At 46.3% G+C, this 121896-nt stretch overlaps 4 protein-coding genes across 4 annotated transcripts; 2 read left to right on the forward strand and 2 right to left on the reverse strand.

The window, feature by feature from the left end:
- The first annotated feature begins 3484 nt into the window (after positions 1–3484).
- LOC125943581 (lysine-specific histone demethylase 1B-like) lies at positions 3485–9006 on the forward strand. Its single transcript, XM_049663017.1, has 4 exons — positions 3485–3513; positions 4407–4496; positions 7727–7952; positions 8899–9006. Exons 1-4 carry the CDS (start codon positions 3485–3487, stop codon positions 9004–9006), a joined length of 453 nt encoding a protein of 150 aa, XP_049518974.1.
- A 2151-nt stretch (positions 9007–11157) lies between these two features.
- Positions 11158–96467, forward strand: LOC119445343 (lysine-specific histone demethylase 1B). The gene is made up of 16 exons (XM_049663023.1): positions 11158–11457; positions 12148–12477; positions 13646–13687; positions 16344–16485; positions 16786–16863; positions 17606–17730; positions 20745–20978; positions 21780–21964; positions 31940–32130; positions 38925–38983; positions 55317–55517; positions 69196–69423; positions 77637–77777; positions 80230–80352; positions 85819–85971; positions 96122–96467. Exons 1-16 carry the CDS (start codon positions 11158–11160, stop codon positions 96242–96244), a joined length of 2655 nt encoding a protein of 884 aa, XP_049518980.1. The 3' UTR covers positions 96245–96467.
- Positions 96468–114258: 17791 nt separating this feature from the next.
- Positions 114259–115194, reverse strand: LOC125942408 (uncharacterized). The gene has a single exon (XM_049660562.1). The coding sequence runs from the start codon at positions 115192–115194 to the stop codon at positions 114259–114261; it is 936 nt and encodes a 311-aa protein (XP_049516519.1).
- Positions 115195–115478: 284 nt separating this feature from the next.
- On the reverse strand, positions 115479–117616 carry LOC119437450 (uncharacterized). The gene is made up of 2 exons (XM_037704475.2): positions 115814–117616; positions 115479–115714 (listed from the first exon to the last, which is right to left on the reverse strand). Exons 1-2 carry the CDS (start codon positions 116589–116591, stop codon positions 115518–115520), a joined length of 975 nt encoding a protein of 324 aa, XP_037560403.2. The 5' UTR covers positions 116592–117616; the 3' UTR covers positions 115479–115517.
- Positions 117617–121896: the final 4280 nt, after the last annotated feature.

The raw sequence follows: 121896 nt of genomic DNA on the forward strand, positions 1-121896 counted from the left end.
ACGGCTCACGCCATTTTGAAAATATTGTTCGTAATACTAGAAGATGAAGCGGTTAATTCTCGTTGCAGGTTTCTTTTTTCCTCTTTTTACTACCCAGCAGCTATAAAAGATCAGTCATAACTTGGATGTGGTGTCTGCACTAAGTACTACTGTATTAATAGGTGCCTACCACATTTTTTTCTGCTGCAAATACACTTTTCAGAGAAGCTACTATGGAATTATGTTCGAAACAAAGATGGCACATCACACCAATGGCTGCAAAAGTTCGGCCAGCAGTTTAATGATTGCGCACTTGTTTTGCCTGTGCTGTAGCTATCACTAACATTTAAGTTAGAACAACTGCAGGAATCTCCCGAAGAAAAGCTCACATTGCATGCGTCACGGTGCTACAGCAGTATCCAAGTGTGACTCAAAGGATTGTGTAAAATAATATTGTTCTATTTTGTCATTTGAGGCACTGCGTGATTTCGTTTTGTATTTTTATAGTTGTGTTTCAGCCGGCCTTAATCAAACTTTGGGGAAAGTGTGGTGATAAAACTTGCAGCTGTCTGTGCACGAAGTTTTGAATTTCATCACTATTGAAACAAAATGTCGTAAACTGGGAGCACTCTAATTTTAACCACACTTTTCATTGCAATGCTGACTTAGCTTAACTTCCTGTGGCCCCATCGCAAGAAAAGCAGTAATGGCTTCTCACTAATAACCTTGCCAGCACCTCTGGAAACAACTCCTTTAATGCGCTCACTTGCATTTATTTTTTTCCTCGAAGAGATATGCCTATTGCTTAGATAGCAAAAAGAAAGTGGTCTGCTTATCTGATGGGCTGCACAGCAGTATGGTGCAAGCACGCACTCTCCACATACGCCATAGTAGAACAAGAGTTGATAAAGAGAAGATAAAACACAAGGTGTAGCCTGGTGTGAGATCTACACTGCTGCCCTCAAATCGATGTGGTGTGCAACCAACCTCACACAGTGTGTGGCTTGCATTCTTTGAGCACCTTGGAATAATGAATTGAGAACATTGGCATAAAGACAGTCTTGTTAATGTAGCATGGTCGAAGATGGAGATCTATGCGACATAGCCAACTGAACAATGTGGTTCTTGGTTTACTGTGTAGCACAATCGTAACATCATTTTTGTCTGGTTCCGATAAATGGCCACATATTTTAATGTTTATGACAGAAGAGTCATTGCTGTTTCATTGCGGCCTTTGAGAGTAGATGCTGTTAGTAGTGCAATACTAACAGTTTGGTTTTACTGGTGTTAGCATGAGTGGCAAGTGCGAATAAGTGACACCTCTTGTTTCTTAAATTGGATTGGCTTCTGAGTGTAATCTTACCTAAAATCAGTTTCATCTCAATGGAAAGAGTGCATGTGCAAAGCATGTTAACAAATCCAGCATAAGGTGACACACACGTTCGGACAAAGATGAGCACATCATTGTATGAGCCTGGTACATTGAAACCCTATTTTTTGGCATTCGCATGCATCATCATTTACTGTCCCGCCGCAATAAGTGCGAGAGAAAAATGTATTTGTGCACTACCATTCTGATGGTCGTGCAGTGCATTGTTTTCCGCCAGATGGCAGGTAGCACAAGCTCTCGTGCAGAAGGCTGATTGCCCTATTATGGTTGCCAAATTTCTAGCAGTGTTGTTAGAGGAGTGTTGTGTCAGGCTTTGGTAATCTTGGTTTGCAGATGTTAAGCAGGGAGGAGTTACATCAAGTCGTGTCATCTGGAAGTCAGAAGTACAGCTCGCAACTTTGTCACATGGTTTATTTGTGCGGGCCTACAGAAAAGCAGCTTGTTCACATGAATAGACATTATTGTGCGCAGTCTCTTAAGCTATGTGATGTGTTACCTTTGCATTGTGCATTACCTTAGTTATATCTTAATGAGCCAGCAACAGTTGCCCAGATGATGACAACCTTCCCTTTCTCATTCTGTAATTTCTTGCAAAGCCTCAACCTCAGTTCACACCAAGCCCACATTGTTGTCTGTGCCCCCACTTTTAATTTCGGTGCTGGTTTGTTGAAATGCAAGTTGTGAGGTAGACTATAGAAGCTAAGCATTCGGCCTTCCTATTGGCTAAAGAGTCCAGTAGCTTCCACAGAGCTGTGAATAACTTGTGGGATGGAGTGTAGCTAGCTAGTTAGGTAGTGTCTTCATGCTACGCTTCCCAGTGACCCAAGTTGTCTACTAGCACAGGCCACTCGGTATTTGCTGGCTGCTGTCTTGCTAGGCAGACATGGGTCGCCGGGTACGTGCCCAAACAGATAACTTGCTCTCCATAACTGTATAACATGAGCATAATCATTAAAATCTCTAATAATAGTGAATTTCCCATCACCAAATTACATCTGAACCACAACTTGAATGCTAATCGCATTAATCTTGATAATCATCCCCAAAGGATGCGTTCCCCCCCTTTTTTTTCTTTTTTTGTGGGGTGAATGGCCAATAATCGATAATTTTCTTTGCAGGAGGGCACAAAGTGCCAGCAAAATGCCCAAGCGTGCATGCATCAAGAACAATGGTGAAGCATTGCCGCCGCCACGAGCCTCTCTGCGGGTGGCCAAGCGTCGGCTGTTGAGCAGGCAGCCAGCCGGCGAAAGCCACACGATGGTGCACAAGTGTGAGACAACGAGCTGCCAGGAGACCCGGCCCAGCTGCTTTGCCCGCACCTCTAAGAGGCAAGCCCCCCTGACTTGATTCTCCTAAAGGTTATCTGAAACAATACTTGGGTCTCGTAATAAGTCTAGTTTCACGTAGGGTAAATATAGAACAGTCTTTGCTCAAAGTTTTAAGCTCGAAGTATGCATGCGTCTCAAAAAAGCTAGCAAAATTGAACGTTTGTGACACCGAAACTTGAAGATACACGGCCATTACCATTTGCCATAAATGACACGCCACCCAGCACGTTAAGAGTCAGCACAGCTCCTCAGCAGGGTCTCTGAGAATAGCCAGCACTCGTGGCACATTGACCAACTCAAAGGCGACGTGCTGGAATTCGCATCACGGTCATCTGCTAACCACTTGATTCACCTGTCACTTGCTTAGGTGCTATTTATAAGCTGTTACTAAGAAAATTTGGCAATTAAGAGCCTTGCAGCTTTGCCAAGGTTACTTCAATAATATATTTTACTCGTTTATTATCAATTTACGTAGCCAAAGTATCTCGTAGTCAAGAGCAAGATCTCCTTTCAGGTAAATGTGAAATGCAGAGCCTAAGACAACCACCGGATTGATTCGCAGGAAACCTGTTACATTGGAATGCAAACCTATTTTTTTTAAATTACAATCAAGTATTCATTTGGATGCAGGGTCAAAAAGCAATACGTGCCTGACTGAAACAGGGTCCTTGACCCCGCACACTAGCGGCAGTAATGTGCATACGAAACAATATTATGTAGAAACAATTTTCGGTAATTAAACAAAGATTACCCAATGTTTAAGTTTACAGCACAAATTGTTAAGGCAATGGTGTCCTTAAATTTATGCACGGCAAGGTACAATCAACATAATTTCCAAGATGTACAAGGGAAAACATAAAGCTAAATGAATTTTTTGTACCTTGCTGTGCATGGCACAGAAAATGCATCAAAAATAGACAACATTTCTGTATATTGTATTTGGTAGATCCCCTAAAGCTGATAAATATTATCATTAGTTTACGGCTTGCATGAAATTTCTTAAAAAGTGCTATTCACTTGCTGTGGTGGCTCAGTGGCGACGGTGTTGCGGTGCTAAGCATGAAGTCGCCGGTTCAAGTCCTGGCCACTGCAGCTGCATTTTGATGGGGGTGAAATGCAAAAACAATCGTGAACCATCGCAAGTGGTCAAAGTTATGCTAGCCTCTCCCACTAAAGCCTGTTTCATAATCATGTCCTGGTTTTGGCATTTAAAAGCTCCAGAATTTAATTTTGCTATAATTCATGCCTGAACCTGCTCTCTTTTGCACCAATTTCAAACTGTTCACATTGAAATAGGACACGATTAATTGTCCCAACAACGAATTGAGGTGTCATACTGTAATTAGTACTGTGATGACAAAAAACGACACGGGAAGGCAGTGCTGCTAGAGCGAAACTTCTCACGCACTTTGCGCGGAGCCTCAGCTACTTCCCATCCTTGACTGTAGATGGCGATAATTGTCTGTTCTGTCTAAGGTTGGTCTACGGTGCCTCAGTGCGCTCCTCCTTCCCCTAGCAGATAGACGGAATGCGCCAGAGCTCTGCTCGCTGAACATAGACTGCGAGATACAGAAAACTGGCTTGACTCAGAGAAAAATGCTTCACTATAAAGAAAAAGAATGCTTCACAAAAAGAAAAATTCTTGTCAATATTTCTTTAATCCATTTATTTCAAAAACAGTAATTAAAAAAAAAACTTGTTACATGCAGGTGCTGTGGTGACGGCTACACTTCCCGATGGTACCATCTCTCATCGGGTGAACATTTCTGCAACGAGTGCTTCGACTACTATTATCGCAGGTAACAACACTTGAGTGTGCTAGCCCCTTTGATTTTCTTTTAGTTATAAGGCATTGGTGAGTTAACTGAAGGGCAAACTAATTGTTCGTGAATTCAGGTTCACAAATGTCAGTGTCTTAGATAACTTGGTTGCTTACTGCTGATGGGTGCATCCACACTGGTGGTTTACAAAGGTGTCAAGACCAACTGTGACTGGCCACAAAGGAGCAACTTGTGGCGACTGCTGTTTGCATGGGCTACTACGACCTGCCCATCTCCACACCGAAATGTCTGGTGAATGGTGCCTCTCATGTCACCTTGCACCGCCATCGCCGCGTAAAGATAAGCAGCAATGTATGCAGACGTTATGCTCCTCACCGCTAATTTGTTGAGCAACATTCTCGCTGCAGTCGCTCTACTGAAAAAAATCTAGCAGCATTCGACTGAACCAAAACAGTCATTTCTTAACCATTTGCAACCAGCTTGATCACATGACCTTTGACAGTTGCCGGTGTGAATGAGCCCGAAGTCTAAATAAAGGAGAAGGGTAGGTGGCCATGTGACAAGCACTTCCGTGCCATGTGTGAACAACAAAGGTTCAGGTGGTGGCTAGTGTCGGCCACTCCTGACCAGGAGCTCACATGAGGCAATAGATGCAGTTGCAAATACGAAATGCTTTAGTAATTGAACAGGAGGAGTACTAACTCATATTTCTAAAGTTATAAAATCTCTAACACGCGTTTCTTACACTTAGAAAGACCATGCTTAGCGAGAATGAAAATTGGGACACACTTGTAAGATATTGTTATTTGATAAAGTTGGTCTCGAAATACTGGATCTTACATCTTCAACATTACCATGACATTTTTACAGAGAGTAATATCTGCTGATGTCATGTACAGTGACTTTGCTTATGAAAAACAATTAAGAGTGCTGCATGCGTTTCTTCTGGCTGTGCTCTAGAATGGCAACTGCGGCGATACCAGCAATAGATTACCCTATTGCAAAACCCAGTATCCAGTGCCCAGTGCCATGCCTGATTATGGGCCCAGTGTCACGCGCTGGATACTGGGACGCTGGCAAGGCGTGGCATACTGCGAGGCGCTGGGCGCGGGGTACTGGTGCTAAATGCAGCTCTAGAGTGAGAAATACGTGGTGCCTGGCTACCTTATATATTTTTTCAAATACGAAAAGGAACAGAGAGCGCTGTAAGGCAATAAAGAAAGAAAAAAAAAGTAACAGCAAAATTAGCCCCTAGGATTCGAACCAACGACCTGCAGATCCCAATCCCAGTATCTTACCACTAGGCCATGCTGACTCATATTTGCCAATTCATATTTTGCCATGTCAACGCGCAGACACAGTAGCAGCTTTACACAGACGTCTCGCACAGGCATGGTAGATGCGATATCGCCTTCAACTAAAACTTACGCCTCTATCAAAACGGAAAAGTTGTTGTCCGTATTGCATAGTATACCTGGAAGTGCTGCAACACTGATTTGCTTTTGCGATTGGTATATTAATTACGAAAAAAGCCTTAGATGAACCGCCGACCCGGGATGTTGTACGGGCTGTTACTGCCGATTTTGACAGACGTTTCTTGTTCTTCACGCAAAGGTAATGCAACATTTCCATAGCTCGACAATGATTTTCAATCGACACGTATGTTTAGCCACATATCTCCGGCAGAGAAGCGGTCGGTTAATGCGGCTGGCAGCCTTCAGCAACAGCACACATAGGTATGTTTATAACGCTTCATATCGGCTCTCATTGCTTGTTGTGCTGACACTGTAGACACAAAAGAATGGCCTGTTTAAAAACACCGATGGGAAAGCTGAACTACAGAGTGATTTATCCTCGTTAGACTTGTTGATTTCTCAGCCTAGACGGCCCGATAGAGTGTAGACGGACTCGGCAAGTACGGTAGGCCTAGCCTTCGGGGGAAGCAGATGATCTCGGTTTGGTTACCTGGCGAATGAGAAAATGTTTGTATTTGAGCTTCAGAACCTTTTAACTATTCTTTTTGCTACACCAGGGAAAATGTAAGCGCATGAATCGCCACAGCTTTGTTGTCGGTGCAATAATATCAATCAGCGGCAGGCTTCCTGAGGTCCGTTCGAACGTGTCTGAACGGCTGCTGGGTTTCGTGTCGACTGTACAACACTGCGACAACTCGCAGTCATCGCTTGCGTACAAACTACTAGAAAACGAGGCGTAATCTGCATTTGCTTAATTTCGTTCACGAATACAGCTATCCGCACAGTCAAAAGGAAAATGTACAAAGCGAAAGGGATCCGAAGTGTCGCGTATGCATGGGCTAGCTCACGCACCTTTATTCCAAGCTGCAACACCGCCGACACGAAACAGACATTTATGATCCCAAATTATAGCGCTGCTTAGGACAGGATCTGTTTTTTAGACAGTAGATGCCCACGAAATTGTATCCAGCATTTAATATTCCACAGCGTCTATACTCCGGCAGTGTGGCACAAACGAAACCAGCGCAGTCTCCAGTACGAGCCAGCGAACTCCAGCGACAACCAGCGTGTGTACAGCGCACACCACTACACCCCAGCGTCATAGCAGTGAAACCAGCGTCTCGTCCAGTGTGACCCAGCATTTATCCAGCGAGCTTACCAGTGTCGCAGTGACTCCCAGTGACTCCCAGCGTGTGCCAGTGTCCCCAGTGCCAAAAAACGCGCTGGTTTCACACTGGAAGGCACTGGAAGATGCTGGTTTTTGCAATAGGGTAAACCTGTGTATCATGATGCTTCACTTATGATGGTAGAAGTTAAAGACTGATTGAAGCCAATCGTTGCCACGCGGCAAACTTGAGAGGACAATGCTAAGTTTAAAGATATCGACAACCATTATATGATGTACCTCTTTTATTATTATTATTATTGCAATGGAAGGCTTAGGTCGAGTGTCCAGCCCTACAGATGTAATGCAGAAAATATGGAACATTATTCATAATTCTTGATGCTTGATTCTATCTCTATAAATCATGGCCTTTTCATTTCCATCGAAATGTCATGGCACGTTTTGGCCTGGCATCAGTCCTCTTTAAGCAAGGACGATGCTTAGATTCATGTGCTAACGATCATTCCCATGCCAGATGAAGTGCTGTACCAGTGGCATGTGTCAACACCAGCACCAGATTTTCCCCTAGTAATTTTAGTAGTGGCACTCCCAAGGGGCTGGCACCAGATGTCACTGCCTCATTGTTGTCGTTCTCCTCTGTCCCTCAGCACCAAGCCTGGTTACGTGGAGTACTCGGGTTGGCGGGAGCACTGGTCACGCAATGCCCGCTTGAAGGCCTCGCTTCGCCTCTTCATGGCCGACCAGGTCCTGCCGTTCTGGGCGCAGTGCGTGCGCTGTCGCAAGTGGCGCTGCCTACCCAAGAGGGACGACCTCACACCGGAGTTTGTCGACACATTCACGTGCAGTTATATCCCATCGTACGACAACACCTCGGTGGGAGCATTAGCTTATTCCGAATCCCTGATGATTGCTAACCCTTTCATCACCATTGACAAGTCTACTGTCCAACCTGACTATCTCGAACCTCTTTTACATTGAATTATCCCTTATACAGTCGAACCCACTTATAACAATACCAGTTTTACCAATATATCGGTTATGACAATGAAAAGCTGCTGCACTGTCCATTTTTGTATGTTTTCTATGGTAAAATAACCAGCTTACTACAATGCCCCCATGCCTCATTATCGGTTATAACAAGGAAGTCTGGCTCCTGAGTGATTGTGCCAAAAGGTAGTGGAATCCGAAATCCTAGAAAAAAAAAGAAATTCCAGCCGCTGCACCCTCCCCGCCGTGCGCTCATACAATAGAACCAGTTTTCCAGTCTTCGCATCGCCAGCCTCACGCACCTCTCTCCTGCCGCCCTTCCACCCCTCCGAAACACGAATGGACCTCGCCAACATGCCGACGGCGCTGATCTGCTCGCTCGCCCCTCATTATGCGCAGTTTTCCAATGCATTTGGTTCTTTGTGTTAGTTGATTGTGTCGAAGTCATTCCTGGCCACGTGGTTTCTCCGTCTCGTTTGAATCGCTGCTGAAATGGAAGAGGGCTGATCCGCCCGCTGATAATCGGAAGACGTTGCTGGTGAAAAGAAAGTGCATGGCTATCGATTGGGAGGCGAAGTGCAGTATTGTGAAGGACTACAAAGAGGGTAAGAAAGTGTGTGACTTCGTTAAGAAGTACGCACTATCGCAACCGGTGGTGTCAACGATCATCCGCCTCATTGAGAAGTTCGACAAAGAAAAGTGCTCGCTTGACAGTGGCCGCAAACGCGTTTGACAAGGTGCCTATAAGGAGGTGGAGGAGGCCCTCTACGAGTTGTGTATTGGTGGCCGTGCCCTGAACTTGCCTATCACCGGGCCGATTCTGGCCACATAGGCAGAGCAGTTTGCCCTGCTGATTAACAATGTGGACTTCCAGCCAGGTGGCGGCTGGATACAGCGCTTCAGAGAGGCACAGCGTTGTCTACAAAGCCGTCACCGGTGAGGGAGCTTCGCTTGATGTGGAGGCAAAAGAGAAGTGGGAGCAAGAAACGCTGCCCCGCATCCTTGACAACTACGTTGACGCCCACATATACAATAGCGTTGAAACGGGGCTGTTTTCCCAGATGTTGCCCTTCAAGACGCATGCACTGAAAGGAGACACGTGCGGCAAAAACAGCAAGCTGCGCCTCACAGTTTTTTTTGCACCAACATGGACAGGAGTGACAAGTGCCCCGCATTTGTCATTGGTAAGTAAAAAAATCCCCGCTGCCTCCGCGGTGCTGCCAGGATACCAGTATGCTACCGTAACAATCTCAAGGCATGGATGACGCGAGAACTTTTCGCGAGTGGCTGTTGGAGTTTGATCAGCACATCAAGCGATCGAAGAGGAAGGTGGTGCTCGTCCTGGATGATTGTATTGCCCACCGCTCCATGCCCAAGCTCTCAAATATGGAAGTTTTTTTCCTGCATTCGAACACGATGGCAGGCTTGCAATCCATGGACGCCGGCATGATCGCCAATTTTAAGGTGATGTATCGTCGCCACATCCTGAGCAAGATAGTCTTGTTGATGGACATGGCCGCACGGAAAAGAAGGAGGGAGCAACCAGACATGAAAAGTAATCTGCTTTTGGCCTTGCAGTTTATATTTGGTGCATGGTCTGAAGTTGGCACTTCTATGGTGCGGAACTGCTTTAGGTGAGCGTGCTTTGTCCGAGGCAGGAGTGTCTTAGACAAAGCCTGTGAAATTCCCCCCGACAAAGTGATGGCAGAACTTTGGTCCGCAGTCGATGAGGATCCTTCACAACTCGGAAAAGTTTCTGCATGTAGACGACGTATTAGTAACATCAGAACTTCTCGCCGATGAGGCGATCGTCGCGAGCGTGCTTGAATCGGACAGTGACGATGGCAGCGATGACACAGTAAGGCAGGCTGCCTCAACGTTGTCCTCGCAGGGGGCCCTGTAGTTGATTCAGGCCCTCCAGAACTTCGTTGTCGCGAGGGACTTTCTGCTGCACTACGTGGAGTACCTGGATGCCATGGAGAAGGATGTCGGCAAGCTTCACGTAAAGCAAGAAAGGCTGACGGACATGGGGTTTTCTCGTGCAAGCCAGCAAGAAGTACGTGGCGAAATGCTTGTGGCAATTTCACCCCAGCGTTTCTTCAGGATTTCTCAAGCTGAGAGGCAGCCGTGGAAACCTCATATTTTTTACAAGGCCCCTTTTGGGGCCACCAAAACGATGCCTTGCCGGAGCTCGCTTGTCACTTGCCATCCATGACCCCTCTTTGCTGTTGTTATAGCAGTGCCATTCTTGAACGCCTACAGCCATGGCTTGTTACACGCGATGGGAGTGCGTAGGAAGCAGAGTTACAGTTGTTTTAAGGAGCTAACACTAACAGCAGCCGGATGGGGGAAGGTGTTGAGGAGGAGCACTGGCCTCCCTGTTATTATACAGTCGAACATGGATATATCGAACATGGATACATTGAATTATTGTCTGTATCAAAGTCGTAAATTATCCCCTTGAAAATTTTGTGTAAAAGTATAGAAATTCGTATGTTTATATTGAACGGTATTTTTACCCGCCATTGCATATATTGAATGCCGTGCGAGCTCGGCACTCGCTGCACCCGTGAGCTTCGCGGCACCATGCCTCCGCCGAAACCCGAAATGCTCGGAAAATGCGACAGCGATGGAGGCTCGGACTGTACTCCCGCTGCGCATGTTCTCAGACTTGCGGAACAGCATTTTCTTTTCTTTTCTCTCTCTCTCATTCTTCCCCATATAACCATAGTGATCGGCTCAGAAAAGGTAAGAGTACAGGAACGAAGGCGCCGGCGGTCTCCTCCTTTTTTTTTTCTTGTTGTCGTTGCTTTTTCGCGAGTTTTGCTCAGCCAACAACAGCTCGCGCCTTTTGTATGTCGTTGTCACCCTCGGAGGTGGCCATCACGAGCGCTTTGTTGGCGGAGGCTGTTCATTCTTGTGTTTTGTGCGCATTCTTGTGTTTCGTGCGCATTGTTGTTTTGCGTGCGCGTTGTGCATGGTGTTGGTGTGCGAAGGCGCAGCGGACTGCTCAAATTTTCAAGTTCTACATGCGTCGTGTACGCGTCTCACGACATGTGTGACTGGATCGCGGTGGGTTGACGGGGAAGCAATGGCCGCAACAAGCACTAGCAGCGTCAAGACGTGCAAGGACCTGGACTTTGCGACAAATCTGAAAGCCATTCCGCACATTGAGGCGGCCGAGAAAAGTTCGACAGTGGCAGACGACTTTGCGATTCCTCGGAGCATTCTAAGCACCTTGTTAAAAAACAAGGCGGACATAAAGTCAAAAGCGGCGAAGCAACGAACATTAAGAGCTTGTCGTGTGCACGCTCCTGCCCACGAAAAAATTGAAAAGGAGAGCATGGTTTTTAGAGGTCCGGGCATGAACATTCTGGTGGATGGCCCAATGGTAATGGCTAAGGCCAAATGGTTTGCCCCTGCACTCGATGAAGACAACTTTGACAGCCAACAACAAAAAGTGGCTGCACAGGTTTAAGAAACGCCATAAGATAGTTGACAAAATCATTTCTGGCGAAAGCGGAGCTGTCAACAGCCAGGATATCCAGCAGTGGATTTCGAAGGAGTGGCCAGAAATTCGCACAAAGTTTTCTCCCGTGGAAATATTCAACGCCGATGAGACCGGGTTGTTTTGGCAGATGCTGCCCAGCAAGACAGGGGCAAGATGAGCAAAGTGCGTGAGCGTTCTGCTCACAGCTAACATGGATGGCTCTCGAAAGCTCCAGCGCTTTCTGATTGGCAAAGCAAGGGCACCGCGCTGCTTCAAAAACTGTAAACAGCTCCCCGTCCACTTCGCCTTCAATAAGAAGACGTGGATGACGCGTCAACTGTTTACAGAATGGCTGCAAGCGTAGGATGGTGAACTGGACAAGACGGGGTGTCACGCTTGCCTTCTCGTCGATAACTGCTCAGCCCATTACACCACCTGCGAGTTCGAAAACATTGAGCTCAAGCTTCCGCCAGCGAAAACGACAGCGAAGATGCAGCCGCTTGACCTAGGGCATCATTAAGTCGTTCAAGGTCGGTTACAGGAGGCAACTCATTGATAGGCTTTCGGTGAACCTCCGCATGGGGCACCAAGCTTAAGGTTGACCTGCTGGGGGCCATTCAAATGATGAAGGACGCTTGGAGAGGCGTGAAGCCGGATACCGTGGCCAACTGCTTCCAGAAGACAGGCTTCCTGATGGCGGAACTTTCCGAAACCTGTGAAGGTGACGAGTGCATAGATGACGCGTTTCGCAAGTTGTCGTCCCTTTTCCCTGCTGCTGTTCCAGCCAAAGTGTCTGCTGACTATTTTGTGAACGTCGACAGCAATGTTCAGGCTATTGCGAGCCTCACTGATAAAGAAATTGTAGCTGCAGTCGCAGGGACCCAAGCTGACAGCTTGAGTGGCGATGAAGATCGTCTGGACGTGGGGCGGCTACATGCTCATACTCCGCCGCTGAAGTGGCGGCAGCGTTCAGCTTGATTCGCCGTTGTTGCAGCGACAAGGAAGGAACCGGGCTGTCGCACCTGAACAGCCTCGATAAGATCAAGGTCAGCGTCTTCAATTTCATTGATGACTGATTGGTAGGTCATCGTCCACCACAGTTAAGGTCTCAGGGCCTGTATTTTTTTATATCGAATTTTTATTACATTGAATTAATTCGTGATCCCCTTCGAGTTCGATATTTCTGGGTTTGACTGTAGTTATCTCACAACAGCTCTGCTATCCCAATTATCGGTTATAACAATGAAATTTTCATGGCACTTGAATATTGTTATAAGTGGACTCGACTGTATTGAACAGTGTTTAACACCATTTAGTTACAGTGAGAATCGTTACACTTGCTGAAGTCACAATGACGACCATGTGTGTCTTGGGCCTTCTTATGCCTCAACGATTTGTGCAGTGCTTTGCATTACGTAAATCTGACCCACATCTGGTTGCTGGTTTTATGGGTTCGTAGCACTACCTTTTGCGATCTTTTCCAACTAATAACTGTACTTTGCTATGTCTCCAGAAAAAAGCAGCCCTTTTTTTTTCTTCCTCTATGCTTGAAGGGATTTTACCACGATTTGTGGCATAAAGTGCTGACAGAATTGTTTTGCAGACAAAATTCACATGGGTTCTGTGATTCGGAAGGCAGTTTTAGCACCATGGAAGAATATGTTTAATCTTCAGATGGTCAGCAAACGTCCTTGGAATAGAGCATTTTAGAAGAAAGCAACAATGAAGAACCCTACAGACCTGCAGTGGAAATCCTGGCCTCCACACACGAGAGTGCTTTGAGCGCCACCACACAGCACTGTTGAGAACCTCCAGAATCAATAAATTTTCTCAAATAAATCACTTGACAAGAGTTTGTTTACCTGAGCACTTTTCCTGATTGACGTCTAGATGTGCGAAATGGCTCCGTACCAGTATGACCGCAAGTTGGGTAAATGCATGTGACCGCAAAGGGTTAAATTGGCTTGCTTTTATATAAGGAAAGTTGGGCAGTATGTTTTTCTGTTGCGAGCACTTATCCCCTGTGTGCATGTCCTGTAGCTTCTCTATTTCTCTCCTCACTGTCTCCTTTTCTCTCTGATGTTCGCAGGAAGACACAGAAACAGACGAATGCTCTGTGCCTGAAGACCCAGTGAGTCTCATTTGGCATTTTTGATGGCATTCCCCTACAACTACAGCTCGGACCGCTTATAATGTAACTGCTTATTGTAATGCCGGACCAGATATAATGCTGTCTTTTATGACTCCCATTTGTCTTCCCATAGAACTCCCTGTATATGCATACCACTTAAAGTGCAGCTGTGCGAGACGAAACACAGGTTTTAATGCGGATTTTCAGAAAATCCCTCAGACAAGCCAGGGAGCACACTTTTCAACGAGGTGCGGCGGCCGAGGAGAGATTAATGAGGGCGTCACGAAGGAGGAAGACGTGCAGAGTGAGCGAACAAACAAGGAACAGAGGAAAAACAAAAAACGCAGCAGCAGTGTGCTGGCTCAGCGAGCATGCGGGGGTTGCTTAGGCAACAGAGAAGGCTTTTGCTCCAGCTGCACCGGATGTGCACGGTCTGCGCGCATAGCCGTTCTTAAGCTCTTCAGTTTGTGTGCAGAAAGTAAATGGAGTCACCGACTGTTCCTTTTTTTTCGGACCTGAACGGAGTTGCATGAATGTCAATTATCAAGCTGGCCAGAAAAACGAATTTCAATGCTAAAATCAATTTCTTGTTTTACAGCTTCAGAACTGCTCAAAAATTAGTCGAGGCTGTGAGTGCATGACGCATTCGCCCGTCACGAAGTGCAGTTACTGCACGCGCAACCTTGGCTTTGCGACGCTTTCAGTTACGTGTACCGCAAATTCATAAGTTTGAAACGTCCACACGCAAGCTTCGCCATTTGTACCTGTATGCGTACATGCAAATTTATTCTATACTTGTTCACGGTAGTTGCCGGCTTATGCCCGTGAAGCTCCACTTTGCACGCGCTGCCGTCAGTGCTACCTGCGCACGTGATGTCACGCCAGACCAACCTGCATTCGTCTGCTGTCAAGGGCAAGCTTTCTGCAACGGCATGCCACCCAACAGCCCGGCCTCCTCGCTGGCTAGGCCTAACCAGCAGGAGCCCCTTGTGCTTGATGCCGCTCAAGCAAACATTTCACTTGTCACCTGGGCCACCCCAGCTGACGTGGTGATAGCTGACACAGCTGATAGCTAGCAACAAGAAAGTTGCTAGCTGAGGGGTTCTGGAGTGCACGTGGCACAGTGCAGGGGCTCTACATTGAATATAATGAACATTCAAAAAATCAAATAGTGGATATTTGATTCACAAATCAAATTATTTGGTTTTGTGATATTCGAGTATACGCGCATCCCTGCTTTTTTTTGCTGAAAATGCATTGTGTGCTTCTTTGCAGTGTTCATAAAAGACATAGTCTCTCCAGGTAAATATAATGTGTTGTTTGTTGTGAGCAGATATAAAGTGAAACCAAGAAGACCAGGTTGTGTTCTCTCTCTCTGTGTCCTGTTTGTTTTTATACTATTGCTGTTCTTTCTGCCCTCCTTCTTTTAGGGCCTTTCTCTTCTCACCCTTTTAGAAGTTGCTTGTAGGCAAACAATACTTTACATTACCAAGGTTTCAAAAGAAAAAAAGGCTATCTTTCTTCTCGGAACAGCAGTCTGTGCAATTGCTGCACTGTTGTGCCCACTTGCCCTCATGTGTGCCCCTCACCATCGCACATGCGTGACTGCTACTGTGGCAGATGGTGAGTCAACAGAGGCGGCAGTGGCCATGTGACCAAATCTCCGTCAAAAATAGGTTTCTCTCTCGGGGCGAAGCCATAACGAATACTATAATCGGATGTTGCGAGTTAGTGTGATTGCTTGAAAAAGCATCCTGAGGTGAAAAATAGTCGTTTTTGTCGTGAGATGATCTCTGCTCAATGCATTCATTGTCCCATAAGCCACGCTGAGACAGACGCTGCCACTAATGTGGTCGTTATTGGGGTCATCATATGGGTCAAGCGCATGCATGTGGACTGGTTAACTTTGTGTTATCTGGTGAACTCCAATTTTAGGATCGAAGTAACAAACTGTTGGGCCGATAGAATTGCTTGGGTGCCGGTCGGAATCTTTGGTCGGGATCAAGTTAACCGAAATATCAAATTAATGGAAGTCTACTGTACTCAATTTCGGCTAGCCGAATGTAACACATGCAGCCACGAGAGTGCTTTAGAGCGCTTGAAGGCGACCAGCCAAATGCAGAAATTTTATCTGGACAAGTGGTCAGTTAACCTTGCAATTGATCAACTAATGCTTTAATCGTGAATAAATCGTGAATAAATCTATCATCGGTACAGATCACATGAACGAAATCAGCAAAGAAGTAAGGGACAGACCGATCTACATGGAAGCTGTGTGTCTCTTGAGACAAAAGCCACACATGCACATTGGATGTCAAGCTGGCGGGGCAAACGAATGCCATCACTGCAGCTGCACTTTTGGTCGCGTCCGAGTTTTACGTGCTCTATGTATCCACTCAAACAACGTGCCATGTCATATTTAAGAAACTACCTCGGGAGCTACCATCTAAATACACGGGAATGGAGAGATTGTTTTGCTCAGCATCCACTGCAGTGAATTTGAAGAGGTTCATTACAGGGTAAATAATGTAATGAGATGTTACAGTTTTAATTTGGTTAGAAATTTTAATCTGTGCCCTGGTAGGAAGTCGTGAGAAATGCTGAAAGTGTGCGGTCACTCTTGTGTTCTCATCTACCAGTGGCAACGTTTGTGCAGAATGCCGCAGCCGCCATGCAGCCTGAGTGGATCTGCACGCTGATGCAGCCGCCATTTCTGATCGGCTCTCCAGCGCAACAGTTCCTGGGCGACTACTTTGCCGATGGGGTTGGAATGAGTCCCTCCTCCGAAGGTCCCAAGGGTGAGTAGCCACGTTTCATTTCTTGCTGCCAGGTCGGGCGAGTTTGGTGGAGGATCTACTCAATTGGTTGTGTGGGTGAATGAAATGGGTACGCCGGGGAATTTCAAAGTAAGTAGCGCAGGTGGAATTATTTACCAGGTATCACTGAGCAAACCTATAAAGTTGCTCGCCGACATTGGCGTGCAACAAGTCAATGCTTGTACCAAATATGCAGCACTGCCACATTGCTTGAAAGCAATTAGTCGAGTGTTGCTGGTAGAGTGCAACGAACCTGCTGGTGTCTTTGTGTCCATCCCACAGCTCCCGAAAGGACTACACGACAACAGAATGGCGCCAGTGACTTCGATGGCACCACCAGCAACTGCTATCTTGAGCCAGGTGAGGTCTTAAAGTTTTTTTGGCACTCGCAAAAAAGAAAAGAAAAAAAATTGTTAGATGCAGCATAAAATATGTCAGGAAAGTTGCACCTGCACCGCAAACTACAGTACTCCTGCAGACAGCATACTGGGGAATCAGCTGATTTGGTCCAGAATTTGATTGCTGTTTAATTTAACAAGGCTTGTTATATGTGCAGTAATTTAGTGGTGCTGGTTGGAAGTCAGGTGTAAACAAGAGACGCAGTAAAATGCACAGGTAGTCGGGTTTTAAACAATAAAACCCCATTAATTCTGATTTCACGGGACTGAAACAAAATGTACGAATTAACTAAATGTCGAATTATCAAGTGTATCAAGGAAACAATAAACAAATGCTTGCTAGGTCAACACACTTTTATAAACTGAACGAATAAGCAAATCCTGTTCTATTTTCCACAACAGCAGTGTGGAAGCTGCAATTCTTGCCATCTCACGACTGACTAGCGCTCACAGCTGTAAAGGCTTTGCTACTTCCTTCGCAGTGCAGCTGTGGTGTGTGTCTTTACCTGAAACATGCTTTCTTTTTAAATGCTTGCTATTCCCACACTCCCTGCCCTCGACGTCGTGTTCACTGGATTTTTGTGAATTTTAGTGTTCACGAGCTGGCAGGTATGGAAATGCCTGTGTGGTACAGGTATTGGAGATAGCACAGCTGCAGCACCGCATGACATTGCTCCTGATTGTGATGTTTGATGCATGCGCAGGGCAGCTGGCACAACTGCTGCAGCCCTTCTACCGCCCCGGGGAGAAGGGCAAGGCACTGTGCTTCCGCCCGGACATCATGGAGACCTACGAGATGGATGCCTTCCCAGAGTATGCACGAGAACAGGCAAGTGCCTACACTGGTCTTTGCTTTTAAGAGTGGCAGTGTGGTTGCTTTGTTTGATCTACCAGTACTGCTCTCGTGCATTAAAGAATGATGAGAACAAATTTGTCAACTGTTTAGTATTTGAACATGCATGGGACGTTGGTTACACAGTCAGTGCGGTTGTTGTGGTTACATTACTGCCACATTGTCATGTGGTTGGTGGCATGGTTACAGTCACTGTCATTGCACTTGTTTCTTGACACCAGGCAGCGGTATTCCTGCTGTTTCCATATAGTTCCTGTTGGTGAATGTGGTGATGCAGACTCCATCACTTCATTTTGGTTGCACACTACACTTTTGCTATGTTGTGATCTATGCTATGCTAGTGGCTAGTGACGAACATTAGTGCCAAGCACAAGGTGGCAGGAATGATTCTTGGTAGTGGACGCACATTCTGATGCAGGTTGGAATGCACAAATAATCATGCACCTAGATTTCATAGACACTGTGTGGTCAAAATTAATCCACTGTAGTGTTTCTTAACACGTATTGTGAGAGGGCTAGTTGTTACACGTCTGTACCTGTGTTCAGCATGAATGAGAACGAGAAAACAGAGGAACAAGCACAGGCGCTGCTTTTAACTAGAGTTGATTGCACAGCAAGCAGCCATTATGTTGTCTTTGTCTGGAAATATCTTGAAGAAGCATATCTTTTTGTTGTTGAAGTGAATATGCAAAAAATTTTCTAGCGCTGCTATCACAACAGCTGATATTGCTACGCAGTTACACTGTGTTCGTAGATGTTGCCACCACCTGCGCTGCAGCACTTGCAGCTATTAGATGACAGGGCATGGAAGGACGCCTTTAAGATACATGTGTTCGCCCTCCTGATTGGTTGAAGAACCCTGTAGCTTCCACAGTGCTGCACTGAACTACTGCAACAGGATATAGATTGCATAGACGTATACGTAATTAATTATGGGGAAAAGTGCATGTTGCAACACCGGGACACCAGAATCAATCAGTTATACAGTAAAATCTCGATATAACGAACTTCAGGGGACCGCGGTAAATGGTTCGTAATTCTGAAAAGTTGTTATAGTGAATATCCCGAAATTAAACATTCCGCCCATTAACTTATCAGTTCATAAGTTGTCACATATGAGCTATCCATGAAGACGTCGCTGTTGGCTCTCGACCCGCGCTGTTGGTATTTATCATAATAGTTTGTCATAGATTCCGGCGCCACGTACCACCGTGTAATAAGAGTGACACGCTAAAAACAGACACTGATGCCAAGAAAACTACTAACAAAAAAGGAAGCTCCCTGTCATCTCCAAAGCGCATTGTTTTTTGTTTGTTTATTTTCACTATCCTTGCCGTGGACACCGTAACTGTCTCTCTCGAGGCGGACACCTGAACTATTTTAAAGTGCAAGCGTGCGTAACTGACACCGCCCGAAAAGTACGAAGTGTGACCGTGTGGCAACCCCACAAGTGTGGAGGTTACATTTCTCCACGCGCGTAGCTACTACGGCTGCAGAAAGTGCGAAAGAGAAGCGCGGAAAGAAGGGCAAAAGAAGGAAGAGACGCACCTCCGTTGCTAGGCGGCACTTGTCTGGAAAGAACAAGTGCTCGCAAAACCTGGGCCGGTATTTTGTAGCGATGCGTTACGCCTTATTCTATACTAGTCTCATCATCCACCGCTCACGGCCGGCTGATCCCGTTGATAACATTGATAACGTGAGCAGACTGTTGCTCTGACCAAGTGCGAAAAGGCATTAGCATCGGAAAGGCAAGTCATCGCCTCAGCTAGAGTTCGAACAGTTCTGCACGTGACAATCACCACTTTGGGACCTTCTCAGAAATAATGGCTCGCCTGACTGTTCAGCTCACCCACTGTTACCCTGCCTCGAAACGAAAAAGCGCGAGTCGAGAGCCAAAGTATTTTGCGGTGATGCCCGACCCGATGCACGCCTTCTGGCCCTGCTGCTCTACTGAGCTGCGCTGTTGGAATATCCGTCCATGCGGGGCTTTCAGGCACACTGCACTGCTGTAGAACGCAAGGGCACTGTCTGAATCCATTGCAATGCACTCCAGCGTGTCATCTGAGGGTTGGGTGGCACGGAAAAGGCGTGCGCAAAAGAACCTGTATGCACGCACGGGCGACAGCCGCTTCCCATGCGACATGCCGCTGTCACCGATTCGCATGAGCGTCGCGTTGCTTTGGAGTCTTTTTCGAAACTTGTGGGTGATTATCATGCATGGGCGATTGCCCTTACGAGAGGTGGCAGCCCCGCTTCCCGACACGCCAATGCTGCTTGCCAGCGTATTTTTTTCCCCCTCAGGTGCCATCTCAGGTTTTCTGGACCCGTGCGCTGCGGCGTCAGCTTTCTGCGCCTTGTCTGCTAGCCTCCTGTTACCACTGCCATGACTGGATACATGGAAATCTAAGAATCCCAAATTTTGGAATATGAGTTCGTAGTACTGAGGTGTTGTTAACATGACACGGAAACTGATTAACGCGAGTTATTCTGAAAAGTTAGGTATTCTGTTCGTAGTACTAAAATATTTTTACATTGAAACTATAAGAAGTCAGCAGGGGATTTCTAAAAAGTTAGTTAATGTGGGGTTCGTAGTAAGGAGATTTTACTATTGCAAATGTGCACATCTTCACAAAACCGAATTTTTTCTTGTGTCGGCAATATTGATAATGAAGCATGCTCATGCAGTCAACGTCCTCACGCTTGTTTCATTGATGCTAGGCACTGTTTTGGCAGCTTTTGTAGACCATGGTAACTTGATGATAACCATCAGTTATCATAGTTCTAGAATGGTTGCCTTCTTGTGAGGCAAATGTTTTTAAGAAAATTGAGTCCATGCAGTGTGAATAGACAGGACACATGGGAACGCAAACGACATACAGGGACACTACACAAGTTCAGTTTTCGAGAACATGTACCAACTAGTCCATGAACGGATTCTTTTAGAATGGAATTTCTCATTTTTAATGCGTCACTCGTCACTGTGGCCGCAGGTGATGTACCTAGGTGTGCGCAATGTGGTGCTTGCACTGTGGGCCCTGCGGCCCCATGCATGGCTTGACCTGAAATGGGTGTCGCGACACCTTTTGTGCCGGGGCCTGGCACGCATCCGGTGCCTGTTGGAGGCGCACAGGGTGCTCCGGTTCTTCACCGCGCGGGGCCTCATCAACCACGGCGCACTGCCCTCGCTGCGAAGCTGCCCGCCGCTGCCTCCATCTTGCCGAGAGGTGAGGCACGGCAGACGGTCTACAACCATCCCAGCCCTGTCCATCTGCTCTCCTATTTATTGTTGCCTCACCTAGCGTTGCAGCCATGAATGTTCACGGGGAGTTGAGATATAGAACAAATATTTTTTTTAATGTTTATCCTTCGAGTTATGGTGCTGAAAATTGTTACGCATATGCAATTTTATGCAGATATTTCAAATGCGGTCAATTTTTGTTTACCTCATTTAGTTCTAAATATTTATGCAAGTTTCAATAAGATATCAATGAATTCTGTATGATTTGAGAAAAACTAAAATCAACAATAACTTTATTGCTCTGTTTGCTCTAAAACAAAATTGTGAAACTATTAGAACAAGAAGTCGCAACTAAGATCAGCCCATATGGGCAGAGCCAGAGCCATTTTGACCTATCACGGAGGGATAATGGCCAGTTTGGAATAAAAGCAGATTGGAATAGTTTTACATTATACTGGCCCATATTTACCAGTAGAAAGGTAACTAGAACCGAGCAGATTCTGTCGGAATCCATGATGTCATGGCTAGCTGTTGCAAGAGCTTCAAGCAGCATTGCCACCCCTGTTTTGTTCTTGCATCTTACCTGGCTTACTAGGCCTCCTAGAACAGTGAGCGTGGTGGATGTTTTTGGTATTCTAGACAGATGATTAACTCGCACGGCTCAACTTAGTTTTTTCTTTAGTACCCTTCAATAATAGCTAGATCGTCCTTTGAACACACATGATAATATGATGGTGTGAGAGAGTGCTTTTTCTAAGCTGTTTGTTATGGTGTTCCGGGTGCGCAGAAGCGTGTGCTAGTCGTAGGTGCGGGTCCTGCGGGCCTGTCGGCAGCACAGCACCTGCACCAACTGGGCATGCAGGTGACCTTGCTCGAGGCCTCAGACCGAATCGGGGGCCGAGTGCGCGATGACACCTCCTTAGGCATCTGTGTCGGCATGGGGGCCCACATCATCACAGGTGTCACCAACAGGTGGGTCGGACACCCTTGGTTCAGGGCTCATCTATTTTGACTCGGGTCGTATTTGCTACTTTGTGGGAGAATGCATTCACCAATTGTAAGATGGTAATGCAAATTTTAATATGGCAGCTTTAACGTGTTTGAGCTATCAACCTGTGTGTAGGCCGTGTTGCTAAATGATACTCCATTTCTTACTTCTCAAGCAATGCTGCAGAAGCTATTCTAGGACAGAAAACCACGAAAGCTTTGTTGCACTACCTCAAGTCGACAGGTCTTGGCGATCCTCTGTAGACTTCGTGTGAAGTTTCAAATGTGCGTGAAACTATGCTCTCTGTATTTTCTTTCACTTTTCATCCCTATACCCCCTTCCCCCAGTGCAGGGTTGCAAACTTGACGTGCGTCTGGTTAACCTCCCTATCTATGCTCTCTTCTATTTCTCTCTCTCTCTTTCTCTAGGAATGCAGCTGTACTGTGATGCATTGTTCAATAAATTGCTTCACATATTACAACTGCAACTTGCGAATGTATGGTTTGGTCGAATCACATATTATTTGTGCACCTTTGTGCTTCCAATGTGTCAAGTGGAGTTAAACCTCTATATAATCGACACTCGTGATATTGAAATTTCGTTATATTGAAATCGTGTATGGACACATGCATTATGCAGTTTACTTTCATTAATTCGATTCTGAAGGGAGCGACGAAACTGGTCAAAATATTTGGTGGGTCAAATTAACGAAAAGGCAGAAAAAAAAACCTTGACAAACGTGTTCGTCAAGTTTGTATTCACTTGGCAGTACTTGCCTTTGAATTTAGCTTCACCACAATACAGCCGTGTTATGCAGTAAAGCATGCCAAGCGGCGAACGGTGTCACGGTTACAAGACAGCACGTGTTCCTTAATTTACTCACGCACATGCGTCATCTCTGGTCACAGTACAAACACCGAGATGCCTAATAAGTTTACTGGAAGGCCTTTTCAGATTTGGACGCCTCTTGTTGGCTTTAACTCTTTCCCTACCATGAAAAAAATGGGTCTTTTTTTTCTTGGTTACGCCTGATTTTTGTTCTGAAAGAACTATTGCACTTAATATTTTAGGTAATACATAAGCAAAAAGCAGAACGAATGCACTTTTCACGCATAAATGTTGTTATTAATGAGATGTAGGACGTAAAAAAGATAAATTGCGAGAATCAAAGTTGTGGGATACATTTGAACAAAGTTTGTAAAGACAAGCATGTATCTACTTGGAAAAAAAGTAAAAAAAGATTATGAAATAAACAAAAATTATTGCTGTCTAATCTATATCTGAAAAAAAAAACTTTTCGATGAACAGGTCCTCTACTACATAAATATAACTGCAAGCACTACAGTTTGGTATGCCATGCGGCAAAGCAGTTCCTCATTGTAAAGCCTAGCGGAACGTGTCATGTCTTGTAGTAAACTCTTGTTTTCTGCTCAGTTTTTCTGTCGATGTAGCATTTCTTGCAGTTTCTACAAGTCTCCATCTTGGCATGCTGGTGCAGCCACTGATGGACCGGACTGGTTTGCGTCGTCGTCGTTCTCAGAATCATAGTCCAACTAAAAAGCAGCATCCTCAGACTCGCTGCTGCTCGGTCAATCGATAAAATAGCCGCAGATGCAGTGGAATCATAAAATCTGCGATCTTTCAAAGCACACGTGCCGCTTTTAGAGGCAGCCATTTTTTCTTTCTACTTTGACGATCACAAGACTTCGGACCGCGTTCAAAAATTATCGCCAAGAGAGAAAAAAAGTGAACTGCTTAGGAAACACACATACAGTTCTCCTTCATGTCCTATGCAGCAGTGTGCCCATGAGTGGTGCGGAAGGTCTCGAACGCGGTGTTTCAAACTATCAATAGCAGGTTAACGGTGCCCAATGGGCGCTGTAGGGAAAGAGTTGAACGTCGCTTTGACTTTCGGAGCTTCTTTATCTTAGCACCTTCTTTTCCGCTAGATTTCCCAAAACACAGATGGTTTTTCTCTGCTTCTCGGTGCATGTGGTCATGTATAATTAAAGAATGCGTACTGGGCCCCTTTAATGTTCTCATATACGAGACATGCATGACGGGCCGAACGAGGGCTCAGATTGGCACAACGTCATCAGAAACAACTCTGAATGGCTGCCAGTATGCTTATTAGGCATCTAGGTGCTGATACTGTGACCGAAGGAGGCACATGCGTGCCTGTATAATTAAGAAACGTGTACAATAGAACCCCGCTGTTACATTCCTGGGTGCTGTGTTTTCCCGGCTGTTACGTCATTTTCACCCACAGTTCACAACATAAGATGTGGGACTGTTCCCACATCATATGTCGTGAACTGCCACCCCGGGCCGGTCCGAGCGGCCCTTTTGACTTCATGTCACTTGGCTCGGTGGCTTGACGATTTCATTGGCCACTCAAAACGCTGGGGGCGACATCTATGACTTATTTTGGGTTTCCGCCAGCAAAATTATGGTCCTTGAGATCCGTATTTGCTATGTAAAGATGGTGTCTATGATCCGTTGTGGCCCTAAAATTGGTTTTGGCTCATAGATGTTCCGTATAAAGTTCAGGGGCGATACTGCCTTCGCTGCGCACCGTATGCTGTATGTACAAGTGAAAGCATGGGAGGGGAGCTGATGACCGCGTCTAAATCTCGCACGCGCAAGAAAAAAAGCAGGGAGGAAGTGCGCCTTCTTCTGTTGCGCTCGAGGCACCGGCGAGGGAGGAGGGGCAGGGAGGGATAGCGAGAGACATTGTACTCTGGCATCAACTGCGTACTGCGCGGCGGCGCGCACTCGCGCGGGCCGTATCTTGAAAACTATCTGTCTTTGGGGCAGAGTCTAGGCAGTGTAGGTCCAGCAGCGGCTCGTAGCTTTGTACGTGCTGTGTGTTCTTGGCGCTCAGTTTGCATTGAAGCGATAGACAGCAGCAGGAAAGTCACTTCGCGTGCTGCTGCAGTGGCGCTTCTTCATGGCAGCATTTGACAGCACGTGTCTGCACTCATTGAGTGTGATTTGTTCATGTTTGCCTGTGGACGCTGACACCATACTTGTTAATATAGTTAATAAGCGAATGTTTACAAGTTTATATGGACGATAAAACTACTATCCTTACTTTGTATAGCTGTCTACTAATTTGCTATCACAATAGATGCTTCGGCTTTTGGGCAAAACTGCGACTTTTTTTCACACGTAAGAATTAAAATAATAATGTGTGCAGTTCAACACTACTCCCATTTCTCATTTTTTCCTTTTTCTCGGCTCTTGTGTTTCGCGACTCTTAAGCTTTTTTTACGGTCTCGTGAAAAACGTATCAGCGGGGTTCTACTGTACTATGTCCTGTGACAGTGGCCCCGTTTTAATCTTAGTATGCTTCGTATAACAATGAGAAGCTGCAGCACCGTCAACTTTTGTATGTTTTCTATGGTGAAATAACCCGCTTACTACAATGCCCCATGCCACATGATTGGTTATAACGATGAAGTCTGGCTACTGGGTGTCCGTGCCAAAACAGAATGGAATGCGAAATCCGTGAGAACAAAAAAAAGAAATTAAAGCCGCTGCATTCTGCCACTTCATGTTTCCCACCCCTCTCTGCATTGCCAGCGTCGCGTGCCTCTTTCCCATCACCCTTCCACCCCTTCGAACACGAATGGACCACGCCAACTGCGTTTATAACACTGGTTGCGATTGCTTGCTGGCCGCTTATACTGCACAGTTCTGCCAACGGATTAAGACGGGTGTCTCACGGTGCACTTTTGATCGCGATTAAGCCCGATCTAGATCGAATTTGGGCAAGTTGGATTCACAATCGCAATTTGCGATTGCGATTGACTTCTTTGCACAAGTTGCATGAGGCAGGCAATCGCAGTCGAGAATTTTGATCCGGATGGGGCTTAATCGCGATCAAAAGTGGTCGTGTGACACCGGCATAAGTCTTTCCGGGCCACGTGGTTTCTCAGCTTCGTTTGACTCGCCGCCAAAATGGAAGATGACTGATCCGCCCGCTGATCATCGGCAATGCATGATGATGCCAGTGAATAGAAAGCCCACTGCTATAGATTTAGAAATGATGATTCTAACCGATGAGGCAATCGTTGTGAACGGGCTTGCATCACATAGCGACGGCGACGACGGCAGTGATGACGCGATAGGTCGGGCTGCCTTAACGTTGTACGCGCAGATGGCCCTGCAGATGATTAGTCCCTCCGGGGCTTCGTTTTCGCACGGGACTTTCGCAAGAGAAGGATGTCGGCAAGCTTTGCGTAAAGGAAGCAAAGCTGACGAACATGGGGTTTTCTTGTGTAAGCCAGTAAGAAGTACATGGCGAGATGCTTGTGGCAATCTCACCCCAGCGTTCCTTCGGAATTTCTCAAGCTGAGAAGCTGCCGCGGAAACCTTCTCGCATTATTTAAAAGGCCCCTATTCAGGCCACCAAAGTGATGCCTCAGCGGAGCTCGCATGTCACTTGCCGCCCGTGAGCCTGCTTTGCAGTTGTTATAGAAGGGCCATTCTTCAACACCGACAGCCGTGGAATTTTACATGCGATCGGAGTGTGGAGGAAGCAGAGTTGAACAGTTAAACAAGTCAACACAACCATCAACCGGATAAAGGAAGGTGGTGGGGAGGGGCACTGCCTCCCCCCCCCCCGCCACTATAGTTTTCTCCCAACAGCTATGCCATCCCTTTATTTTGATTTTTTTTTCATGCAACCCAGGTATAAGAATGGAACTTTCATGGCACTTGAATATTGTTATAAGTGGGTTCAACGGTACCTCATGCAGTCAACGACCGATTTTTTTAGACATGCCTGATACCGCTATGTACCCCATAGACTCAGTGCGGAAGGACGCATGAAATTTCAGATGCTAAAACCCTTTGCCATTCGATGCTTTTGACTTTTCAGCTTGACCGCATGTCTGAAACAGCGTTTTTCAGTGCCACCACTTCCACCATTTTGAAACTCGCAGCGTCAACCCAGCATTCTCACAGGCTTATTCACTGGCAGCCGTAGCCACCACACTGTTATTGCTAGCACGGTACCGTGGTGCCGTTATTCATTGAGGGCATTCCCCGCTGTCAGCAACAGCACCAGCTCTGCCTTTGTCATCCTCGCCAAACACTTCGAAGCGTGGAAGGCATAGAGAAATCGCTGCATAATGCTGGTTCTCAAAGGTCAGCTTTGCCACAATACAGTGATGTTAGGTAGTCAAGCATATTTAACGTATTGCGGTGAAGCATATTAAGAGAGGAAAGGGGCCACTTTCATGGTGGCCTTAAAGGGACACTAAAGGCAAGTGATAGCTTAAGTGATAAATTAATCCTCAAGAATGTCTGAGGCCTCAATACAATTAAATTTCGATAATTCTAAATGTTTTCATTAGAATGGATGCATAATTCGAACTGTTCTATTGGTCCCGCCAAAGCCCTAGTTATTTGAACAGAGTAAAGCTCCTGTGAATTTGAACCGCCTTTCGGACAGGCTCGAGCCAAAGGTGAACGTTCTATGTTTTTCTAGCTACCTTAATGTCGCGTGCCATAAAAATGACAAGGAAAGAAACTTGGGGAGCCAATACCAAACTGGAGCGAGCATAGAGTGGCACGCGCCCTCCTGTTTCATCCAACTGGAAGGAGCCCCCTAGAGCGTGCCTAATCACATTACCGCATGCTCACCTGCGCCCACCCTCCCTTTCCTCCCTAGCGCATGTTTCATCATGTTAACACGAGCTCACCTAGACACACACACACACACAAACACACACAACCTCCATAGCACATGTTCAATCACATGACCTCCAACATTGGGTTTGGCATCTGGGATGACTGTGCGCATCAAGCCACGATGTTTCTCGGCTCACCCTCACTTGCTTTCTCTCGCATCCACAGAAAACGGTGCGCAAGGTGCAATCTTATTGCTCTTGAATCTAATATGGAACCTATGCTGCCGGCACATGCCGTTGCGCGCTAATGGTTGAATAACTTTTTTAATGCGAGCCCAGTGATCAATTGGTTTTGCACGCTGTACTGCACAATTGATCGGCCGCTATACTTAAAAGGGGCTCTCCTTAGTTCGAACTCAATTTTATGCAAATAAATTTTCAATCCTTTTGTTTGAATTAACAAGATTTTACTGTATGATCGCAAACGGAGCTTTAGTAATCGAGAAATTGAAATAAATGCAGGACACGATTTGAGGCTCTCCCGGGACATTCAAGTACTAGCCCTATGATATAGAGGCTCCTCATTTATAATCCTGTCACTACTACTTAACCCCTCGTAATGAAAAGATTATTGCATTGCATTATAAGAGGCAAGAGAATGCTACTTGTCTGCTTCTATTCTATTCTTAGAATACAGAACTTTTTGACATTATGCTTGACACTGACGCAGGCTTCCTTTTCGCCTGACTCTGCATCACCTGTACTTTCACGTTTCAGTAGTTTTAAACAACATACAATTTATTCAGTGCTCGTAACACGAACATACCCAATGAAATAAACATTTATTTCAATGAAACGGCAATTAACCATGTCCAAGAAGAAAAAGTTTTAGATGTACGGTTTGACGAACCGTACATCTTATCTTGGGGTTCACATATATAGCTGCTTTGAATTGACCTTTTTAAATCTGTCGATATCATTATTAGGATAACCAAGCTGATTCCGTTTTGGCTCAAACAACAGTTATACAATGCTCTCCTTTACTCTAAACTCTGCTACAGGGTCTTGGTTTGGGAAACAACTTGAAAAACAAACTACAACAAGGTAATTCTTTTACAGAAACAAATACTTTGTATATACAGTTGCCGACCAATTTTTCGGACTCCAAAAATTCAGACTTTTTGGATATTCTGGACTTCATGAATGCACCGGTGCGTCAGGGTTCCCATAGAGCTAATGCATTTTCGCGACCGATTTTTCGGATGAATTCAGGCTTCTAAGTTTGATTTTCCAGACTAAATCGCTGGTTCCGAGCCACGTTACCCATTCTTGAAGGCCGCCATGTTGGATTTTCTGCTAGCTTTCCCAGGCTTGGCTTCCAGTGGCCAACTGTATAGCCTCTAAGATTGAGAGACACACGAGAGCGGTCATCATCCTCCCGTCTTGGAGGCCATACCCACACTATAGCCTCTAAGATTGAGAGACACACGAGAGCGGTCATCATCCTCCCATCTTGGAGGCCATACCCACTCATCCTTAGTTGATGAAACGCTCTAGGGGATGGCACTTTACTTTTTTTCTTTTATTCGGTCAGAACTATCGTCATAATCACTTTGTGAAATCCGTTTTGTATTATTATAATTTTTAAAGTTCGGTTGCTTTTTTGCACGTGGTGTGTGTGTCTTGGAGACGTGTGCGGCTTAGCATTTGTGTGATCGGAGCCACCTCCCATGCCTTCGCGAGAGCCAAGTGATGCGAAGCGTAGCCTCCGTGATCAGATTACGCTTCTCTGCTGGGCTACGTGCTGAATGAGAATAAATTAATAAAATCAACTTTATTCAAGGGCCTGCCAAATGGGAAGGCCGGAGCGAATGACGCACTGCCGGGGCTGATCGCGGAGTCCACATGCGAGGTAATGGGGCTCCTTTCTTCGATCTCAATGGCGATCTCTGCTAGTGGAGATCGCCAACGCAGTGACGCTCTTGACTATGCGGAGATGACATCAGTCTTGTGCAAATCCAAGCAAATCTGATGACCTCCAAGTGTAGTATGAGGTAGGGCATTATTAAAGATTTTTTATGCCACTTTAAGCCTAATAAATTTTCTTTTTTAGAGTGAATGAGTTTTATGGACTGTTCGATTTTTTGGACTATAGTTCGGTCCCCGCGAAGTCTGGAAAAGTGGTCGGTGACTGTACTGTGATTACTATGGCCGTTTTGTAGACCTTGAAACAGCTGCATTATTCCAGCATTACTCCCTTCTTCGAGCAGACAGAATATATTATAAGAAGCTTCTGGTCACCATACATAAAAAAAAATTATTCACTAAAACAGTGATGAAATATCTCGTTACCCACTACGTTGGAAAACCGGACGCATACCAAAAACAAGAACAAATTAAGGAAAACAAACATTCCTATATCATTCGACAGAAATATGAAACAAGATTCCTAAAACTGTTAACTTTTAGCGCTTCTGGAAGTTCCTTCACAAAAGAGCTTAGTGCATTATTACTCACCGATCACAGTGCTTTCACTAATTATTGATATTTAGTTTTTTTCACATTTGTATGTATGCAAGCATGACATAAGAAAAAGTTCTTATAGATACCGTTTCTGCTAATGTGTGGTTTACTCAATCCAATGAACAAATGTTTTAATCTTTATTGTTACTGAAATTCTGTCTCGTGCGAGATGTTTGTACGTTGTATATGTAGTCATTTGCATTGATTATCACTGCTGTTGTAGCTGTGGGGGCTGGGACCTCTGTCAGGCCTTTCGTGCTTTTAGTCCCAGTCTCCCCTCGCTTGGACGAGAAATAAAGTTCATTCATTCATTCATTATTACGTAGTGCTGCGCTGGTTTTGCTGGCTTGTAAAACTCGCACAAACTGCAAGTAGCAGAGATTGCACCGCAAGCCAATGTGTCATTGTCAGTGTTGTCAACGAAGACCACCACAACGAGCATCAAAGATTGCATTTACGGTTCAATGTGTGCTTTCCGTTCCAGTTTCTCACAGTCGGCTCTGTCTTGGCTCGGTTTCTGGCTGTGCTATTGCAGTTTGTGCACAAAATCAGTGCCAGCTGTCCGTATACTTGCCGACGGCAGAAAAAGGCAGTGATGGCATTTGCAAGGTCCCGATTCCCTGCTCGAGGATGGGTGATTTGAATTGCACTAGAGGTATGCAGGCACTGCAGATTCGATTTGCTCCCAAGTCTTTTTTTCTTCCACAAAACAAGCGCTGCGAGGTTTCTGGAATGGTATTTTAATGGTCCATGTTGACCTAATGCTTGCCTTAGTGTCCCTTTTATTATACATGCGCTCATCGCTGTCTCCTATCACAGTACAAGCACTGAGACACTTAAGTGTACTGGCAGGCCTTCAGAGCTATCGTTGATGTGCCTGTAGTGATTTGAGAGCTCGAGGGCAGTAAAAGGCCCCTGGCAACCTTAAAGTAAGTCGACCATGCTTCTATAGCCAAATGATTGTGGGTTTCTTAGCATGCAGTCATTGTCCAGCACTTTCCTCACTTAATTGCCACCCTTTTCAGTGCAGGCACCGAGTGTGTTGCTGTCACCTCTTGAAGCAGCTTGATTATTCTGAGTGACAAAACTTCATAATAGCAATGAAAGAAGTTGGCCGAAACTGCATTGCTATTTTACCATGTAAAGGAACAGATGCTGGACGTACAAACATGCACAACAAATGCCAAACACTGCAAATTCAGGGCCGGTACTTTGTAGCGATGCGTTATGCTTTATTCTATACTGTTCTTATCATCCACCGCTCATGGCCGGCTGATCCCATTGATAACATGAGCGGACTGTCGCTCTGCCCACTGAACTGACCAAGCGCGACAAGGCAGCATTGGAAAGGCATCGCTACAAAATACCAGCCCAGCTTTTTTAGCAGCTTGGGCTTGGCTTGTCCCATGGTGTGGGCACTGTCAGCAGCTACTGGATCAACTAGGTTTTGCTAGTTTCCATTCTGAGGATGTGCCAGCAACATGGCAGGTGACCATACCGGTGATGCACGGTAGAAGGGCATATGAAAACAAAAATATCGCTCTTGGCAAAATGAGCACGTGGTAGGGCAGGTGGAGTCCGAATTATAAAACGGCGCACTGTATAGAGTCTGAAATTTTAGTCGTCAATTTGTGCCAGTGGTGGTGGAAAAGCTGTCGAAATAATTGAGCTTGTTCATACATCGGTCGGCACTCTGTGTTTGAACACGGCCACAAATATTTTACCAACGTTTGAGATGAAGCAGCTTAGATAGCCCAGTGTCAACCACGGTTGGTGTCTGTTCTTTCCACTTTCCAGCCCGCTGACGACGTTGTGCCTGCAGACTGGCCATGGCATACGACTCATCCGCGACCACTGTGACCTGTACACGACCAACGGTCACATCGTGTCGTCTGAGCGGGACCGCCAGGTCGAGTTTCACTTCAACGCCATGCTGGATGCTGTGGCGCAGTGGCGTCTAGGGCAGACCAAGGATATCTGCCTCTTTGGTGAGGAATGGGCCAGCCGTGGCATCCCTGCTGAACTTTATCTGCAGGCCCCGTCTGGATCATTACAGTGTCTGATACAGCTGAACAGGGCCATGTTGCTATCGAGATTAGTGACATTGCAGGCAATCTACAATAGGTGCCTATTCAAAAGAGCCATAAATTAACAAGTGTGTGGAATTTACAAACACGTGCTTGCATTAGTAATTGAAAACCAGGGGCTGTATAATGTGAGGATTCTATTAATTTTTTATTTCTGTTGCCCATTGTCATTGGGTTGGTAACATGAAGCCGTGACTTCATTATTGCCAGTAACGGCCACTTGCTGCGATGGGCAGTACAAGATGAATATGATTAAGGAATCCTCGCATAATGGTTGCATTACCAACCTTGATGCTGTGGACCGTGAGTTGCGTGGTTTTATTCGCAATGATCGTTATGCACATCAGAAAGTGACGTCTATTGAACACCACTAGACAGTGTCACCAGCTAGCAAGAGATTGTCACAACACGGTAAAACCAGAGTCAGGATGACAGTGCAACAAAGACCAGCACTATGTTGAGCAAGTCGATGAGCCAGCTTAGTTCTTACACCTAGCATAGTGGTTGGCGGTCGCTGCCCATGTTGTGTGCTTTATTTTCCTCTACGGTAGCATTAGCACACGGCAGTATGGAAAACCGGAAGATTATACAGTGCAGTCCACTTATAACGATATCAAGAATGAAACATCTGATCATTATAACCGATCATCACTATATCTAGATTGCTGTAAAAAAAATGACAAGAAAATGAATATATTTTTGTACCCCTGTAACCAAATTTACCACTTGGGATAAAAAATCGACGTTGTAGAAAGTAGGCTGTGAAAAACAAAACCTATTTATACCTCTAAATTCTGTCTCAATCCTTAGGCATGCTGAAATAGAAATCTGCGCTTGCTTTCGCAATGTTCCGGATTCATAACCGCTGTGTGCATCGCGTTCAGCTGCTTTGCGAATACTGGCGGCTATAATTTAGCGTGCATGAAATCAATGAGCAACTCGATCGACGGCATTACACTTTGGTTGAACATCGGGGTCGGTGTCAAAAACAGGCCACTGTCAATCTTGTCACTGCCGCTGCTGTCGTCGCATCTGTCGCACAACGCCGCCGTCTGTCGGGACAACAATCGTCCTGGCAGCGATCTCTTCACAGTATGAGGCAGCACTACCTGCACTCCATCGAAGCATCACCTATTGTATCTTCAGTAGCGACATGCTTCCAGAGTTCGGTAATGTCAGCGGCTTCCACTGTGTTAGTTTCACCCATGAGGGTTTCGTCCTGGCACACAAAGCCCGCCTTTTCTGTTGATCGGCATGGCCACTGCTTCTAGCCTTCATGATCGTGGCGCTCCCAGTTTTCATAATCGTCGATATTATCGACTGTGCGAGCTCGTATTTCTGCGAGTCTTGCAAAATTTGCAGCTTCGTCTCGAGGGACACACACGCGCTTTCTTGACGGTGCACGTCCCGTGGCAAATTTCTGCACTCGCTGAGGAGGGAGGTTGTGAAGGCAGCGTAGGCCACGCAAGCCCCACTCGCTTATCGCTGTCTTTCCCCCCCCCCCACCTCTTCTCTGGACGCTCGCACGACCACCAATGACGCGGACGCGAAGCAGCTGGCGCCATCTTGTCCACGCTGCTCCAACTTGCGATGCTCTCCGTGACTTTCATTCGCACTCTGCGCGCAGGCGGGATGCACTGCGTGGTAATGGGGGCAGATACAAACTCGCGTAGGCACACTTTCTCCCTGTCTTGAAAAAGAGCAAATAGGAACGCAAATTTCATGATTATTCTGCATGCAAAATGCTGCCCAGATGCAAAATTGCGATCGTTGTATTCAGTGTGCGGTGAATAATATGTCGTTATTATATATGGTTTTTTTATCATAGCCCTAATGCATAAGTTGATACTCTTAGTTCGACTCATCATTATACCCGATATATCGTTATATGTGGTATCGTTATATGCAGATTGCACTGTACATACAGCAGACTTTCGTTATTTCGACTCCGGTTAATTCGGCTTTTCAGTAGATTGGGTCCGAGTCGAAGGTCCCAGCCGGCACCGGGACATTTCTATGGGCCGAAACTTTCATTATTTTTATCCTAAACTTGGCCTTCACGAGATAATTCGCACTTCACCAGGCAGCAAGCACGCGCCTTCGTGGCATTTGTACGCTTTTCCGCATCACACGATGCATTGCGGTGAAGCCGACTTTAAGAAACTGGCCAAAGTTGTGCAACACATATTAGCCCACCTTTTAACAGCGGAGGTGTTTAAGCTTTTCGTTTCCCTGCGTAGCGTTCGCAAAAGCTTGCCTATCAAAGACATCACTGTGCGTTGCCTAGCAACCACCTGCCACAGCTGCACCTCACTTCTCCAAGCACCGGCAACGCTCCTCTGCTACCTAACTGAACAAGTAACTCAGCGCAATATAAAAGACAGACACAAGAAAGGGACAACCAAGGACAAGCGCTACTCACAACTGTTTAATGCAAAGGAAGGATTGTACACACATATATATCCTCTTGTCACGCATGCGCAGGCCAGACGATAAGAAAGGCACGTGTAGATTAAAGACGGTTGCGCAAGAAGTCAAATTCGGCGTCAAGTAAAGAGATACACGGCTCACTTACACACCGAGCTCTGTTCTGCTTGATAAAGAAGGCCTCCAGTACAAGACGAGAAGAGGCATTGCCACTCCTGCCCAAAATGGTAGTCTCCTGAAATCGAGCGTTACAACCGCATGCGGTAACATGGGCCACCAAATGCGCGCCCTTATCCTCCTTTTTGTTTATCTTTTGCGCATGTTCCCTTAAGCGGTCGTTCACGCAACCTTCAGTTTGGCCGATATACAACTGCCCACAAGGGTGCAAGGGGATGGCATAGACAACCCCTCTGGAGCACTTCACAAAGGGCTTCTCGTGCCTAGTATGGCAGCCTCGCCTGCTCTCACAGCAAACTCGAGAGCACAGCTTAGAAAGCTTGTTGGGCGCAGAAAAAACAAGAGGTATACCGTGTCGGTTGGCAACCTTTTTAAGGTTGTGTGACACTTTGTGTACATAGGGTATTACCTCCGGCCTCAACTTTGGTTGTAGGACCTCTGCTCTTGCCCTACGTGCTCCAAGCTTCACTTTTTGTATCAAAGACTCGGCTATGGCGTTGACGACAGCCAAAGGGAAACCAGCAGCCAAAAGGCGGCTTGCTTGGTTTGCGAAACTAGACCGCATTTGGTGCTCGCACGATTTTCGCAGGGCTGATTCCAAGCACAGACTGCCTACTGCTCGCTTCACCACCTTAGAATGGGCAGAATCAAAAGGCAGCAATTGCTTCAAAGCACGCGGTTGATACGCCCAGCAGACGTGGCCAACACCAAAGGTCAGCTTTAAATCCAAAAACTGCAGGCCTGTGGCGTCAGGCAGTTCATGCGTAAAAACGAGCCCTTGGCCTTCGTTGTTAAAAGCTTCTAAAATTAAAGCAGGGGATGTAAGGTCACCCTTTTTGTTTAAAAGCACTAAAAATCATCAACATATCTAAAAACCTTTAATACTTGCCCCCCATTAAAAACATGCTCCAAAGATCGGTCAACAAAAGAAAAAAAAATGTCGCATAAGATAGGAGCGACACATGAGCCAATACAGACACCCCGGCGTTGCAGATATGGCTGCTCGTTGAAAATAATAAAAGTGACACTTAAATAAAACTCAAGTAATGTTAAAAAGTTGTCGACTGACAGGCCCGCAGAATTCTGGATTTCTACCACATCATTGTACTCAATACATTCTTTTAAGGAAACCAGAAGCTTATCCTGAGGGATAGAGTAGAAAAGGTCCTCTACATCAACAGAGAAACCGTGCTTAATGCCGTCATTACACTTTACAAATTGCGCAACCTCCGAAGAACTTTTCACACGGAAAGGATCATCCACTTCAAGCTTCTTCAGCTGTTTTAAAAGAAAAAGGCTCACGTAGTGCTGCCACGCCCCACGTTCACTCACAATAGTTCTGAAGGGAATCTCGGGCTTATGCGTTTTTGCGGTAAAGAAAACCGTCAGACTGTTTTCTTTGCTGTTCCTGATTTGTTTAGCGAGGGTGGTCAAATCCAAGCTTTTGCAGAACTCAATGAACTTGGACTTGACCCTGACAGCACTCTTTCTTATAGGGACGAAATTCTTATTCACCACCGCCAACGCTTTATCATTGAACCGGCCTTTTGGCAGCACAACAAAACCGCCTTCCTTATCTGACTGCAAAAGCATAAGCTCGTTATGTTTGAAAAACTTCACCACACCTTCTAGTCTCTTTGTAGCACGAAAGTCTGTTACCCTGGTAGAACATTTTGAGATGCAGGTCATACCCTCCTTCAGGCATTGGTCATGGACGTCTTGGCTACACCTTGAAGATACGTCTCGGTTGAGCCCTACCAGGTCGTGGGGCCGGACGGGGGGAGGAACTGCATACTTAGGGCCTTTTTCGAGTAGACTCGAAATGTCCTCTGGAAGCGACACTTCGTCTAAAACGACCACAGGTTTCCCCTGAGCGGGCCGATTGGTATTTGAAGACCTCAGAATAAAGTTGAGCATGGTCCTCCACCTGGTCTCCGTGAGCTGGGCCGCAAGTAGTCTGAACTCACGCAGCTTCCTGCTCGCTAGCCAGTGCGGATTGTCGTGGTGGCAAACTACACATAGCCAGTCTTGCAAAAGGCGGACTTGGCGCCAGAGCTCAGACTTCAAGAGTTTGCAAAGCCTCTTGAAGTGTCCCCAAGACGGCTTCACCATACCAAACAAGCCACAAACATCTTGAGGGTATAATCCTTTCCGGACACAGAAGGCATAAAACCTGGCCCTGCATGTGGCTTCGACTATGTGGGAAAGAAGAACGTCGGTGACCGAAGACTGCTGAGGATACACATAAAAGGAAGGGCCCTAGTGTACGAGAAATGTATTCTAGAATAGTTAATTGTTGGGCTAGTTGGTTCCGCATAACTGAACAAGTAACTCAGCGCAATATAAAAGACAGACACAAGAAAGGGACAAACAAGGACAAGCGCTACTCACAACTGTTTAATGCAAAGGAAGGATTGTACACACATATATATCCTCTTGTCATGCATGCGCAGGCCAGACGATAAGAAACGCACGTGTAGATTAAAGACGGTTGCGCAAGAAGTCAAATTCGGCGTCAAGTAAGAAGTAGACAGCTCACTTACACACCGAGCTCTGTTCTGCTTGATAAAGAAGGCCTCCAGTACAAGACGAGAAGAGGCATTGCCACTCCTGCCCAAAATGGTAGTCTCATGAAATCGAGCGTTACAACCGCATGCGGTAACATGGGCCACGAAATGCGCGCCCTTATCCTCCTTTTTGTTTATCTTTTGCGCATGTTCTCTTAAGCGGTCGTTCACGCAACGTTCAGTTTGGCCGGGTCAGCTGCCGCGTCAGCGATGACATCACTGTGTGCTGCATAGCGCAGCTTGCCACACCGACAACGCGTTCAATGCCGACACCACGTTCCAGCGGACCCGCTCTATCAATGCGGTCGCCTTGCAATCAGTTACCCAGCTTCGCCCAGCCATGTCATTGCTTCGCGCCGGAATTCTTGCTTTGCAAACTTAGTCATGACAACTATTTATGAAGCTTGGCCATGACGTCACACTGATTATAAAGATCATGTCACCGCGATGGTGACACACACCATTCTCGTAGACTTTGCACTGAGTAAATGTAACATGGGACGGCCGAAGAAGTACAAGACTCCTAAAGAAGATGCCGCTCAGCTGGAAGCTCGTCGTGCCACCAGCTGATAACAAATGTGGTGATTTCATGCTAATCCAGAGTATCTCGCCGAAGCCGCTGCTGCTAAACAGCGATGAAAGGCCGAGGATCCTGAGTTCTAAGCCCGGAAAAGCGAGCGTAGGCGACTGAACAACCAGCAAAACTTAGCCTAGCAAGACTTAGCCGAGCCTAACGAAACTCGAAGAAGCTTGGTACAACTTAATTAGTACAAGCTGCACAAATTTTTTCAAGAAACCGGGTGCGCATTAGATTTCTACCTTGTTTAGGAGCTCTATTGTCATTGCTACATAGAAAGTGGGTACACATGACTCGGGAGGGTGTTAGAGTTATGAAAATACTGCCAACTGAATCAGCAGCACGTTTTGAGGTTTGTTCTGCATCTTGTTCAATTCAGCTGGCTGGATAATTCAATCGGTTGAAGTGGCCTTCTCGGGGTCAAATTAATAGAAGTCGACTGTATTTTCTTGTGCCATATTGTTCTTCACAGTGACAACATTAATACCACATTGTGCTCACTAGACCCACCACAGTTACTTGGTGGCTATGCTGTTGCTATGCCGTTGTGCTGGTAAGCACCAGGTCGCAGGTTTAACTCCCGGCCACGCCAGCCAAATTTCAATAGGGGTGAAATGCAGAAACCCCTTTGTGCTGTGCATTGGGTGTAGGGTAAAGAAGTTCAGGTGGTAAAAACTTATCCGGAGTGTCCCACCACAGCATGTCTCATAATCAGATAGTGTTTTTGGCACGTAAAACCTCAGAAGTAAAAACATTTTATGCTCACTTGTTGGAGTGACGAGTTAGTTTTCTCACCGCGAATGGTTTCTGGTTTTGGGAACTCGTGAAGGTGGATAAAATTTTTGAAATGTCTGCAATGCAGAACAAAGGTGTGAATACTTGGAATGTGTGCTTTCTACTGTTTTTTCCTTTGCAACGAACAAAGGGCAACAAACTTGACTTTCCAGACAAACTCATGGAGATCCACGAGGGCTTCTTGACAGAGAGACAGATGATCTTCAGTGACGTAAGTTGACCAGCTCGTTCATTCTTTTTCTTATCTTTTTTTCCGTTATTACCATTGGCAGAAATGCTTGTGTGATGAGGGGATTTCTGGGGTGTACTTCAGACATGAAAACCAGTGTAGAACTCCTGACAGCCCTCACTTGTGATGGTTGTAATGACTGGGTGCTCATTGAATTTCTCGGGTGAATAATTTAGTCATTGAGGCACCAACAGACCTTGGCAGCTGTTCTGCATTCATATTCTTAACACGTGGCTTTTCCTGCAGGGAAAGCAGTGGCTTTTGGGTAGTCTAGTAAAACTTTTTTTCCTATCACAGGGTATGCTTGATACTAAAGTCTATAGTATCTATTTGAAGAGGAAGAAATTCTCTTTTCAACGGTAGTAGTATAAAATGACATGTGCCTAAAGAAGAACTTGAGAAAGAAATATCTAAAAATATTGTGGAAAAAAAGAAAAAGTTACATGAAAACGTCCTTGTTGCTTCGCACAAAAAAAACTTCTTAAAAATTTCAGAATATACATTTTCAGCACAAAGGACCTGTGCCATATCCCAGCAAATAACATCTTTCTATGTAAAAAATTTCTGAAGATATTGCCACGAGACAGTGAAGGGGCTGCTACTGTCGGTTGGTCGAAGACGACTGCGACGAAGTAGTCAGAGGCACGCGACCGCCTTGCATCCGTCGCCACTGCTTGTTCATACCTTGTATATAGCAATACTCCCTAAATAAATGTTATCTCTGTAACATCTTTTGGTGGAAGTGCTGGGTAAACCTGTCAATGTGCCGGCTCCGCAACCAAGTACGGAACTTCGAAGCGGTCGCCATCTTGGCTGCTCTGCGATGACCAGTGAAGTGGCGACAGTGCAGCAGCCACGGGCTCCTGTGATTCTTTTGCACCCACAAGACCCGGGAACCTTTTCTGGCACAGATGGCTTGGATGTCGAAGACTGGATCGACATGTACGAACGCGTCAGCAACCGCAACAGCTGGGACCTCATGGTTATGTTATCTAATGCGATATTCTATCTGAAAGGGACAGCACGTGTGTGGTACTGGACGCATGAAGAAGATCTTACAAGTTGGAACGCTTGCAAGGCGAAGCTGCGTGAGTTGTTCGGCAGATCATTTGGCCGACAGCAGGCCGCTAAAAAGGAGTTGGCATCTCGTATCCAGACGACCACTGAATCGTACATTTCGTACATACAGGACGTACTGGGCCTTTGTCGAAAAGTTGTCGAAAACATGGCCGACGATAACAAGATATCGCATATTTTGAAAGGAATAGCCGACGATGCATTTAATCTACTGGTGTGTAAGAACTGTACGACGGTCGACGCCATAGTTAAGGAATGCCAGCGCTTTGAACAAGCCAAGAGTCGCCGCATCACCCGCCAGTTCCTTTGGCTACCTAACACCGCCGCCACATCATCATGCGAAGACCCACCGACGCCTGTGCAGGCTACTACAGCGTCAGAAGATGTAACGCGTATTGTCCGCTGCGAACTCAAAGCTCTAGCTCCTACGGCCGTTCTTCCAGATGTTCAGTCAGCCAACCTGCCTGCCGTGTCACTCATAAAAGCAGTCGTCCGCCAGGAGTTCGCGAACATTGGATTATCATCGGCTGTCTGTTCCATCCGTTCATCCGAACGTACCCCTGCAAATGTCACCCAGAACCAGGTCTACCCTTCGCACTACAGAAACCCGGCTGACTGGAGGACGGTAGACGACCGACCCATATGTTTCAACTGCTCTCGCATTGGACACATTGCCCGTCACTGCCGCAGTAGCTGGTCGTCACCTTCAAACTGGGGCACTGGATCTTGGCGTCGTCCTGGAGGCAACATTCGACGGTTTTCCCCTCGCTGATCCACATGCTTCTGATGCCACCGTTCCACACTCCAGGCTTAGCCGCTCACTGTCCCCACAAGGCTGTCGATCTCGATCGCCACGACCATACCGGTCATCGTCCCCTGCACGGCCTGGCACCTACACTCCGGAAAACTAAGCCGTGCAGCTCCCGGAGGTGACGCTGCATCAGTGACCCAATATACAAATCCTCTGTTGACTGAACCTACGCGCCGAAACCTTCTGGACATTCAAGTGGACGTCACCGTTATGGCCCTCATAGACACCGGAGCACAGATTTCAATAATGAGCGCTGCTCTCCATACTCAGCTCCGCAAAGTGAATACGCCCGCAATTCAGAGCACAGTACGGGTCGCTGATGGCAGCTCGTCTGCCGTTCTTGGTATGTGCACCGCACGAGTGTGCATGCGGTGCACATACTGTCACATAATGTTACGTATGAGATCAAGCCAGTCACCACGCCAGCGCCGTCTACGCCCCGACCCTCTGCTATTGTGCACGTTGCGAGGCCTAAGCCGTACGTAACTGGACCCTCTGGTCCGTCGTAGCAAGCACCGGGTCGGGGGGTAGTGCCACGAGACAGTGAAGGGGCTGCTACTGTCATTCGGACGAAGACAACGGCGATGGAATAGCCAGAGGCATGCGACAGCTTTTCATCCATCGCCGCTGCTTGTCCAAACCTTGTATATAGCAATACTCCCTAAATAAATGTTATCCCCGTAACAATATAAAGAAAGCTATAATCCTATTGACTAGCCTAGCGCATTGCCAAGGTCGACTCCCATCCGTCTTTTCACACACAAATCAACCATGTGCACTGCCGCCGGCAAATGATCCTGACCAAAGGCTGCTAACACCCTGCAGATAAAAACTTGGACCTTTCGAACATGCAGGATATCTTTATATCGGCGCACAGCAACATTGAAGCGGTTCGGCAAGAAAAGTGAGACTCAGTTCTGCAATCTGACTAACCGAAGTTGTCTTCCGCATCATCAGTGCTGCTTCCAAAGTCCAAGATATCGCGTGCAGATGAAATAAAATCGGTAGAAATGTGAAATTTTCATGCATGAGCAGCGCGCTCTGCCGGCGCCATCTTGGAAACTATGATCTCTCATCGCTCCAGCCATGCCCTTTCTCTGGAGGCACATTAATGGGACCCTTAAACGATTTTGACGATTTTGAACAAACGTACTGAGTCGTTAGTGTAGGTCCTTCTGATCATTAATTGACGCATCTAAGTGCTCCACGTAAAGGATTTAATTTATCATAAGGTTTTAAAAAGGTTCATTGCTACCGATCTCAGCACGCCAATCGGCTGTGTTCTGTGACCAAGGGACGCGATTTGACCATATCACGTCAGTAGGGCCAGCTATCCGATTGGCAGCCCAGGGCACATCATCGATCATTTTTCCAACATTGGGGTGAACAATTGTTGTTTGTAATAGTTTAGATGTTCATTTGTTTCTATAAAAAGAAAGTAACAAAAAGAGAATGCCCAAGGACATGTATCACTAAACTAAAAGCACTTCTGGCCCACAGTAAGTGTCATCTGCTTGTGTTAAAACATGCTCCATGTTGACGAGAGCTGCACGGTCAGGGTTGGTCTTGTTCTTTCTTTTCGCGAACACAATGGTTCGCCCTTGTTGCGTTGTGGGCTGCCAACATAGCGATCAGCGACATGTCAAGCTGTGACATCGTGCCCCACGCAAGGCAGCAGACGAGTGGAGTGGCTGCAGCACATCGGACTGTCAGTATTCAAACGGCACCAGCATCTATGCATTTGCAGCCATCACTTTACGACGAAGGATTGCCACAATAGAGTTTAGCGTGTCCTGTATTCAGGTAAACGCAAGCACAAGTGTACTGGCCGTTTTACCACATGTTACGTTGTAAATGGAGGCACAAATGTTAACTACTTGCACGGTGCAGCCTACCTGGTGGCACAAAACTCAACCAAACACATAGCTCATATAGCAGTAACCCAGTTTTTTCTACTTTACTGCTGGCTTAAATTTTCGGCAGGAGCATAATCTTGAACACATTGTCTTTTTATATGTTTAAAATGTTTTACACTTGGTTACAGGAATATTAGTTCTGTATTTGGCTGGATAAGCTCTGCGCCACCAGATGGCTGGACCGTGCATGCCGAAGCTCCTTCATCACAGCAGTATGGAGGGGCTTTAGTTTACGCCTCTGCCTATCCGTCAAAACACCCAGCTCACCTGCGGTTACCGGAATACCACATACACTCGGCGCTGTGACAGAACGCTCGCCACGCACGCTGCTTGATCGCTCTCACTGGGCATCGATGGCCGGGCAGCTAGTGGAGAGGTTGGAGAGCCTATGCGCGCAGGCGGCACTGGCTCTGACACAACAGGAAGTAGACGACAACACGTCACAACATGACGTAAAGCCAGCGAAGGTGGAGCTTAGCCCCAATCACTCGGCAAACGAGTTGAGGAGGAAATGCATGGCTAGAGAGGAGGGTAACTTGTACTCATTCGTAGCTCTCCTAATATGAGACGCTTTACTTAAATTGTGATGCGAGTGTTCTACTGTAGCTGCACCCTACGCATCTACAAAACTTGTCCAAACTGTTTCATCATCATCATAATCAGCGTATATTTTATTCCACTGCAGGACGAAGGCCTCTCCCTGCGACCTCCAATTACCCCTGTCTTGCACTAGCGTATTCAAACTTGTGCCTGCAAATTTCCTAACTTCATCATTCCATCTTGTTTTCTGCCAACCTCGACTGCGCTTCCCTTCTCTTGGTATCCATTCGGTAACCCTAATGGTCCACCGGTTATACATCCTATGCATTACATAGCCTGCCCAGCTCCATTTCTTCTGCCTAATATCAACTAGAATATCGACTATCGCCGTTTGTCCTCTGATCCACACTGCTCTCTTCCTGTCTCTGTTAGTCCTAAGATTTTTCGTTCCATCGCTCTTTGTGCGGTCCTTCAGTTTTCGAGCTTCTTTGTTAACCTCCAAGTTTCTGCCCCTTATGTTAGCACCGGTAGAATGCAATGATTGTACACTTTTCTTTTCAGCGACAGTGGTAAGCTCCCTGTCAGGATTTGGCAATTCCTGCCGTATGCACTCCAATCCAATTTTATTCTGTAAATTTCTTTCTCGTGATCAGGGTCATGATCAGTTTTTTTTGGCTCAAGTTGTGGTACGAAATCGGTTAGATACAAGCATACTGCAAAGTGGATAAAGTTATGCTAATCCCATTAAAGGGACATTAAAGGCAAATATTAAGTCAAGTTAACGTGATGGAGTAGTGCTCGAGTATCTCTATGGCGTCAATATTATTGCAAAAAGAGCCTTAGTAATTGAGAAACTGATGTAAATGCAGGACACGATGAAAGACTCCCTCGGAACATTCAAGTACTTGGCCGATGACGAAGGCACTCCTCATTTAAATTATGTCTCTAGAACTCAACCGCTCATTAAAAAAACATCACTGTATTGTATTATAAAACGAAATAAAATGCTACTTCACCAGTTCTGTTTCATTTTTAGGAAGAAACTAATTGACATAACACCATTGACAACAACGCGGGCGGTCGAAAGGTTTTGTTTTCGCTCGACCCTGCGCCATCCGTGCTTTCGCGTTTCAGTGGTTCGTTATCGAGTAGTGCTGTATCGAGGAGTAGTTTTTCGGGCTCGCGAATTTCGCACACACTGCAAGTTGCAGAGAATTCCACTTCCATGTGATGTTGCGGGATGCCCGAACGGTCCATGCCGCTTGACCAAAAGCAACTGCAGCGGCGCATCGTACCGCCCTCTATCGGGCGCTGCTTTACTCACCAATGGCAGCAAAAGGGGAGGATGGCATATGCAACGTCACCAGTCCCTGGTTGGCGTGGCGGGAGATTTGAATTGCAATAAAGGTATTCAAACCCTTCAGATGTAATTTTTCCGAAAACCAAGGCTTTTTTTGCAAGAAACAAGCGTTGCAAGGTTTCTGGAATGGTATTTAAACAGTCCACGTCGACTTAGTATTTGCATTTAGTGTCCCTTTAAATGCACAGAAGCAAGGTGACAGAGTGTGCTGGAAATGCAGTCTACCACATAGCACTGTCGTGTGAAAAGCACTACATTGGTTATTTATTTATTTCAAAATACCTTACAGGCTCCATGAAGAGCATTGAGTAAGGGGTGCATCACTGCACGACAGTTTTACACGTGAATTCCAAGACTTGAGCACCACAAAAATGAGTAGAAATTATCGTCGCAAAACAGGGTTACAAATGAAGAAGATGCGGTAGCGTACAAAACATCGGCTAAATGTTATCACGCATATTACTCGCACACATATCGAGCATCGTGTAAGAAAATGTATATTTCAAAGTATGAAAGCAAAAAGCAATACTAACAATACACAGATAAACAGAAATAACAGTTCAGGGTAGTGTGCAAAATACCGAATAAATTTTACCAAGCACATTGTTCACGTACATAATCAAACATGCAAGAAAAGTTTACTTTAAAGCATGAAAAGGAAACAAAAGTCAGCGTGACGTTACATAGAAATAGAGAGCATGGCATACAGAATGACACATTTTTAGGACAGAAACATTAAGTTCAGGAGTTTCCTAAATTTATCTCAATCCGTTTGCATGACAGTGCTGTCAGGGAGGGAATTCCACAAGTGGATGGCTCGTGGCAAAGCCGACAAATTAAATTCATCCATGTTTCCGTAGATGCGAGTGAAACTTAAATCATTATTTAGTCATCCTGATATGCAACTTGCATGTTCCAGCAGCAAAGACGACTTCATTTGATGCACATATTTATGGAACAAGGACAGCAATGCCATGTCATGACAACTACTTAGTGCAGGAAGCGAAAGGTCGAGTTTGACTCAAGTTATGCTTGACTGCTTATTGTAATTGCGGGAAATGAATCGACTAGCTTGGTTTTGAATGGCTTCTAACTTGCAGATTAGGTACTCCTGATGAGGAGACCATATCGGGGATACGAACTCGAGCTGTGGATGGACGAATGTCACGAAGGCTAATTAAGGATGTCAGACGGGGAATTACGTAGGTTGCGTTGAATGTACCCTAGTGTTTTTGAGCCATTAGCACATATGTTTGTTATATGAGAGGCCCAGGAAAGATTTGGTGCGAGATGAACGCTTAGATATTTGTACAGTGAAGCTTCAGATACTTGATCCGCATTTATGTAATTAGAAAAACTTGAGTTAAATTGTTTGCATGTGAAAGTTATTACCTTGCATTTAGATGAGTTAAGTGTCAATTGTGAGGTGCTGCACCAGTTGCTAATGCGTTGAAGGTTGCCTTGAAGAATAAGGTGGTCCTCAAAGCTGGTAATTGGTCGGTATATTATACAGTCATCGGCAAAAATTTGCGTGCAGAAAGAGATTTTATTGGGCAGGTCGTTGATGTATATTAGAATAAGCAATGGTCCTAATACACTGCCCTGTGGTACACCGGAATTCACATAGGTGAGGGGTGAAGCAAAATTGTTCACAATTGTAAATTGCTGACGATTAGTTAAGAAGTGACAGATCCAAGATAGCGTTAAACAGTCGAATTTGAGAGCAGATAATTTGGAAATTAAATGACAGTTAGCTACACGGTTGAAGGCCTTGCAAAATTTGAGAAAGATGCAATCTGTTTGAAGGTTATGGTCCATGTGGTACACTCTACATCAGTGGTACACTCTAGTAACTGTGTCTCACATGATAAACCTTTCCTGAAGCCATGCTGGTTAGCGAAGAAAAAATTATTTGATTCAAGATGTTCGTATATGTGAGACCCTATAATATGCTCGAGCATTTTGTTGCATACGCTCGTTAATGAAATCGGACGGTAGTTTTTAGGGGAATTCTTGCTGCCGCTTTTGTACACAGGTACCACTTTAGCAATTTTTCAATCGGAGGGGAGCTGGCCTAATGACAATGACTGGCGGAAAATATGGTACAAATTTTTACAACATAGCGAAGTTGTATTTTTTAAAACTTTAGAGTTAATATTATTGAGCCAGATATTTTAAGGCTATCGAGATCAGTGACTTCCGGAATGAGTGAAAGTTCTTCATTTGTGAACATGGATGAAAAAAAATGTCACAGTTTCGCCCTAAGGGCGAAGCAATGAATGCGATAGCAACAAAGCAATGTCATACGAAGTAAGGTGAGCGGCTTTGGTAGCAATATGAATTGTAGTAAACATGACCTGATTAAGTAAGCAGGTGTGCTGCGGCGTAAGTAGACCGACATGAAGAGAGACTCGATGACCATGAGAAGGCGCGTGTGAAACGGTGGTGTTGATGAGAAGCGCTGCCCGTGGGCAGCGCGTGCGAAGGGACACACCTGTAGGGCTTGCACTGCCGATCCGGGCAGCATTGCATGTGTAGCGTGCGTTGGAAAATGTGGCCCGACTATTACTAACTGAATGAACAAGCGTGGTGTGAGCGCGCACAAACAAACATGAATAGATCACACTGAATGACTGCAGACAACGACCGTCAAAACTCTGGCAGCAAGCGGATACGCCGCAGCGGCGAAGGTACGTGCGGTCTATCGCTTCAACGGAAACTGAGCGGCTGCACGGCGCAGAAAGGTCAGAGCCGTGTGGAGATAAGAGACGGTGCGAGCGAGCGACGAGCGCGGTTGTTGGCAGAGTAGAAATGCGCCCCCCCCCCCCCCCCGCTCCCTCCGGCGCTCGCTTCCCGCTTCCTTGCTTGCGCGTGGAAGATTGAGTGCGTTCGCCCTCCGTGACAGCGTGCGTCCCCGCACGCTTCCGCTCGGGCATACGGCGCGCGGCAGAGATTTTATCTATACGGAACCTCACGGCAACGACGACGGCGACGCCGACGGCAGAAATACTGGTGGAAGTGTCCATATAGTTGCTATCGCAATAAAACATGTTAAGGACTATGGGACATTCGCTATCAGCAAGCAGAATTTGATTCTCACCATCTAACGAAATATGGTATAAACCGCGATCAGGTGATATTGCCTGCCAAAATTTTTGTCGGTTGGACTTAAGAAGGGACGGTAGATTATGAGAATAATATTTATCTTTAGCTTCACTTACAGCTGAGCAGTGAGCTTTCAAACATAGGTTATATTTGTCCCAAGCCATGGGCGAGCGTGCACGTTTCACATTTGTGTACAAACTTTTCTTTTTATTTCTTAGTCGTTGAAGGTACTGGGTGAATCATGGGTTCATTTTATCACTTGTTATTTTGATTAGTGGGATATACTTTTCTACTAACATGCATAGCTTTTACTTGAAAAGAAGCCAGTTTTCGTTAACTGACCAAGCGGAAACAAAGGTAACAAAGTCTGAGAAAGAAATGTCTCAAGTTCATCGTTTACTTTGTTGTACTCGCCTTTGTTATAGTCATGGATAGTTTTCTTAGTGACGCTTGTAAACTGCAAGGGGACAATTAGAGTGAGTTGAAGCAACTTATGGTCACTAAAGCCTTCTAAGTAAGTCACTTCAGCAAATGTTTCAGGGGCACTAGTAAAATCTAAGTCTAAAATGTTAGTGCCGCGGGTGGGTTGTGTAACCATTTGGAATAAATTGTAATCTAACGTTAAAGAAATAAACTCAAATAAGGACCGACAGGATGATGATAGTTTATTCCAATCAATCAGTGGAACATTGAAGTCACCAAGGGGATAAATGATATCAGCCTGACAGGTGTTAATTGCTTTTGTAGTGCTATTGTGTAGTTCAACAAGAAAGCACCGATTCGAATCGGGAGGGCAATAACAGCCTCCAGTAACACTTTGTGGTTACGGATTAGGCATTCTGTCCATACTATTTCAAAAAAAGAATTGGTGTTAATAACATGCGATTTAATTGTTCTTTTGATGCCTAAGAATACGCCACCACCTCTTTTTCCACTGCAGTCACACCTGTATATGCTAAAGGAATTATCGCCGGGGAAGATTTCATTATCGGCTATTTCAGGATGTAGCCACATTTCAGTGAGAATAATGATATCTGAATTGCAGTGTGATGTTTTTGTCACCGATCTCAGGGGCGCGCGCGCGTGTGGTAAAAGAGATGGAGAAGGCAGACGGATGGCGACACAGCAAACAGATTTTTTAATAGCACGCAAACTCGAGACTCAAACAAAAAAAAATCATGCACACTAAAACATATCGAACAAATACAAGAACAACTTAAAGTTCAATACACTAAACAAGTTCAAATTTGCGCCTACGCATGTATGTAGCGTCTAATCCTTCCAAGTCAGGCAACCCTGTCTTATCGCTGAGACGCACGCCTGAAACGCTACAAAGAGTCACCTTGCTGCACCCGTCGTTGAACGTGTGTTCCGGCTTGTCGGCTCTTTTTCCCCAGCAGTTGGTGCTCTCGATGCTGTAGTCAGTCGCCTTGCCGTCATTCGCGTCGTCTCTTTTATCGGTGGTCAGCTCGTCGGTACTTCGTCGGTGATGAGCTCGTCAGTAATTCTTCAGTGATGGCGCTCGGCGTTGCTTAGGCCCACCTGGATAGGCCTAGCGTCGGGATGCGTCGCAACTTCTTCATGACTGCTGACGTGGCGTCCCGCGGAGAATCGAACGTGCCGGTCTGCCGCAAAAGGGGGATCCTCTCTGGGGTGCCCGGTCCTGCCGTGAGAGGCTGCAGCCAGTCCAGGAGCCTCGCTCAAACTTTCCGAGGTCGACGGCCACACCTTGGACGGCCAACGTCACGTGCTCAGCCAGACCCCCAAGTCTCCCGTCGCCAGAGTGGAGCTGGCGATGTGACCTTCCTGGCCCGGAGCCACGTCGATAATCCACCGACAGCGCCGTTCATCCCCCGATTACGCCTCGGCTCACGCGCCTCGAGAGCTCGTGCCGTTCCGAACACTGTGCTTCACGTGCTCTTCTTCTTTTTCGCGCCGCAGGCGGCCTCTTACATATGACATGGGTCCCCTTTTAAGAGTTGTATCTCAAAAAACTGCCTTCTGTCCGTCTTCTTTTTTGGTGATGGACTTGACTCTTGTGACTTGTGTGCTTCTCTGTGCTTTGTCGCCGCTTACCACTTATCACCACACTTCACTGCACTGTCGCGTACGTTTCACTAGTTGCACTGTTCACAACACTCACGAGTTCATTGTTCGCACCACTTAATATATGTACACTTGTTTTGTCCGCGTTATGTTATCACTACTTGGTCAGTCCATCGCCCTACTCATGTAATCTGCGCCCACATTCTGTCGTCTCTTAATGTACTGTATGTGGAAAGTAAGGCTCCCTTTCGTTATATCTGTTATACGTCCGCTTAGCTTTATATACGCGGGCTCCTCTGTTAAACACTGCATCTCGCTCCGCCCAACTTCTATTCACTCGGGTAGGTCTGAAAATCCTTCCTCTACCTTGTTTGTCTGCCTGGGGCCTGCCCACTGTTTGTATCTTATCTCGTGTATCCTCCTTGGGCTCGACTCGTCCAGTTGTCAATTTGTGCCCCACAAATTCCCTAGTCTTGTAGCCTATCTTACACTCGGTTGGCTCTATCTTCAACCCTATGTCCTTGTCATCAGCAATCACCAAACAAACACCAGTCTTCTCCTCGTTTTTCTCCTTAGCCATCGTCTTTTGGCATATATCACATGATTTCACATATCGTTTCACGTCGCTCTGCAACCCGATCCAAAAGAACTCTTCTGTTATTTTTTGTAACGTGTCTTTTATTCCCTGGTGACCTGCCATTACACTATCGTGTCCAATCTTTAGCACTATATCCCTCAGCTCCTTCGGGACCATCAACTGTAATACTTCCCTACCTGAACTGAATATACATTTCCGGTACAATAAATTATTCTTCTTTATAAGCTCTGCTACTGTCCAACTCTTTTTCGTTTGCACCTGTTCCCTATCTTCTGTTCACGCTTTCTTATCGACTCATCCTTGTTTTGCAATTCTCTAAATTCTTCTACAGTTATTTTTAACCCCTTAACGGCCGTAACCTGCAATGGTGGCAAGGGTTTGGTACCCTTACTACTTGCTCGTGTTTGTACTGCAGCTGCTACGTCTGTCTCCTGCATCTCCTCTTTTTGCGCTTCTGGGCGTTCCTTCTCTTCTACGTCCTTTTCAGTCCTCTTCCAACTTAAGTCGGGGTCATCTGCCTTCCTCACTCCTGGTACATTTGCCACAATCAAATCATAGAGGGGATCGTCCACACATCTAGCTGTGACTAGTCCTGTATAAAAGGGTGTCGATATTTGTATCTGTGCTTCTGGCAGATACTTGACAGACTTGACAGACTTGTCTACCAAGATTACTAGTTTAAAGTATCCGGTCATGCTTTCATGTGGCACTAAACTTTTCCTCACTAAAATTGTATTTGCTCCTGTGTCTCTCAACACTGTAACCTTGTGCCCTTCTACCTCGCCTTCCACTACAGGCATGTTCTGCTCTCTCTTTCCATCCTCTCTTGAGCTCATAATGCATGTAGTCTTATCCATGTAACTAGTCCTGCATCCGTCTGCTCTGTGACCTTTCTTTTGGCACAACTGACAAACTACCGGTGCTTCGTGACGATTACCTCTCACTAGACAGTTCATCGCTACATGACCCAACCGATTACATAGGAAACACCTCTGCGGTCCCCTTGGTCTGTTCATTTGTCCTTGATTCCTCCCCCCTTCTACCACTGCTGCGTGCGTATCTTTATCGCTCTTGCCCAAATTCTTCAATCCTTGTGCCTCTGCAAACTGTTCTGCTTGTTCGGCCATCTGCTTTACCGTTTGTAACTTTCTTTCTTTGAGGATATTGCCAAACTGTTACTACACCTGGCCAGAAATTGTTCACCTACGACTTTGTCACGAACTGCTTCATATGTTTTGTCAGTCTCTGACAACTCTATTCACCTCTCAAAGTAATTAGTTAGTCGGCATGCGAACTGTTTGCCTGTCTCAGAGTCTTCTGGCTTACATGACCGAAACTTCACCGAAACCCTTCTGCCGTCAACCTAAATCTCTGTAATAAAGTCTTCTTCACCTTGTTGTAGTCTAGTGATTCTTCAGCTGACATACGCCCATATACACTCAAAGCTTCACCCACTAAACATAGGCTTAAGGCGTTAGCCCACTCGCTCTTCTCCCAGCCTTGCCCGACCGCTATTCTCTCGAACCGATGCAAATATGCATCCAAGTCGTCTCTTCGCTCGTCAAAAGGAGCCATTAGTTTTCTAGGGCAAATCCACTTTGGTCTGGAAGCAGCTGAGTTGTATGACGCCGATCCGGGTGAACTCGTTCCATCGCGAGAACCCGCACCCATCTCCGCTAGTCTTATCTTTAGCTCTAGAATTTCTTTCTCGATTTTATGCTGTTGTTCACGCTCTACGCATGCTCGTTCGTGCTCCTTCTCTTTCTGTTGTCGAGTGTACTCAAAAAATGTCATGGTCTCGTCCTTTGACAGGTTTAAATCCTTTGCTATCGCCACCAAACGTTCCCACTCCATCTTTGCTACTGCCGAGTATCGGTGACTGGGCTAAGATAGAATCCGGGACGGATCCTGGCACAGGCTTGCCAATTCTGATGGGTTTTTTTGTCACCGATCTCGGGGGCGTGCGGGTGGTAAAAGAGATGGAGAAGGCAGATGGATGGCGACACAGTAAACAGATTTTTTGATAGCACGCAAACTCGAGACTCAAACAAAAAAAAAATAAGCACACTAAAACATATCGAACAAATACAAGAACAACTTAAAGCTCAATACACTAAACAAGTTCAAATTTGCGCCTATGCATGTATGTAGCATCTAATCCTTCAAAGTCAGGCAACCCTGTCTTATCGCTGAAACGCTACAAAGAGTCACCTTGCTGCACCCGTTGTTGAACGTGTGTTCCGGCTTGTCGGCTCTTTTACCCCAGCAGTGGGTGCTCTCGATGCTGTAGTCGCCTTGCCGTCGTCGCGTCGTCTCTTTTATCGGTGGTCAGCTGATCGGTACTTCGTCGGTGATGAGCTCGTCAGTAATTCTTCAGTGATGGCGCTCGGCGTTTCTTAGGCCCACCTGGATAGGCCTAGCGTCGGGATGCGTCGCAACTTCTTCATGAGTGCCAACGTGGCGTCCCGCGGAGAATCGAATGTGCCGATCTGCCACAGAAGGGGGATCCTCTCTGGGGTGCCCGGTCCTGCCGTGAGAGGCTGCAGCCAGTCCAGGAGCCTCGCTCGAACTTGCCGAGGTCAACGGCCACACCTTGGACGGCCAATGTCACGGGCTCAGCCAGACCCCCAAGTCTCCCGTCGCCAGAGCGGAGCTGGAGATGCGACCTTCCTGACCCGGAGCCACGTCGATAATCCACCGACAGCGCCGTTCATCCCCCGATTACGCCTCGGCTCACGCGCCTCGAGAGCTCGTGCCGTTCCGAACACTGTGCTTCACATGCTCTTCTTTTTCGCGCCGCAGGCGGCCTCTTACATATGACATGCAGTCGTCAAGAAACGAGGCAACATCATCGTGCTTAGGTAGCAGGCCTCGAATGTTTGTGAATGATAGTGATAATGATGGCGCTGTTGTAGGTGACTCTGACCTTTGACAGTTCGGATTATGCGGTGTGGTTTGTAGCTATCTGCAACAAAGGACTACAGCTTTACGGGTGTTGTCAAAAACATAAATTGCATCCTCAATGCGCAGTGTGTCAGTAGAAAGGCTAAAAGGCTTGGCTTTTGCCTTAGCGAATGCAATCAACTGCCTTCTTGCCTCCCGTGTAGTTGGTGAAAAATCTTCGCGGATAGAGAAGCCATACCCTTTAAGTTTTCGTGCGTGAGACAGAATGCTTCCCTTGTCTTTAAAGAAAGTCATTTTAGCTATAACAGGCCTTTTCTTGTCTTCCGCATACTTCCCTAACCTATGAAATTTTTCACACTGAGCAGTCGACATTTCGATGCCCAATTTTTCGGAGCATAATTTGATAACCTTTTGCTCTCAAGCAGCCCAGTTTTCTTTAGCTTCGTCTTCCAATCCAAAGAAGAGCAGGTTAGATCGCCTCATTCGGTTTTCTGCATCGTCGGATCTAGAAGTTATTTATTCAGTCGATTAGACATGTCTCGCAATGTTTCAGTGCACGATTCAGAATCGGCAGCCGGTTGACACGGGATAGTTGTCTCCAATGTTGCTATCTTTGTTTTTAGTTGTAATTTCTTTCATGGCTGCAGCGTGTTCTTTCACGTGTTTTAAGTCGTCGTGCAGAGCATTTTCATTAGCTACATGCTTGCATACGGTTTCCAATGCAGCGGCCTGCCCCTCTTGGGAACTTTTAAAATCGGCCAGCATAGCTTTGACTGTATCTTCTAGCTTACTGATTCTATCCAAGGTGGCAGCAAAGGCATCTGCTTCAGCCTTGGACATAGATCCGGGATTCTGTTCAACGTCGCCCGCGAGGACAAGTAAGAGCTCAAACAAGGCAAGACACATTTTCGATAAAAATGCAACTGACCGTTTAAATGCGTCAGTTCACTCTGTCGGGCACAACACCACTATAATACAATAATCACTAGAAGCAGCACTTTCAAGGTAACTAACCTGCAATAACGGCAATCGTGACGAAGGCACACTTGATGTGGTGTCGTGCCCGAAGCGAACAATGGCTGGCTGGCTCTTAAATCCCCCGCCGGAAGTGTCGATAGTAGCCGTAGTGGCTCCGGGTTGCCAGATGAGCAGTCAGGTGGTGTCCAAGTTTGGCATTGCGTTCGTCACCATTGAACAGGCAGCTAGTGGGCCAGTTCATGGTGCTGGTAGGGCCCAAGAGTTCCGGAGCAGAAAGCCCATGTCATGACAATCTGCAATAACGGCTATCGTGAGGAAGGCATACTTGATGTGGTGTCGATGCTTGAACAATAGGCTCCGTGGATAAAGCTCCAGTTTAACAAGAGCATGTGATGTGGATGGATTTCAGCCTATTGCAAAATATGTTGATGCTCCCTGCTATTTTACATGTATTGGCCATTTCCTTGCCGACCAGTATTGCGCTGCTGAGCTCAAGGTCGCAGGTTCAATCCCGGCCGCAGCAGCCACATTCCATTGAGGGGCAGAATGCAAAAACGCACGTGTGCCAAGTATTGCATCCATGTTAAGGAACCCCAGGTGGTCAACATTAACCTGGAGTCCCCCAACTACATTTCTTACCTCATAACCAAATTCTGGTTTTGCCATGCAAAACTCCAGAATTTAATTAATTTCATTTTGACAAAGTACATAACAATACTCAGCAATTAGCTTCATGCCAATTTGCTTGAAATTGCATTTTGTGTAGTTGTTTTTCTGAATCTGCAGTGTTCTTTCATGATGTATCAATGCGGTATGTTTTGTAACCCTGCAATATAAATTGCCAGTTGACAGTTGCTGCCTGTTTTATTGTTTGAAATGATGACTGCAAGTAAACTACGGGCCCACTTTGTCTACAGCTGTGCTAAATCTCTAAGTTCCTCATGGTGTGTGTGCCGACACCGTTGTTGTCTTGTGTGCAGGAAGAGAACAATGTGCTCCAGTTCCACATTGGCAACCTGGAGTATGCGTGCGGTGCGCCACTGAGTGAGGTGTCGGCCTTGCAGTGGGACCAGAACGAGCGCTTCCCCCAGTTCAGCGGTCAGCATGCGCTGGTCCCGGATGGCTTCGGCTGCCTCCTGCAGGCCCTGGCGGAAGGTCTCGACATCCGTTACGGTCACAAGGTTAGCACACTCCTATTGCTTGCCTTCTGTGGAGGGAAAATCGAGAGCCGGGCGAGTTGGCATGTTTGTGGAAGACCAGAAACTATGCACAAAGGACAGGGAAAGACACAACACGGGTGCTGACTCACAACCGGAATTTTGTTGTGGAAAAAATAATGTGTACAGTAGAACCTCATTGAGAGGATCCTGGCACGTACAATTTCCTCGCGCCAACATTCACAATTGAGAACACAAGAAATCATCCCATACAGTTACGCTTATTTTTACTGGTTCATGGGTTCCTGCAAAACAAATCTTTCGGGACCAATGTTCAGTACATTGCCAAACTGCTGATACTTTGACATGATCCTGCTGATATGATACATTTTCCGAGTGCTCTGTCCCATGTAAACAAGAAAAACCTCAAGATGTGTGCGATCGAGACCAGCAGTCGCCCACCACAGCAGCTTGCCCGCAATACACGCCCACCCGTCTCGTGTGAAAATGCCAGCTTGCACTTGGTTTCCTCTTCTGGTACCAGCAAATCTCCTCCCAGGTTGTTGCACACTGCATACATTCACAGCTATCGCCACCAATCTTATTGCGATAAGTAGAGGCCGGATCTTTAGGCATTAAAAAAGCGCGTTTTAGGTGCCAAAAATAGGCAGGCAAAGCAATGTTTCAGGCCTCCAACGTCATAAATATAGGCACAATAAATTTTTACATAAATGCAAATAATTTCAAACACGAAGACGTGCGCAACCTGTATTTACGACAAAAAACAAGAAATGTTATTGTTTATGATGGCACGAAGGTGCCAATAGTTGAACATAGCCGTGCAACTGTCCCATAAAACTGCTGGACTAATGATGATCGTTTGGCGTGATTCAACAAGCACACTGTTCATATTCATGTTCAATGGCCACTGTACTCGAGCGTTTCATAAAGTGAAACAAGCATGAAAAATAATACTTCAAAGCTGGGAATACTCATTAAAAAAAGCGCTACTTTATGTCTGCCTGGTGCAATTAAATTAAGACACAACAAAAACAGACAAATAATAAATGCAAGAGAGACTACAATTTATTAAGAAATTGACATGTTCTTATATAAGGACTGATAGGTACCGCTCTGGCAATTTTGTCATATACAATGATATTATCGGAATTGTACAGGCAAAACCTCCGACACTGCCAAATACACTTCTGCTCATTTGAAGTGCACGTGTTTGAAGAAATCTGTTAGTAGAGCACACGGAACGTAGTCTAAAAATCACTGTGAAGATTGTAGAAACAATAGCAAACTACCACCATCTCCAGATTTTTGGATTCAAAATTGCTCCTCTTGTCACTGAGAATGATCTTGTACGCTGAGAAGGAACGCTCGACGGCAGTGAACACCTTAAAAAGTAAATTACAAACAAAACAAAAGCCGTATGCATATCGCATTTTTCTTTTTTGCTCTTTACTCTCCTTTCCCCTGACGGCTCTCCGCGGTTTCGCATTCGCCAACCTCGGTGCGTCCCATTTCACTGCTGCTAGCGGTTGTTTCCCGAAAGTTGGGTGAACTAGATGACTAGGTTGAACCCCATAGAGTTCGGAACAGTCAATGTTGCCCGGTAACATGAATAACGGAATTTTTACATAAATGCAAATAATTTCAAATGAAGACGTGGGTAGAGATGTCCCCTGGCCTGGTGCTCGGCTGTTGTGGGGGCTCGCATCTCTAAAGAGGCCCCAATAGAGATTTTAGGACTTGTCTCTGGGCGCCTCTTGTCCAACCACAGATGGCCTTGTGGACGAGCATCCGCCGCGGCAGTGGGAGGCAAGTGCTGCCGCCCGGTACCTACCCGTAAAATAGGTACAAGCGCGCTCCCAGCCTGGTGCTCGGCCATTATGGGACCTCAACGCTTGGAAAGGGGTGTTTGACCTCAACCCGAAGGGGTCCCCACCTCAGTGAAACTGCACTCGAAAGCAAAACTTGAGGCTAAATAGTGTTCATATAGGCGCTGATATTGAAAATAGGCATTTATATGCATTTAGGCACAAACGCCAAAATAGGCATTTATAGGCACTATAAGAACACTATAAAAGCCCTTCTTAGCCTCTAATTCATGCTCATGTATCAAAGTGGGGTGATTGGAGCGCAAGGAACAAAGGCATTTGCCTAAAATCTGGTCTCTAGCGATAAGCATCTTCACCTCTCTGTGTCACAGCGCACGGAACGTATTACTGTTGGAAGCGCACTGCACACATTTTAATAGGCAATAACACAAACATGCCATTGTTCCCATTATCTGCGTTAGGCAGCGCAGAGTGAGCATTATGTTTCACTCTGACATCATTGTAAGCACCGTATAGAGTTCTTTAACCTGGTCCAGTAGCGCTATGGATGCTGAGTAGCTCCGCTCCTGGGAGCAAATGAAAAAAAGTCTCTAGGCACGGCGGTTGCATAGGTGTGTGTGTGTAAAGGAGTACAGGCTGCGAGATTGTCACCCGTCAATTTCTCTATAAAAACCTGTAACTGAAGGCCTAAACTGGAGTGACTCTCACATGTATCTGGAGTCCATTATTCAAGGGGACCCTGGGGCTCATAACTACCACTGGTTTCCACCGCTGAGCGTCGGCAGGTGCAGCAGCTTCGTGCAGGTGCCGCGAGTGGCGTGATGTGATGTGATGCCACTGCATGTTAAAAAAAATGAAGAAAAAGACGGATTCGTCCAAAAAGAAGACTAAAAAAAGCGTGAAGAAACTCACATGGACAGTTTCCTCACAAGTACCAAAAAAGACGATTTTACCATTGCGTCGCGCGGCACGACTGTGACTTACCTGAGGTTTCTAAACCCATGATGAGTTTATACCCCTGTCACTTGGGCGCTTTGGAGCGCAGTTGAGTCCAATCCAGATTGGGTGCTTCTACATGGGCACTTTCGACTGTGATTTACTCTGATCCAGATCCAGCAAATTGCGATCGTAGACTGTCGTCTCTGCCGTAATGCTGAGTGAGCCCAACCAACTCGATTCGAATTGTTGGAGCATGCAACAGCTACCGTTGCAACAGCTACCGTTCTTCATCGGAACCAAAAAATTTTATGTGCATTGGGCTTGATTGCAATCAAAAGTGCCTGTATTGCACTGCTATTGATCGAGAACCAAAGCGATTAAACCGCTGCGGCCCTCCTCTCGCAACACAAGCCACAGAGTCAAGATGCCACACTGTACTGTCCGTATTCTTTTTTGAAACAGGCTACCGATTCATACATGTGTGCTAAAGCGCTTGACTGCTTGCAACTTGCTGCTGCAGAAATGTTAACGATCGATGTCTGCATTCTATATGCAGTATGCCTCAATAGCCAGCTGCGCGTGTGACTACTGTACAAGATCTTTCTTTTTCCGACATAGAACTGCACACACACTGACCACAGTGCGCAGGCAAGAAAACCGAAGAAGGGTTTTATGTAAATGACATTTCGTGCTCTTATAATTAATCTTGCATTAACGCAACACCGCATTTGCCCAGTCTTGGTCCTTCCATACGTGGTCAAGTACTGGTCGGGTTCAGTTGCGAGTCGGCGCCCTTGTGTCTCGCCATCCTTTGCCCACTGCTTCCAATCTTCTGTGAGGAAGGATGTCGCACCATGGAGTAAGGTAAATACTACCAGGAAGCATGCCGTGACGAAATTGAATCCTACAAAAGTCAGCCCAGCACGAGATCATGTCGCAGTAGGGTTTACTCCAACCCCACTCCTGGAGCCGTACTAATTGAAAAAAACAACAGGGTGTGACGGCAATGGGCGGCTGCTGCACTTGCATGTTGCAATGAAGCCAATATGTATTGGTATGTATTGGCCTTGTACACTACCGATGGCTGCGCTGCGAATGACACTCCCATGACTTCAGAGGGAGGCTTGCCTTTGTCTGCTGAGCTCTGGCTTGAATAGGGTTAACCTGGTCTGGCTGTCCTACCTTGGGTATACCATATTGGGTTATAGCAACGGCATACTGCTGGCATTTTCATGCATTTGCTTGCGCTCAGACTGCGTGTTCGCATAGCACGGCACTCACCGATTACCATCCGTATTTTTTCTAGTGTTAGTTTTGTTGCCAGCATTGTGAGGACAACAAATCTTGTATGTTAAATGTATTTTTCACATCACCTCCCGATGGAATCACCCAATGGCTCAGGCGTTGCGCGCCTTAGCTCGAGGTCGCCGATTCGACCTCTTTCATTGCGGCCGCATTTATATGGGAGCGAATTGCAAACATGCTCGTGTATACTTACGTTTAGGTGCTCGCTAAAGAACCCCAGTTGGTAAAAATTAATCCCAAGTCCTACACTATGAGGCTGATAATCATGTGGTGGGTTTGGCGCATAAAATCTCAGAATTTATTTTTACATATATTTTTATTTTTCATATAACCCCATCTGCCTCCTCCTTTTTCTTTGTGTGTTTAGAGCTCCAGCAACTTATTCGGTATCATCATCATCATCAGCCTTTATTTATGTCCACTGCAGTACAAAGTCCTCTCCCTGCAATCTCCACCCCGCAGGGGTGTCTGCGAAAGCAGGCGTTTGGTGTGTTCCGGTTCCAACCCCCATGTGCTCGGAGGTTCCAACCCCCGAGCACATGGGGGTTGGAACCTCCCACGTTTAAACGTGCGTGGCTTAGCCGTGTCCGGGGAAAAGGGGATCCTGGGGGTTGAGCCGAAGCCGGGTGTTTGGACCTTTAAGGCCCCTCGGTGGAGGCAACACACCCCTTTGGCCTCTGCTTCACGTAGACGGCACCCCCGGACTGACCCGCCCGGGGGAAACCGGTATTCGTCTTTTCCTATCTCTCTCTACCATCATCTTCGTCTTTCCCTTCCACTTTTAATCTGTCCTGTCCTCTCATCTTTTCCATTCACTTCGACTTTTCCTGGCGGCAAGGGTTAACCTGGTGTGGCTGTCCTACCTTGGGTATACCATATTGGGTTATAGCAACGGCATACTGCTGGCGCTGTGCAGACTTGTCTCTATGTTCTGCCACGTCCCCTTGTTGGGCTCCGCGGTGGGTGGCAGACGCCGTTGCCGAACAAGTAGTTTCTTTCCATGGGATCCCCGAAGCCTTTCTCAACCGATCGTGCCTTGAAAAGGGTACGCACCGATGCAACATCACTATTCTTGCCCAAAAACAACGAACGTTTCCCGAAATTTCACGTCTTCCACTGCGAACAATCATCTACAAATGCTAGAACAATTTCACCATTTCTTGTGGCCAAGTGCCTAAGAGAGACCATTGGAACTGGTTATAAGGTAACAAAGATGGCAAGTGGAGATTTGCTCCTGGAACTAAAAGACAAGGAACAATACAACAGACTAGCACACCTCGTAGCCTTTGGTAATATCCCTGTTTCTGTGAGCGCGCATCGAACTATGAGCACAGTCAAAGGCGTAGTATCGGATGAAGACTTAATGACATTACTCCTGGATGGATGGAAGGACCAAGGCATAATCCATGTGCAGCGCATCACAATCAGAAGGAATGACAACGAAATCCCAACAAAGCATTTAATACTCACTTTCAGTTCAACCACATTACCCGAGACTCTTGAAACCGGCTATGTAAAACTTCATGTTCGACCTTATATTCCAAACCCGCGACGTTGCTTCAAATGCCAAAGATTTGGTCACGCATACCAAAGCTGCCGAGGGCAGCTTATGTGCGCATAGTGCGGAACAACTGGTCACTCTTCTGACGATTGCAATAATGAGGAGGTACATTGTGCGAACTGCGACGGCAGTCACCCGGCATACTCCAGAGCTTGTCCAGCCTGGAAGAAAGAAAAAGAAATAATTACTGTAAAAGTTAAGGAGAATATCACATTCCGCGAACACATCAATGTATCTCCTTGTTGTTCTTGCTTAAAACATCTTTCGCCGAAGTGGTGCAACGGGGGGCGGCACCAAAACGGCCTCTGGTGGTAGCCCGGACCACGCCTAGCGTGCCGAGGCTAACGCCACCCGCCCCTAAGGTGGGAGCAGCCAACGCTGCCCTGCCATCTCTCAAAGTGTCCGCACCAGTGGCCTGATGTGGACAAGCCTACAAGCTCCGGCAGCAGCCAGGCTACCGCAGAGGCCACAGGGGTCCTGTCGACCTCCGGTACGGTTGGGACGAAGACTTCGTCGCTCGAGACGAAGGCTACGCGACGCACACATCGCTGTCTGGAGCGGGTGTCCAGTGCCTCGCAAGAGGCTATGGATGCCAGTCCAAGCCAAACGGCGCAGGTAGCGTCGAAGGAGCGGCGAGGTTCTCTCGACTGCTCCAAAAAAGACAAAACACCAATTACAGGGCCTGACAAAGGCCTTGTAAAGTAAAGTCACTCTCCTCCCTTTTGAGACACAAAGCGCCTTTTATTTTCTTCCAACATGAATACAATAATGCAGTGGAATGTTAGAGGACTAATCGACAACCTAGACGACATCCAAGAACTTATCAATAAATTTAATCCAAAGGTGCTATGTGTTCAAGAAACACACCTAAACAGTGATGGGAAAGCTGCTACAATTGCTCCAAGCTGCTACATTTTGCTAATGCTCCTACATCCATGCTACAAATGAGCGAAACTGCTCCAAAGCTGCTCCAAAGCGTGGCCTCCAAAATTACCTGACACCGTGCCGCGCAGTCTCTGAGGCCAGAACTGAGAGTACTTGTCGCCGACACCAGGAGGCAGTTACCACCAGCCCTATGCACAGGTTGTCTTTGCATCTGCTGCCATTCAAAAACCGAGCTAATCCAATACAATCCAGTGCAGAAGCTGTGCCAGGCAGGGTTGCCAAGTTTGGTGACTTCTCGCCAAATTGGTGACTGAAAATCGACTTGGCTGGCGACTTGGCTACTTTCTGGTTACATTTGGCGGTGGTATTTCATATAGGTAGAGTCCAAAGCGCATTTCCTTCAATGGCTCCCTCGATACGACAGCCCCAAAAGCCAGGTCTCTAAGTCCATGATTTTGTGGTTTGCAAGCATCGGATGTAAATCCAGAAGCTAAAACATATCACAGCCACCAACCATATGCCTCTTCGACTTGTCATCCTAGGCTGCCCAGAACTACTCGAGACGCTTCATTTGCAACACGCATTGGCTGAAATCACTTCCTCAGGCAGTTTGGAACTATCAGCGATGGATAATTTAATCTCTTCTTGATGAAGTAACAGTGCTCAGCTTGGACCAGTTAACTGCTGGTTCTGATATGCCACTTTACAGATACTGGCATCAAGTTTTAATGATGGATGCTCAAGGTGGGCCGAAATATCCACTTCTGTCAAAGCTAGTCAAGGCACTTCTATCACTTCCACATGGTAACGATGATGTCGAGTGTGGGTTCAGTGAAAATTCAAGTGTCCTGCATGAAAGGTCAAATCTTTCTTTGTCGAGCATAAATGGCATGCGTCACACCATGTCATGTGCAAAGATGTTTGACAGCAATGCGTGCCTGTTTTCATTTAATGCACATGTCATCAGGGCTGTCAAGGGGTCATGAAAACGATATGCGGAGCACCTTGGTGTTGAACATATAGCACCATAGTGCCTTTGTACAGATGCAGAGCAAAAACCAAGTTAAGGAAGTGGCTGTTGCAGACCGAATGTTCAGAAATGTCGAATTGTTGATTCGGTAGGGCATGAAGCTGAAGAACTTCTCAGACATTGAGTGGCCAGGCAAAACTTGCTCAAGCAAGACAAAGAAAATGAGTGAAACTATTTCTTACTTGGATGCTACAGATAAGGGGCAGAAAGCGTAGTGATGTTTCATGCAGCTGACATTCACGTTGTGTGTTTTTGTTCCCATCACATTTTATGCTTTGGTTTGACTTTGATAAAAGCTTGCATTAATTATGCTGTCAGTGAACTCATGCTCACATGGTATTTAGCACTTCATTTTAGGAGTACAAAGGCTAGTCATTTCTGAAAAGTCACATGTATGATACATTTACTAGGCAACTATGTAATAAAAGCACTAAAGACTGCTTTTGGCCTGTTTTTCGTCTTTTTGCAACGCGCTACAAAACTGAGGGCAGCTGCTACAAATTGTCAATTTTTCCTGCTATAAAACCTGCTACAAAATACTTTTGGCCATTCCCATCACTGCCTAAACTCCAGAAACACCAACTTCCTACGTCAGAATATTGTTTTCCGAAAAGACCGCGAGGATTCTGCCGCATCATCTGGTGGTGTGGCCATCATACTCGACAGAAGTGTAGCCTGTCAGCAACTTTCACTCAATACGGCACTTGAGGCGGTAGCCGTTGGTGCTGTACTTCTGGGTAAGCTGATAACCATTTGCTCGCTCTACATACCCCCACATTACCCTTTACACAAGCATGAATTTCAGTCATTTATAGATGAATTACCAGAACCTTACCTCGTTCTTGGTGATTTCAATGCACACAGCAGCTTGTGGGGTGACACTCGTATCGATGTGCGAGGACGCCTGATCGAACAATTTCTTTTCTCTTCTGGTGCTTGTCTCCTGAATAAGAAGGAACCCACCTACTACAATCTCGCAAACAAAACGTTTTCTTCCATTGATCTCAGTGTAGCCTCCCCGTCTATATTTGCTCAACTTAAATGGGAGGTTATAAAAGATCCTTACAGGAGTGACCACTTCCCGATACTGCTAAGATTGCCACTACAAAACGAACCTCCACCACAGGCACCTCGCTGGAAGCTGGATATGGCAGATTGGGAGAAATTCCAAAGTCTTACAAGTAGTATCTCGTGGTATGACATATCTTCACTGGGAATTGATACTTCCGTCGAGTATCTTACATCTTTTATAATTGATGCCGCTTCTCAATGTATACCTGAAATAAGTGGTGCGACTTGCAAACGCCGTGTCCCATGGTGGAACGACGAATGTCGGAATGCTCGTAGGAAGCAGAACAAGGCGTGGGGGTTGCTACGCGACTCCCCAACTACGGAGAATCTTGTCAATTTTAAGAAAATTAAATCGGAGGGCCGAAGAACGCGCCGACAGGCCAGGAGAGAGAGTTGGGAGAAGTTTTTATCAGGCATCAACTCACATGCAGACGAGGGCAGAGTCTGCAAGAAAGTTAATAAGATAAAAGGGCTACAAACTTATTCACTCCCGTTGGTAAACACACAAGGCGACAGTCTGGAAGACCAAGCTAACTGCCTGGGAGCACATTTTGAACATGTGGCAAGCTCATCCCATTATTCGCCAACACTTAAAAAACACATGGCTACAATAGAAAAACAGAAAATAGAAAGAAAATGCACTGGAGACGAGGCATACAACCAGCCATTTTGCATCGCTGAGCTATATGCATCGCTTAGTTGTTGCAACAAGTCTGCCCCAGGCTCTGACCGCATAGTTTATCAAATGCTAAAACACCTTCCCCATGAAACAAAGAAAACTCTCCTCTGCCTTTACAATGCTATATGCTCCTCCGGCAAGATCCCCGCCGCTTGGAAAGAGGTCATTGTCGTCCCTATACTGAAGCAGGGCAAGGACCCATCATCTGTTTCGAGTTACCGGCCTATAGCACTAACAAGCTGTCTATGCAAACTGTTCGAAAAATTTATAAACCGCCGACTAATCTATTTCCTCGAATCAAACAAACCGCTTGACCCGTACCAATGCGGGTTTCGAGAGGGTCGATCCACCGCCGACCATTTGATACGTATTTAAACGCAAATTCGAGAAGCTTTTGTCCATAAGCAGTTCTTTCTGTCTGTATTCCTTGATATGGAAAAAGCCTACGATACCACGTGGCGGTTAGGAATACTTAGAGACCTCTCACACGTTGGTATAGGTGGTAACATGTTAAATGTCATAGAAAGTTATTTATCTAATCGCACATTCCGTGTTCATGTGGGAAATGCTGTATCAAGACCATTTGTGCAGGAAACTGGAGTGCCACAGGGCAGGGTGCTCAGTTGCACTCTCTTTATCGTAAACATGAGTTCTTTGCATCTGTATATCCCAAGAAACATGTTTTATTCTGCATACATCGATGATGTACAGATAGGTTTCGCCTCGTGCAATCTCGCAGTCTGTGAGCGGCAGATTCAGCTTGGTCTGAACAAGGTGTCTAAGTGGGCAGACGAGAATGGATTTAGCCTTAACCCACAAAAGACCACCTGCGTCCTGTTCTCCAGAAAGAGGGGTCTGCACCCCGATCCTGACATTGAGTTGCAGGGACAACGTGTGGCCGTAAAAACCGAACATAAATTTTTAGGTGTGATTCTAGATACGAAGCTTACGTTTGTGGCACATATATGGTATCTAAGAAACAAGTGCATGAAAACAATAAATATTCTAAAAGTGTTGTCACGCACCGCTTGGGGTAGTGACACACGGTGTCTTTTGAATTTGTACAAGAGCCTCATACTCACAAGATTAGATTACGGCGCCATAGTGTACCATTCCGCTACGCCAAGCGCCCTAAGGATGCTGGATCCTGTACACCATCTAGGCATCCGCCTAGCCACTGGTGCCTTCAGGACAAGTCCTGTGGCAAGCCTGTATATAGAGGCGGACATGTGGTCGCTTGATATACAATGTTTATCCTTAAGCCTCACCTATTTCCTGAAAGTAAATTCGAACCCGGAACATCCGTCCTTCTCAACTGTAAATGATATGACCAGTTCCACACTCTTCAATAACCGGCTGACAGCAAGAGAACCCTTTTCACTACGTGTAAGAAAAATTAGTGAAGAAATGGACGTCCCACTACTTGAAAATACCCTGATGGCCCCAGCAAAGCCAGTGCCACCATGGCAGTGGCAACTCATAGAGTGTCATACTTCGTTTGTAGAGGTCACAAAAGATGCTCTAGAAGCACATATCTGGATGCATTTTCTAGAAATCCAGTTTAAGTACTCGTCCTGCACTCAGTTTTAAATTGACGCTTCCAAGTCACATGCAGGGGTATCTTATGCCCATCGTTCTCCGAGTCCGATGTACTGCACCCGGAAACAAGCATTTTTATGGCTGAGGCCTATGCACTTTTATCGGCTGTGAAGAGTATAGGCAAATCCAAACTCAAAAGATCAATAATATTTACAGACTCCCTAAGCGTCGTAAAAGCCGTCATGACTCTACATAGACACAAAAACCCTGTACTTATTGAACTGTATTCTGCTCTGTGCAAGGCATACCTGTCTAACCAGCATATTATTTTGGGCTGGGTGCCTGGCCATCGAGGAATCGAGGGCAATGTTCTGGCTGATCAAATGGCCACATCAACTACATTGCGAGCCCTTAAACCCTACCGCTTCTATCCCTGCCACAGATCTCAAGCCCTACTTGAGAAAGAAAATTCGAAGCCACTGGCAGCGCTTGTGGGATGCCGAAACGAACAACAAGCTCCACTTAGTTAAGCCACAGATAGGTCCCTGGCGTCCCGTTACAAAAATTCGAAGAACTAATGTCCTATTCTCTCGTCTGAGAATAGGACATACATTTGGCACCCACAATTTTCTCTTGACTGGAAATGACCCGCCAACCTGTGGTAGATGTGGAGAAAGGCTTACCGTTCTCCACGTGCTCGTGGAGTGCAGGGAAGCTGAAAGAGAGAGAAACAGACACTTTCCTCTAGCGTACCAGTACCGTCTCCCTCTCCACCCCGCTATGTTTCTTGGTGACGAACCTCTCTTCAACACCAAAGCTGTTTTAGATTTTCTGATCGATGTTGTACTGCATGTTATTTGCCCAATAGTCTCGTAGCGCATCCTCTCCTCAGAGGATGTCGCCGCGATAGTAGTTTTGCATAGCACGCGCCTCCAGGCCCTTACGTGTTCAAAGGGTCTGTCAAGGCAGTACTGCTTTTCAAAAAAAAACTGTGATATATTTTCGTTTATCGTCATTACCTTGCAATTTGTTCTTTCATGATCATAGTGCACCTCATTAGCCATTGCCATAATTTTATTACATATATTTTTTACGCATTTTACAGCGATTTGTTTTTAGGCCCTTTTACAGCCACGACACACCTTTCGCAATTCATTGGTCCATTGTCAGTTCATAACCACTGGCCTGGCGCTCTTTGGCCATACCTGGCCCTTGCGCCATTAAACACCATTCATCATCCCTACAATCTCCAATTACCCTGGTCTTGCACTAGCTGATTCCAACTTGCGCCTGCATATTTCCTAACTTCATCAGCCCACCTAGTTTTCTGCCATCCTCAACTGTGTTTCTCTTCTCTTGGTATGCATTCTGTAACTCTAATGGTCCACCGGTTATCCATCCTACACATTACATAGCATGCCCAGCTCCATTTGTTCCTCTTAATGTGAGCTAGAATATCGGCTATCCCCGTTTGCTCTCTCATGCACACAGGTATGCGATATAGTTCCCAGCAAACCTAAACTTATCAGTTTTCTTGTTTTAGTTTTGAATAGATATGAGCCGCTTACAGAGCAATATATATTGCAGACTGGAATCTAAGAAAAGGTTGTCGGGGTTTTTTTTTTGGTTACATGATAGCACGAATTATCATCGCTGGACAAATCTTGCCCGAGGAATGTGCACACGCTACCCACAGTAGGAGCTAGGAAAGAAAGGGTTACGCTGAGCCGACTAACGAGCTGTATCATGGTGGAAGCATTTCAAAAATTATGTGAAGGTCCGTACTGCAGCACAAGACTACCTAATTTTTTTGTTGCTCACTAATTTTATTTGCCCTTGTATCAGACGTTCCAGACAACCTTTTGCTACAATGCTGCTAATGCTCAAGCATTATCTTAACGCAGTAACCACCTAGTTTCTTGAGAATGGCAATAAACTTCTTTCATGATATGCTTATTGTGTTGAGCAGGAACAAAATCAGAATGTCTGTGGCAAACAGAGTTGGTGACCAAACACACAGCCGATGCTGAACAGACAAAACACGCTTTAACAGCACAGGCACCATAGGTGAAGGCCAAATCCCGCAGTTCATTGTCAAGAAAGGGCCGACAAATTGTTATGAATGTGCCATGATAAAGGAACAGCAATAGCGAGAAGGCAACACTAGGCAACACTGCTAGTCATCAGTCTATACACACTGAGCGTTGTGACGACAACTAGGCTAGATTTTGCAGGGAATAGTGTCAAACATTCCGCACATACTGGCCGAAAAAACTTGCAGGCTCGCTTTTAAAAAACTCTAGCAGAGCAATACAGCCAACAAGCTTCCAGCTGCCTTCACATAGCGAGCGCGCAGCGCGGCAGCAGAGCAGAGCGAAGTCCCCCCATTGACGGCACACGCGAGAGGGTGCCACTCATAGATCTCCGGGCGAATACGTTGCTATAAATGACCAAAGTTACGCAAGTGTATTGGGAGAAATCTGCACCGAGCAGTTGGTAAGGCACCCAAACAAGTGCGCATTGATTAAAAGCTAGCAGGAACCAAGCACTCTGGGTTAAATCTGCTAAGCACAGGTTCATGTGTTGGGCTGACTTTTGCGAAGGCTAGCTGCATCGCATAATGCTCCCTCGTAGTTTATTTCCTTCCTCTATGTGTCATAACAAAGCACAAACTGACAACTGAATTGTGCTTTTGCTCATTGCACTGTTAGTCTGATTTTCTGCTTAATACCATGAAATGGATCGCCACGACAGTCGAACCTGATCATAACGAAGTCGCATTGGACAAGAAAATACCCTCATTATACAGTAAGGAGTGGAACAATGACCCATCTCTCTGAATGCAGGTGACGACAATAGACTACGGTTCTGAGGAAGGTGGCGTTCAGATCTTTACGGAGCGGTCTGCCACCCATAACGGCAAGGAGAAAGAGGATGAAAAGTTTTCGGCCGACTTTGCTCTGGTGACGGTGCCATTGGCCATCCTGCAGCAGAAGGAGATCCAGTTCTCGCCGCCTCTGCCCAAGGACAAAATGGGCGCACTCATGGATTTAGGTGCAGGCGTCATTGAAAAGGTGAGGCAAGCCACTTCTGCTCCAAGGGCTTTTTACGCATTGTCAACAGTTCCACGGAACATACTCGTCTGGTCAGAATAAACAGTTTGAACGTAAGATTCTTTAGTTCTGGAACATTTGAAACAACAGCATCTTTTTCTCTATGTGCTCTCTCTCTCTTTTTTTTCTGAATTGCCAAATAATGTTTTGCTCGCAGAAGTGCTTTTTAAAAGCATGATTTGTCAGAGTGTTGCCATGTTCTCGTTATATTGCTCTTGGCAAGAGAAGCACTAGCCATGTGACAGTAGCATATCGCATCTCTTAGTACAAGTAAAATCTCGTTACTACGAACCCCACATTAACAAACTTTTCAGATTAACGAACTTTTCAGAAACCCCCTGCTGACTTCTTATAGTTTCAATGTAAAAATATTTCAGTACTACGAACTTCAGAATACCGAACCTTTCAGAATAATGATAATTATTCAGTTTCTATGTCATGTGAACAACACCTCAGTACTACGAACTCATATTCCAAAATTTGGGATGTTTAGATTTTCGTGTATCCAGTCACGGCAGCCAAAACAGGATGCTAGCAGACAAGGCGCAGAAAGCGGACGCCACGGCGCATGGGTCCGGAAAACCTGAGACGGCGCCGAGGGGCAAAAACAACAAAAAAAGAACTATGCTGGCACGCAGCGTCGGTGCGTCGGAAAGCGGGGCGGCCACCTCTCAAAAGGCAAATCGCCCACGCACGATAATCACTTCACGAGTTCCAAAAAAGACTCAAAAGCAGTGCGACGATCACGGCAATCGGTGACAGCGGCATGTCAAAAGGGAAGCGTTTGTCGCCCGCGCCCACATACAGGTTCTTTCGCGCATGCCTTTTGCGTGCCACCCAGCCCTCAGATGACACACTGGCATGCGTAGCAATGGATTCATGCCTGGTTTAGTACAGTGCCCTTGCGCTCTACAGCAGCGCAGTGTGCCCAAAAGCAACGCGTGGATGGATATTCCAACAGTGCAGCGCAGCCAGAAGGTGTGCATCGTGTCAGGCATCACCGCAAAATACTGTCACTCTCGACTCGCGCTTTTCCGTTCCGAGGCAAGGTAACAGTGGGCTTCTTTGATTTTCGGAGTTCTGGCAGCCAGGCGGCAGCCAGCTAGTTCCTGCTCTGATAGGAAGTCACGTGGGCTGGGATCCCAAGACAAACCGGAGCTACCCAATGTTTGCAAAATCGAACTCCGAGACAGCGCTGGCCGCGGGAGAAATGTAAACATGCTACCAGCATGGCAGCAATCGGCGTGGGCGGCATGCACGCGGCGTAGTCGGCCCTTTTTTGTGTTGCCACCTTGGAAATATATACAGTGAACTCTCGTTAAGACGAACTCGGTTAAGAAGAATTCTCGCTTATGACGAACAACATGGGATCGATTGTTTGGTTTTTCATAGACTCAATGCAAAAAAAATCCGCTTAAGAAGAACCATCTCAGACGCACTCTTCGGTTAAGATGAACTTTCAAACTGACCGCCGCCGCCTCGCGGCCCTGCGCAGGCTTGGTAGGGCATTCATGCGACAAGCGGGAAAGGGAAAATAACAAAAGGAACTTCCCCTGACAGAACGGCACGCGAGAGAAGCGAGAAAAAGCACCCGCGCATGGGAATGCGGAGCCAGCAGTAAAGCAAACAAAACCACAACAAAAGGAGCCAAGAGAGAGAGAGCGAGGGGGAATCTCCACCGGGCCGACCGGTTTGGAGTCGTCGTTGCCGCGATCCGCATGCTTCGCTCGAAGGCGTGCGCGCGTCGCACATCGCGGGCAGAGAGAAAAACCGCGAGAGGAGGAAAGGAGAAAAACAAGGCAAAAAAAAAAGCGGAGTGACTGCTGTCTACATGAGCATGTGGACTCTCTCTACAACGCGCGGACCACGTGACCACCGCGGCCACCGCACCGCGCCACCGCCGCGTCCCGTCCGTCCCGTCCTTCGTTCTCTCATTCTCTTTGTTGCCTCGACAGCGATCGGCTGCGAACTGTCTCGCTCGCACGCTTTCTTTTCTTTGCCTCGTTGCAAGGGCTAGTATGTCTGCTAAGGCAAGTGTTCAGCGCAAGCCCATCATGCTTGCAAAGAAGGCCGAGATATTGTCTGATGTAAAAGCCGGCAAAGCCTCGAAAACTGAGATTGCACGGAAGTATGGAATTGCAAAGAGCACGTTGGCAGGAATCATTAAGAACGAGGCACGAGTAACCGCCGCGTTCAACGATGGCGAGTTTGCGCCGAAACGGAAGAAGATGCGGACTGCGGCAAACAAGGGTTTAGAAGATGTTCTCCTGGCTTGGATCCAGCGAGCTAGAAGTGCAAATCTGCCTGTCAACGGTGTTGTACTGAAAGCAAAGGCAGAAGAAGTTGCCCTCCGGATGAACTTAAAATTCTCGTGTAGTGACGGGTGGCTTGACCGTTTCCGCAAAAGGCACGGGCTGGTTTTTCGGTCGATCGTCGGTGAGTCCGCCGCCGTTGATGAAGCGACATGCAACGACTGGAGGCTAACGAAGCTCAAGGATCTTCTACGGGAATATAACCCCAGGGACATCTACAACGTGGACGAGACTGCCGTTTTTTATCAGATGCTCCCGCAGAAGACGCTCGCGCTTGCTGGTGACAGCTGCACAGAGGGCAAGCACAGCAAAGTCAGGATTACCGTCCTCGTTGGCGCCAACATGACCGGAACTGACAAACTGAAGCTTTTTGTTATTGGCAAGTCGAAGTCCCCGCGTTGCTTCAAGAATATCAAAACGCTTCCGGTGACGTACACGGCCAACGCCAAGTCGTGGATGACTCGGTCACTGTTTGAGCAGTGGCTGCGGGATATGGACCGCCGTTTCGTAAAAGAAAAAAGGCGTGTCCTGTTTCTTGTCGACAACTGCCCTGGTCATGGGCAAGTCGCCGGACTTGAAGCCATTCGTGAGGAGTTTCTGCCCGCGAATACAACGGCGAAGCTCCAGCCCATGGACCAGGGAGTGATCAGCAGTCTCAAGAGGCACTACCGCCGATCACTTCTCCAAAGGATGTTGCTCTGCTTGGAGAGCAATAAGCAGTACGTGGTGGACCTTCTGGCTGCTGTGCATTTGCTGAGCAATGCATGGAGCCAAGTAACTGAAGCGACAATTGCGAATTCATTCCGCCATGCGGGATTTGTCGCTCCAGACGATGGCGCACCTGACAGTCCAACCCAGGATTGCGGCAGTGACAACGAGGAGGAGGCTGCATTGCTCTCTTCACTAGGGAGCAAAGGCGTCGTCGTGGACATGAGCACCTACGTCAGCGTCGACGAGGATGTGGAAACGTGTAGGGCAGACACAATTGACTCCATCATCGAAGAAGTGCTTGAGGTGTCTTCTGAAGGCTGCTCTGATGACGACGAGGACGATGCTAATCCAAGGCCCGTGCCTGTGTCCTCCGAGGCAGCAGATGCCTACTTGAACTCGCTGGTGATTTTTTTTCAGCAGCACGAGGGTACAGAAGGATTTTTAAAGTCCTTAGGGGAAATGGCATCGTTTGTGTCTGCTCGCCAATTTGCCACGAAGCGGCAAGCATCCATCACGGACTGGCTGAAGCCCAGCAACAGTTCAAACTGAGGGTGGTTTTCAGTAAGGTGAGCTCGAATAAATGTTTTTTGTTATTTTCTCCCGTTGTAAGTCTCCTTCATTTACCGTGTTGAAGTAGGATGTTTAGGTGCATGTGGTTATGTTGCCATTTATTTTTTCGAGGCCACTTCGGTTGAGATGAACTTCTGATAAAACGAACAAATTTTCGCGGTCCCTTCGAGTTCGTCTTAACGGGAGTTCACTGTAGTTGCATTCAGGAATACAATCACCTTTGCGAGATTATGCGCGACTCAGCACAGGATGCGCACTGTGCAGCTCACTTTGCACAGGGCAACAAACGGCGTGCAAGGCGTCCGATTCCATTACGTAAAATCGCAGCTAAGTGATTGCTAAAGCGATCGCTCGAGGATACCTGTTCGTATAGCGATCACGTCGGCCACCGGCGACATTTGACATCATTTGACAAGACACGAAAAAGCAGGATATCGGCTACGTCTTATATGCATAAAATTTCGTACGTGCTTGAATTCCATTTCAGAAAGTTTGTTTCGGCTGATGGTGCTCCTCTTAATTCTGCTTCTTTGCTGAAAGAGCTGGGGCTGTGGCTGGCGCGTGATAATGCACACCACCTGTAACCCACGAAAAGCTTTACACGAAAAAGAGTATTGGTCGAGCATGAGAGCAATAATAAAGCTAATGTACGTGTGGTCATTACTCAACTCAACCAGTGCATTCCTTTATCATCAACAGCCTATTTGGTATAGTTATAACCATGGTGTAAGAATAAGGAGAGGGGCTGACACTCTCCCCCCAACGCGCGCGAAAGCGCCGCTCGCTCGCGTCCAGATTATGTTCGGCTTGGTGGCAGCTGGTTCGGCGGCGTTGTAGAGGGCGCTGCGGTATGCTGTCCCAGCCTCGGCGAGAAGGCGCATGCTTCGCTATCTGTGCGCTTTGTGCTTGCATGTGCGGCCGTGCTGTTTTGAAGGCACACTTTTTGGTCACGCGCCTTTTATCATCTTGTGCTTGTGTATTGTCGTTACGGGCCCTCGACCAAGGTGGAAGCGGCCTTCTGAGAGTTTGAAATGGGTAGAAAGTGCTTCGTCACGAACTGCAATTCTGGATACCGAACTTTTGCAGAGCGTGTGCCTCTATTCAAAGCGCCGTCTGACAGCGGTCATTTAGAGCAGTGGCGCTGTGCAATTCCGAGGGCAGACAGAACTCTAATGCCTACCGACCACGTCTACGCCAAGCATTATGAGGCGATATGATATCGACGACATATTACGCGGAGCTCGATGGAAGGGTGCTACTTGACGCGCCAAAGAGGCCTGTTCTGTCTGCAAATGCGGTTCCCACCGTATTTACGAACTGTCCAAAGTACCTCACATGGTCAAGTAAACTACGAAAGCCGCCGAGGCAGAAAGAACATCCTGCGCAAGCACCTAAGCGATGTCAGCTGAAACTCGACAACATCGATGCAACACAATCTGTGCAAATTTTTCTGCATATATATATATACATATATATATATATATATATGATGCTGTTGTCTGTGCAGATCTGTACCTGATTTTTAGATTTGTTCCATCTTAGCTAATTATTTTTTACAATTCGTGTATGTTGTGTAAATTACGCTTAGATGTTTCTATTCCACATTTTTGCATTGTGGCAGTGCATGAAAGCGTAAGCTTCTGGAATGGTTATCTGCTGTTAAAATTATTGAGCTGCTTGCACATTTTTTTATTCTGGTGTCCTTGCAAAATGAAAAAAAGTCTGACATTATTGTGTGGTGGGTGTAAGTGTATTTGTGGACATGCACTGCCAAATAATCTTACATTCTCACATGCTCATATATACTTAAAAAAAATAGTCACCTCTTTGAACCTGCAAGAGTCACTCGCTCCCCAAACGACGAAAGCCAAAGGAATAATATACACAGTCTATGTTAAGTGGAATTGAAATAAAAAATATTTTCACAAGTAAACTGTATTAGTGATATTGTAATCCAAGATCAAACGCCTGCCTTCGTCCCGCCTGATAAATTATCTTTTGAAGGATTTCTTTACATAGCTATGTGCTTTCTCATCATAGGTTCTAGCCATGAACACCCACTTTGCTCTAGTACGTTGTATATCGCAAGCTTGCGCCGTTTCATTTCTTAAATTATATCGCGCCCACTCTGAATTCGCGTGACGATGCTTGAACGGTTTTATGAGTTTAAATTTTCCGGTGCAGTCACTATTTTCTTCTAATCGAGGGGTAGCACGCGGGCTTACGCTTTCATTTTTTTATGCTTGTATGCATGACTAGATCGGCCGCAACAAATTGTGCGCGCGAGCGGAATGTGAGTGGGCATTGAATGCTGCCCGATTGATCCGTGTTCACGTCATTCACGCCCTGCACATTCTACGTTCATGTTAGCAAAGCATTCAGCCTGGTACACTCATCACCTTAATCCGAAATAACGAATTTCCTTCGCTTTGGGTTTTACTGGTGCCACTATGAACGAAAATTTAGCGGAGGCAGAGGAATGCGAAGCCGCCGGCGCCGCTAAGCTGGGTCCGCTGGCCGCGGCGCCATCTATCTGCTCGCAGCAGAGCTACTCGGTGCGCCCGTGCGCGGCCGAACGTAATCTGGACGCTCGCTCGCACGCAGTGTCAACACCTAAATATTCTTCCACCTTGGTTATAATGCATTAGTTTCGAACTGCCACCCAAGATACGATGGAGAGATGGAGTGAACACAGGTTAGCTGCGATGCCTACTCTAACTGCAGAAAAAAGACATATCGCCGCATATACGCAAGCAATGTGAAAACGGATACCACCAGAAAAAGACATGAACCGAAAAGGCACCGCAATGTGCGGTAATGAGCGTCTACAATTTCGACAACTTGTGTGAAACACAATGAAGATACCATGCAAGCATGATCGAGAGTGCAGCGTACTGTTCACGGCCGAGAAGAAGCATTCACGGGACACAAACAAACGAAAGCTTCAAATGTTTCGTCGCCGCTCATTGGCACCGCCTTGCAAGATGGAACGGTGCATTAGAATCCTAGTAAGATAACTCTAGAAGTAATGCAATCAGCAATCCACGCACCACGTCAACATCGGGAATTGCTCCACCAAGTGCGCAAGCGCCTTCTGAGGCAAAGTTTAAAAGCACGCCATCCGGGGTGGCGCACGCTAGTATTTGATGTAAGCCAGTTGGCTGAGCGAGGTAAAAGTCCTCAAGCGCCCGCATTGCAATCTGTCGAGTCCCCAGAAAGATGGTGGCGAGCGCTCATCGCCTTTTTGTCGTCTGCTAGCTGGAGAACTTCCAGAGAGCTGCCAGACCAAAATCGTCCTGGCTGGTTCTGGCAGCCCACAGGTAGCCAGACGCTTCCAGCCAGAGTGAAATGAATGCATGGCAGAAGTGCGTCACGTGGTGAGCGGAGCAACCTGAGAAAAACGAATGCGCTCTGGCTTGCTCTGGCAGCCCGTGGGTTGCTAGAAGTTAAAAATCAAAAAAGCCCAGTGTGTTAGTTGAACGGCCAGGCGATCCCGCTCTTTCTAAAAATGTCCCAAAGTGGCAAGTGTCACCCGCAGGACCATTCGAACACTAGCTGAGGCGACGACTTATCAAGTTTTGCGAGCACATTTTCCGGCCAGGCAAGTGTCGCCTAGCAACGGAGGCGCATCTCTTCCTTCTTTCGCCTTCTTTCCGCGCTACTCTTTCGTGCTTTCTGTGGCCGTAGTAAATATGTCTGCAGAGAAATGTAACCTCTGTACTCGTGGAGTTTCCACACGGTCACACTTCATACTTTACGGGCGGTGTCAGTTACGCACGTTTGTGCTTTAAAATAGTTCAGGTGTCCGCCTCAGCGATACAGTTGCGGTGTCCAGTCAAGGATTTTGAAAATGAACAAACGGGAAACATTGCACTTTGAAAGCGACACGGAGTTTCCTTTTTGTCGGTAGTTTTCTCGTCGTCAGCGTCTCTTTTGAGCGCGTCACTCTTATTACACAGTACTTCGGTAGTGCGTGGCGCTGGAATGTAAGGTAAATAGCAACAGCGTGGGCCGAGAGCCAACAGCGACGTCTTCGTGGGTAGCTCATATGGTGTCAACTTATGAACTGATAGATTAATGGGCAGAATGTTTAATTTCAGGACTTTGGCTATAACGACTTTTCAGAATAACGAACCATTTACCGTGGTGCCCTGAAGTTTGTTATATCGAGATTTTACTGTACATCATGGTAATTTTGACAGGTTTACATGTGCCGCATCCCCCTTCACCCGAACGAATTCATGCTGGGAGCTATTTCCGGCAAGTGCATTTCACCAGCGAGTGGAGTAGAGCACACGCCAGCAGCTGTCGCGCTTTCCTTCTCTCCCTCGATGCAAAAGCGACCGCTTACGTGCACCATCCTTTTTATCGACTTAGCTGTGCAAGCCTTTACAGAAAAGTTGTTGAGTATAGCAGCAGCACTCAACTTGCAGTGGAGTCTGCACGTGGTGTATCTGAAGGTCTTCAGAATGACCGGGTGATGTTAGCACGCTTTTGTGTTTGGGTCGTTTTCTGTGTTAGGGGCTTGAGATGTGAGTGCTTTGCGGTGCTGCCACCCGTTTTCTTGCTCTCCCTTTGTAGGTGGCCCTCAAGTTTGCTCGGCCCTTCTGGTCCGCTCAAGTGATGGCCGCAGACTTCTTCGGCCACGTGCCGTCGTCCCCCGAGCAGCGCGGTCTCTTCAGTGTCTTCTTTGACCTCAGCCCCCGGACACAGCCCAAGATGGTCAGGGCATGTTTTGTGGTGACACATCGTGTTCAGGGTTCACCCTGGTCCCTGAAGCCCATGTTCATGGGTCACTCTCTAGGATTCGAATGTCCATAAATTTATGAAGTGCCCATAAACTTCACTTTTGGCTCAGCATATAGTGTCTCTTGTTTGGATTTATGCATCGAGGTTTGTTCAATTCATAAGTTAAGCCAATCCAACCTTGTCAGCAACGCTCTTGTGGAATTTGGTGGCAGTTAGTTTGCTTGCCTGGAATCACTGGGAGACATTCATCCTGCACTAGATATAGACTCACTAAGCCTTCCTGGTATGCCATTTTTCTTGCTCTGTGTCACAAGGTAAGAAGGTAGTGTGTGTTTTCCAAGCTGTTGTCCAACATCGTGTTGTAGTTCTTGGAAAATGGTCATTCTGCACATTTGAAGCCATTAAAATTAACCTTTTCTTTTTAGTAACCCCCCGCCCTACATTTTCACAAGAACTGCTCTAATTCAGATATATATTTACCTGAAAACTGAGGGCGCCTACCCAGCTATATTATTTCCCACATCTCGGAGCGAAAACAGTGGCTCGATTCAATTGACATGGCTTTTGTGTCATAAAAGGACGCAGCAAATCGCAGCAGCAACTTTGCTTTTGTCTACTTTTCACCCTCTCTTCTTTTTGAGTGTTTGTGTCTTGCCAAGGGCTTCCAGATTCTTTAAGTTATTACCCTTCTTGAGTTTTTTTTTACTTAGCCGTTCGAGATTACAGCTGTAAGGTGGGTTTATAATAATATTGTGTAAAATCACAATCTCATCATTTGTTCATTTTGCAGTTTCTGCACGTTTCAGTTCAAGTCTTTTCAATGCTGCACAGATGTAGCCACTAGCAGAATTAAAAAAGCTGCCATATGTATTGCTATATAATAAAATCCACACAACTACCATAGCCAGAAATGAGCGAAATTGTGCTTCTCTCTCTCTTGCATCGTTCACCCTTTGACTTACATGCACAGATAGCTTATTTTCAGCAGCTTGCATAAGTGATGCTCTAGTCTGGTGCTTTTTCCTTTTCTTTCATGAATTGCATGCGTCGATGTGAGCCACATGGTGTATCTCATGCAGCCTTGCAAGTTTTAAAGTTGGTGGCTGCTTTTAGGGGAGAGAAAGCAAAAACATAAAATGCATTTTTGCTCTCCTGCCCATCAGCTTCCCTAATCCTTGCCGAGACATTTGAAAGCGCTGGAAATGTGCAGTAATGCAGTAATCAAACAATTGTTAAACTCTATTTTATTCTCAAATGAAATAATCACATTTCACAAGTTTGAGGAAATGAAGTTAGCTTTCTTATACCCCACAACTTCAGCCATGCAGGTCAAACTTGTAACTGAAGCAAAAATGCCAGCTTTCATTCATGCCACAGTGGACATAAATCTATGAAAAGTAGCACAGTAGTACATGCTGCTTCTGCCAGCGTTTTCTTTTTTTAGGAGAATGCAGTTTGGTATATCCACAGATAGAGACGAGTTTTGTTTTGTTCGTTTTGTAGCTTTATGTAGTTGGAATCCACTTTGTTGTGACAAGATTCAGCCTTGCTTGAAATAAAATGTTTATGACAAGGCTAGGGGAACCCTTTGAGGGGTCCTGAACCACCCCTCGGTCTTGGTAAAAAAAGACAGTGTGCTATAGCATACATGGCGCATGGAGCTCGCAAGTGGATTGCAGAGTCACCTTTTTTGCTAACACTCATATTTCAACAGAAGCCTGCTCCTCACTCTTTTCTGGACACTCTATTTCGTAATATAGCAGATTCCCATACGCGTCTGCTGTTGGCCAATTGCTGACATCAATCAAGAAGGGTGCTTGTATCAATGCTCTTCTCCCTACTGTAATTGTGTATATTCAGTTTTTTTTTACTGACACTTAAGCCCTGCCGTGCATAAAGCAATCGCTGCGCATACGCACTACACTTGCATGTAGCTGCAGTCTGCTACATAGCATAGGTACCGCGACCGCCGCGAGAGGTGCCGTGACGAGTCTGCTGGCTGACCACACTGCAGCTCGCTGAGGACAACAGCACCTGGCACATCGTATGTGCCAAAATCTAAAATAGTGGCGTCTATGTGAACATCCAAAATCAAATTTGAACTGTGCGCCACAGTGACGTACACTATGCGGAGCGTTGTGAGTACACTGCGCTCCGCCGTAGCCGTTGCAGTACAAGTCATTGAAGAAGGAGCGGAAGCACCGCAAACACTATGTTTGATTGCCAATTAACTCTGCTTCTGCTGAATGGATTGAAGTACTCTTTGCAGCAAAGTATTTCTGAAATAGTCTAACTTAACTTCAAATGCATTTCTCAACTTCGATAAAAAGTGGTTCAGGGCCCCTTTAAGTGAAATCTCATCTATGCTTTTGGGAAAAATCATTGTGTGCCTCTGATTTTTTTTCTTCCAATTGCCCACGTGCAGAACCCAACATATGTCCTGATGACCTACGTGAGCGGCAATGCCATTAACCTGATTGCAAACAAGAAGGATGATGAGGTGGTGTCCATGTGCATGGATGTGCTGCGGGGCATTTTTCACGACCAGGCAAGATCTCTCTATTCTTTCTGCGATGACCTAAACCAGTGTTGCTCAGTTATGGCGTTGCATTGTAGTGATGGCGAGGACCCAAAATTGCTACTGAAAGGGCGGGTAAAAAACTCTCGACTCTTGATTGGGTGAGCTTCGTGCCCAGGAAAGCAAAGCAACATTCAAATTGCATCGATAGTGGCAGGCACGGTTGTCGAATCTAATGCCATGGGCAGAGTCCATGCGCATTTTTTATACAATCGAATGCTTCTGCGATGAACACCTCTACAGCAAAATGATTTTTATAACGAAGGATTTCGCATGTCCTGGCCGAATTCCTATCTTTCCTATGTATTGGGAAACAAAGGCCACTACAATGAATGTACAACGAAGAAATTTTGGCATTCCTGACAGCTGATGCGTTGCTTACAGTCACAGCGTGTAGCATCTAGCAGTGCTGCTGTAACCCTTCGTAGCGTTCAGTGAGCTGGGTTTACATAGGCAGCTGCAATTGACACATAGAATGGTAGATGGACAGAAATCAAATAGTACATATTCGATTTTCAAATCGAAATATTCAAACATTCACTATTAGATTCAATTTTATGATATTCAAGTATACACCCCTACTTTTATGTCGACAAAGATTATTACATAATTTATAGAATTAGTGCTGCAGGTAAACATAGTTTTTTATATATTTTTCAAATGTCCATGCTTCGTAACGCGCTGAGGTTAGGCCACTTTGCCATATCTTTGGAGCCTGTTGCCTAAGAGATGCCACCTACCTTGGGTGGCACGAAAATTGTCTTGGAACAGTTTGTAGCCATATACTTTACATCGTTATGGTAGTTCAGAAATCAAAGGAATGCATCCAATCAGTGTGTCGGAACTGAACTAAAAAGAAAACAATATTGTTGATTTATTTATTTATTTATTTATTTATTTATTAATACTGTAAGCCTTGACAGGCTCTTACAGGAATGGGAACAAAAAATAAAAAGTACAGATTGCAAAGAATACATAAAAAGGAAAAAAAACTTAAGCACTACAGACTAACAGGAAAGGGTACACATTAGACACTAAGTTCGGAATAAGAACTGCAAGCGGCATATGCAGTAAAAGCATACACTAAAAAGAACTGCCATCAGCATACACATGAAAAGCATACACTCCGTGAGCAGCGCTTTTTTTTTCTACAACGGTGCAACTTGTTGATTAACAAATTTTTCAATCTTGACAGAAAATGTGTTAATAGATTCTGAGGACACAATGTTGCGTGGCAGTTTATTTCTATAATTTTATGACTGACGGAAAGAAGAAATACTTGAATGTATTACAGCGGGAGATAAATGGCCTGATACTCTTGTCGTGGTTTGTTCTGGCTGAGTGCTGGTATGGTGGTTTTAGGTACTCGTGTTTGCTTATATTAATGTTGTCATGATAAAGCAGGTAAAGAAACTTTAAAGCAGCAACACGTCGGCGAATCGCCAAAGTTTGAATGTTTGCCCTGTTGCGTAGTGCGGTTATGCTGACGTCACGTGAGTACTGTGAATACACAAACCGAAGAGCTTTATTTTGAATTCCCTCCAGTTGATTAAGAAGGTAGATTTGGTGCGGATTCCAGATAATACTGCCGTATTCAAGGATTGGCCTTACAAGGGCCTTATAACTTGCTCGCCTAGCTTTGGAAGGTGCCAGTGCAAGTTTCCTGCGAAGGTATCCCAGCTGTCTATATGCTTTTGTACACGTATGTTTAATGTGAACATCCCATTTTAATGTGTTTGTGATGGTAACCCCCAGGTATTTAACTGTATCGACTTCTGTTACATGTAATCCCATTAGATGATACGCAAATTTTAACGGTGCCTTTTTTTGAGTTATGTACACAGATGAAGTTTTTGCTACGTTAATTTCCATACCCCATTCTTGACACCATCTGGCAATGTTTGTTAAGGAGGAATTAAGTTGTATCTGGTCATTAACCGTGCGTACTGTAGTGTAGATGACGCAGTCATCTGCAAATAACGTTACTGTTACATCAGGTTCAACATGAGAATGAATGTCGTTACCAAATATTAGGAAAAGAATTGGACCGAGCACAGACCCTTGTGGAACACCGGAGTAGACATCTAACTCTTCAGATTCAGTGTCATTTATTTTAACATACTGACTGCGGTTTGAGAGATAGGCGGCTATCCAGTGTACTACGTTAGTGTTAATCCCGATATTCTTAAGGCTGTCAATTAATTTTGGATGGGGCACCCTGTCAAAAGCTTTGGAAAATTCTACGAATATTGCGTCAGCTTGAAGTCTCTAGTTAATTACTGGAATAAAAAATCGGAATAAAAAAAGTAACTGATACGTTATTTATTTAGTTTTGGAGGGGGACCAATATATTTTTTATCGGTTTTCGCTTCAATGGGAAAGTCGACAATCCGAAGCAACCGACGTCAGGCAACGTCGGCATTAGCATGTACAGTCGAGCGCACATATAATGGCCCCTCTTAAGACAAACTTTTGCTTAAAACAAATGAAACCCACGTGACCATCAAAATGTACATTATTTCAATGGCACAAAATCGCACAACGAACGTCTCAGAGCCCTGCCGATTGGTTACAACGTTGGGCCAGCGTAAACCCGGCGTAAACCTGGCACGATGCGATATATAACGAGGACCTCTAACCCCTTTTCGTGCGCAGACTGTTTTCCTGAGCCTTCTCGCAGGTGAACTACCCGTTTCGTGCCCCCTCTCAAGCGAGCTACCCTCTCCCCACAGGCAAACGCTCTCCCCACAGGCAGGCCCTCTCCCCACAGGCACGCCCTCACCCTGCTGGCACGCCCTCTCCCAGCCGACACGCCCTCTCCCAGCCGACACGCACTGTCTCCGTGCCGCCTGAGCGACCACGCCCGCCCGGCAGCAAGGCTCTGGGGGGAGCTACGTTGGTTTCGGAATTATGTGCTGCTGCGCTACAAGCACAATGCGAAGGCGTGGATGACGCGCAGAGTGGCTGGGCGAGTCTGACCACGACATGCAGAGGCAAAGCAGGCGCATGCTACTTGTGCTTAACTGCTCAGCACACCACGTTCTAACTTCTCTGATGGCAGTGACTCGACTTTTCCTGCTGCCCAAAATGACTTCGAAAGTGCAGCCACTTGATTTAGGCATAATACATGCCTTTAAAGCACGCCGCATTGTGGAGCGCTTGTTCATTGCTGTTGACCGCCCGGCCGCCAACTTGCCGCTTCGAGTTTAACTGTATTCAGCCGTTGAGATGGTGAATCTGGCCTGGGTGGAGGTGACGACTGCTTGTGTGCGAAACTGTTTCCACATGGCCGGCTTTGTCGACGTAGTATCTGATGGCGAGCCTGACGCTTCTGAACAGGTTTATTCCGGCAGCAATTTGTGGTAGCGCGTCGATGACATTGGCTGGGATGACTTCATTCCTGCTGGTGAAGACACTGACATTGCGGAACCGTGCACGGACAAGGCATCATTCGTGAAGTGCGGGCCGAGATCGATGCGGAGGAATCAGATTACGATGAATCTTCAGAGTCAGCACTCATAAGCACACCTGTAGCAATGGGCTACATAGAGGGTCTCAGGCAACTTGTCTGCCAAGGCCTCGGCGAAGAGCATGCTCCGCTTTAAATATTTTAGGCTGGAGGCCACCCTCATCTGATGTGCAATGTAGAAACAGACGAGCATCACGGACTTCTTTGCAAAAAAAATGCGTAGCACCTTATTATTTTTTTAAACTGTGGTCCACTTACTACGAACTTCGGGATATAATGAACAGATACCGCATGACACTCAGGTTCATTATAAGCAGGCTCAACTGTATCTCAAGGGCCCACATAAGTGCGTTTCTCGGGCAGGGACAGTGCGAGCGATAGCCAGTCGAGTGCTCCACTAATCTAAGCCTGCCACTTGGTGCACTAGCAGATTGTCATCGTAGCAAAACCCAGGGCTTGCGTGCAGAAGAGCTCATTGTTTCATTTTCTGCGGGTACAACACTTAGTACTGAAGTTTTACTGTTTGTCCATGTTCGTTTAGGTTAGTGTTATTGGAACAGTGGTCTCGCATTTCGGCATGTACATTCAATGATGCGCTGCTTCTGAGATCATGCTCAGTGTCTTTACTCAAGGCACTGAGCATGATCTCAGAATTCATAATTCACTTATTGAGAAAAAATACTATGTTTTTATCGTTACTTTGCTTCTAAAATGTTTGCATGCAAACCAAGACCGTTATGAACCATTACAAATCTTTTTTGCGTTCCGAAGCAGAATCAGAACAGAACTTTTTTCAGTAGAAAGAAACTAACACCAGAACGAAAAACAATCGCTCTGACACCCTGCCTCCAATGTCTTCTATCTTTCTTCATTTTGTTACCGAAAACTCTACAGGGTATCATTCTACCTATTTTTCTGGCGTTTAATGCACAAAGTATAAAATTTTCACTCAGGTGATAAAATTCGGACCAGAAAGGAGTTGGAAGCCTTTTGCTGAACGAAGGATTTAGAAGGTCCCAAACACTTTACTTTAAAGGCACTTGACTGTACATGTCTCACCATACATTGTAGAGTAATCGTGGGCACTTGTGTACAATCGAAAATGCACACTATTCGTGTCGCATGTGCGCTCTGATTATACAGGTCTCATTCAATACAGAATTGGCAACAAATTTGCAGTAATACAGTAGGGTGCGTCTTGCGCTGAATGGCAATTGCATAACTGAGAAACCGGTAAAAGATGCATTAGGATTGAAAACTAAGCAAGTTGGTGGATATTCATCTTTCTGCAGCGCTCGTGAAATGACAGAAAAAGAAGTACACAGGACACATGATGTCCTGTGCACATTCTTGTCTGTTTTTATCCATTTCGCAAGCGCTGCACAAATGACAAAATGAAAGTTGACACCAGCAAAGCATAGAAGAATGACATGTGGCAGTACCAGGTCCGGATTTTGCTCTCTTTACATGCTTTGGTTATCAACCTCCAGGGTTTGGTCTGCTGACATGCCACCAGTAAGCAACAGTGTAAAGTTTTACTATGATGCTTTGAAGCCTGCTGCCTTAAAAAAGTGCAAAAGTGGAAAATTCAAAAGAAAGGGGTGTCTGACTCAACATTTTTTGTATTTTTTCTCGCAGCCTGTGGGGACTTCTGAAAGTGGTAATTTGAACCTGATAATATTGAAACCTGATATTTACATTGAATTAGATGACACTTACCTAGGTATTTCATGTGTAACGCATATTTCTTGCTCACAAATGCTTGCAGAAAGAGAAGTCTCTCCAGCCTTCCTAGCATTGCCTGCTAGTTTGAAGCGACGTGTAGTGTAATAACTATGAAACTCAGTGCCAAAACTCATGCAAAAAAGGGAAAGAACAGTTGCATTCTGTTTTAGGCTAAACCTGGCTTCATCATGATATAAGGCAGAGTAACTCTCTGGCTAAATGTGTTGTAATGACGCGTGCAGGAAGTGCCCGACCCGCAGGGCTACACTTTGACCCACTGGCGGGACAGCCCCTATTCCTACATGGTGTACAGTTATGTGCGCTGTGGGGGCTCGGGCAAGGCATACACGACGCTGGCCGAGCCACTGGCTGATCGGCTCTTCTTCGCTGGCGAGGTGGGTATCTCCAGTCACTTGTGTTCAACTAGTTCAATTGCTGCAGACATACGAGAAGCAATCACTTCCAGCATCTGCAGCGCACAAAAAACATGACCTTCGAGATCGGCTTTTCATGCTCTGAGGGGTGGCTGTAGTTTGGGCACCATCTACATACATGCTTTTCTACACACACTAGTCGGTTCTGCGGGAGCCCACATGGTGGAGCAAAGTACATGAAAGAGATACCGAACATCCATTCAACATATCTCCTCGATACATCATCAAACCATAGTTGCATATTCTTTAAACCGCTTCGTACGTGTGAGACCTAATCATATTACATAGGGTCGTAAAAGCATACCGCACTACAACTGTGACATTTTCATATAGCAGCATAGACCGCTTATAGCGTAAGTCACCAGAGTTGCGAATATCTGCACTATAAGTGGTACCGCACTATAACCAATACCAAACGTTGAAAGGTTAATGTCTGAGGCCTCGCGGTCTTCGCATGAACCAGACAAAGTAAAACAAAAGAAAAAAGCAACATATAGGAAAGTAAGTCGCTGACTAAATTTTCAGACCTGCTCAATTAGTTGAAATTCTCCCAGCACCACCTTCAACTCCATAGAACTACAGTCGAACCCCGCTACAACGAATGCCGCTTCAACGAAATTTCTGGTACATCAAATAATTCTCGGTTCCCCGTTAGCTGCCGATAGGAGTCAATGCATAAGTATTCTCGCCACAACGAACGCTTTTTCTTATGCCGTTCTGCTTCAATGAAATCTGAAGAAGCAATTCCAGGCTCGAAATTTAGTTTGCCATGCAGGAAACACAATTTCGACGCATTTTGCACATAAAAATTCGTTTACAAAGTTATCATCGCGTGTGGGCACCACCAGAAACTACCAGTGATGACCGAGCATGGGGGCCTCCATAGCTCGATAGTGACGGCGATGAGAGAGCGGCCACTTCGGGTGATGGGAAGTAAGCACCGCCGGGGGGGGAGGGGGGGGGGGCTAGGGGTAGCATGTGTTCAGGGGGCCTTGCTCTCCGCCAATTCTGCTGGCGCTTCTATAGGGCAGTGGCACAAGTGTGGATAATTTACGACCTCCGTCAGCATTAAAATACGCATACACAATCATATGTTCTTTTTCATTATTTAGATGCCTAATTCTGAGCATGTAGAAGGTTTCATGCCACTTACTGTCAAAATACCGTCATTTCCGACACGAGAGAGACGCGTCGTCTGCTTGAGCAAACAGCGCGCTGCGCTTTCTGCTGGTCGCCGCATCGGAGTCAGTCGGCGCGCGCACCAGGTGCACTTATAAATTGTTGCTCTCTCTGGCCAGTTAAAGAGCCGTTTCGTGGTATCAAATCGCCAAAGCTCCCTGATTGGGTGGTCGGCTGTTTAGGTGCAGGGCGATGTGCAGGACCGTCTCAATGATACCCTTCGACTGCAGAGATGCACTCTGATCCGCTGTCTTAATTGGTCTGAATCTTCTGCGTATGTGGGTATACAAGAAGTGCTTATGTGGGTGCTGCAAGAAGTGCGTAATTGTGCTTTAATATGGGCAAACAGTGCTTCGTACCCGGCTGCAATAGCGGCTACGCATCCTGCAAGGAGCCGATATCGCTCTTCAGCGCTCCCAAAGAATAAACTCTCCTGGATGCGTGGCGAAAGGTCATTCACCGTAGCGACCGTCGTCTCCGATCCACTGACCATGTCTGCGAAAAACATTTCGACAGTCGTTACGTCAGCAAGACGTGGTGGTGCGCTGGCCAGCACATTTCATCGTGCAATTCTTTCATCAGATGCAGTTTCAACCATCTTTCCGAACTGCCCCAGCTACCTGTCAAAGTCCGTGAAGAGGAGAAAAAGAACCGCGAGCATGGAACCAAAGCATACCCCTGTGAAAAAGATGCTGTCGATGCCGTCGATACGGTAACGATAATGCAATACCAAACATCTGCGGAGCAACTGACGGCGGGATAGTCGATACGGCCCAAGCTTGCAACGTACTTGCAACCGTGGATGTCTGCTGAAGAGAACAATGACATGGGATGCTGGTTGTTTTTCTGCATTGCTTCTAACTTTTCTGTTTATCATTTTTTGTTTTAACCATTCAAGTATATAATTACGAGTTTCCTTAAACGAGCTAAATGACCTGCTTTTAATGCTGGGCATTAGTTCTCTAACAATAAAAATAAGGTAAGCGAATACAGTTTTCTCTGCCTATTGCACTCCTAACACAGTTCAGAAATCGATTATAGCATCCCTCAAATTGTGCCATGACACTTTGCAGACTGAGCAACGCATGACTTGTACATGTTGGCAGCTGTGGAGGCTTATCTAGTGCTCTAGGACTCCTCTGAATGCAAGTTACACAGTGCTCACTTAGGCACTTTTAGTAAGTATGTAATTACATTGCCCGTGTTTCTCCTAAATATCAAAATTTGAGTCTAATGCAGCCACACACTGAGATGACAGCTGCTAGAGCCCTCAGTTAATAAATCACTCATGAGGTCTCCGGTCGAATTATAGCTCAGAATGTCGGCAGAAACATAAACGGACATTCCTCCAACCAAAAAAGGCGTTTTAAGCTGTCGAACGGCATATATGCATCGAAATAAAGCACCTCGGCCGAGCGCGCCCATAGGAGCGCCAGCAAACGAGTGAAAAAGTAGGCCCCCAGAACAGGTCTGCCCCTTGAGGCTGCGGCGTGCATAAAGTCACACTATGTGGCCGCACCTCCGTCGGATCACCTCTCTTCTTAAACTGTGGACTGGCCTACCTTTGTGATTGGCTTGAAACTTTTCAGCCGCAGACAATCCAAAGCCGAAGCTCAGTCATCTCGTCAGTCCGTGCTGCATCTCGGCGGCGGCGGTGCATAGTTAGTGCTAGTGCAATTGCGCAGTTCGTGTTGTGAACATGTAGCAGCGCTAAATTTGCTTAGAGAAGCCTTTCTGTTTTAGCGTGCTTTTCGACATGGCGCCACCATGCAAAAAGCAAAAGTTTTTATCCTTGGATGATAAAGTTCGGATCCTGGCCGATGTCGCAAGTGAACAGAAAGGCGACATTGTGGAAAAGCTTGGGATTCCTCCCAGTTCGCTGTCCACCATTCTGAAGTCCAAAGAGGCAATAGCGCAAACACTTGCATTGGGCACATCAGCCAAGCGGAAGAAGCTAACGCTGTCGGCGCACGAAGTGCTCGACAAGGCTAAGTACATGTGGTTTGTGGAGACGAGGGTGAAGAAAATACCCATCAGTGGAAACGTTGTGCAGCAGATGGCCCTGAATTACGCTTGCCTTCTGGGAATTGACGATTTCAAGGCGAGCACAGGCTGGCTCGGCAGATTGAAGGCCCATCATGACATTGCCGACAAGATGCTTTCTGGCGAGTTGGCATCGGCAAACACAGGCAGCACATCTGCCTGGATGTCAACAAACGTTTCGGCATTGTTGAAAGACTATGCCATGTGTGACATTTACAGCACTGATGAGACAGGCCTGTTTTATGAGATGCTGCCATCAAAAACCCTCGAAATGAAAAGTCAGCGTTGCCACGGTAGGAAACACTGTAAGAAGCGCGTGGCCATGCTGCTGTGCCCCAACATGGACAAATCCGACAAGCGCCCACTGCTAGTTATCGGGAAAAGTGCAAGACCCCGTTGCTTTAAAGGTAATAGGAGTCTTCCCATAAAATACGTCACCAACAGCTGCTCGTGGATGATGCGGGCCATTTTCTCCAAATGGGTCGCATCGTTTGACTGTGACATGAGGAGGCAAGGCCGGCGGGTGTGCTTGTTGCTGGAAAATTGCTCCACCCATGATATTCTGGATGGATAGCCCACGAATGTGGAGCTGAAGTACTTTCAGCCGAACTGCACTTCTATAATGCAGCCATTTGACCAAAGTGTCATTAGAAGAATGAAGTGCGCCTACCACCAGTGAGTGATGCAGCGTCTCTATTGAACGTGGAGACCGGGCACGACACAAAGTTGGACCTCTATATGGCGCTGCAGATGATGGCTGCTGCGTGGGCTGCAACTAGACGGCCAGTCATCGCGAACTGCTTCACGCATGCGGGCTTCAAGCTCGGAGACCTAGACACCGACTCCGCGGAGGATCCTGCTGACTGCAATGGAGCAGTGCATCCGCCGACAGACCTAATTGCGTCCTGGGCAGCCCTTCAAGGTGCCGGAAATGTGCCATTCGGTGTTGAGCTGGATGATTTCATCGACGCTGACATTGACGTGATCACCTATGAGGAATTGAGCGATGAGGATATTATAAAAAGTGTCAGTGACGACCGGCAGTCAGATGACGACGAAGTGCCAGACCTGCATCCTCCACCGGCCACATCACGCGTACTGGATGCATTCGATGTGGTCATAAATTGTGTGGCTGTGCATGATGACGACGTCGCGATGCAACTACTCGTCGAATGTGAAAATTGTGTCGTGATGCTCCTGGGAAGAAAAGGGAAGCAGTCGACAGTGCTTGACTTCTGGAAATAAAAGTTTGTGATTTACCACTTCAGGTTAGCCATATTTTTGTGAATTTCACAACGAAATTTTCGCTTCTACGAATTTTTTCTCGTTCACCGTCAATTTCTTTGTCGCGGGACCTGACTGTAATGTAGAATGGTGACCAAAATTTAGAACGCCGTACCGTGTCTAGTTCTATTTCTCAGAATTAATCGTCTGCATGCAATGTCAAAAACATGGCGGCCGCGAACCAAGTTGCTGCCATTCGAGTGTTGCCCGTGCCAGCCAAGCCCTCCCTTTCGTTGTTGAGTTGATTTCTCCACTTTCAAAGTGCTGTACAGTCACTGTGATGTGGGTTTCATTGATTCAGCTCCAAACAACTTTGGTTGCCGCCCGACGAGGCACACTGGTTAGGCCTAGCTGGTGGGGATGTTAGGTGGCATGCCGTCTCAGGATGCTCACCCTTGATACTGTCATATGTAAGAGGCCGCCTGCGGCACGAAAAAGAAGAGCACGTGAAGCACAGTGTTTGGAACAGCATGAGCTCTCGAGGAGCATGAGCTGAGGCGTAATCGAGAGATGAACGGCGCTGCCCGTGGATTATCGACGTGGCTCCGGGCCAGGAAGGTCGCATCGCCAGCTCCGCTCTGGCGACAGGAGACTTGGGGGTCTGGCTGAGTCCGTGACGTTGGCCGTCCAAGGTATGGCCGTCGACCTCGGCAAGTTCGAGCAAGGCTCGTGGACTGGCTGCAGCCTCTCATGCCAGACCGGCACGTTCGATTCTCCTCGGGACGCCACATCGGCACTCAATGAATAAGTTGCGACGCATCCCGATGCTAGGCCTATCCAGGTGGGCCTAAGCAATGCCGAGCGCCGTCACTGAAGAATTACTGACGAGCTCATCACCGACGAAGTACCGACGAGCTCACCACCGAGAAAAGAGACGACGCGACAACGGCACAATGACTACATCATCCACGAGAGTGACAACTGCTTGGGAAAGGAGCCGACAAGTCCGAATAGACGTGCAACGAGGGGTGCAGCAAGGTGACTCTCTGTAGCATTTCAGATGTGCGTTTCAGTGATAGGACAGGGTTGCCTGACTTTGAAGGATTAGCCGCCACAGACAAGTGTAGGCGCAGATTAGAATTTGTTTAGTGCATGAAGCTTCAAGTTGTTCTTGTATTTGTTTGCTATGTTTTAGTGTGCTTGATTTTCTTTTTGAGGTTTTTTGGTTTTGAGTATGCGTGCTATTAAAAATCTGTTTGCTGTGTTGCCACCCAGTCTCCCTCTCCATCTCTATTAACACCCGCACGCCCCCGAGATCGATGACAAAAACATCACAATTGGCGAGCCTGTGCCAGGATTCGTTTCCGGATTCTATCTCAGCCCAGTCACCGATACGCGGGAGTAGCAAAGATGGAGTGGGAGCGTTTGGTGGCAATAGCGAAAGATTTGAACATGTCTAAGGACGAGACAATGACATTCTTCGAGTACACTCGACAAGAGAAAGAGATGGAGCACGAACGAGAGCGTCAGATGCACGAACGAGCACGCGAGGAACATGAACGAGTGCGCGAACAGCACATAAATGAAAAAGAAATTTTAGAGCTAAAGATAAGGCTAGCGGAGATGGGCGCGTGTTCTCGCGATGGAACGAGTTCACCTGGATCAGCGTCATCTGAATCAGCTTCTTCGAGACCAAAGCGGATTTGCCCTAGAAAATTAATGGCTCCTTTTGACGCGCAAAGAGACGACTTGGATGCATATTTGCATCGGTTCGAGAGAATAGCGGTCGGGCAAGGCTGGGAGAAGAGCGAGTGGGCTAACGCCTTAAGCCTATGTTTAGTGGGTGAAGCTTTGAGCGTATATGGGCGTATGTCAGCTGAAGAATCACTAGACTACGACAAGGTGAAGAAGACTTTATTAAAGAGATTTAGGTTGACGGCAGAAGGGTTCCGGGAGAAGTTTAGGTCGTGTAAGCCTGAAGACTGAGACAGGCAAACAGTTCGTGTGCCGACTAATTACTTTGAGATGTGGATAGATTTGTCAGAGACGGACAAAACATGTGAAGCAGTTCGTGACAAAGTCGTAGGTGAACAATTTCTGGCCAGGTGTAGTAACAGTTTGGCAATATCCTCAAAGAAAGAAAGTTACAAACGGTAAAGCAGATGGCCGAACAAGCAGAACAGTTTGCAGAGGCACAAGGATTGAAGAATTTGGGCAAGAGCGATAAAGATACGCACGCAGCAGTGGTAGAAAGGGGGAGGAATCAAGGACAAATGAACAGACCAAGGGGACCGCAGAGGTGTTTCCTATGTAATCGGTTGGGCCATGTAGCGATGAACTGTCGAGTGAGAGGTAATCGTCACGAAGCACCGGTAGTTTGCTAGTTGTGCCAAAAGAAAGGTCACAGAGCAGACGAATGCAGGACTAGTTCAATAGATAAGACTGCATGCATTATGAGCTCAAGAGAGGATGGACAGAGAGAGCAGGACATGCCTATAGTGGAAGGCGAGGTAGAAGGGCACAAGGTTAGAGTGTTGAGGGACACAGGAGCAAATACCATTTTAGTGAGGAAAAGTTTAGTGCCACGTGAAAGCATGACCGGATACTTTAAACCAGTAATCTTGGTAGACAAGTCCGTCAAGTATCTGCAAGAGGCACAGATCCAAATATTGACACCCTTCTATGCAGGACTAGTCACAGCTAGATGTGTAGACGATCCTCTCTATGATTTGATTGTGGGAAATGTACCGGGAGTGAGGAAGGCAGATGACCCCGACCCAAGTTAGAAGAGGACCGAGAAAAGGACGTGGTAGAGAAGGAACGCTCAGAAGCGCAAAAGGAGGAGATGCAAGACACAGACGTAGCAGCTGCAGTACAAACACGAGCCAGTAGAAAGGGTATCAAACCTTTGCCAGCATTGCAGGTTACGGCCGTGAAGGGGTTAAATATATCTGTAGCAGAATTTAGAGAATTGCAGGACAAGGATGAGTTGATAAGAAAGTGTGAACAGAAGATAGGGGAACGGGTGCAAAGGAAAAAGAGTTGGACAGTAGCGGAGTTTAAAAAGAATAATAATTTATTGTACCGGAAATGTATATTCAGTTCAGGTAGAGAAGTATTACAGTTGATGGTCCCGAAGGAACTGAGGGATAAAGTACTGAAGTTAGGGCATGATAGTGTAACGGCAGGTCACCAGGGAATCAAAGACAACGTTACAAAAAATAACAGAAGAGTTCTCTTGGATTGGAGTGCAGAGCGACGTGAATGATATGTAAAATCATGTGACATATGCCAAAAGAGGATGGCTAAGGGGGAAAACGAGGAGAAGAGTGGTGTTTGTTGGGTGATTGCCGAAGACAAAGACGCGGGGTTGACGATAGAGCCAACCAAGTGTGAGCTTGGCCACAAGACTAGTGAATTTGTAGGGCACAAATTAGGAATGGGACGAGTCGAGCCCAAGGAAGATACACGAGATAAGATACAAGCAGTGGGCAGGCCCCAGGCAGACAAACAAGGTCGAGGAAGGATTTTCAGACCTACCCGAGCGAATAGTAGTTGGGCGGAGCGAGATGCAGTGCTTAACAGAGGAGCCCGCGTATATTAAGCTAAGCCAACGTATAACAGATATAAGGAAAGGGAGCCTTACTTTTCGCATAGAAGATGTTAAGAGACGACAGAATGTGGGCGCAGATTACATGAGTAGGGCGATGGACTGACCAAGCAGTGAGAACATAACGCGGACAAAACAAATGTACATATGTGAAGTGGTGCGAACAATGAACTCGTGAGTGCTGGGAACAGTGCAAATGGTGAAACGTGCAGGACGGTGCAGTGAAGTGTGGTGATAAATGGTAAGTGACGATGAAGCACAGAGGAGCACCCAAGTCACAAGAGTCAAGTTCACCACCAAAAAAGAAGACGGACAGAAGGCAGTTTTTGAGAAAAAACTCCTAAAAGGGGACACATGTCATATGTAGGAGGCCGCCTGCGGTGCGAAAAAGAAGAAGAGCACGTGAGCACAGTGTTCAGAACGGCACGAGCTCTCGAGGCGCGTGAGCCGAGGTGTAATCGAGGGATGAACAGCGGTGCCTGTGGATTATCGACGTGGCTCCGGGCCAGGAAGCTCGCATCGCCAGCTCCGTTCTGGAGACGGGAGACTTGGGGGTCTGGCTGAGTCCGTGATGTTGGCCATCGACCTCGGCAAGTTCGAGCGAGGCTCCTGGACTGGCTGCAGCCTCTCACGGCAGGACCGGGCACCCCAGAGGGGATCCCTCTTTCGCGGCAGACCGGCACGTTCGATTCTCCTCGGGAGGCCACGTCGGCACTCATGAAGAAGTTGCGACTCATCCCGACGCTAGGCCTATCCAGGTGGGTCTAAGCAACGCCGAGCGCCGTCACTGAAGAATTACTCACGAGCTCATCACTGACGAAGTACCGACGAGCTCACCACCGAGAAAAGAGATGACGCGACGACGGCAAGACGACTACATCATCAACGAGAGCGACAACTGCTTGGGAAAGGAGCCGACAAGTCCGAACAGACATGCAACGAGGGGTGCAGCAAGGTGACTCTCTGTAGCATTTCAGACGTGCGTTTCAGAGTTATAGAACAGGGTTGCCTGACTTTGAAGGATTAGCCACCACAGACAAGTGTAGGCACAGATTAGAATTTGTTTAGTGCATGAAGCTTCAAGTTGTTCTTGTATTTGTTCACTATGTTTTCGTGTGCTTGATTTTCAGTTTGAGGTTTTTTGGTTTTGAGTATGCGTGCTATTAAAAATCTGTTTGCTGTGTCGCCACCCGGTCTCCCTCTCCATCTCTATTAACACCCGCACGCCCCCGAGATCGGTGACAAAAACATCACAGATACGTTTGTATTCGTACAAGATGACATAGAGATTGAGCATGCAATCATGCGGGCAGGCTTAACTGACAGCAGCGCTTGTGAAGCGGAGTTAGTTTTTTGGGCGATCAGCCACGACAACTACTGTGGACGCCTACGTTTTTACAAGTCTTTATGTGTGTGTACTGGTAGCAACAGTAGAAGCTCGTATGTTGACACCAAGCGTTTTAAAAGCTGTGGACTAAATTTGCAGAGGACCACTTAAGGGACTTTTCGCCTTTTGATGGTGCAAAATGGCCAGAATATTGATTTTTTCATAATCACATTTTCAACTTCTATAACTCTTCCTTTACCAGATTAGAAATATCTGCCCTGTAAACAGCGTAGAAGTGCTTTAAAAATTGGATCAGCCAAGACTGAGAAAAATTTCACGGAAATAACAGGAAAAAACTGTTTTTCAAGCCTCAATATCTCTGCATTGGCACAACTGAACGCTGCCATCTTAGTCTCATAAGACGCATGACCGGTCAGTGCATGCATGCCGACCAGTCAGGTTCGAATTATCTGGCGTAGGCCAATTTTAGGATCTAAATAACAAATGTTTGGGACCGTAAAAATGCATGGGCGTCCACTGAGATTGAATTAACGGAAGTCTACCGTAGTAAATTATAGGAGGAACCAATGTGTCACTCAGAAACCGAGCAAAATTTATTTTCCTTCCTGAGGTTTACCGTTAGACTTAGCATAGAGTTGTGTTGAAAGAGTGCTACCCAATGACGCATTGCTGCAAAACGAATATTTATTCTCTGACCCCTCCACCAGGGTACGAGCCGGATGTTTCCACAGACCGTGAGTGGTGCGTACATGAGTGGACTGCGGGAAGCCTGGAATATTCTTCGCCGCCTGCCACTGGGCCTCGAGCCCGACCTCATGCTGGACGTCTGAGCCCGCCACCGAGCCGGCTCTTTGTTGAAGCATGCAAAAAAATGTGTGGTGCTCTCGAATCAAGCTGAGGGCTACACAGATACCTGCAAGAAGTCGTTAGATGGTATATGTCGGGAACAAAAAAAATTTTAAGCTTGAATATTGCCCGATATACTTGCCAACTTGTGCTAGGGAATGCTACGGACGCTGCTGAGCAGCACTGCTCGCGGGAGCAAATTAAAATATCGCCAAAGAGTGGGTCGTGTAGTGTGTTGTGTGCGGGAGTACAGGCTGCAAGATTGTGTCTCCCTTGCATTTATCTGTACAAGCCTGCCGTTCAGTGCCACAACAGTTGAAAATGCGAAGGGTTACACCCGCCCTGGAGGTTCTACATATTTCCAGGCAGGTAGTGCAAGAGAGGAGATAGGTGCACCACTGCTGTCATTGACAGAGTAGAAGTCATGCTTGTTCCAGTGCTTAAAGTCGGGGGGGGGGGGAGGGGGGAGGGGGGGCTCGGTCCCATTTCTATTTTTTAAGGAGGGGCTGGGCCCCCTCTTGGCAGGACCTAACTGCAGCACTGCGGCACCCATTCGACAAGCGTTGGAAGCTATTTTATTACCAGTAGTGCCTTTCACGGGGCAATTCCAGTTCACCAGCATTTTGAGTAATCATTCAATAGCAATTAGGCGGTTGATATATATATTTATATGTATATACATATATATATCATCATCAGCCTATATGAATGTCCACTGGAGCACGAAGGCCTCTCTCTGTGATCTCCAATTACCCCTGTCTTGCACTAGCTGATTCCAACTTGCGCCTGCAAATTTTCTAAATTGATCACCCCACCTAGTTTTCTGCCGTCCTCGACTGCACTTCCCTTCTCTTGGTATCCATTCTGTAACTCTAATGGTCCACCGGTCATCCATCCTACACATTGCATGGCCTGCCCAGTTTCATTTTTTCCTGTGCATGTCAACTAGAATATCGGCTATCCCCGTTTGCTCTCTGATCCACAGCACTCTCTTCCTGTCTCCTAATGTAAGGCCTAACATTTTTTGTTCCATCGCTCTTTGTGCAGTCCTTAACTTGTTCTCGAGATTCTGTGTTAACCTCAGTTTCTGCCCCATATGTTAGCACTGGTAGAATGCAATGATTGTAAACTTTTCAACGACAGTGGTAAGCTCCCAGTCAGGATTTGGCAATGCCTGCTGTATGCACTCCAAGCCAATTTTATTCTTCTGTAAATTTTGTTCTCATGATCAGGGTCCCCTGTGAGTAGCCTAATTGCATAACCTAGATAAACGTTAAACAATTCCTTTACAGACTCTAGAGGCTGACTGGCGATCCTGAATTCTTGTTTCCCTGCCAGGCTATTGAACATTATATTTGTCTTCTGTATATTAATCTTTAACCCCACTCTTACACTTTCTTGGTTAAGGTCCTCAGTCATTTGCTGTAATTCGTCCCCATTGTGGCTGAATAGGACAATGTCATCTGCAAACCGAAGGTTGCAGATGACATTGATCCTCACTCCTAAGCCTTACCAGTCTAAGAGCTTGAATACTTCTTCTAAACATGAAGTGGAGGAATGTGTCTCCTTGTCTGACACCTTTCTTGATAGGTAACTTTCTCCTTTTCTCATGGAGAACCAAAGTTGCTGTGGAATCCTTGTATTTATTTGCGAAGATATTCACGTATGCCTCCTGTACTCCTTGATTACGCAATGCCTCTATGACTGCTGGTATCTCTACTGAATCAAATGCTTTTTCATAATTAATGAAAGCCATATAGCCATATGAAAGCCATATATGTATATATATATGTATATATATATATTGTGGGAACACGCCTTGGTCCCACGGTCTACGGTCACAGCTCCAGTCTCAGCCAGCCACGCCCAAGGGCGCTCAGCCGCAGCTCGCGCCTTCTTCGCACCGCTGCTCGCGTGTCCATCCTCTTTGTCCATGGTTGGCTCCTATCCACTATTCACGTCAGCGTTCTCACAATATATATATATATATATGTGAGCCTGTGTGTGTATGTACACGATACAGGTCACGACCATATGAGGGCCCCCCCTTTACTGAAGGGAGACTTTAAGCCCGGGCTTGTTTGCTTTCGCATGCCAATGTATTTAACGTTATCGCATGCAACTTATTTATCCGTGTCGCACAGTCAGTAGAGGGGGCTCTCACATGTAAATGGGGTCCATTATGAATGGGGCACTGGGGCTTGTAGCCTGTGCTGGGTGCCACCGCTGAAAGTCCCTAATTGCACTTTATTTTTTCTTGCAAGCGCAATATAGAGAGCAGGGCGCGCGTGAAGTTCAGGTACCACTGGGTCATCAGCAGGAGCAGCAGCTTTGCACAGGTGCAGGGAGTGGCGTGACGTGATGGTGTATCACTGCATTTTACAAACGAAAACGAAGAAAGAGGCAACGGTTTCATCAAAGACTATAAAAACAAGAAACTCGCGTGGATGGCCGCCTCACAAGTATTAAAGAGATGCTCTGGGATCGGCCCACATACACTTTTCTTTTATTTCTGACCGACAAACATGAAAACAAGATGGAAATCTTCAGTTATTGCATTTATTATTAGAGGCGAGTGCTTCAAGCCTACTTGATATCCGCCGCGGGTCAGCCTGATATTGCACAAACTTTGGGATTGGCCCACATTTTTGCCCACGAACACGGCAAATGCAATGGGAGGTAGAGCTTCGCTGTAAAAATTCCGTGGATATTCCTGGAATAAGCGAACATCCTAGCTTTTTATGAGATTTGCTGAGGACATCCACAGCACCATGCCCGCGATGAATTTTAAACAAACGTATCCAAGATTTTTTTTTGGGGGGGGGGGCTGTTGCAAATGGGCAATTTACCATACGGCTTAAGTCAGCTTTCTGTCTTTAGTACCCCTTTAAAGGGGGCGATGCGTAATGGGCAGGGTTCGGCAGCATGGTCATTGCGTTACTTTTTAATTGTGAGTGCAGTTACCAGACTGTCATATACTCCACCTCTTGAGAAACTAAGCCTGAATGCTTTTGTACTAATGCTGTAATAGTATAATTTAGGGCGCTCTGAGGCTTACCATATGACTTCAAGGTCGATGACCTTATTTTATGGGAAATAATAAATCTGAAATGTAATGTCAGTGCTCCTCTAGTAGTATAGATTGACTGTGATTTATTAAATTTTATTAAAATTTTTTTTTTTCAATACATCTACAACACCAGCCCGCAGAAACAATGACGCTTGTATGTGGGACAGGTCAGCCCGAGAAGTTGTGCAACACACCTCGGAAACGTTACAACTTGTAGAATGATCAGCAGAAAGAAGCTTTCTCTACAGGAAAATAGCGAGCATATTTCATTCAGGCATTCATATCTTCACACACAATTCTATATTTCAAACAATCGTAGGGTACAGTCATCCATTGAAACCAAGATCGAGTTAGAGCAAGCCATATCGTAATTCTCGTTTTTGCTATGTAATCCTCAACCCCACAGTCACAGAATTACAGAACTTGCATCCCTATAATATGAATGCTGAACAGAGTACGATGTTCAGAATCAAACACATACAAAAAAACATCAAAAATTGAGACATTGGAACAATAAAAGGCAGCGCAAGTTCATTGTGTAAGCTTCACCTAATATATAGGTGCATTAAGCTTTGCTGCCAATCTGCCATAACGATCAATGTTTTAAAACATACATACCGCCCCTACTGCTCCCCAAGGAAAATCAGTGATGTTATTTTGAAGATAGACTGCTGTAAGGCACGATGAGAAAGGTATAATCCGGCACAAAAAAAGCAAGGAAAGATTTTAGTAAGCACCAATAGAAAAACACCTCACTTCATTCCCCATAAGTGTGCGGTACGGCTGCTTTACTTCAACATGTGTGTATCTACGGCAGTGCATGCTTTACAGAACTATAGTGCAATGTGCTTCAGTTTTGACTATATTGGCGTTAATTACACCCATGCCGTTAATTTTACCTACTCTGCAACTAATTCTCACTTCTTTGTCTCGTTGAGACCTACACTTTGATACATCTTGCGACTCGCTACAACGCTTTCGAGGACAAAGGGCCCTTTTTTTTCTGGAAGTGGTTACAAGATATCTAAATCCGAGATGAGCCAAACCCGTGAGATGTCAGCTAAGAAGACCTTGTCTTCAAATTCGAAATGGTGGAACATATTTTAGTATTTCAACTTATGCAGTGCGAAATCTAAGCAGCGTACTAATTCTCATCAAGTGATTCATTTGCTGAGAGTGATCAAGGTCGTGGCACACCACGGAAGGGTACATGTCATGATGTCCTGTAGCGCACCCAGGATCTCTGTCAAGGGGGGTTGAATTTTTGTGGTGGAGAGGAGGGGGTAAGCAAGCACTTTGCATATTATGCAATTACCTTGCTTTAGCCAGAGGAATCCAAAAGCAAATAAAATGCCTAATAATTATAATAATATAATGACACCAAGGATGATGACAATGTTTATTTTTTCAGTGCTTTACTCAAAGAAATTTAAAAGGGAATGAACAATACAAGACAGTGATGGAGTGTTTTTGTTATTCAAGAAAATTCGACCTCAAGCCACCTCCTAAATTGTAATGACAATGTGAACAGAGCACTGACGGTACACGTTGGATTGGTGGGGCTGGACGCGTGGGGGGGTAACTCTGCCTCAGGGGGAGGTTACAACACCCGAACCCCCCCTCCCCCCGTCGGTGCGGCACTGTGTCAGTCCTTCATATGCCAGTGGTGTTGTCGTATTAATACCTAGTACGTATACTGGTGTTCCCCAGATTTGTAAGTATTACTGTTAGCCGTCATTATACATCTATAACAACTGCTGAAACGAATGAGAACTTATGAAAGTTGGGTTAAATGTTGGTTACATGTTGGCACACGCTGCTGCTTCGAAGTGCAGAAACTATCTGAACACGGGGGGGGGGGGGGGGGAGGTTTGGAGTAGGAAGAAGCGCATATTACTGCTACGCTTTAACGAGTGCGACTCAATGCCTGAATCTGAACGTCTGCGATGTGGGAGGGAGCTCCACCACTGGAATGACTGGCGCTGCAGTTGGCGTGACGTGGCATGAAAGATCACGTGCGAAAATCTGCCGCGTCGACAAAACTATGGAGTGACCTAGAATACTGAGAGAGTGCCCAAAGCACCGGCTTCTGCGTGAGGCTTTTGCGGGAAACTGCTGTGCCGGACCCGTGGGCTTTCTGCGCTCGGGAAGCGAGGGGTGTCTGCTACGCGCTAGAGTTGTTTTGCGTTCAGTTTGTACACAAGACACTTGCAGCCTATTTAACTTCAATGCTGTGGTACTGCATAGAACCTACCCATCTTTAAGCGTTGTCTTAGTGCAGGGTGTTGCGAAGTCTGAGGGTCCGAGTGGCCACGAAGGTTCCATGGGTGGTGTCGTGCCGGGAAAGGAGATACCCAGAGAGTTGAGAAAAGTGTTTTATATACATATGTATCATACATATGTACACCCGTGAGCAAAAGTATACGGACCAGGGGTTGAGCTATAAAGCCGATTTTTTCCTCTAGCTGTGAACGCAACTGGAAATTGAGGACTGCAGTCCAAACTTGGCATTGCAAACTTTTCAGTATACTCTGCAATTCAAGTTTGTGCTTGTTAATTGCGAAGATATTCAGTTTTTTCGGCGACCCTCTGGTCCGTATAATTTTGCTCACGGGTGTACCAGTAGCGTACCCAGGATGTCTGCCAGGGGGGTTGACAGTTTGCCAATACCATCTATTGTGAGGGCGAGGCTGGGGCGAGATGCTTGAGGCTGGGCATGAAGGCAGTAACGTCGACGCAGGTTGACGTCTTTATTAATGTTGGCAAGGCATACAGAACAATACAAGGGCTAACGCGCGCCAGCGCGACGCAACACAACAGTCCTACATGGCAGCAGGGCAGACTCTCTCTCAGCTCTGCTCTCCAAGCTAAAGGCGGGAAAGCAGGGGAGAATGCCAGACAGGTGTTGCCATCTGTCGGGCGACTGGCGAAGTGGACGTGGGAGTCTCGGAGGCACCTCACATCCGGCCCCACTTTTATGATCAAAGTCCTCTGATTACATTGGTCAACTAAGGCTCGGCAAAGGGGAGAAAATGCTAGATAGACATGGACAACAGGCAATGTATGGCAATACTAGGCAAGAATGGCGAGGCAGGAAAACAGAGGCATATGACAGGCAAATAGCAACAGACGAGGCAAGGCAATAAATGTTTTACATGGATTAAAGTCAAAATTGCGATGACAAACTCTAAAGAAATTGCAACAGGCACAAGCACAGCACTTTCAAAAGTCCACTTCATAGTCCTGAAGATGGGTGGGCGGTCTACGCTGTCTGACTGGGCACTGAGCGTTCAGTGGCAAAGCAGATGCAGTTTCTGAGCTACGTGACACACTGCTGGTTGATTGCTGCAGGCTGGACGGTTCGCACTGCTGAGGGCACGAGGGCGAATCTTGTTCAGAGGACGAAGACAAAGTTGATGCTGTGTCTTCCAGGTACTTCACAGGCAGTGGCGGCACATAACGTTTCAGTTGTGAAACGTGCACTGTTCTTGGCTGAGCAGAGTGCCTGGTGGATGGACTTGAAACCTGGATGGCCCTAAATGTGGCAGGCGTAAGACGTTCTGCTAGGCGGTAGATGTCTCTGAAGCGAGGGGACAGTTTCTCAAGCCCTTGAAGCACAGGTTGTTGGCGACGGACCCACACAAAATCAACACTGAATGTATGCGGACGATGCATTCTGTCATAGATGAGCTTCCTGCGATCTTGAGCGTCTTCGCAGTTAGCCATGGCCTCAGTACGATGTGCTTGGACATCCAGAAGACGCTCTGTGAGCGAGGAGTTGCTCACTGGCCGGTAGCGTTCCGCTGGTAGCCTTGGGATGTACCCGTAGAGTAGCTCAAATGGACTGAAGCCAGTGCTTGTATTGAGTGTGGTACTTACAGCGAATGCTGCTTCCTCTAACTTAGTTACCCATGATGGCCGATTTTCTGGGGAGGCCTTGCGGAGGACAGATAATAATGAGCCGTTGCTGCTCACACAACTAGAGAAGAAAAAGAAAAAGTACAGCACTAGCAATGCAAAAAGACAGGCAAGTCGACACGGACTTCGGCTGTACGGCACGGCATCGGGCACTAAGTCTATGCAATGTTCCACACCTTGGAAATGGCTGATGTCCTCCTCATCACGAGCAAATGTGAGATGATCTGAAAGGGTCGTAGATAGAGCTACTTGCTGCATCTCTGATAAGTCCTTTGCCACAAAAGCGGGAGGACGATCAGGATGAATCGTTATGGCTACTGTACCTTCTGGTGCAACAGTGGCTTGTTCTGGCTGGCTTTTGCACAAAGGCTTCCAAAGGGGCTGCATTCCTGGGAGAGGTGCTTCTTGGAGACCGCCTGAACATGGCACTTCAGTACATTGTGCTAGGAAAGACTGCCGAGGAATTACTGCGCATGAGGCACGTGGATACAGCTTCTGGTGTGCATGAATGACTGTACCAGAGGCCAGATGGTGGATTTCAGCTGGATTTGGAGGCTCGAATACAAGTCTTGTATTGCTGGCACGAAACCAATCTTCACCCAGTATAACTGGCAAGACATTATTGCTGATGACAGCGGCTTCCACTAGAGCTGTTATGGGGCCCACTGTAATTTTCAGGCAGACCGTGCCTTCGGGATGCACACTTGATCCACCAACAACCGTTAGGGGCTCGCGTGTCCAGGGCATCAGTGGAAGATTCTTGATGGCAGACTTGGTCACTATAGTTATCTTGGACCCTGTGTCCGGGAAGGCGTCGTAGGGGCCCAAGAGTGCAATGTCAGCTGTAAAGAAGGAACACTCCAGATGGGAGCCATGGACGTCGCCCAAAGAGCTTGTGTGCAATGCAGGGGCTGCTGCATGAAGTGATGTTGAAGCTGTGGCTGGCTGCTGTGTGACAGTCTCTTGCTTTGTTGGGCACTTTGATGCTAGGTGGCCCTTTTCATGACACTTGAAGCAAACAGCTTCGCTCAATGACTGTCCTGGGCGAAATGCAGGGACACCATAACGCTGTGACAGAGCCGAGTACTGAGCTTCCTGTTCAGCAGGCGGTAGATCTGCTATGCGACGGCTATGTGGAGGACTGGCAGGGCGAGACGGGGGCACACGGCTTTTCTTGAAACTGCTGACTGTTGGAGGTGTCGTTGAAGGCATTAACGACGCAGAAGAGACTTGTCTGGAAGGCGTAGTCCCGTTATTTTGACTGCGAAGAGTCTGCTCAGGACGATCAGCCCGGTTGCTTGCGATCTGCATATGTTGCATTGCCCTGTCAAGCTGGGTGCATATATCAATGAAGCTGGTTATTGATGATGGGCGTTGCGCTACTATGCTTGTTGCGGTTCCCGCGCACTGAATGCCGTGCAGGAGATATTCCACCTTCTGAGGCTCCGTCAGTGGCGCTGGACATTTCTCGATTACTCGAAGCTTTGCATAGGCATAGTCTCGAAGTGACTGAGAGCTGGACTGTACATGGGACATAATTTGCTGCTGCCATTGCAGTAGAGTCAGCTCGTCGGCGAATGCGTCCAGGAAAGCTTTACGCCACGTATCCCTAGTCGGGAAATGCGCGCCAAGAGTCAGGTGCCAGTTTTTCGCAGTGCCTCTCAACTTGCTTGCGGCGATGAGGCGGGTTGTTTCTGGCGACCACGAAGTGAGCTGCTGCGTTCGTTGAATCTCCTGAATCCACAAACGCGCACTTTGCTTGTGGCAGTTCTCGAACAATGGCAGTGTAGACGATACGTCGGGCATGGTTGTCACTTGTAGCTGTGGCAAGGAAGGGGCCTGGTACTGCGGTGACATTGGCGAAAATGGCGTTCCAAATGGTGGCTGGGGGTACCGTGGAGCCGTTACAAAGCTGGGTGTTGTTACAAAAGGCTGCGGTTCCTGTGGCGGCGAAAAAACTTCATGCGCTGGCATGGCTGTGGCGTCGCAAACGAGCGGCGGCGTGGGGTAGGACCACTGTGGCGGTGGGACGTACGAGGCGGGCGCATACACTTGCGAGGTTGCATCTGGTATTGCTTGACAAACCGTCGGAGTCAGGAGCGAGGCATGAAACTGCACTCTGGTCGAGGGGACTGGCGCTGAGGCCGGTCTCGGTGCTTTCGGAATCGCTGCACGAGCTTCCTCCAGGCACGCTGTCAAACGTTGAATCAGGTCGTCTCTTGACCCGGTAGCGTCGATTCCGCGGCGAATGAGCTCGGATTGCAGAAACTCAGTGCTGAAGCATGCGACGGTGGCAGCGTCGACTTCGGCCCAATTCAATCCCGGCATGGCGCTTACTTGGCGTGAGCAGGGAGGTAGACAATGGCGGCTACTAAGCGGGCTTGGCGGGAGCGGCGGCACGGCGTGAGCGAACGGCGAGGCGAGACTCTTTGTCGACTGCGCCAAATGTGAGGGCGAGGCTGGGGCGAGATGCTTGAGGCTGGGCATGAAGGCAGTAACGTCGACGCCGGTCGACGTCTTTATTAATGTTGGCAAGGCATACAGAACAATACAAGGGCTAACGCGCGCCAGCGCGACGCAACACAACAGTCCTACATGGCAGCAGGGCAGACTCTCTCTCAGCTCTGCTCTCCAAGCTAAAGGCGGGAAAGCAGGGGAGAACGCCAGACAGGTGTTGCCATCTGTCGGGCGACTGGCGAAGTGGACGTGGGAGTCTCGGAGGCACCTCACACTATATAGCAGTAATTTCAATTTCTTCACGGGAAATTGTCGAAAAATTTGCTTTTTGTGAGTGTGCAGACGATTGCGCGTCTTACATCTTAGTTGCAGTACTGAAATGCGCAAGGAAAGAAAAGAAACAAAAGAGGGGGATTAAGTCGGCCTCAGAGGGGGGGGGGGGTTACAACCCCCGAACCCCCCCCCCCGTCGGTGCGCCACTGGGGTGTACATATGTATTTTAAAACAAGGTCTCCATGGTGATCCGAGCTTACTACGTGTTAAGTCGTTGCATGTCCGAGCGACCCTCACAACACAAGTGCCGCTTTTTAATGCAGCTAATTTCCCCCTTTCACTCGTTGAGGGAGTTCACTGTAGTTCTTTTAGGCCAATCACAATCTTCGATCAGTCCATAAGATCCCGCCCATAATGTGGCACCGTTGCCCGCCGGGCTACGCCTTCAGTGTCACCTGATCGCCTCCGCACACCATGCAACAGGTGTTAACTTGTGAACACGGTGTAAGAAATACTTCAGGTGTTGACACTCAGCCCAACGGCCCTGAGCCGCAGCACCCCTGAGCCGCAGCGTCATTGTCGGCACTGGGTCCTGTCGTAGTCTGGGCGGGCGCTGGTGCTTCCCGGAAACACCCCAAAAGCGACGTTGTCGCTTGAGCGCCGCACGAGGCTGATGACTCATTGGAGCCTGGGGTCCCAGAACTCGTCTCGCCCATCAGCTCTGGGCGGTCGAACAACCGGAGGCACACGAGACCTAATTGCTCATTCATTCGCCGACGCTGAAGTAGTCGCCAGCTCCTTGGCCTTGAGAAAACGAAGCGTGAACAGCACTTCCCAGCTGCATGTCTGCCGGTGAAGCATCCTTTGTCCCGAGGGACCGCCAGGCATGACAAGGTGCAGCAAGATAATGCAAAAATCATGTGTCGAACGGCATCAGCGCAGTCTAGTTCCAGTGCTAGAGTTCGGGAACGGTAATGTGGGAACTGTGCATGCATAGAAACGCACAAAATGAAGTCACCCAGGCAAGGAGAAAACGAAAACAAGATTATTCGCACGGGTAGCAGGCAAAAGGGTGATGCATGCAAGAATTGAGAGTAACAAAAGAAGTAAATTATTCGTGCAGTCAACCGCAATAATTACGTTCAGTGGCAGCTTGGCTTACTACTACGAGCTTTTCTCTAACCTATAACAGCACCGGTAACAGGAGAAAAAGGAGAAAGAAAAGAGCTTGCTGTGCAATAGGTTATATAAACGTGCAGGGCGGTCGAAGAAAAGAAAAGTGGTTAGAGATTGAGGAGCAGTTAAATAGAGAACAAATGGGTGTGCACGCGTTTACAGAAACGCACCTTAGACACTTAGAAGAGAAACCAATGATTGAGAATTACGTTTGGGAAGGGTGCAACCGAACCAAATCAGAAAGAAAGGGAGGGGGAGTTGAAATGCTCATACATCAGGGGGCCAAGTGGGAAAGAGTATATTCAAAGTGTCAAGAGCATCTTTGGCTATCAGGCACAGTCAGTGGGAAAAAAACTTGGCAGGGAGTTTGGTATTTATGGACAGGGAAAAATTGCAAAGAAAAGAATCATGAGTTAGTGAAATGCCTAAGTGCGGATATTAAGAGTTTTGGGATGGAGGGCAAAATTATTCTGTTGGGTGACACGAATGCCAACATACAGGATCTAGATGGTTATACCGACAACAACGGGAGAATAATGCTAGATCTCTGTGAGCAACATGCCCTCGTTATCGTGAACACGGGGCCAAAATGTGATGCCCAGTTCACATGGGAAGGCGGAAATAGACAATCGACCATCGATTACTGTCTGATGACACAAGGAATTTATGATAAGTCGAAAGAAATGGTCATTGACGAGGAAGGGGATAGCAGCGTAGGGAGTGACCATAAACGCATCATTTTGAAAATGGGATATGTAGTTGGGAAAGAGAGCAAGGAATGAAGAAAGACCAGTCCAAATTTGAAAGATGAACAAATAGCAAATATAGCCACAATAGTCGAGAAAGAACTCTACAAATGGCCAAGCAAGGAGTGGGAATATGGTGAGCTTGTAAGTGTAATGACGAAAGAAATGAGGAAAGAGAAGCAACATGCTTGTTGGAAAGGAAAAAGGAAGCCGAAAAGCTGGTGGAACAGGGAGATACGGGAGGCGATCAACGAACGAAAGAAAGCATCACGAGAACACAGACAGGCAAAAAATTCACAGCTGCCGCAGGATGAAATAGACAGAAAATGGGAAATATACCGTGGGAAAAAACCATGGTGTAAATATTAGTTCAAGCAAAGATTAAAGGTTAAAGTGAACGTTGGTTGTCTGAAATGCGTGAGAAAAAGAAGGCCGCACCTAGAATATTTTGGAACCACATTAACGTATTCGTCAGGAAGTTGGGAACAGTACAGCAACATATCCTTGACGAAGATTGAAATAAACTGGAAGGGAACGCAGCATTAAAGTATGCTCGAAAAATAACAGCCGAATGATTTCAAGGCAATGGCGAGGTGGTTTCTGAGGAAAAAGAGAGAATGAACGAAAACCGGACGGAAAAGGAGTTGGTGCTGAGTAATTTCAACTGGAAGAAAGCTGAAGAGAAAATTACTAAACGCACAGCCGCATGTTTAGACGAGGTTCCCGTTAGACTGATTAATGAGCTAGGACCAAAAAGTAAGAAAGCTCTGTTGAAAGCAGTAGCAAAATGCTTACAACATAGGCGAATACCAGACAGACAGAGACAAAGTAGGATAAAATTAATTTAAAAAGGTAAGGGGAAAAAGATAAAATTCACTCTTATCCACCGCTGACCATTACATCGGTAATATAGAGGTTAGAAATGCAGGTGATTAAATTGAAGCTGCAAGCATGGGCAGAGAATAATGGCATATTGGGAGAACTTCAGAATGGTTTCAGAATCGGTAGGTGGCTGGATAACTTATTTGTCCTTACTCAGTGTATTGAAATATCCAGAAAAGAAAGGAGACTGCTATATGTGACTTTTCTAGACATTACCGGAGCGTATGACAACGTAGATCGCAGCATTTTGTGGAATATTCTAGAAGGGGAAGGTATGGGCAACGACTGTATTCACCTGTTGAGAGAGATTTACCGAGAAAATACTGTTTGCGTTGAATGGGAAGGGATGACGAGCGATTATAAAGTTGATATCAATAAGGGACTGAGACAGGGTTGCCATTTATCCCCGCTGCTGTTTATGATGTACGTGGTAGGGATGGAAAGACTGCTAGAAGGCATCAATATCGGGTTTAACCTCTCATACAAACAAGCTGGCAAAATAGTTGAGCAGCAGCTGCCAGGTTTATTTTATGCGGACGATATTGTGTTGCTTGTTAACAAGCAAAGTGATACGCAACGTCTGGCTGATATCTGTGGAGAAGAATGTGAGAAGTTAGGATTAAAATTTAGCGTTAATAAATCAGGTGTTATGGTATTCAATGAAAACAGTGAACAGACAGTGTTGATTCAGGGCCAGGAAATACCTCGGGTAAGAGAATACAAATACCTTGGTATATGGATAAACGAAGGCGATAGATATCTGGAGACACAGGAGAAAACAACAGCAAAAGGACAGAGAAATGCGGCCATAATGAAACACAGAGCACTATGGGGATACAATAGGCACGAGGTTCTCCGGGGTATGTGGAAAGGTGTAATGGTTCCAGGGCTTACATTTGGAAATGCGGTTGTTTGCTTGAAGTCAGGGGTACAATCAGGACTCGATAGCAATCAAAGGTCAGTGGGACGCCTCGCGTTGGGCGCCCACGGGAAGACTATTAATGAAGCTGTGCAGGGTGATATGGGCTGGACAAATTTTGAAGCAAGGGAGGCTCAGAGTAAAATTGATTTTGAAGAACGACTGAGGAAAATTTAACAAAGTAGATGGGGTGCAAGAGTGTTCAGGTATTTGTACAGGCAAAACATTGACTCACAGTGGAGGAAAAGAACTAGGAAGCTTACCAGCAAATATGTGACCGGTATGGCCAGCAACACGGCAACAGAGAACGGTAAAGGCGAAGTGAAAGAGGCTGAGATAAGGTTATGGGTGGCGGCAATGGAAAAGAAACCCGCTATGACTAACCACCTCAAAGGAAATCAGGAAAGAAACAGCTTATGAAAACTCAAAGGGAAGCTCCTTACTTTTCGAAGCAAGATCAGGATAACGCGCAGTTATAAAGCGAAGTACACCAAGGACGAAGCCGCGTGTGCTTGCTGTGGTAAAGCTACAGAAACGGTGGAACATGTTTTATTGGAATGGAAGAAATCTACCGAGCTGCAAGTCTAGGCTCCTCTGACCTCCTCGAAGTCCTTGGGCTCAGAGATAGCACGGGCAAAGTAAACATGTCAGCTGTAGAAATTATTAAGAGGCGGTTGGAGGTTAGGGGGCAGAAAAATAGGGAGACCACAAACAACGGAGACGTACAGAAGCAGTTCCCAGTAATGGTTCAAAAAGGTTGATGCCTGGAATTCTTTGTATTTGTGTGTTTCTCAAAAATAAAGGTAGGACATTAGGCAAAATAATAAAAAAGAGCTTGGTGGCGCAACCCACCACCCCGTTTCAAAGGGGACGCTCATAGCATCCATCCATCCATCCATCCATGACATTCGGATCATACTAAGCCGTTATCTCTGATTAGCTCCTTGTCTATCCATGTCAAACCATTATGAACTGTCATCAAAAGACTCCGGCAGCATGGATAGATCAAACGTACTCGTAAGTTTGAAGCCGAGAAGGCGGACAGAAAGGCTAGGCGTGCAGAGGTTATGCGCCAGAAACAGGCCTAGGATTCGGAATATTGTGCGAGAAAGGTGGAGCGATGTGACAGAAGCGGCCGGCCTGAGGATCCCGAGTATCGAGCGAGGGAGGCAGAGGCCAAGCGGCAGAAGCGGGCCGAAGCGAAGCGTCAGAGGTGGAGTGAGGACGCCGAACTGCGCGCCCGTGAAGCCGAAGTGAGGTGACAGCAGCGACAGGACGATCCAGAGGCGTGTTTCTATTGGCGCCCAAGCCCAGCGCTCTGCTGCTGGCGCCGCCATGCGCCGCTCGTGCGCACCATGTTTCTAGGTACTTTCTTTCGCCGAGTGCCGAGGCGCTAAGCCACACGCTATCAGTCTAGGTATTTGGTTTTACGCCCCTAAGAACTAGGAACACGCTCTGTGCCTGGGTGTGACTGTTTTCACAACAAATCCGTGCAGGGGCTGGGCCTCGCTAGAGAGGCTAGAAGGTTTGACTAGTGTTGTGAACGCGCCGGCGCTGAGGAAATTATTTACAATGACGGTCCACAGATGGCGCTGCAGATGGCTGGCGGTACATCACAGACGTTATTAGGGATAACTTCGGCACGAGAAAAAGCACAGTTCAGACAACAGATCCAGCAACAGCAGAGAGGCCAGAGAGATCAAAATTTAGCATAGAAAGCTTTTATTGGAAAAAGGCAGCAGAAAATGTCCCTAACAACACGGCAGCAGGACCCGATGAAATCCCAATACAGCTAATAAAAAACCTCGGTCCAAAAAGCAAGGCACTGCTGACTAATGCCATAGAGCAAGTGATTAGAACAAAGAAAATTCCCGTTGGATGGCGTGAAAGCAAGATGAATCTCATCTACAAAGGCAAAGGAGATAAGGATAAGACGAGCTCGTACAGGCCAGTTACAGTAACGTCGGTGATATATAGAATGGCAATGCAAGCCATAAAATTAGAACTGTCGAAGTGGGTGGAGAAAAACGATTTATTGGGGGAACTACAGAATGGGTTCAGGCCAGGCAGACGCTTAGAAGACAATAGGTTTGTACTAACTCAGTGCATAGAGATTTCAGTAGCTCAGAAAAGACCTTTATGGATAGCATTTCTAGATATTAAAGGAGCTTATGACAACGTAGATAGGGAATTGTGGGATATTCTTCAATACGAAGGCATAGATGACGATTTCGTGGAGCTGCTGAGGGAGATATATAGAGACAACCAAGTACAAGTGGTATGGGAAGGTAGAAAAGGAAACGAAATGGTGGAAATTCACCGAGGATTGAAGCAAGGATGCCCTCTGTCACCATTGTTGTTCACGCTTTACGTCAAGGGTAGAGAAAGACGACTGGAAAACAGCGAATTAGGTTTTGATTTATCCTACATGCGTAATGGACAAATGGTGCAACAGAAGGTCCCCGGACTGATGTACGCAGACGACATTGTGCTACTAGCGGACAATAAAAAAGATTTACAGATACTTGCGAATATCTGTGGGAATGCAGCGACAAATCTAGGCCTTAAGTTTAGCACAAAGAAATCAGGAATTATGATCTTTAATGAACACACGAGTAACTTCGTGGTGTCAATTCAACAGCAAGTACTACCCATAGTGAAGCAATATAAGTACCTCGGCGTGCACATAAACGAAGGAAAGAATTACTCAAACAACCACCAAAATAATGTGAAAATAAAGTGGAAGCGGAATGCAGCAATAATGAAATACAGAGCACTGTGGGGCCTCAATAAGTATGAGGTGGTGCGTGGAATCTGGAAAGGAGTAATGGTGCCAGCGCTAACATTCGCAAATGCCATTATATGCTTAAAATCAGATATATTGGCGGCTTTGGAAGTTAACCAAAGATCAGTAGGCCGGTTGGCTTTGGGAGCCCACGGTAATACCACAAATGAGGCAGTGCAGGTTGACATGGGTTGGGCCTCTTTTGAAGTCAGAGAAGCACAGAGCAAAATTAGTTTTGAAGGAACATGGATGAAAATAAATGGGCGGCTAAAGTGCACAAGTATCTCTACATGAAAAGCGTAGACACAGAATGGAGGAAGAGGTCAAGGAAGTTGGCAACCAAGTACAGGATAATCGAAACTGCAAATAGACAACCAGGAGTCATCAGAAAGAAAGTGAGAGAAATAGAGACCGTGAATTGGATGCAAAGAATGGAAACAAAAAGGACAATGGAGATTTACAAGAATGAGAAGAAAGAAATTCGAAGGGAAAATCTGTACGATAACACAAAGGGCAGTGCCTTGCTATTTGAGGCTCGAGCCGGTTGCCTAAGGACGAAAACATATCGGAACAAATATTCGGAACTAGATGAGACATGTGCATGCTGCAGTAAAGATCCAGAAACCACTCAGCACATCCTGATGGAATGCGACGGGATCTACCCAGCGAGAACCGTAGGTAACGTGCAACTCCCAGAAGCGCTTGTTTTCAAAGAGGAAGGAAACATAAACAGATCAGCCGTAGAGATCAGCAAGAGACGATTGGAGTACTGGTGGAAAAAAAGCAGGGAAAGGATGGATAAGACCTGATCTCTTAAAATCATAGGCAGCGGCACAAGGTAAACTTTTGAAAAAGAAAAATAATAATGAGAGGTATACAAAAAGGCTACATAAGGAACATGTATAGTATACCTGATTAAATCAAGCAGGCTAGGTGACTATTTGTCGCCGTCCCGTTTCAAAGGGGATGCCAAAAAATCATCATCATCACGGGTGTCGCGCGCGCTTCAGTCCACTTGAGCAATGTCTGCAATGCGTTTCTCGTGCAACACATTTTGCCATAACGCCTGCGATCGTCGTTGGGCTAGTGCACAAAGCACAATACAAGGATAAACATGTTCTGCGCTGTTAGTGGCATCGTTCACCAGCGGTATTCTCGGTCGAGCATCTTCGAAGCTACTGCATTAAGCGAACGCCGATTCCGGAGCTACCAGTCAGTTTTTAGCTCTTCCTACTTACAGTATAGGGCCAACTTTGTGCTAATAAACGCTGTATTCATTTTTTATTACTCTGCTTGAAGATAACTCACACGCACGCAGCACGCACACACACACAAAATACAACTCGAGTGAGCGAAAGTGTCTCCGAAAATGCGGCATCAGCTTTGGAAGGCATCGCCATGAATGGTAATTAGGTCGCGAAGACACAGTAATGAAATCGCATGACTAAGGGAACAAAACACACGAGTGAAATGTTTATTGACATGAATTCACACTGCTGCAGCTATAGGTGATTACTGGCACCGCCTCATTTTGAGCAGCTTCTGCTTCTCGCGATGTGAAGATTTGTCCTTATTAATGGCCTTCGTTAAAAAGTGCAGCCTCGTCAAGGCATAAAACTTAATCACATCTCTCGTGACTGCACGCCCGTGTTCACTGCAGCCAACTTCTTGGAGTTCATGCTCCTGTAGGAAATGCAGAAAAGAGACCATGCTTCCAGCGTGCAGCTCATTTCTGCTAAAGAACACGGTAAATGCATTCTCCAGCTTTATTATTAAAGCTTCAAGGCGTTTTGAAGGGTACAACAAGCCCCATGGTCGAAGTTCCTGGTCAGCGAGGCGTTCTCATTTGCATCAGCCTGTAGAGGCAAAATAGCCATAGTAGATGCACATGCAGGGCACGGGAATCTTTTAAGTTGCTTCCTGACAACATAGCCAGCGACATAGAAAATGAGCCTGCTGTCACTTTTCTTTTCGACACAGCCTTTGTGGTCAAGTATGCTGCTGTGTTCTTCCAGCATGGCTGATGCGTGTGTAAGGTTACCCTCATCTAAGAGCTGATCAATGAGGCTTGCTATTTGTGCAGCCTTTTCTTTGCCCACATCAGATGGCTGCAGAAACGAACTTATGGTCTCAGCTGGCGAGTTTCCATTTCTTGGTGTCTTTGCCAAGTTATAAAATGCAAGATTATTCACTATAACCAAGAAATGCTCAGGGGAGGGGTGATCATTGCAGCCAAATGATTGCCTCACAATGCCAAATATGTTCTCCAATTTGTCCTGGCTCAAATTGGCTCTGAGCAGATATTTGTAATTTAGTGAGGATGTTACATATTTCAGTAGTGACAGTGTACTTGCCAGTGTCACACGAAGTCCGAGGGCAGTCCCTGCACTAAGAAACCCACCCCCATGCTGAGCGGCATATTGTTCCCATTCATCTAAAAAGGTTAAAAATTCTTCTAAGGCGCCGGCGCTTTTCGACTTCGTTCGAAGCCCTTTGGATGGTACTCTAGACGTCATCACAAAAATCAAATGTTCTATCATCTTCACAAACTGCTCTGTTGCTTCTGCAGTACGGAAGATTTTGCTCAACTTGTCCTTGTAAAAAAAGAGTCCTTTCAAAACCTCTTCACTGAATAGCTGAAAGGCTAAATGCACACGCATTTTGTCAAATGCATTTGGCTGCAAATGAGCTAAAGTTAAATGTGGCATAACTTTCAATGTAAGTGAGTCCTTGTCATATTTCCACGCTTCTTTGATAATACCAACGTGTGCATTACCACTTGGTATCTGAACTCCCTTAGAAACAAATGCATTACGTATGCATTTTATGATGTGCGGAAAATCCGAAACAAAATGAAGGCTTCTTGATTTGTCCACAAGATGGGGAACCTTGCACTTGATTTCCTGGGATGAGGCTGGAATGAGGGAATGATGAAAATGCAGTTTGAATAACAGAAGCAATGTGTGGTAATAATGCCAGAGGTTAGGAACTTGTTAATAGCTAAAGAAAGTTAGTGAATAAAACGCTGTTATTAAGTGAAATGCCTACCTTTGATGCCAAATAGCTTCCAGAGGGAGCGATTCCACGAAGCACCATCACTGGTCCAAAATTCGACAAAGAGTCCTGCCTTTTCAGCTAAGATAGTGGCTTCCAGCAAAATTTTTGATAGCACAGGTGCCTTAACATTTCCGCGGGCAGCAAATACACTAAGTATTTGTGTCCACTTTCCTGCGAAGATGAAGCATTGTATGGTGAGCAACATAGAAAATAGTTAGTGAAAAATATGCAGTGCTTGAACAGTGCACCCTTTAGGTTTGAATCACCCACCTTGAAATGGCTGGAACATGACGACGAAGCCATGGTCACTTGTTGCTGTGCTCGTGCTATCCTCCGTAAATGGACCAAGGTCCACAAAGCCAGTGAGCTCGCCGGAGGGTTTCACACTGATATTTTCTGAAAGCTTGATTTCGCCAAACACAAGTCCACCGTGAAGACTAAACTTGTCCATGTTCAGAGTCTTCTCCCGCAGAGCTGCAAGCACAGTAGTATTGAAGCCAAATGCACCTTTGAACCTCGGCATATGCTTATCCAGGCAAGTCTTGCTAGGCAGTGCCATTATCTCGTGCCGCCTGACATGCTCATATAGCTTTGGGCTTTGCATACGCATAAGTATGCATTCCAAGATCCACAGCTTGTCATACAGCATGCCACGGCTTGACTTCCTGCGGGCTGCTTCAAAGCAAGTTTTCACAGCAAGGCGCTGTTTTGGTGGAAGCCCGCTGATCTTTGTCTCTAAGACAGAGCTTGCAATGGATTCATTGGTCACTCGAAGCTCTGCAACACTTTTCTCAGCGTTTGCCAGCTTTCTTCTGGCCCGCAGCAATTGAAGAGATTTCCTAGCACTTCGCTGTTTGCATGATATTCCAGGTTTTTTCTTAAGCCGATATGACCTATTTAGTGCCAGCTTCTTGGTGTACCTGCACTGCAAACATGGCTTACCATCAGTTGAGGTGCCCAGGCAGTTTTTTGCGAAGTTCTTGCCACCATACTGAACGCACTGCTTTGGGTGGACTGGTTGGATTTCAAAGCCTGGGCAAGGTATCATGCTATCAGCCTTTGTCAATGCCGCCACAGCGTCGTCAACTGTCGTAACCTACACTTCTTCCACCTTTACGCTGCGGCAAAACACAGAGCAACGGTACGCACTCGTCCGCTCAGCCCGAGCATCCTTTGTGCAAGGCGTGAGCTTAAGATGCTTAGTGACATGCACGTTGTCTAACCCAGTGCTGCTGTGCCACCCAAAGCATAACGTTGCTGGGTCATTTGTCAGCACAACTCTGTTGCAGAGCGCAGAAGGGAGTGCAATGTCACTGAACGTATGCGATCTTGCCTCCGGGCCGCTTTCATTCCCGGGTACCTGAGGGTCGCCGTCTTCCACGTTTTTGTTTCCAGCTCTGCGTTTCGGTGCTGGGGCGTAGCTGTGTGCGAGATTCCTTTCTTTTCTCTTTTTCGGGACACACTTGGAAATGTAGGAGGGAGCGTCGGGGAATAGCGTGGGGACGGCGTCCTCACTAAGCGCTGGTCGGTCACGGTCGATCTCAACAAGCTGCCCATTAATGACGTGCTTGAAAGTTCTTTGAATGTAACGATCATCAAAATGACGGGAACACACAACACTTGTCTCGTCCAGCACTTTGTCCTCTCGTTTTATGTTCCTCGCCCATTCTTCTTGACGACGAGCATCCGTCGGAGTACGGAACAGCGAAACCTTTTCAGCAGACGACTTGTATCCACCTTTACACAGCGGCACGAAACACGTCCTGCCTTTCTTCGCAGGCATTTTCCGGAAGATGCAAACATCACATTCACGACACTGTTGAATCGTTGAAAATAAGTATCTCAGGGAAGCAGGAGTGAAGTGAGCGAAGCAGAAACATAGGAGAAAGGTATACGTTCACTCACCACCTAACTAAGCGGCATGCACGCTTCCACTCGTTTAGGCCTGCGACTGCGGCTACTGCGACTCGCCTACAGCACGGAGCGCCACCTACGCCGTCATAGAAACAGGTTTCACGATGGCGGCTGGCAGCGGCGTCTGCTCATGACACTAGCCTAACCTTCTAGCCTCTCTAGCCTCGCCTCGATGATGTATCACCATTTTTTTTGCAAGCGCTGGGTGAACGCGCGTGGCAAAAGCGAAATCCAAGTGGAGTGCGCTGCTGCCACGCAATGACGTCACCAAAAAGAAAGCAGTTTAATACAAGACATGAAATGCTAATATTATTGTTCGGTTGTTAACTATACTATGTCTAGATATATAGAGTATTTTATGTAATGCCGCGTTTTAAAATCGGAAATTACTGTCGGCGCCTACACATGCGTGAACGCAGCAGGGGATGGGATCGCACGAGACGGTCTTTTGATCGCTGTGGTTAATTGTGGCCTTGTGGTGTGTACTGTGTAGTATCAGTGAGTGCGAATAACGTTTCCCTTACGTAGATAATAGTGAAGCTTCAAAGGAACTGCACTGCATCCACAAAACTGCTCCACATGTCGCCTGCTATAGATTGGCGGTTTCGAAGAGTCGTGGTGACACTGTGCCGCCGACTGCATGGTGCCGACGGAGATAATTCTTGTGTTGCAACATGTGTCGTAGATTGTTGCTAGTTTCAGTTGTGACTGCGTCTTCCGATAAAGCCGGATGCCTGTTTAGCCTTCGACACCACGTCGAGACACTGCTCATGAGCTCGAAAACGCAGGATTGCTGCCCGCCGGCGTTGACGATCGATCTTGATTGCATAGACATTTCCAAATGAATTTGCAAAATAGGGGAACTTTATGTCGATGAATAAATTGTTGTGGTTCCTTGTGGTCGTGTTGTGATTACTGTAGCGTTGTGTACTATCAGCGAGTGCGAATAACGTTTTCCTTACGAAGAAATAGTCAAGCTTCGAAGGAACTGCGCTGCATCCACGAAAGGCACCACAGGTCGCCTGCTATGGATTGGCGGTATCGAAAAGTCGTGGTGACACTGCGCCGCCGACAGAATGGTGCCGACAGAGAGAATTCGTGTGTTGCACCATGTGTCGTAGATTGTGGCTAATTTTAGTTGTGACTGCCTCTTCTGATAAAGCCGGATGCCTGTTTGGGCTTGAATGCCACGTCGAAACGCTGCGCACGATCAATTGCTCGAAAATGACGTGGTGCACGTCAGCATTGGCGATCGATGTAGCATGCGTAGACATTCCCTCGCTATTGTTTGGTAACCAAGAGACTTAGCAAAATGAGAGAGCCTTTTGCCGATGAACAAATTTCAGTCATGCATTTCGTGCCCCTTCAAGCACGCAGAAGTCTAGTAATTCGGGAAAGGCTAGGGTCATATATACTGTAGGTTGTGCACAAAACACACGGACGATATGGGGAAGGAAAGGACGACACCACTATCATCCGTGTATTTTGTGCACAACAAACAGTATGAATTGGGACCTGTTCGCCCAGATTTCAGTTCTGGTGTCAGCAAGGGTTCGTGACGAATTTTGAAGTATGTGACATATACAATCACAGTTGAACTGCAGTGTTGGTTGCTATTAGGTTTTCGTGCATTGACACAGAAAATTGCCCATGAGAGAGATAGAGATGCAATGGTCTTTTTTCTGGCGATTTTCATTATATAGCATGCACGAGAATGCAATCGCTTCACCCTGTGCACTTGTATACGTAGATGTGCTACACAATATTTTCTGAGCATGAGGCATCGTACCTTCTGTGTGTTATATCTTCAGTGGATGATGCTGATTCATCATCCATATGTCTTCATTAAATTTGCAGTATCTGGGGTTAATAAACATTTTACACTCGAAAACAGGTCTTGCCTGTTGTACTTCAATAGCGTTAAGAGGTTAAATTAGAAAACCAATACAGATAAGAGATAAACATTGAGGTAGTTTTTGTCATCCTTTTTTTGCACAGTTTTCTTAATTAGCATGCAAGACCAACTAGCTTGATAGTGCTTATAGAGCATGCTTAGCTGCATAGAAAGATTTCAAGTGATTGAGCCCTTTGACGAACTTGTGCTATCAAAACAAGAGGAAAGAAAGTTTCATGTCGAAAGTGACCTCTCTCAATGTAATTAAAAAATAATATTCAGATACTGAATTAACTGCAACATAATCATATATGGTATACATGCAAGTGTTCATTGCAGACCTGTCTGTAATTCACATATTTGCTGCGTGACATAAGCTACCACAATGAGATGGTTACTCATACAGTGGATGTATACACATTGAATACAATCTTAGGGCTATTATGCAGCAGCAGATATGGAGAATCACCTGTGCTATCATTACCTCACACATTTTAACCATATTTCTAAAATGTGTAATCATTAGTAATTTTAAAAAGAAGAAAAGTATAATGTACATCTGGCAGTGTTGCTGTTCATCTTAAAGGAGCCCTGAAACACTTTGCTAACTAATAAAATAGCCTCACTATTAAAGGACGCTTCGAATCCTTCAAGTATTAGTGGATTTATCGCACCGATACATGGCTTTATCTCTCTTTTCATCTTTGCTATGAAGCGGGAATCTACACAGAGAAGCCAAGAGGGCAAAGCCCTGCCCAAAAGTTGAGTGTCTCAGCAGCGAAAGGGCTCACCGTGGCACCTCATGGCGGCCGCCATAGTCTACGCTATGCAGCATGGCACTATCACGGCCGCTGGATAAAAAAAGGTTTTTTTTTTATCCAGCGGCCGTGGCACTATTATCTCCTAGGTCACACGTAGACAGACAGTGCAAAGATGAAATTATCTTTCTGTGTTTACGAGATCTCAGACATGTATATTTTTCATTTATTTAATTCAATATTAGCAATTATGTATTACTGAGATTGTTCTTTCAATCATGAAATCAGCCAATTGTGTTGGGGAGGGTCCAGCTGCTTTCGATGACGCTGCATGACAACATTGCGAAAGCGAGAGCAATCCATTTTTTGCTGTTTTTGGTACAAGATTTTGAATTTCTGACTGCATGCAAAGCAGCGATACTTGGCTCACATGTTGCCAACAGCCTTTACGACAGATCAGCAACATTTTTTACTATGTTCACAAAGTGTTTCATGGCCCCATTTAAATGATCACTTAATCTGGAAGCTTTAAGTCGTCTATTGCATTGCAGTCAGCTCTAACAGTTTCAGGAGTATCTAATAAACATGAAAATTGTCTGCAGGATAATTGCATTGTGCAGTTGTGGTAATGTAAACAGAAAAAATAAAGAATTTCACTATAAAGAATTTGGCAAAAGCTGCAATGAGCAAGCCTGCGTGTTACTGGAAGTATTTCACATAAAAAAGAGGAGGGAGGACTGTGTTAGGGGGCCTTCTGTTTCTAGGTACGCAAAAATATTAGTCCTCGAGGCGTATATAAAATAGTCAAATTCTTTATTTTTTGTTTCTATTTACACCTCCGCGCATGTGCATATCATATGTATATTTCATGACGACGTTGTGGAATAAATTGCTGACACTAGAGCTCATCCCATGTCTACCCTTTCCTTTTGTGTCTGCTTTTTGCACTCTTAAATCATGTCATATATGCACAGATGTGTGCATACTTTGTCAGTTTACAAGGGTTATATCAGCTCATTTGCTGCTACTTTCATTGGGCACACATAGCGTTTGTATATGGCAAACGCTGTGTGTGCCGCATACAAGCGCTATATTGGCAAGTATGCCCACCGAGATAGCGACTAACCCAACAGCAGCCTGCAGGAAGCCACGTGAAACCAGGGAAAGCAGGCAAAGAAAGCTTTACTTCAAAAGTCCAAGGAAATAAGGTTCTAGTCACATCAATGCCTGAACTACGGCAGTCAAGCACATGCACTGCAGGAAGAGCGGATTATGAGCGAAAACATTTGCTTTATTTGATAAATCTAATGAACTAACATTTCTTTGGTGTACATATCAGGTGTACACTTTAACACAACAAGCTTGAGGCTGCTGAAAAATAAAAGTATAAATGTAATCACTGTCCATTAGAAATACGTTTAAACAATAAAATTGCACACCATCAGAAATTATTGAAATAACTAATTCACATGCACAAATGCCTGTCCAATAAAATTTTACTTGTTTGATGTTCATAATTTCATTGTATGTAGAACCTAACAATGACTTTTTATGGAATAATCAGGCTCAACAGAGAGATCATCATCATGAGCCTATTTTTATGGCCACTGCAGGACGAAAGCCTCTCCCACTGACCTCCAATTACCCGTGTCTTGCGTAAGCTGATTCAAACTTGCGCCTGCAAATTTCCTTACTTCAACACTCCACCTAGTTTTCTTCCGTCCTCGACTGCGCTTCCCTTCTCTTGGTATCCATTATATAACTCTAATGGTCTACCGGTTATCCAT

Source organism: Dermacentor silvarum, chromosome 1 (genome assembly GCF_013339745.2).
Source record: "Dermacentor silvarum isolate Dsil-2018 chromosome 1, BIME_Dsil_1.4, whole genome shotgun sequence".
Taxonomy (NCBI): Eukaryota; Metazoa; Arthropoda; class Arachnida; order Ixodida; family Ixodidae; genus Dermacentor; species Dermacentor silvarum.

Coding starts and splice junctions, on each gene's coding strand:
- LOC125943581 (XM_049663017.1), top strand. CDS start 3,485: ATGGTGTCCTTAAATTTATGCACGGCAAG. Junction 3,514..4,406: donor TTAAATTTATGCACGGCAAG/GTACAATCAACA, acceptor TGTTACATGCAG/GTGCTGTGGTGACGGCTACA. Junction 4,497..7,726: donor TTCGACTACTATTATCGCAG/GTAACAACACTT, acceptor TCTGTCCCTCAG/CACCAAGCCTGGTTACGTGG.
- LOC119445343 (XM_049663023.1), top strand. CDS start 11,158: ATGGCCGCAACAAGCACTAGCAGCGTCAAGACGTGCAAGGACCTGGAC. Junction 20,979..21,779: donor TGCCTCCATCTTGCCGAGAG/GTGAGGCACGGC, acceptor CCGGGTGCGCAG/AAGCGTGTGCTAGTCGTAGG. Junction 77,778..80,229: donor CCCGGACACAGCCCAAGATG/GTCAGGGCATGT, acceptor GCCCACGTGCAG/AACCCAACATATGTCCTGAT.
- LOC125942408 (XM_049660562.1), bottom strand. CDS start 115,194: ATGCCACATTTAACTTTAGCTCATTTGCAGCCAAATGCATTTGACAAA.
- LOC119437450 (XM_037704475.2), bottom strand. CDS start 116,591: ATGATACCTTGCCCAGGCTTTGAAATCCAACCAGTCCACCCAAAGCAG. Junction 115,715..115,813: donor CATGTTCCAGCCATTTCAAG/GTGGGTGATTCA, acceptor TCATCTTCGCAG/GAAAGTGGACACAAATACTT.